At 45.1% G+C, this 144,179-nt stretch overlaps 4 protein-coding genes across 7 annotated transcripts; 1 reads left to right on the forward strand and 3 right to left on the reverse strand.

Moving 5' to 3' along the window:
- Nucleotides 1–13,832: 13,832 nt before the first annotated feature.
- kif5aa (kinesin family member 5A, a) lies at nucleotides 13,833–81,628 on the reverse strand (the record flags this gene model as incomplete). 4 transcript variants are annotated; one of them, XM_084445599.1, is made up of 28 exons in its annotated part: nucleotides 13,833–13,911; nucleotides 14,020–14,047; nucleotides 14,150–14,226; nucleotides 14,348–14,516; nucleotides 28,296–28,512; nucleotides 28,728–28,832; nucleotides 28,987–29,058; nucleotides 29,316–29,376; nucleotides 30,245–30,346; nucleotides 30,542–30,651; nucleotides 30,776–30,831; nucleotides 30,913–31,030; nucleotides 31,158–31,346; nucleotides 53,495–53,641; nucleotides 63,052–63,258; nucleotides 63,543–63,611; nucleotides 64,596–64,771; nucleotides 66,976–67,124; nucleotides 70,832–70,980; nucleotides 71,155–71,259; nucleotides 71,429–71,553; nucleotides 72,181–72,268; nucleotides 72,373–72,428; nucleotides 72,552–72,600; nucleotides 78,073–78,177; nucleotides 78,459–78,532; nucleotides 78,832–78,919; nucleotides 81,500–81,628. In XM_084445599.1, the coding sequence occupies 28 exons, from the start codon at nucleotides 81,626–81,628 to the stop codon at nucleotides 13,833–13,835; spliced, it is 3,099 nt and encodes a 1,032-aa protein (XP_084301725.1). The 4 variants fall into 4 exon arrangements, with proteins under 4 accessions (XP_084301725.1, XP_084301724.1, XP_084301723.1 ...); XM_084445598.1 differs by having other exon boundaries at nucleotides 14,150–14,229; XM_084445597.1 differs by having other exon boundaries at nucleotides 30,530–30,651.
- A 967-nt stretch (nucleotides 81,629–82,595) lies between these two features.
- On the reverse strand, nucleotides 82,596–94,198 carry mbd6 (methyl-CpG binding domain protein 6). Its single transcript, XM_084446001.1, has 13 exons — nucleotides 94,067–94,198; nucleotides 93,004–93,177; nucleotides 92,630–92,769; nucleotides 92,217–92,319; nucleotides 91,838–92,006; nucleotides 89,468–91,660; nucleotides 86,997–87,988; nucleotides 86,424–86,568; nucleotides 86,159–86,298; nucleotides 85,380–86,036; nucleotides 85,239–85,291; nucleotides 85,033–85,099; nucleotides 82,596–84,104 (listed from the first exon to the last, which is right to left on the reverse strand). Exons 3-13 carry the CDS (start codon nucleotides 92,743–92,745, stop codon nucleotides 84,033–84,035), a joined length of 4,707 nt encoding a protein of 1,568 aa, XP_084302127.1. The 5' UTR covers nucleotides 92,746–92,769; nucleotides 93,004–93,177; nucleotides 94,067–94,198; the 3' UTR covers nucleotides 82,596–84,032.
- A 7,062-nt stretch (nucleotides 94,199–101,260) lies between these two features.
- On the forward strand, nucleotides 101,261–106,985 carry stac3 (SH3 and cysteine rich domain 3; the record flags this gene model as incomplete). The annotated part of the gene is made up of 12 exons (XM_084445227.1): nucleotides 101,261–101,277; nucleotides 101,458–101,536; nucleotides 102,494–102,647; nucleotides 103,201–103,298; nucleotides 103,604–103,664; nucleotides 104,306–104,403; nucleotides 104,620–104,686; nucleotides 105,620–105,672; nucleotides 105,805–105,896; nucleotides 106,195–106,246; nucleotides 106,583–106,720; nucleotides 106,887–106,985. The coding sequence occupies 12 exons, from the start codon at nucleotides 101,261–101,263 to the stop codon at nucleotides 106,983–106,985; spliced, it is 1,008 nt and encodes a 335-aa protein (XP_084301353.1).
- Nucleotides 106,986–139,206: 32,221 nt separating this feature from the next.
- LOC311315424 (piggyBac transposable element-derived protein 4-like) lies at nucleotides 139,207–142,388 on the reverse strand (the record flags this gene model as incomplete). The annotated part of the gene is made up of 2 exons (XM_084446094.1): nucleotides 139,207–140,654; nucleotides 142,286–142,388. 2 exons carry the CDS (start codon nucleotides 142,386–142,388, stop codon nucleotides 139,207–139,209), a joined length of 1,551 nt encoding a protein of 516 aa, XP_084302220.1.
- Between the last annotated feature and the right edge of the window lie 1,791 nt (nucleotides 142,389–144,179).

Consider the following 144,179-nt stretch of genomic DNA (forward strand, 5'->3'; position numbering starts at 1 on the left):
GATGTCAGAACACCAACGGACACCAATTACCCCCTCGGTGAGCTTCTTGTCTTTGAAATCGAGAGTTTAACATGTTTTTGAATGATTTTTCAAGGTGCCCACCCACATCCATTGTATGACCTAAACGGTGGTAGAGCAATTATCAACTTTCTCAAAAGTGCTAGTCTTGTCAACTTTTTGATCTGAACCATTGTATATGATCATAAGTAATGTTAAAACAGGGCTAAACATGATTTGTCCCTTTACTACTCCTTTAATCTTTGTATTGGCTAATGCAATGTAATGTATGAATCTATGTTTTTTTATTTTTACAGGTTGCCTTTTAAACATCTGGCGAGGGACAGCAGGCGGAAATTAGCCATTGGAGCTTAATCTGGCTCATTTATAGTCTTACTATTGATTAATGTGCAGTGTCCATCCATCATCGTCCGCTTATCCGGGGTCGGGTCGCGGAGGCAGCAGTTCCAGCAGTGGGCCCCAGACATCCCTTTCCCTAGCAGCATCAACCAGCTCTGCCTGGGGAATCTTTAGCCGCTCACAGGTCAGTGCGGAGATGTAGTCCCACCACCTGGTCCTGGGACTGCCCCGCGGCCTCCTCCCAGCCGGACACGCCTGGAACACGTCCCTAGGGAGGCGTCCAGGAGGCATCCTCACTAGATGCCCGAACCACCTCACCTCAACTGCGGCTCTACTCCGAGCCTCTCCCGGATGACTGAACTTCTCACCTGATGTCTCAGGGAGACCCCAGCCACCCTCCGGAGAAAACTCATTTCGGCCGCTTGTATCCGTGATCTCGTTCTTTCGGTCATGACCCATCCTTCATGACCATAGGTGAGGGGGGGGACGATGATAGACCGGTAGATCGAGAGCTTTGCCTTATGGCTCAGCTCTCTTTTCGTTACAACAGTGCGGTAGAGCGACTGCAGAACCGCACCAGCTGCTCCGATTCTCCGGCCAAACTCTCTCTCCATGGTTCCCTCACTCGTGAACAAGACCCCCAGATACTTGAACTCCTTCACTTGGGGTAAGGACTCATGTCCTACTCGGAGAACCATGGCCTCGGATTTAGAGGTGCTGATTCTCATCCCAATGTGCAGTGTCCCTGTTTAAATAAATAAACTTAAACTTAAAGGTATAATATGTTATATGTGGATTAAACTCAACTAGCTTTGCGAAGGCTGCAGAGTAAAAGTATTGCTTTTCCATGAAAAATGATATTTTGTCTGAAATTATTACATTATGAAATTTTGACGGACCGACAATGACAGTCTGTTGATATCATACCAGCCAATAGTATTACAACGTTGGTACTGCGCACTGGGTTGCCAGGTACTATTCTAGCTTCACCCCTGTGAGATTAGCACTAGCTAACGTTATACTTCCATGAATTAGCAGCATTATAGATGTTGGTTAGCATCAAGTGTGTGTGCGACTAGTATCCAGACAGATTGATGAAAACAACCGTTTCGCGGCAGAAAATAGATTTTTAGAAGCTGCATTCTCGTTGCCCCGATCACCGCCATTACATGGATATACTGGCTCGCGCTGGATTTTACATTTTCTTCTACAGGCCTCCGAACTACACCAAAGTGATCTCGGTGAGTCAAACGTCTTATAATATGTCGTAAATAAGGTCCAGGTTGTCAAAAACGAGCATTGTCCTTTAACTGCATACTCATTCCTTCTAAATCATCACTCTTTCTAATCTCTCCTGCCCTGTCCCCTTCCTTCTCCTCTCTCTTCTCCTGCTCTCCTCTCAACAACCTCTATCCTCTCCTCTCTCACCTGTCCCTCCACTCTGTGCTGGTCCTGTCTTCTCCTACCACAATCACTGCCTTTTTTACATAGCTTACATAAATAATAGGCTAGATTGGGCTATGCTTAACTGATATTTAGTTGCATTTGCTGTTGCTGTGACTGGCACTTTTAGAGGGCTGGAGGAACATTAACGCAAGATGCGCAAGTTTAACGCAAGAGTCGTTAAACTTTCGGTTCAGCCAGCCAAAAAGACGGTCGCTCAATCAGTCAGTCAGGGCAGCACCCTGTTGTAGGTACTCGCGCTTGTGGTGGGTCTCCTTGACAAATTATGCTTGCTGACTGACAGACAGCAGCGCGTAATACAGTAGTAGGCTTCAACCGCGCATTTCAAATGTGACATTATGAAATAAAGTGTCCTTCGGAAAAGTACCATTATGAATTAAATAAAAAGTGCAATTTGAAAATAAAATGTGAAATATTAAATAAAACATACATTATGAAATAATATTTAATATTAATTGTTTGCATTTTATTAAATTTTTTAGCGATTTCACAATGTATCTATTTATTTATTTATATTCCTATATTTAAACATATGATTATTTATATAATGAAGGGATATTTATTTATTTAATATTGGCACATTTGGTATTCCATAGAAAAGGGCTAGCCTACCTGGTGTAAAACCTTATGTCTCCATCTGAACCAGCAAAACGATGCAGTCCAAAGCCATAGCTTCCATCCGTTTCTTCACTTTGAATTCCTCCTCAAACTTCTCGCATCTACTGATGTTCATGTCTAGGGCTGCTGGCTCAGGTGTAGACCTGGTCCAGGGCGATATCCTACGTATAACGCCCTGTTACTCTCAATGCAATTTGCCTATGAAAGCGCTTCATCGGCCCGGTCGTCCGAGTGTACAGACAAAACCGTTTCGTTACTCACCAAAGTAAACACATCGTTGGAAAGATGAAAGCCTTTTCTCCTAAGGCGCTACAGTTTGTAGTCCCCCACCTTTCAAATAAAGGGCAAATTTGTACACTTAAATGTTTTATATCCACAGCGCATCGACTGTCTTCTTCTACCGGCGAATCGGCGCTCTCCGCTTTGTTTAGCCTACTCACTGCTGCCGCCCATGTCGGGGATGATGCATTACATCTTAAATGGTGTTGAGAGACTTTCTATCTTACTATCTGCACCACTAGCTAACTCCTAACTTCACTCCGATATAGCTACAAAAACAACACACTATATACTATACACACAAATTTATACAACGATAATAATAAATAATTTCAGACAATCAGTCGAAAAGACGAAAAACAAAAGATCAGTCAGACTGACAGCATAGTTTTTGCTGAATTGAAGGCTGGATGGACCGCAGTGAAAAACGCAGTAATCCAGTCCTGAGAAGCGAGAACAGCCCCCCCCTTTTTTTCTTCAACGGTCTAGGACAGTCAGCAATTTTATGAGCTATATGCTATATGAGCTATATCTTGTTTTTTTTTCCTGCCGTCGTGCGGCCTGTTCATATGATAGCCTTTCTCGTGGGAACTATCTGAAACAACAATCTCCAATGGGAAATAGGCTTGATCGAGCTGAGATGATCAGTTCCCATAGGCTAGTGGACAGTATATGATATTATTTGACAATAGCCTACTGTTTTCTTATAAAATCAATCAATCACATTTCTAAAAACATATGAGCCTATACCACACGAGTGGGGACATTATTACGTCTATCAATAGAAAGTCTATGTTGACAAACTTAATTAAATGAAGACGGTCCTGTCAGTATGGAATTGCCTCGAATGCCAGCATCACAACTGAAAATCATTGTGATGTAATAACGTGATAATGTTGTGAAAGTTCTTAATTTTCTCAGTGAGACGTCACGTCGGCTATGTCAAAATGTTTCTATTTTTTGTTGTTATAGGTCTAGACTTGTAAAATGTATTTTAATCTAATTTTGAGAAATGTAGTTAATTTTTGAAGGGAAAATGGAGGAGAAACCGATTAGCACTATGAGCGAACTGGACCTGGACCAGCTCCTGTCCAACCCGTGTCAGATCCCTCACTCTGTTGAGGCAGTGCTGAGGAAGGTGGATGCCGCTGAGCTGGACCGAGCCAAACGAGTGAGTTCTGATTGTGTGCTACCAACTCTGGAAAATTACTTTAGCAAAAGAGTTTATAATGAATCTCTACAACTGTAAAAGCTTTCTAATCTTGATGTGTTTTTCGTGGGACAGGCAGGATTTTTTTTTGAGTGAGACTATGAGACTAGCAATGTCACTTTGAGCTCAGGCAGCTGAACAGCTCACCACCAGTTAGATCAAACCTAGTGCCTCTACGATCATCATACAGCACTTCCTCCTCCTCCTGCTCCTCCTTCCCTCCTAGGACGTGGCGGAGCAGCTGCTGGTGATCCTGACCAGCGTGAACATGGCTCTGTATCGCATGCGTCTAGCCACAGATGTGGAGGAGGAGGAGGAGCTCAACGCCTCACAGCACCAGGAGGAGAAGAAGAAGAGGAGCCAGAAGCTCCTGGTCATTAGAGCCTTCCAGCAGTCCAGCCTGGACAAGGAGAGCGACCTGGGGGGCGTGCTGCACTGGCTCCAGGACATCAGTGAGATGGAGGGGGGGGGGGGGGGGGGGAGTGTCTTCCTGGCTGCCTGTCTGTCTGTAGCAGTGATATCTTGTCTCCTATTATCAAGTGCATAAAAATAGGAGGACCCTGATGTATGATCAGTCCATACCTGGTCATATAATTTCATTCAAAAGGCACAATCAATCCTAGATCAAACACTCCTACTATGAGACACTGGATATGTGTGGGTCCTGATGTTCGAACACTGGCTGCACGACAAATGTCCCTTATGGGACAATAAAGAGATTGATTGGATGGTTGATTGATTGATCTCTGTGTTGCTCCAGACGAAGAGCTTGTGCAGATGGAGGAGGATGAGGACTTCCAGGAGGTGCAGGACATGACGGTGGAGTGGGTGGAGGACATGGAGAAGAAGATCCAGACATCCATGTCCCACATCCAGGCCTGTGTCCTCCGTCTGCACCAGCTCTGTGGCTCCCTCTTGGAACTCGACACCCAGAAGACCAAGAAGAAGGAAGCAGGTACAGTTACTGTTACAAGCACACCGGTACTGGGATAGGACAGGCAGACACTGTCATTCACACACCTGCACTTAACTTGGCACAACAGGAACCTTACATTTATGACAGATTACTCATTAGAATAACATCTGTAAATATGCATGCAAATATACATACCATATATTTTAACTTGACTGTAAAACTCATCTGTATATCTTTCTATTCTTATCATCTGTAAATTAATCCATGCATCCATTGTGCAGCCTCATCCTAGTGTGTATATATATATATATATATATATAAATATATATATATATATATATATATATTGTAATGCTTTTTAAATATATGTATTTACCTACTTTTTTTTTACTGTACTTATCTACCTACTAGCACACACAGAAGCTAGCAATAACATGTAACTGCACATGATACATGTATGATGTTGTAGTTACAGGACAGACAGTTAGGCAGTTTCAAATTAGTTGAATTGGTTAATCTCACTCAGCAAAGGCATCCACCCGTGCCATCGAATTTCTAGCATAGCTGACTAGTGGTGTGAAAGTGGTCATACTGTATGTGTTGGCAAGTCAAAGGATCCGAGATCGATACTGTCAAGCAACGCAGTGACACCTGTTACAGTGGTACAGTACAGATGAATCCAGATACACAGTTGGACATAGCTCGACCAGCTGGGGTCATGTGTGGAGTGAGTTTAGAGGGGTGAGTGTAACCAAGCAGAATTGGTTAAACTCATTCCTCAGTATAAATACTGCCCAGTAGAGCTGTCAATTATTTATTTTTTTATATCTTTTTTTAAAAGAAGTTTGAACCTACATTTCAGAGTTCGAATATTGTAATATTAATAAATAATATGATTTATCAAAAATTATGCAGCGATTTACATTAATAACAGAACATTTATAGGCTACAATTTATTTACAGGCAATAATCCAGACCCAGCACCTTATCGAAAGATGAAAGTTAAAACCTCAGCGAGGGGTAACAGTGTTCGCAGTACAATATTACAGTCAAGGGTTATTTTATTAGGCTATTATATTCATGAAAAATCTTTATTTTTATTTTTATAAAAAATAGTATAAATTCGAATATCATTCGAACTCTACTAAATTAATTAGAATATATTCAAACTCAATTTCATGGCACTGTTGACAGCCCTACTGCCCAGTGCAAACCTATACCATCGAATCACTAGCTTTTTGGTGGCATAGCTGGCATACCTTTATGAGTGTCACCTGCATTGACAAGTCAGAGTACCCGAGATCGAGCCCAGCTCGTGAGCACGTGAGGGTGGAAGCTGTACTGTCGAGCACCGCAGTGACATCTGTTACATAGACATAGTTATGAGACACCAAGTTACAGGTACAGTTACCGTACATGTGACAGACATGACTCAGTAAGCGGACATCAACCATCCCAGCCATCAGCAAAGGTGGTGTGTGGCGGTGGTGGCGTGAGTCCAAGGTGGACACCAGGACCATCCTGAAGAACCGGGAGCTGCAGCCTCCCTCTGTGGACCGGATACTGGCTGACCCATCCCTGGGGGCCAAGTCTGCCTCTGACCTGGGCTACATGCTGGGGGACATATCCCTCTCCTGTAACAAGGCCATGAGCATGGCCTTCCGCTTCATCCAGACTGGCCTCCAGAACCTCAACGAGGCACTGCAAGAGAGGACACGTGAGGCCCACCGGGCTCAGGTACTGGATCTGGGGGTTGTCTGAAGCATTGTTATGTCTGTGTCTGTGGTGAATGTAGTGTTCTGTGTATTCAGTCAGTCTGTTCTGGTCTTTCTATTTATCATATATATATATATATATATATGTATATATTATTACCACTCCTCCTTCCTTACTCTCCTCCCCCTGCACCAAGCTCCTCCTGACCCTGTGACCTCAACCTTCCACCTCTGTCTATTAAAATTTGATGCCCTGTTAACTTAAAACATACGTTCATCTGACTTAATTGTTGGTGCTCTGTTGACATTACCCATTTTGACTGAGTTTGTTCTACTTTTTATTCTTAAACACATTTCAAATTAGTTTACTGTTTAGTTTAATTCTTCTCACAAATAGTGTTCCTTTACTTAATTGTATAAGGCAACCGGTTTCCTCTTTTTTTTCTTTTTTTTTTTTTAAAGTCCAACACATCTTACAGTGTACCCCTCTCCCCCAGGCCCAGCTGGATGAGCTGAAAGCAGCTGATGCCCATGCCAACTTGGTATGGGCACGAACAGAGCTGGAGGGGATGAGGAGACGGCTGGCCAAAATGGAGGAGGAGAACAAGGGCCTGAAGGAGGAGAATGCCGCTCACCTGTTCCAGATCCGTCAGCTCCAGGGGGCCCCCAGGGGCCACCAAGCCCCCCCCATTATAGAGGTGGTGGAGCAGCTGGTGGAGTTCCCCTTGCCTGTGGCCCCACCCCAGGAAAGCAGCTCCCCTGCCCCTGCCAAGCCCCTGCTGCCCAAACGTCCGTCTCCACCCAAAAAGCAGTCCAGAGGGAAGGAAGCTCCAGTGGTGTCTCAACTAGAGAGCAGTAGGGCCTCCTCCCTTGCAGCCCCGGAGGGTGAGCATGAGGCCCTGGAGGTGGACGTATTTGAGGGGGTGACTTACAAGGAGGAGACTCCCCCCAGCCCAGAGAGCATGTCCGAGGCCGAGGCGAGGCCTGCGCCCTCCCTGGACAGCCTGGACATGCTGGAGGCCATGGAGAAGAAGAGCACCAGCCTGCTGGCGGACTTCCAGTACTCCGTCTTCAGCATCATAGAGAAGTCCCTGAGCATGAGGCCGGGGGCGGCGGGAGGGGGCCTGGCAGGGGAGATGCAGGGTATGGGCCTGGAGGCAGACAAGGCCAATGACGCCATCAAGCTCTACATTATCCTCCAGAACACTATCAGGGACTCCTTCAACAATCTGACCTCCAGACTCCAAGGCCAGTTCACCGACAGCGTTCTGGAGATGCCGTTCCTGGACAACCGGCTGGGGAAGGCTGGCTTCTGGGACGACACCTCCAAGTCCCCCGGGGAGATACTGAAGGAGATCAACCAGATGTTCATCAGACATGAGCGGGACATCCAGAGCGTGGACTCCAGTGTGCGCGTCCTCATGAGTGACAAGAAGGCGATGCCGGCCTGGTCAAGGTCCCGGAAGGTTGGGAGCCAGCGGCGCCACTCCCTGTCGGACGTGCTGGGTCAGCTGAAGAACATCAATGACATGAGCAAACAGCAGGCCTGCAAGATGCGTCTGGCGCTGGAGAGCCTGCTGGACATGCAGCAGAAAATGCAGAAGGAGCCTGTTGTGGATCAGAGGATTCTGGAGGAAGAGGAGGAGGTGGAGGTGCAGCCCGCCTGCCCTACCTCCATCCCTTCCTCGGACAGCCTAGAGGAGGAGGACATCCGTGAGGAGAAACGGTGGCACCAGGCAGAGAGGCCTGCGAGGGTGGACCAGCGTGCGCGCAGAGCAAGCCCGGACAAAACCCCGGCCTACCAGCGGCCAATATGGCCTCGGGTCAGAGGAGGCTCCACCCCCAAGGAGGACTTGAAGAGATATCGTGCAGAGATGGAGGAGGGGGGGGAGAAGATCCAGAAGACGGTTATGGTGGGAGCCCAGTACCACGTAGTTGTGGCCTCCCAGAGGACCAACCTCCATCTGCTGAGGCAGGCAGCAGTGGACGGGTCCATCTCCTCTGAGCTCTATTCACTGGCCCGACAGCTGATCCGTCACAACCGCTCCCTGGACCAGGCCAGGCTGGCCTGCCTACTGCAGAAGTTTATGGCCTTCAGATCTGTACAGCAAGTCAGGTAGGTCTCAGCTCAGAGAGCATATCATGTTATATCATGTTATTATGAGAGAACAGAACTCCCCAAAATCAATACAATTACAGTCAATAAAACGGTTTAGATTATCCCATAGATGATACTGTCGATCATATTCTGTTTAACACTTATTGATTGAACACATACCATACACGTTATTGATTAGAACTTTTAATTTGTTTTTCAAACTGGATGGAGACATAGGGTTCTATATACAGTAATACATATAACAGGCCCATAACATGTACACGGGTTATCTGTCTGCTAGAGCACCTGTGTGTGTGTGTGTGTGTGTGTGTGTCTCCAGGTACAATCTGAACATGCAGCTGCTGGCTGCTCGCAAGTTGAATGACGGACAGACAGTCAAGGACATGTACTCCTTTCTCATCCGCCTGGACCAGTACCAGAACCGTGTGCTAGTCCGCTGGAATGGCAAGCAGGCTGAGATAGACCAGACCCGCAGAACCTGCCTGGCTCACATGCTCTACCTGTTCACTGAGGTAAGAGATGAGTGGGGAGGAGAGTGGAAGGAAAGGGAAAACTCATCTATCATGTAGCGTATTAGAATCATAGTAATAGATTGGATATAAGTCTTTCCAGGTGCTCATCTGCGAGTACCTGGAATGGCTTAAATTACAATCATTATAATATTAGCATTATACTTCATAAGATCCTACGTTTTCTGTAGCTCTCTCCTGGGTGATAATAATAATAATAATAATAAATAATTTATTGAGCGCAATTCCTCGAACTCAAAGCGCTTGATGACGCCTCTCTCCTGGGTGATGATGCCTCTCTAATAGGCCTTTTCCACCAAGAGGGAACCGGTTCGGTGCCGGTTCGTGAACCTAATTTTGAATGGTTCCGAGCATTTCAACCAAAAAGAAATGAGTTCGGGAACCCGAAAGCTGGTTCCGAACCGGCACCACAAAATAGTAGGTTTTTCAGTGCAAACTGTGACGACATCATGGGCGTGGGCTGACGTACAACGGTTCGGCTCAAAACTGGTCGAAACGCGGGCCCGTTCTCTGGACAGAACCAAGGTTCCAGGAATTTTGAAACGAACCGGTTCATGAACCAGAGTTCCTTTGGTGTAAAAGGGCTATGGGTGATGAAGTTCATGGTCTTTCCCTTCCTCCTCAGATCAGGCAGGACTGTAACCTGCCCCTGGCTTCACCCATCCGCTGCTCCAGCCAATCACATTCCCACTTCCTGTCCCTCAAGACCTGCCCTCGCAGGACAGTCTTGTCCTTCAGTCCCCGTCGCCGCCATAGGCCATGTCCCCGTCAGGCCCCTCCCACTCACCTGGCTACGCTTGCTTCTGAGGTCGGCCCCTTGAGTGGAGTCAGGTACACACACACACACACACACACACACTGATAGCTGATAGCAGGGCCATTGAGTCAAGTGAAATGTTAATTCATGTTGATGTTTCCTGTCTCCTTCAGGAAGCTGCTGAGAGGCCAGCTGCCAGCTCTGTGGTGCAGTAGCCTGAGCATGAGCAGTCTGGCCAGGAAGCAGCCCACCAGCCCCGCCTCCTTCCCCTCCAGCCCTGCCTCCTTCCCCTCCATCCCCCAGCTGCTGGAGATTGACATCAACCGCAGCCGTAACACCGCATTCTGCTCCGCTCTGGACAGGTGAGGGCCTACGGGGACAGTAGAGAGACAGGTGAGGGCCTAGGGGGGCACTAGAGGGACAGGTGAGGGCCTAGGGGGACAGTAGAGGGACAGGTGAGGGCCTAGGGGGACAGTAGAGGGACAGGTGAGGGTCTAGGGGGATAGGAGAGGGACAGGTGAGGGTCTAGGGGGACAGTAGAGGGACAGGTGAGGGCCTAGGGGGACAGTGGAGGGACAGGTGAGGGCCTAGGGGGACAGTAGAGGGACAGGTGAGGGTCTAGGGGGATAGTAGAGGGACAGGTGAGGGCCTAGGGGGGCACTAGAGGGACAGGTGAGGGCCTAGGGGGACAGTAGAGGGACAGGTGAGGGCCTAGGGGGACAGGTGAGGGTCTAGGGGGGCACTAGAGGGACAGGTGAGGGCCTAGGGGGACAGTAGAGGGACAGGTGAGGGTCTAGGGGGGCACTAGAGGGAATGTGCAGAACACCTACACACGAGGGTGAGTAGGTGTAGTTCCATCACATACAGTAGTATTATGTTTATCGCTTGAACTAATACTTTGCAACGATCTTTGCGTAAACCGTCTCCTTCCCTTCTGTCCATCTGCCTGTGTCTGTCTGTCTGCCTGCCTGCCGGCCGGCCTGTCTGTCTGTCCCAGGGTGGCTACAGGACCACAGCTGCTGGCCTGGGGGGGCATGTAGCCCTGAAAGTCTCCTGATTCTGTCCAGCCAGACAAAGTAAACTGTCCCTCCAGGGAATGATCAGAGCCTTGTACACTTTTACTCTCTGAAAAGTATTAGGAAAAAAAATAAAAATAATAACGAACAAACGGACATTGTATTGGACATTGGACATTTTCCATGCGCTTCTCTGCGCCTCTGTGAGGTTGCTATGCTGCCACAAAGAAGGGTCTGTTTGGGGTTGGCCACAAGGCTGAGGCATGAGGGCAGGAGGCGCAGAGGACACTTCTGTCTGTTTGTGTTTTGGCCTCTAGGGGGTGCTAACTGGTCAGGTCTTCCTAGCGCTTTGTAGTCCTGTGTGACTTTTGTGCACCAGAACCAGTAAAACTACCAACAACAACAACAATCATCACCGCTCACAGCCTCCACTCTCACTACGGTTCTGACCACACACTGATATTTTGGACACGACTGTCTTTGATATGACTGCCTTTAATGAACATATTTCTGTAAGGGTTTTATTTCAACTACGACACAATGGTTTACAGCATCCGCATGGTATATAGGCTATGTACAGTATACTGACAGATGCATGTTCACTATGATACTATTCACACGTCTCTACATGATCATATACTGATTCACACGTCTCTACATGATCATATACTGGACGCCCTCAAATTAATCACACGGAATGTTCCTCTCAGCAGTCATAATGTCCACAGCAGTCATAATGTCCACCGGTTTCTCTCATTTTACTACACGGTGCCATAATATACTTACAAGTTGGAACAATAATATTATCGCATACATTTTACATTAGCTAAGCAGATAATAGCTATAGTACAAGTTTAAATGGGTTAACATCTCCTAACTGAGGGACTTACCATACAGGGCCAGAACTGGCAGTGAAGGGTTTCACACTCAGGAGGAGCCTTTATGAGACAATGATAACAACAACTTCCTGTCTGGAAGACACTGGAGGCCTATGGACACATGGACACCACTGAGAGATCTGGAGAGACCAGACCATGACCAAAAAATGCTGTGAGCCTGGAGTGTGTTCAGGAAGGTGAGACTATCAGAAGGTTGCAGATACTACAAACACAGTTGATGTAACTGCTGCCGCTTGGTAGAGAGGCCTGTGTAGATCCACTTCATCTGACTATCTGAACACTGTCACTATCCGAACTATATGTACAACTATCTGAACTATCTATAACTATCTGAACTATAACTATCTGAACTATATAACTATCTGAACTATAACTATCTGAACTATAACTAACTATCTGAACTATAACTATCTGAACTATAACTATAACTATCTGAACTACAACTATCTGGACACGATGTCACCCGGCAGCCCTCTGAACAAAGCCCTGGCCTCAACCCTAGCCAATCAGCAAGGTCTGGTTCTGACTACTTCAGGAGCTGCTGCTTTTCTCTATCCTGATTGGCTGGTCAGGATTTCAACAGAGAACTCTCAAGCAGAACCTTTGACCTTGTCTGTTTGGCTAACCTTGGTAACCAAAAACTCTGATTGGCCAACTAGTTGGTTGAGCACATCTCTGAGTGTGAGTGGAGCTGCCTAGACCTACATCATCCACACTATCTAACATCACAATACTTCACATGGCTGAGGTATTGCATGACTGTCAAGAGATTATATACTCCAGATAATAGGCTACAGCACAACACAAATTCATATTCAACAAATTCAGTATTTCTGGGTCCATGGGCCACCAGTTGTTATCATCACCCCTCTGCTGTCTGTCCTGATATGTGAAAGAGACACAGGTTTGTATAAACATACTGAACCAATCAGCTGACCGGACAAAAGCCCAGCTCTGTTCTCTGTCTTACTCTCTGTCCTCCATCTCCACATGGTGAATGACTTTGTGATGGATGGTCTATCAACTCATGGGTTAACACCGGACTAGAGGTAGCAGGTCCACAGGTACATGTAACACATGACGTCATGTTGTGATCATGTGATCTCAGCTGTTAGCCAGGCTCCTCTGATGTGGATAAAGGGCGTGATACTCCTGACCTACAGCTGCTGTGCTGGACAGGCCATGGCGCTGACATCATAGAGATGAGACAGCAGTGTGGTGTGGACATAGAATTCGAATAAGAATAATTATTATGATAATAATAATATTACTATTATAATAATAAGGTACATATTATAGCTCTATTGTTTCTGACGGCAGGCCAGTCCCCCTGATGACATCATTAAGATAAGACTTATGGTGAGAATACAGGCTGGTATCCCAGTTCCCCCAGACCAGCTCTGGGCTGAGCTGATGCTCATGACTGGCTGGTGGGAGGGCATGACTAGACATGATGGCAGCCTATGTCACCTGGACACTTTATGCCAGTTTATAGCTAGTCATCAGGACAAATGCAAAGGCTATAGCTAGTCAGCTGAGCAACATGCAGAGAGTGAGATACGTTCTTATAAGATGGCATAACATTTTCTGGGATAGGTGCCAGGGACATGGTTATGAGGGTGTTATTTCAGGCTCACGATGCCTTATAATGCATCTAGGAGGGGCTGTACATACACAGAAACAGTTGCTGGTCAAGACCTCTACTAGAGTATACTATTTACACAATAGGTTCTAATCCCAGGAGCATGTGTGTGTGTGTGTGGTGGGAGCTACAGGACTGTGAGAGGCTGCATGCAGGTCCAGGGGAGAGGGTCCAGGTTCCTCAGTACAGTGGTAGGTCTCCTGAGGAGAAAACAAACGCAGTCCTTAGAACAAACAGGGTGCACACATTTGGTTGTCAATAGAGCAATTTGTGTGTGTGTGTGCTTGTGTGTTGTAGATACCATATAGCATTAACTTGCAGCAGTCTCCTGCTGAATGATGTAGAGTCTGTTTGGATCATCCACCTCGCTGCCACAGTGCACATCACTCCTGCAGACACAGACACAGCAGAGAAGTAGACACACAAGTCAGTTCAACCCAGACAGAGCTCAACCATGACTCACTGATGGACACGCTAGAGATAGAGTCTCAGCTCACCTGTTGTCATTGATGTCTCTGGCATTTCCTGTTGACAAAGGAAATAAGGGGGATAGTTAACTAATATATGTGTGTGTGTGTGTGTGTGTGTGTGTGTGTGTGTGTGTGTGTATGTGTGTGTGTAACTCACCATTGTCTATGTTGAGCGGGTATGATTCCAGGATGTCCGCGGGTCTGACTGCTCTGTAGCCCAGTGCTGTGGACACTCTGCTCAACACACAAAACAAATACAACACGTTACACACCATCTGAACCCATCATCCTTATAGGGGACCCTGTCTCAGACCCCCCAGCTATTCTCTGTGTGCCCCTGTCCTGGGGGACTCACGTGTTGGTCTGGACAGAGCTGGGCGCGAGCGTGGCGGGGAGGGAAGCCTGTCCTGTCAGGGAGCTCTGGAAGACGGCGTTGCTGTAGGTGTTGGCGGGCTCGCTGCAGCGCGTGTAGAAGGGGTTGGTAGGAGAGCAGACAGGAAGCTGCTTCGGCCGGACCGGCTTGGCTGAGGAGCACAGCAGTCAGGCAATCAACAAGGAGGCAACAAGGAGCACAACACAGAGGGCAATGATAAGTGACATTAGATTAACAACAAGGCTGCTAACTTTGAGCATGTATGTAAGCATTTAACTTCTGAAGTTATTCTGAACTGCTTGATTCATCAAGAATAGTCGGAGGGGCAGATGTACTAACATGTTAGTGCCCGTTTTAGGTGTAATTTTCTCGCAACATGCATCTAAAAAAATGACATGATGGTCCGTATGTAGGAATAGATGCACATAGTTAAAACCTCATTCTGCCTGGTGCAGAACGGCTAGTTGAGGTTTTCCTACTCATGATGCCTTCATTGGGGGGTTGAGGGAAAAGTGGGAGTTTCACACAGACGGGAGGAGAGACTGATTACGTGTTCCGCTGTATGAAACTGTGGGGGAAGCCCAGGTCTGATTTGTGGTGAAATTTCTCCATCTTTGCAAGCAGTTTGCTTGAGGAATTTGCTCATCGCCAGGCAGTCTTAAAGGATAGGGACACTGGACAGTACTAATTTCACCAAACATACAACAGCCATCCCTTCACAGCATTAAGTTATTGTTTCGAAATGGAGAGGTGAAAGGACCTATGGTGTTTACAGGACTACTTCAGAGTTTGGTAAGCATAAACCATGTAATTCCTGAACTTGAAATCCACGTATATCATACTTTTTAGAGTTTTTCGAGTGTGCCCATAGCTAGCAACGAGCCAGGGTGCGGGCGCCGACGTTATTGACATAGAACTCTGTACTGCACAAAACAGAAATATTTTAACCTGTACTAGTCAGATACATGCCAGGGAAGCCAGGAATATGGCTAAACATGAAATTCAGTGTCCTTATCCTTTAAGAGGGCTTATGAACTGCATGCGGGGGCACAATATTGATAATCCAATATGCCATTGTGTTCATGCAGGACTGACGCTATACGAGGTCACATAATAACCAAATTATTTAATATGTCCCGATGTATTAGATTTATTTGAACTCATTCAAATGCAGAAAGTTACAATCTAAAATAAATATATACAAATAAGTTGCTGTTTACGCTGTGCACATTACGGTTTGAGGGCGGATGAGCTGATCAAGGTTATAGTAGGACTGTAACTATTACACATTTTGCTAGACGATTAATTGTCTCAGAAATAATAGCGATTAACAATATAATTGTCAAAAAAAAAAAAAAAATCTTTGTACATTGAGAGGAGGACCTAATGCACCTGCGTGACTTTTAGTGATTTTTTTCTTTTTTTAGGGTGCGCTTGCAAAGCCTGCCCTGGTGGGAGGTTTCTAGGTACCAGAAGGGTTCTTGAGCAGTGGTGTTTTATATGTTAAAAACATACAGGGGAACTAAAGTAGGCCTATTCTTGCTACTGATGTGTTTTTTTAACACTTCAACAAAGGCCAATCATTTGAGTGAGTGAGTGAGTGAGTGAGTGAGTGAGTGAGTGAGTGAGTGAGTGAGTGAGTGAGAGAGAGAGTGAGTGAGAGAATGAGGCTGTATTCCAAATGCTAGGGCACTCCGATTATGTTCGAAGGGAACATAATCGGAGCCATGCCCACTTCCACCATATTGAAGGCCGTTCCAATCCGAAGGGTGCAAAAGTACTCCCTTCGAAGGGCCCTTCGTAACGGTCATTTTTGAAGTGAACAAGCGATGGTCACTTTTGCTCCCTTTGCTACCACAACTCTTTGCGACTGGGACGTCTCCGGTCAATAATTTAGCAACAAATATGGTGGGCGGTGAGTAATTTGGCAACCTAGCTTAATGGTTTGTGGACATTGTAGGATAAAACCAATTGCACGAAGCGCGCCAACAAGATTAGCCTACCACTGATGTGCTCGTTGGACCACAGCTGCCAGACAGACAGCGAGCAGCACGGGCATTTAAATTTTATTTACCTGTCACAGAACCACAACAATATTACAGCACAGTGTAAACTATGCCTCCCAGCCAACAAAACCCTCTTGACGGCCAAGGACTCAACGTCCAACCTGAAAAAGCATTTGCAGGTAAGTTAACGTTAGCAAATGTCAAACGTTAGGGTAGCTAACGTTAACCTTACTTCCACTGACAGCTAAATTAGCTAGCAGTAGGCTTCTACAGTATAGCACTAATGTTCAGAAAACCAGACCTAAGCCCCCATTCAGATTATTTTCACTCAATAGCGCCTGTCGGCATTATTCAAGAGCTATAACTAACTGCCTGGGAAAACTGGTCAGTGGGTGTTTTGTCCATAATATATAAGGCTGTGTGTCCACTGGAAAGCTGTATAGCTGAAGAGCGCCAATCACAGCTGCTTAGAATGCATTAGAGCTGGAGTTTAGAGCTGGCTCCGACGTTTACACCTAACGTTAGCAACGAGTGTTGAGTTTGCAGACTGCAATTAACTAGACAAGGCAAGATGACACGCACCCTAACCTCTTGGCATTAACATTTGCTCTAACTGGGCAGGTGCTGGGCAACTGCTGTTTAGCTATGTTGTCAGCTCTAGAACACAGAAAAATAATAAATATTGTAGGATTTCTGGTGAAATACACAGGCCTACATTTTATATCTGGTGAAATACACAGTAGCCTACATTTTATTTAAAGTAATCCAAAAGTAACTGAAAGTAATCCCTTACTTTACTTTTAAATTGTGGTAATCGGATTACGTTACTGACTACAATTTTTCACAAGTAACTTGTAACTGCAAGGGATTGCTTTTTAAAAGTAACCTTCCCAACCCTGCCTACGATGCGATGCAGCAAGAACTTCTTATGGAATCGGCTACTTTGTTTGGTATGTCCATGTTTTATTCTAATTTGTAGCAACTGGTGAGACTAGGCTGCTCGATTCGGCATTTGTGTGACAGGATTCCAGCGGCTCTAGACCGGAAACCAAGCGAATAGAAACAGGCTCTCCCCCGAGGACAGCCTGATGATGCGAGGCTGGGTTTTCAAGGCAAATGAAAAATCAACAAATTAAATTAGCCCACACATTTAAAACTCTGACAAATGTCATAATTGGTCGAGATGTTAACTAACCTTTGATTTGTCAAAATGCTTAAAAGTGGGCATAGGGTAAGCCAGCTACCTATTGGCTTACATTGGAATTTCCATTTGAACATTGGGACAGTTTATCCAATCAATCAACCAATTTGGTCATGCAATTTGAAAATGCCGTTTACAATTGGCAATTCAATATGCAGAGTGGTCATGCAATTTGAAAATGCATTTTGCAATTGGCAATTCAGTATGCAAAGTGGCAATGCAATCCTCAATTCACTTTGAAGAAAAAATAGAATGAAAGCTGAATCAATTGAATTCCATATTGCCATGGTTTTTTGGTCTCTTTATTCAAATGGCCATGAATTTTGCAATTAACAATTCAATATGCAATTTGGTCATGCAATTTGAAAATGCATTTTACAGTTGGCAATTCAATATGCAAAGTGGCAATGCAATTTGAAAATGCATTTTACAATTTGCAATTCAATATGCAAAGTGGCAATGCAATCCTCAATTCACTTTGAAGAAAAAATAGAATGAAAGCTGAATGAATTGCATGTCATATTGCCGTGGTTTTCACTTTGAAGAAAAAAATAGAATGAAAGCTAAATCAATTGCATGTCATATTGCTGTGGTTTTTGGGTGTCTTTATTCAAATGACCATTCAGTGTGCAGACCCGCCCCATACTCTGCCCCTGATTGGCTAACTCTAACCCTAACCTTAACTAACGAGTACCAGCCAATCAGAGGCAGAGTACGGCGTCTTCGCGGAATGCTGTTAGCATGATGGCATCAGAAGAACTTTTCTCAGCTCTCATTGCCTTAGCAGACGACGCCGATACAAATCGGGCATCGGCAACGGATGTCCGTGATAGGGTGGAAATGCTTTCCCAGAGGGTGGAAGAACTTTCTGCCTTAACAGGCCTTGACACCTCAGCTGTTCAACTGAAGCTGACAGAGGCGTTACAGGCTCTGTCTGTGGCGCGTGGAGTGGGGAGACCTGTGATTGAGATACCTGTCGAAGCTATAGAGGAGTCCCTCCGTCATGGCTTCAAAATTCGAGACATCGCAGCCCTGTATGGAGTCAGCAGAACTACTATCGTCCGTAAAATGCAGCAGCATGGGCTGAGGTAACGTTAAGAATTAGCTTTAATCCACCCTCTCTAATGCGTGCTGTTTCTGTTTGTCTTGTGTTTTTAGCCGGGGACTGCCCGCTGTTCTGATGTGCCATTGATCTGACGTCTCACTAGTCCGAAGCTTGTTCACCGATCATCAGACATCCCATTGTTCCGACGGCTCAAGAGTCCGACCGACAATGGGATGTTTCGGACTGGTGAGACGTCGGACTAGTGGGATGTCGGAACAGTGGTATGGCACCTTTTAGCTAGTGAGTGCCCCAGTGCTATTAAGGTATTTTTGGTGCAAAAGTGCTGAACACCTGTAACAGTGGAATCGTAGTCGTAGAAAAATAGTCACACCTGCGTATCAGTAAATTCAAAGTCACAGAGAAAATTTGCACACTTGGAGGATTTATTTACTCTCTCATACAAACACAACAACAAATCAGCAGCTAAGGGTACATGCATTTATGTCTGTGGGTACACAAATTACTTTTGCACCAACTGTCTCAGGGGTGGGGCACTGGTCAGAGATTGGCCAATCAACGGAGCCCTTGTACACATGTCATTTAGCGCCTCCTAGTCTGGGGCCTTTCTCGTTCGGTGTTGTTTCGCCGGTCTAGAGCGGAAACGCGATGACGCATCGCATAATCATCCAGTCTGGACCGGAAGACGAACAGTTGTTGTAATGTTTTTACTGTAGGCTGCACATGGTGAAGTTTCGAGTAGATAACATTCGCGATGGCATCACCAGGCATTACACCGACAAAAATTGTAAAAGAAGATGCAAAGGAGAACTACCGGTTAAGGAAAAATAAAGCAAGCGGATGTTGGAGGCGGGCTCTACAAGCTCGAGCCGGATGATGGGGCGGGCTTAAGGCAGTGAAGTAAATAGATACCAGGCTCTCCTCCCCGAGGAGAGACTGGTGACACCAGGCTAGGAGGCACTAAATGACGTGTACAAGGGCTCCGTTGATTGGCCAATCTCTGACCAGTGCCCCGCCCCTGAGACAGTTGGTGCAAAAGTCATTTGTGTACCCACAGACATAAATGCATGTACCCTTAGCTGCTGATTTGTTGTTGTGTTTGTATGAGAGAGTAAATAAATCCTCCAAGTGTGCAACATTTCTCTGTGACTACGAATTTACTGATACGCAGGTGTGACTATTTTTCTACGACTACAATTCCAGTTACAGGTGTTCAGCACTTTTGCACCAAAAATACCTTCATAGCACTGGGTCACTCACTAGCTAGGCTAAAAGGTGCCATACCACTGTTCCGACATCCCACTAGTCCGACGTCTCACCAGTCCAAAACATCCCATTGTCGGTCGGACACTTGAGCCATCGGAACAATGGGATGTCTGACGATCGGTGAACAAGCTTCGGACTAGTGAGACATCGGATCAATGGCACGTCGGAACAGCGGGCAGTCCCCGGCTAAAAACACAAGACAAACAGAAACAGCACGCATTAGAGAGGGTGGATTAAAGCTAACTTTACCTCAGCCCATGCTGCTGCATTTTACAGACGATGGTAGTTCTGCTGACTCCATACAGGGCTGCGATGTCTCGGATTTTGAAGCCATGACGGAGGGACTCCTCTATAGCTTCGACAGGTATCTCAATCACAGGTCTCCCCACTCCACGCGCCACAGACAGAGCCTGTAACGCCTGTCAGCTTCAGTTGAACAGCTGAGGTGTCAAGGCCTGTTAAGGCAGAAAGTTCTTCCACCCTCTGGGAAAGCATTTCCACCCTATCACGGACATCAGTTGCCGATGCCCGATTTGTATCGGCGTCGTCTGCTAAGGCAATGAGAGCTGAGAAAAGTTCTTCCGCCGCCATCATGCTAACAGCATTCCGCGAAGACGCCGTACTCTGCCTCTGATTGGCTGGTACTCGTTAGTTAAGGTTAGGGTTAGAGTTATCCAATCAGGGGCAGAGTATGGGGCAGGTCTGCACACTGAATGGCCATTTGAATAAAGACACCCAAAAACCACGGCAATATGACATGCAATTGATTTAGCTTTCATTCTATTTTTTCTTCAAAGTGAAAACCACGGCAATATGACATGCAATTCATTCAGCTTTCATTCTATTTTTTCTTCAATGTGAATTGAGGATTGCATTGCCACTTTGCATATTGAATTGCAAATTGTAAAATGCATTTTCAAAGTGCATGACCAAATTGCATATTGAATTGTTAATTGCAAAATGCATGGCCATTTGAATAAAGAGACCAAAAAACCATGGCTATATGGAATTCAATTGATTCAGCTTTCATTCTATTTTTTCTTCAAAGTGAATTGAGGATTGCATTGCCACGTTGCATACTGAATTGCCAATTAAAAAATGCATTTTCAAATTGCATGACCAAATCGCACATTGAATTGCCAATTGCAAAATGCATTGCCATTTGAATAAAGAGCCTAAAAAACTTCCATAGAGGAGAGCCTGATGAGGCCATTCAATCACGTTAGCAATCTAGCTAGCTACTGGCAATTATCAACATGGAAAACGGACATCTGGAATATCTGTTAAAATCTCGTGACACTCCACGAGTCAGTCCAGGAGGTGGGTCTACTACCACTGTGTAGCATAGAACCCATGGCATCTTGGGTAGTTTTCTTTTAATCCTGATTTAATCAGTTTTTGATAATTTAGATGGCTTTTATTTTGAAATGCCACATCAGAATCTCGTGAAACTCCCCAGGTCAGACCCAGAGGGGGTCTACTACCACTGTGTAGCATAGAACCCGTGGCATCGTGGGTAGTTTTCTTTTAATCCTGATTTAAGCAGTTTGATACTTTAGAAGGCTTTTATTTTGAAATGCCACATCATAATCTCGTGAGACTCCACGAGTCAGACCAGGAGGAGGTCTACTACCACTGTGTAGCATAGAACCCATGGCATCTTGAGTAGTTTTCTTGTAATCCTGATTTAATCCTGATTTAAGCAGTTTCTGAGACTTTAGAAGGCTTTTATTTTGAAATGCCACATAAGAATCTAGTGAAACTCCACAAGTCAGACCGAGAGGGGGTCTACTACCACTGTGTAGCATAGAACCCGTGGCATCTTGGGTAGTTTTCTTTTAATCCTGATTTAATCCTGATTTAAGCAGTTAATGAGACTTTAGAAGTCTTTTATTTTGAAATGGCACAGCAGAATCTCGTGACACTCCACGAGTCCGACTGTGAGGAGGTCTCCTACCACTGTGTAGCATAGAACCCATGGCATCTTGGGTAGTTTTCTTTTAATCCTGATTTAAGCAGTTTTTGATCATTTAGAAGGCTTTTATTTTGGAATGCCACATCAGAATCTCGTGAAACTCCACACGTCAGACCCAGAGGGGGTCTCCTACCACTGTGCAGCATAGAATCTGTGGCATCTTGGGTAGTTTTATTTTAATCCTGATTTAATCCTGATTTAAACAGTTTTTGATACTTTAGAAGGCTTTTATTTTGAAATACCACATCAGAATGTCGTGAAACTCCACAGGTCAGACCCAGAGGGGGTATACTACCACTGTGTAGTATAGAACCCGTGGCATCTTGGGTAGTTTTCTTTTAATCTTATTTAATCCTGATTTAAGCAGTGTTTGAGACTTTAGAAGGCTTTTATTTTGAAATGGCACATCAGAATCTTGTGACCCTCCACCACCGACTGTGAGGTAAACTCCACACGTCAGACCCAGAGGGGGTCTCCTACCACTGTGCAGCATAGAATCCGTGGCATCTTGGGTAGTTTTCTTTTAATCCTGATTTAAACAGTTTTTGATACTTTAGAAGGCTTTTATTTTGAAATACCACATCAGAATCTCGTGAAACTCCACAGGTCAGACCCAGAGGGGGTATACTACCACTGTGTAGCATAGAACCCGTGGCATATTGGGTAGTTTTCTTTTAATCTTATTTAATCCTGATTTAAGCATTGTTTGAGACTTTAGAAGGCTTTTATTTTGAAATGGCACATCAGAATCTTGTGACCCTCCATGACCGACTGTGAGGAGGTCTCCTACCACTGTGTAGCATAGAACCCGTGGCATCTTGGGTAGTTTTCTTTTAATCCTGATTTAATCCTGATTTAAGCAGTTTGAGACTTTAGAAGGCTTTTATTTTGGAATGGCACATCAGAATCTCTTGAAATTCCACGAGTCAGACCAAGAGGGGGTCTACTGGCACTGTGTAGCATAGAACCCGTTGCATCCTGGGTAGCTTTCTTTTAATCCTGATTTAATCCTGATTTAAGCAGTTTTTGATACTTGAGAAGGCTTTAATTTTGCAATGCCACATCAAAATCTCGTGAAACTCCACGAGTAAGTCCAGGAGCGGGTCTACTGCCACGGTGTAGCATAGAACCCATGGCATCTTGGGTAGTTTTCTTTTAATCCTGATTTAATCAGTTTTTGATAATTTAGATGGCTTTTATTTTGAAATGCCACATCAGAATCTCGTGAAACTCCCCAGGTCAGACCCAGAGGAGGTCTACTACCACTGTGTAGCATAGAACCCATGGCATCTTGAGTAGTTTTCTTGTAATCCTGATTTAATCCTGATTTAAGCAGTTTCTGAGACTTTAGAAGGCTTTTATTTTGAAATGCCACATCAGAATCTAGTGAAACTCCACAAGTCAGACCGAGAGGGGGTCTACTACCACTGTGTAGCATAGAACCCGTGGCATCTTGGGTAGTTTTCTTTTAATCCTGATTTAATCCTGATTTAAGCAGTTAATGAGACTTTAGAAGTCTTTTATTTTGAAATGGCACAGCAGAATCTCGTGACACTCCACGAGTCCGACTGTGAGGAGGTCTCCTACCACTGTGTAGCATAGAACCCATGGCATCTTGGGTAGTTTTCTTTTAATCCTGATTTAAGCAGTTTTTGATAATTTAGAAGGCTTTTATTTTGGAATGCCACATCAGAATCTCGTGAAACTCCACACGTCAGACCCAGAGGGGGTCTCCTACCACTGTGCAGCATAGAATCCGTGGCATCTTGGGTAGTTTTATTTTAATCCTGATTTAATCCTGATTTAAACAGTTTTTGATACTTTAGAAGGCTTTTATTTTGAAATACCACATCAGAATCTCGTGAAACTCCACAGGTCAGACCCAGAGGGGGTATACTACCACTGTGTAGCATAGAACCCGTGGCATCTTGGGTAGTTTTCTTTTAATCTTATTTAATCCTGATTTAAGCAGTGTTTGAGACTTTAGAAGGCTTTTATTTTGAAATGGCACATCAGAATCTTGTGACCCTCCACCACCGACTGTGAGGTAAACTCCACACGTCAGACCCAGAGGGGGTCTCCTACCACTGTGCAGCATAGAATCCGTGGCATCTTGGGTAGTTTTCTTTTAATCCTGATTTAAACAGTTTTTGAGTACTTTAGAAGGCTTTTATTTTGAAATACCACATCAGAATCTCGTGAAACTCCACAGGTCAGACCCAGAGGGGGTATACTACCACTGTGTAGCATAGAACCCGTGGCATATTGGGTAGTTTTCTTTTAATCTTATTTAATCCTGATTTAAGCATTGTTTGAGACTTTAGAAGGCTTTTATTTTGAAATGGCACATCAGAATCTTGTGACCCTCCATGACCGACTGTGAGGAGGTCTCCTACCACTGTGTAGCATAGAACCCGTGGCATCTTGGGTAGTTTTCTTTTAATCCTGATTTAATCCTGATTTAAGCAGTTTGAGACTTTAGAAGGCTTTTATTTTGGAATGGCACATCATAATCTCTTGAAATTCCACGAGTCAGACCAAGAGGGGGTCTACTGGCACTGTGTAGCATAGAACCCGTTGCATCCTGGGTAGCTTTCTTTTAATCCTGGTTTAATCCTGATTTAAGCAGTTTTTGATACTTGAGAAGGCTTTAATTTTGCAATGCCACATCAAAATCTCGTGAAACTCCACGAGTAAGTCCAGGAGCGGGTCTACTGCCACTGTGTAGCATAGAACCCATGGCATCTTGGGTAGTTTTCTTTTAATCCTGATTTAAGCAGTTTTTGATAATTTAGAAGGCTTTTATTTTGAAATGCCACATCATAATCTCGTGAAACTCCACAGATCAGACCCAGACAGGGTCTACTACCACTGTGTAGCATAGAACCCGTGGCATCTTGGGTAGTTTTCTTTTAATCTGATTTAATCTTGATTTAAGCAGTTTTTGATACTTTAGAAGGATTTAATTTTGAAATGCCACATCAGAATCTCGTGAAACTCCACGAATCAGTCCAGGAGGGGGTCTACTACCACTGTGTAGCATAGAACCTATGGCATCTTGGGTAGTTTTCTTTAAATCCTGATTTAAGCAGTTTTTGATCATTTAGAAGGCTTTTATTTTGAAATGCCACATCAGAATCTCGTGAAACTCCCCAGGTCAGACCCAGAGGGGGTCTCCTACCACTGTATAGCATAGAACCCGTGGCATCGTGGGTCGTTTTCTTTTAATCCTGATTTAATCCTGAAATGCCACATCAGAATCTCGTTAAACTCCACAGGTCAGACCCAGATGGGGTCTACTACCACAGTGTAACATAGAACCCGTGGCATCTTGGGTAGTTTTCTTTTAATCTGATTTAATCCTGATTTAAGCAGTTTCTGAGACTTTAGAAGGCTTTTATTTTGAAATGGCACATCAGAATCTCGTGACACTCCACGAGTCCGACTGTGAGGAGGTCTCCTACCACTGTGTAGCATAGAACCCGTGGCATCTTGGGTAGTTTTCTTTTAATCCTGATTTAATCCTGATTTAAGCAGTTTTTGAGACTTTAGAAGGCTTTTATTTTGAAATGGAATGAAATAACACTAACCGAATCGAATCGTGATAATCGATTCTGAACCTTGTGAATAGGAATCAAATCAATTCTTGAAATTAGATTAATTAAATTAAATACAAATTTTGTGAAGCTTTAAATGCATACATGTTTCCCCGGGAGAAGATTTGAAGACTGCGATGGGATGTCCTATTATTCTCAGAGGATTATCTAATAACATTACCGTTTTTCAAACTCCAGTATGTATCTAAATAACATTCTCCAGCCTGAAATCGCTATTATTAGACTACACAATTCACATGGCCGTGCTCTTACATCAGAGCAAATTATGTGGGCTGCCCTGCGTTTCTGCAAACGGGAGTTTTTTTTATATAACATTGGTGATGCAGAACACATTGGGAAAGCTACTGTGTGTGGAGACATAACTAAGGAAAGTGTCCCTTGCTCTGGACACAACCTCTGACCATGAAGGAGGAATTCCACAGAATAGCAGGTGACTATGTTGAAAGCATTCAGTTTAAGTTAATGACGATATTTTACATAATATTCTGGTAATGCTGCAACCTCATTGTGCCTACTGTAAATGAGTGAACAGGAAGTGGTTCCACAGCATTAATGTGCAGGTCATCGGCGCAGGTAGCCTACATTGACTAGGCTACTGTCTGAAAATTACAAACACTATTCATTCATATACTGTATACAATATAGCCTACATGACCACTGATTGTACATACTGTACATAGCCTACACGCACCTCCACAAAAAATTGAATGCACATTTTGAAGCCTAGGCCTACACATCTCACTCCATTTGTATATTGTATTCGTATTTTGTACTACTCATTTGCACCGTCTCATCTTGTCCCTGCACCCTTGTCTCCATCAATGTTATGCAGTATATTGACCAAAGCTAAATCCTAGTATGTTGTAAACTACTTGGCAATGAACCGATTCAGATTCCAATACTAGCCCTCATTCTCTGCACTTTTAAGATTGTGTGTGATGCTGCACACATTACAGTATAACAAAAGTAGGCTAACGTTAGGTTTTTATATCTGATACACAAGTGGAGACACGCATAGCTTGGTGCTTGGCTGACATCTCGGAGTGGATGACGACACATCACCTCAAGCTCAATCGGGACAAGACTGAGCTGCTGTTCCTCCTGGGGAAGGGCTGCCCGCACCGGGACCTGGCCATCACCATTGACACAGTGGTGATCCCGACTCGGACTGCGAGGAATCTGGGTGTGACCCTGGATGACCAACTGTCGTTTTCCGCACATGTCACATCCGTCACACGTTCCTGCAGATTCATGCTCTACAACATCAGGAGGATTCGCCCTTTCCTCACTAATGAAACGGCGAAGGTACTCATCCAGGCCCTGGTCATCTCCTGCCTGGACTACTGCAACTCCCTCCTCGCTGGGGCGCCAGCGTCAGCCATTAAACCTCTGGAACTTGTCCAGAAAGCTGCTGCTCGCCTGGTGTTCAACCACCCCAAATTCTCCCACACAACTTCCCTCCTCCGTTCCCTACACTGGCTCCCTGTAGCGGCTCGTATCCAGTTTAAAACTCTGGCGCTAACCTACAGGGCAATGAAAGGAACAGCCCCCTCCTACCTCCAGGCCATGGTCAAACCCTACACCCCCTCCCGACCGCTACGCTCTGCTACCTCAGGGCGACTGGTTGCCCCGTCACTCCGCGGCTCCTGCGGTCGATCGACACGGTCACGGCTCTTCTCTGTCCTGGCCCCGCAGTGGTGGAATGAACTGCCCACTGATGTCCGGACAGCAGAGTCGCTGCCCATCTTTCGTCGCAGTCTCAAAACTCATCTCTTCAAGAAGTACTACAACAATCCTCCCGTCTAAGCACTTATTGTATTATATTATATTGCACTGTACTTTAGATTGCTATTCTTGCACTTTGCCTTCAGCACTAGATTATGCTCTTAGTAACTTGTTTTAGAAAGAAGATGCACTTGTGAGTTCTGGCAAGTAGTAGTACATTGGCTCTTCCTACGTTAAATGCAATTATTGTTAGTCGCTTTGGATAAAAGCATCTGCTAAATGACTGTAATGTAATGTATATGCCAAGTGCGCTTTAATCATCATTAATCAATGAGATTCCACCACTTTTCACCAGTAGGCTAGCCTAATATTAAAATAGTGTGGTTACATGTTCACTGAATAAAGTAGAACTTTGACTCTTACGGATTATGCACGCGATAGAACTTTGAATTCCACCGGGGTGACGTAGGCCGATCTTTTGTTGTCTTCGGTTGCCATGGTGAATCATTGTATTGTAGCTCTACTGATGATGGCTTTTTATAGTTCTCATGCACGGGCTTAGCTCAAGCTGTACATAGTCAAGGTTGATTGTGCCAGCGTGAATCAGCTGGAAACTGTGTTTCTGGAACCGAAAACTCAGGGTTGCCGATGTCAGGATTTATCAATTCAAACCTCAGGGTTAGACCCATACTTTATTGAACCCGCTTTCTGGAACAGGCCCCTGGTGCCAGGACCCACCAAACGCTACTGCGGATAGAAGCATGAAATGTGGTATATATGCTCCCTGGGTGATCCTAAGACATCCTAGAAGGGGTGCCCACATACAGTAAATCTTAAACAAAAGAAAAAAATAGAAGAAATTCAAAACGGCTGCCTAAACAGTTTGAAGTTGACTACTCAAATGGCACCTAAAGAACCTCATAAAAGCATGAAATTGTCTATTTTCTGTCCTGGCCCACAGTGGTGGAATGAAGTCTCCTGGCGTCAAGACAGCAGTTGCTGCCCATCTCTCACCGCAGGCTGAAAACTCACCTCTAAGTACTACCCTGACCCTTTCTATTATATTACCTATAGTACCTATCTGTGCCGCATGGGGGCGCCGCAGCGCGTTCTTGGCCCTCATGGCATCCTTGATGCGGTCGACCTCTTGCTGGTAGCGCCGACGGTCAATCATGGCGCCCTCCTTGGCATCCCTCAGTGCCGTCTCCAGGGCCTTAACTCTCTCAGCAGTAGACCGCAGACGTTTCTCCAGCTTTGGAAGCTCACAACGCAGATCTGCATTGTCACGAACCAGCTAGAGGGACAGAAAGAGAAGAGAGGAACAGACAAACATACAGATAGACAGGCAGAGGGAAATAGAGTGAGAGAGAGGAGAGGAGAGGGAGAGAGAAGAAAAGGACAGAAGAGACAGAACAGAGACAGAGGAGTCAGCGTGTGATATGTAGAGTTGGAGGCTCCTCCCCTTCACATCTCCAGCTGGCCCTTGCGACTTGGGCCCAGTGCTCTTACCTGTTTGTGAACCTTTGTAAGTTGGTCCAGGTTATTCTCAAGAAAGGAAATCTTCTGCTTCTGGGTGCAAGACCCCCCACTGTCATCAGGCTCCATTTCGGAACTCTGAAGAAGGGAGAGGAAGTGGAAGAGAGAGAGATGAAGAAGAACTGCTTAGAAAGAGAGGGAGACAGAGAATAAGTAATGATGAAAGAACGAATGGGTGATTCGCTTCCTAGATTAGTGGTTAAAGTTTGTCTGTCTTTCCTCCATCACTCACTTTTTTAACCCGCGACGTGAGGTCTTGAACAAACAGCTTGCGCAGGTTGTGGAGGGTCTGGAGCTCACGGGCCTGAGGGAGAGAGAGAGGGACAGAGAGAGAGAGGGACAGAGAGAGAGAGAGGGAGAGAGAGAGAGGGACAGAGAGAGAGATAGGGACAGAGAGAGAGAGAGAGAAAGGGAGTGGGACAGATACCAATAGTCCTGTGAATATATTGTGAAAGGGGAGCAAAGATTATGGAAGCATGTAGAGAATCAGACGCTGTGAGAGAGAAAGGGAGAGAAGGATAGAGAGAAGAGATAGAGGTGTATGAGGTCTGTTCCGCGCACCACCGTCTCCTCCAGCCCTTTGAGGTCTTGCTTGGTCTGCTCATGACGCTCATGCAGGAACCTGACAGGAGGAGGAAACACATCATCAGAATCATCACTAGATGATTAAAATCATTGTGTCATCATTAATCATCATTAAGATCATGCACGGGTCAGCTACTCCTCCTCCAACTGGTTTCATCAAACTCAAATCTGCTTCAACCAGGGTTACTAGAGGAGCAGCTAGGGGTGACTGCACGGTCCCATTCAGAATCAGTGCATTTGGCCAGGCTGTTTTCTCCTTCAAAGCAACCCATCAGTGGAATTCAGTGCCACAATCAATTAGAGAGTCATCAACCTTCTACTCATTTAAATGTAGTATTAAGAAATGGCTCCTGGAGAACCAGCAGTGTCAACACTGATCTGTTGTGTGCGTGTGTGTGTGTGTGTGTGTGTGTGTGTGTGTGTGTGTGTGTGTGTGTGTGTGCAGAGTCATTGAGAGTGGGGTGTGTGTGCGTGTGTGGGGTGGGGGGGGGGTTATGTGTTTGTTACTGTATGGAGTAAGTTTTAGGTCAGATTTTATGTACTGTGTGTTTGTAATTGTGAATTATGTATTGTGATTTTTTTATTTTATTCTGCCATCAACCTGACAAGGGACTACAGATGAAAATTAGCCTGTTGGCTATATCTGGCACATTTAGATTTATGTATGTATGTATTTAAATGTATATTAATATGTGCTGTCCCTATTTTAAATAAATAAACAAACAAATAAACAAACAAATCACAACAAGAAAGTGTGTGTGTGTGTGTGTGTGAGTGCATGCTCGCCCCAGCAAAAGTCTTTATGAGCAGATCTCAGACTAGCTTTCTCATCCCAGGTCCTTTCTGTAACCATGACTGAAGGCGGGAGCAGGCTGACCAGAGAGCAGCGTCTGGTCTGGACTTACGAGAGCTCCTCCAGACGCTCGCTCTTGCTGCTGTCCTGGCTCTTCAGATGCTCAAAGTCCGAGCGCACCTGGGCCAGCTCCAGCTCCAGCTTCTGGTTACGACTGGAGGGAGGGAGGAGCGTTAGAAAAAGAGAGGGAGAAAGAGATGGTTTGTGAGAGAAAGAGATGGAGAGATAGAGAGAAAGAGAGAGAAAAAAGAGATGCACTGTGTTCCTTAGGATTAATAAAAGAGAGAGATTGAGAGTAAAGAGGGTGAGGAACCATGTGAATATGTCTGTGAAAGACGTGATCACTGACTCAGTGAGGTCATCGATGATTCTCTGCTTCTCGTTGATCTCATCTCTCAAGCGTGTCATCTGCTTGTGGTGGAGCCCACGGGGAGTCTCCCCCTGGTGGCGCGGAGGCCTCTCCTGCACCCAGACAGGCAACTACCCATTACAACTTCATTATACACACATGACTATTTATTCATCCCATGGTAATATACAGTAAAGATTATTTTAAAGATGTTCAGATAAGAGTCATGCCCACCTTGACGTTTCCATCCTCCATCTCTCCCTTCTCTCCATCCTTCTCGAGAGAGTTATCTGAGAGAGAGAGAGAGAATCGTAAAATGTGTTTGTATGTAATGTACTACTACTGGATATGTGTGTGTGTGTGTGTGTTACCTGGGTCCTGCAGCTTGGCCAGCTCTTCGCTGAGGGAGTCATGGCTCTCCTCCAGGAGTCTCTTCTTCTGCTCCACAGTCTGCATGTACTCCGTCAGAGAGCGAATCTTCACCTCATGCTGCACGCAGACACACACACACACACACACACACACACACACACACACACACATAACAATAAGGTGAGCTGAAGAACACACACACTTCATTCACTTACATCCAGGCATTCATGAGTGTTTCTCTGACCTGGGAGATGAGCAGCTGGCAGGAGGACAGCTCACGCCCCGTCTCCTCCATCTTGCGGTGACACTCCAGCTGCAGGTTCTCCAGCTGCCTGCAACGCTTCACCATGGACTTCACCTCTGACTTGATCTTAGCGATGTAGAGACGTGCCACCGTGAACTCCTCCTCGATCGCCCCGCTGATCTCCACCGGCTGGCAGGAGTGAGGGGGGGGGGGGGTCAGAGACTCAAAATCCCAGTATCATACACACACACACACACACACAAAGGAGGGGTCACTGGAGCAACCGGCAATTCAAGCCGTTTTGGGTCCCCGGTTCCCAGTTCGATCCCAGCTTCCAGTAGTCCCAGCAGAAGACACTGAACCCCAAGAATCACTCACGTGCAGCACGGAGGCGCAGGACCTAGTGCTCTCACCTCACAGCAAGAAGGTCTTTCTGTGTGGAGTTTGCATGTTCTCCCTTTTCATGTTTGCAAGTTTGTCTGTCCATGGCAAAGTTGGACAGGAGCACTTGATTGGCCCCCCAGGATGGGTGAAGAGCAGAGGAAAATTTAACCTGTGGACACTACTGTCACTTCGTGTGTGTGTGTGTGTGTGTGTGCGTTTTTGCGTAGGTTTTTTGTCCATATGGCTGTTTTGTGTTCTGAAATTCTGTTTTTCAGGGGGCATTTTGTTTGCCCGAAGTAAGCTAAACCACACTTCAATAGGTAAATCACGTGTACTGTTGCAGTTCATGAGTGAAGAGATCTTGTACTTTATTCCTGTGTGAGGGTGGATGAAATCGTTGGCGTTAGTGGAGTTGGAGCATTGGGCTCAGTTACCACATCTATAAAAACCATGAGGCGGGTTGGGGATCCGGAGGGGAACGGGTTACGAGAGCGCCTAAAAGAGAAAAAGGGTAGGAGGGGAACGGGTTACGAGAGCACCTAAAGGAGAAAAAGGGTAGGAGGGGAACGGGTTACGAGAGCACCTAAAGGAGAAAAAGGGTAGGAGGGGAACGGGTTACGAGAGCGCCTAAAGGAGAAAAAGGGTAGGAGGGGAACGGGTTACGAGAGCGCCTAAAGGAGAAAAAGGGTAGGAGGGGAACAGGTTACGAGAGCGCCTAAAGGAGAAAAAGGGTAGGAGGGGAACGGCTTACGAGAGCGCCTAAAGGAGAAAAAGGGAAGAGAAGGTTCAGCAGTGAATTCTCTGAGTGTGGGATCGCTCTGGAGAACGTGCCAGTGTTTTAGAACAATGGACCTCATTCCTGAAAGCAGTTAAGAAGAAATTTCTATATTATGTATCCAAATTTCTTCTTAACTCCACTTACGAAGTTCCCGGGACAATTCTGGCATTCCTGAATGGTTTCTTATCTGAGATTTGTTCTTATCTAAGAACAGGATTTAAGAATGTGGAAATGCAGTCGTACTGTAGGTAGGCCAGATTGGAGTGCGCTCATGTTCGCAAGGGCTGAATTTATGAGAAATCTGAAGTGATTGCGTTCACATAAATTCTACAGACATCCTATGCTTCAAATAATAATAATAATAAATACGAGAATATTTGTATCATTTCCAATTGAGGTTCATTTATAGTCATGATTCTACGAGGCATCGTGGCTAAAATAAATAAAAGCACAGTGAATGAATAAATAGGCACTAAACTCAGTCGCTATACTCAGACTCAGCACAACAGCACCTTATATTCTATAGTAGTCAGAATGGACTCATCTACATTCTGTAAATAAACATGTGAATATCCATAACTACAATATAGGCCTACATAATATAGATAGGGCATATCAGGATCCACAAGTAGCCTACTTATGCATTTAACTAAACTGTACACTTTTATCATCTGCTCTCAGCACATCCCATCCCTTTCATGTAGGCTATATATTTTGCATTTTGTATTAAAAGTCCATATACCGTCTTGTTTTCTATTGTTATTTTGTATTGTTTTTTTCACCTTGCTTAAGCTTAGTGTGCACGTAATAGCCAGAGGAGAAACATCTCACTGCTCATTTTACTGGTAGGCTATGTTGCATGTGACAAATAAAATGTTGAATTTGCACATGACCTTGAACATCAATGATGTCAATTGGGAACGTCTCAACTTATTCCGCGCTGTCTGGGGATTCTGTGTGCACACGACCCTGAGGTAAGGAGCTGGCGGGGCGTTTATGTATGCAAATTCAGGTGTACGAGAACTCGCATTCAAGGGAGCACAGCTGAGAACACTTTGGCGGTTTAAGAACACATTTCCACCCGTTCATGAATCCGGCGGGGATCTTTCTTAAGGTTGGTCTTACGAAGTTCGTAAGAAGACATTTAAGAAGACACTTAAGAAAATGTTCAGGAATGAGGGGGGCTCATTCACCAACGAAGTAAAGAAGTTCTTAAGAAGCATTTCTTCTTAAACTGTACTTACGCCATTTCTAAGAAAATTCTGGCATTCACCAATGCTTTCTCATCTGGGATTTGTTCTCAGCTAAGAACAGAATATACGAACACTGGGCCTCATTCACCAATATCTTCTTAAGTTCTGTTCTTAAATTTCTTCCTAAGAACATTTCTAAGGAAAGCTCCCATCTGATTCACGACGTGTTTGTAAACCGCTGGAAGAGTTCGCACCTGCCTTCTCTTAATGGCGAATCTCATGGTTTCTCACGTTCAAAGCTTGTGGCCGCTCACATGAATTAACATAGGTAAACTCCCTGCCAGCCCCATATAAGGATATGCAACTACAGGGTCGTGCGCAGATGTCACTTCTTGAATGAATACCGGTAATAAGCGTTCTCAACAAAGAGAAGTCATGTGGGACAACCAAGCCCCCAGGATTCGAAATCTAAAGTGAAGGCCTATTGAACCGCGCCATCTTGGCTAGATTTGTAGTCATTTGGCTATTTCCGGTGACTTTTGACTTGCGCAGTTGAGCTTTTCTGTCCGACGCGCGTCCACGCACGTTCCCGGCTCTCCCCGCTTTGATTTAGCAATGAAAACCGGCTTGCATATTAACCTGTTTTTGTAAAATATATCCATTGGAGAAATTATTTTTTCATCCAGGCATCTTAGTTTTAACAGGTTAAATATAACGGAACATGTTTTGTTTGCTAGTAGATGGTATTCATTCCGTTCGCGATAACGTTATTGCAGCCAGGCTAAATTCCTCCAGGGAGCCAGTGACCGGCGAGTTGAAGAGCTTCACTCCCCGCCAGCAGGAGCTTTGGCCGCGGCTACCGCATCTCGGATAACCCGCTGAGTTCGTGGCTGCTATTTCACATTCGCCCTTGATCAATCCCAATACCGATCCATGGTAATAATGAATCAATCGTTCAGATCAGATGGGCAGTGCTGCATGCATGTTACAACATCATTGTTAGCTTTATTAACATAACCATAGCCTACATTTATCTCTCTAACGTTAGGCTATCCATCTTACACCAGTCGGCCATTCGATAGCTAGAAGCGGTGAACGCCAACGTTGACTGAAAACACCCAAACTCAGTGTATCGTTTCATCTTCATGCTACACATCAACTCCTTTCCATTGTATGTGAATAAATTACTGTTATTCTAAAAATATCCCATTTCTGTCCATTCCTGGAAAAGGCTAATAATTGCTGTCAAATGATCACTCCAGTTTATCACCGTATCCCACTACCATTTCAACTATGCACAGGAGGTTGTCTTGTGGTCATTTTCATTAAAAAATGATTAGCCTGATCAGTTTGTTGTATGTATTAAGCCCTTTTTGAGAGGTGTGCTTTGACTACTCTCCTTTTTTGTGGTCATTTTCATTAACACATTTGATTAAACATCCGCACTGGCCTATGAACGGCTAAAGATTCCCCAGGCAGAGCTGGTTGATGCTGCTAGGGAAAGGGATGTCTGGGGCTCCCTGCTGGAACTGCTGCCTCCGCGACCCGACCCCGGATAAGCGGATGACGATGGATGGTATTAAAAGACTTTAGCCGGGACCCCGTTGATGTTAGAATTAATAGGCTACCTTTATTTGTGGTACTTGAACTTGTGTCTGCGTTTCTGGCTTGCCATCATGGATGTATTGTTCATAGGCTATGTTTATCGGATGAGATGCAGTTGTCCGGGCAGGTCAGCTAATGTGATTTACGAATGGAAATACATGCTTGGGAATATTTAGACATTTCAAACTTCCTCTGTTAAGGTGGTGCTGGGGACAGCGCAGACGGCCTGCATGGCAGTAAATTATCAAAAATTAGGCAAAATCTATCTATGAAAATAACCTCAGATTGAAACATATTTTGTGGTGAATGAGGCGATATAGGCTTAATGTGTATTTATACGGAGATAAGATTCGATTGATCAAGGGCGAATGTGAAATAGCAGCCAGGAACTCAGCGGGTTATCCGAGATGCGGTAGCCGCGGCCAAAGCTCCTGCTGGTGGGGAGTGAAGCTCTTGAACTCGCCGGTCACTGGCTCCCTGGAGGAATTTAGCCTGGCTGCAAGAACGTTATCGCGAACGGAATGAATACCATCTACTAGCAAACAAAACATGTTCAGTTATATTTAACCTGTTAAAACTAAGATGCCTGGATGAAAAAATAATTTCTCCAATGGATATATTTGACAAAAACAGGTTAATATGCAAGCCGGTTTTCATTGCTAAATCAAAGCGGGGAGAGCCGAGAGAGCCGGGAACGTGCGTCTACATTTCACATAAAGGTGAACTTTTTCGTGGACGCGCGTCGGACAGAAAAGCTCAACTGCGCAAGTCAAAAGTCACCGGAAATAGCCAAATGACTACAAATTTGCCAAGATGGCGCGGTTCAATAGGGCTTCATTGTTGTTAGCGGTCAGTGAATGGAGTGGCTGTATCCAGTTCTATTAATACATCCATGGGGACAACATACAAATTAATTATACCAGAGTGATTATAGATTCCAATATCACGTTTATACTTTGCTGACATCTAACCCAGCTATATGACGGCAGTACATAAACCGGTTTCAGCCAAGCACGAAATACCTCATTAAAATGAATAAAACCATGAAAATACATACATGATATAGTAGAGAATTCGAGTAGGACTACATACAAGGTAATTATACCAGTCCAATAGTGACTTTCAATATCGCGTTTATATTTGGTTGTCGTATAGCCCATCTAAATGACGTTTTTATATGTTTTATCCAAGCACAAAATACCTAATTAAAATGAATAAAACTATGAAAATACATATATGATATAGCAGAGAAATCAAGTAGGAGTACATACATGGTAATTATAGTGTACCAGTGGAATTAGTGACTTTCAATATCGCGTTGATATTGGTTGAGATAGAACCCAGCTATATGATGTATAGCCTACCTATAAACCAGTTTCAGCCAAGCAAGAAATACCTCATTAAAATGAATAAAACTATGAAAATACATAGGCTACATGATATAGCAGAGAAATCATGTTGGACTGTTGGTCGGTGAAATGTGGTCTACACGCATACGTAGCCTAATTTCAATATGTCTGCTAGCAGACAGCAAAAGACGTGATTTAGCTCAAATAGCCCAGCTATTTTATGGCTATCATATACAGTAGACCTATTTTAGACTAAGCATAAAAGCATTATTACAATGAATTAATGGTGCGTTCGTTTATAACTGGGAGGTGGCAAATTGCTACCTGCTACTAGGAATGATTAAATGAAACACCTCATGAACTCGCACTTCCTCGTCGCAAATTCGGATATGTTTCTCAGCCCTCAGTTGCTCGAATGCACTAGATATAACTAGGTAACTGGGATATAATGGTATATAGCTCGAATGCACACAGGTCGGAAGTAGGTATTTTGCCACTTGCGACTTGCCACATCCGACCACAAACGAACGCACCATAAAAACTGTAAATACCAAAAATATGCACCAGACGTCCTGTAGGCTAGCAAGATAATTATCAGAGCAGCAAATATGAAAAAGATGCACCGGAGACGTCCATAGGCTACAAGATAATGCTTTATTTTTGCACAGGTAGAATATTGATGTGTGAACTTTGATGCAGCGGCGTAGCCTACCTTGAATAGTTTGAACACGCACATTGCGCATGCGCGCATTTCAAACCATCACAGCGGAACGCAAGCAGCCGGTGCCGAGCAACAGATCCTCTCTGATGGAACAATGCGAGGAATTGGGAAATCTTTACTTTCAGGTAAATATTGATCTTGGTATTAACTGCCTCCTCTAAATTGACTTTTAGCTATTTTTGTGACACAGTTTGACATAGTGTCTGTCCCAATTCAAGGAATGCATCCTACCTAGGTCGCAGGTAGGTCGCGTCCTTCAGGCCAGGTAGGCCGGATGTAAACGTTTTGTGAAATGGGACTGTCTAGCCTACGGAGGATTCCCAACTCGTTATTTTGTTGCCTAGGCAGCCCCAAGCGCGTGCCAAGCGTGCCGGTAGCGCGACCTGTCCTGAGGTAACTTAGCGCGACCTGTCCTGTTGTTATGGAAATACCACAGAAAATGCCTATCTAAATCGTCTATTTAAACTCGTAGATACAGGCGTAATTTGGATAAAGTTTCCACATATTGGGATTATATGGTGGTACTATCAGGCATGACATTTTATTAAAACGTAATAACATTAACATCAAAGCGGTTTAAAAACGTTTTAAAATCCGAGCAATGGCGGCTGGTACAGGAATTCATCCGGACCGAAATGCATTCTGGGAGGGAGGACGCGAAGGCAGGCTGCGAAGGATCCATGGCCGTGTCCGAAATGCCTGCTACTTGCTATATAGCAGGCGAGAAGTAGCATGCTACTTCAAAAATGTGCCTGCTACCTCTCACCTGCTATTCTCGCCTGCTACCTCGCCTGCTATATTGTCGAAAAAAACGGCGAAAAACGTAGCAAAGTCTAGAGCATGCTATTCCGGATGTTACGTCACTGTTCAGCGAAATTTTCAGGACAGCTGTCATGGCCGACGGCTGTAAGCAGTGCATTAGCATTGTTAAGTACCTGCCATCAAATTAAGATTCTGTGAAATATATATTTGACAGAATATAACCAGAATATAAACTAACCACAGGTTCGAGGTCTGGGTAACTGAACGCCTTTTCGCCTCAGCGTAACGACGTAACCCACGCATTCCTGTCACCTGACTCAAGTAGCATGCTACATTTTTCTCGCCTGCTATATCGTTTTTGTGGAGTAGTAGGTACTATATAGCATGCTACTTCTCGCCTGCTATATAGCAAGTAGCAGGTAGCAGGCATTTCGGACACAGCCCATCAGTTGTATCCTTCAAATTCGCCAAAAGTAGGCCGCATTTGTGGGCTGCATTCGGAGGACTCTTCGTAGGCTGAATGAATTGGGACAGCACTTGTCGCCCCGCTGTGATGTAGCAGCCTTCAAACCCGGCCTAGGTAGGATGCAACCCTTGAATTGGGACAGACCCATAGTTTGCTAGTGCTAGCTTGCCAACGTTAGCTAATGTTAGCTGTTTAGCTAGTGACCATTCTCACTTAGCGACCAAATTAATGTAGCCACTAATGTCAATTTAGATTGTTTTATTCTATAACGTGTTTAGTGACTGCATTATCTGTCGTGGTATGCAGTGTGATTTCTGTTCAGTTTTGTCTGCTGATAATACGTTTTCGAGAAATACGCTAGAAACATCTCATTGCTAAGTAACAATCCTCCTGTTGTGTCTGCGTTGCATGGGAATGCAATATTTAATGTCCTATAAGCGCAGATTATCTTCAATTGCAGATTTTTTTCTCTTTCATCCATGTACGTTGATGTATGTGATATATTGTAATGTTTGAAGGAGATTTATGTTCTTTTTCGTAAATAAATTATCCTGATGTCTCTAGCTAAGAGGAAAGGGAAGAGCAGTCAGGTTAGACTTGACTGCATGAGATCAAATTCAGTTGCAGACAAAATATGATTCTACAAATCGACCCCTTTGACAGCACTCTCAATCTGTTTAAGAGGGGTGAGGAAACTGTAACCCTATAGAGGTTACTTTATCTGTCTTACTACATTGCAGAAGCTGTCCTGACACATAAGGCGGCCGAGGGGAATGCGAAGGCAGCCATCATGGACCACCTCAAGCAGGCCCCAGGCTGCGTGGGAGGAAGGGGGTTCAGGAAGGCAACTGGGTAATAAAGTGTTTTCTGCTGTGTTCTGGAGCAGCAGTAGTTCAGGAGGTGGAGCAGGTCGTCCAATGACGGCTTGGTGGTTCGAATCCCTGCCCCTCCTGTTAGCATGTTGGAGGTGTCCTTATGAACGACACGGCGCATGCTTACATGGTATCTAGCCACCATTGGTCTGTGAATGTAGTGGACGCTGGTGCTGTTTGTTTGCCGCTCTCCACATGTGTGAATGAGAAGACCATTGTAAAGCACTTTGGATGCTTGAAAAAATGTAAACGTAATTATAGTATGAAATGTAGTTTGCTACAACCTCATGCAGTCTGAACACAAGCTTAAGTCTAGACTTCTATCTTCACTACACTACACTTGAGTTCAGGTATCAATTTCAGTTTGTAATATGTGTCTATTTCTCCTCAGATCGGACCAGTGAGGCCCTCCATGACCATATAAGCCCTGCTGAGGAAGCAGGTGTTCTGAGCAATGGCCACGATGGAGGAGGAGGGTGTATCACTGACGTGTTTAGGCTAAAACCCAGTGAAATCCCGTTCGAATTGGCAAGTTTTTATACCAACTATGTGTAGACGTTGATTAAGCATTTAGGTTAAAACCTGGTGAAATCCTGTTCCAATTGGCAAGTTTTTATACCAGCTACACATTGATGCAACGTCTTTGAAAAAACGTTTATTTTTGGACAGTTATTCACCGTCCAGACGTAGCCGGTATAAAAACTTGCCAATTCGAACGGGATTTCACCAGGTGTTAACCTCAACGTCTATGGGTCATTTCAAGGTCTTTTAACCGGTTAATAAACGTCTGGATGCTCACTGGGCGACGCACACGTTTACAATGGGAATTATGGTTATGATTAGGACACGTTATGCAAATATAATTGTATTTCAATCATATACCAACTGTAGAAGGGAGGTGACCGCAATCACCAATTTTGCATAGTCTACATTTACGCACTCAAATGGCCTACTTGCAACTGCTATTCAGTGTTCGTATATTCTGTTCTTAGCTGAGAACAAATCCCAGATGAGAAACCATTGGTGAATGCCAGAATTTTCTTAGAAATGGAGTAAGTACAGTTTAAGAAGAAATGCTTCTTAAGAACTTCTTTACTTCGTTGGTGAATGAGGCCCACTGTCTCAAGTAGGCCATTTGAGTGCGGAAATGTAGACTATGCAAAATTGGTGATTGTGGTCACCTCAATTCTACAGTTGGATGATATATGATTGAGATATAATTATATTTCCATAATTCCCAATGTGTCCTAATCATAACCATAATTTCCATTGCAAACGTATGCGTCAGAATATCTGATATGCCATTGTTTAAATCATTTTGCTCCGAATTGCTTGTTATTAGTGTTGATCAGTCTTGAAGATGTCGATAACATATTTCGATTGTGTGTTAGCCTAATAATTTGTGATTTTGGTGTAAATTAATGAGTGTTGTGTTTTGTTTTAATTTTTTAACCATTCTGCAAAAGCACCGTGAGATTTCGCTGTATAGGCCTACATATAATACCAACAAATCCATGACCATTTCATCAATTGGTGATTGCGGTCACCTCAATAATACAGTTGGATGTGTGTTAGTGCGCTAGATGGAGAGTCTGCTCCGGAAAGGGGGTGGTAGTCCATGTCCCTGGTGTCTGTATCCATATCAGCGGCGCGCACACCCAACAGTGCTGTTGTCCCTATTATGACACCAACGCGTTGGTCGAACTCGGACAACGGTGGGCACGCCGGCCCCCCTCCAGTGGCCTGCATATCTCTCCTCAAGATTAAACATTCACGATTCCTTTATTTGTCACATGCAGCCTAATGTCCAGTCACAGTGAAATGTTGCTGCCGGCTCCAAGGTTATGGTCATTAGAGATAAACTCTAATACTCAATTTACAAATGACACAATAAGGACGATTTCTATACAGTATGTAGATAAGATCAGATAAGTAGGGTACCTCTTTTGTCAACTGCTAGCGTTGACAGCTGTGTAGGCTATTTAATAGCCTACATTTTTGTAGACTGTATTTTATATTATGTATTATGTATTCTATCACGTTGACATTTTGCACTGTTCTGCCTCACTATGTTTATGCACCAAGGCAACTTCCTCATAGTAGGAAGCCTACTTGGCTGAATTAAAATCAGATTTTAATTGCCCACGCTGGATTCGACTTGCAGTCCTCTGACTTGCTAACGCACTTGACACAACCCCACCTAAACCATTATGCTATCGAAAAGCTGGCGAGTCGAGGGCGCGAATGACCGGTATTCATTCAGAGAAGTGACATCTGTGCACGACCCTACCCAGCAAACATTTCTTCGACGGCCGTCGAAGGATACAGGTCTAGACGACGTCACGTCAGGACCTGACTCATATTGACCCGATTCTGACATGATAGTGAAATGATAACTGAATTAGAATATAAGATTATATAATATTGTGTTATTATATTATATATTATAGATATTCTAATTCACTATCATGTCAGAATCAGGTCGATATGAAGTCACGTCAGGACCTGACTTCATATTGACCCCATTCTGACATGATAGTGAAATGATCACTGAATTAGAATATATACAATATAATACACAATATATATTGTGTTATTATATTATCTAATTCAGTGATAATTTCATTATCATGTCAGAATAGTGTCAATATGAAGTCACTTCATATTGTCATTCACGTGACTTCATATCGACCGGATTCTGATAGTGAAATGATAAGAAAATGTGATTTGACAGTAGTGTAAGTTCATTACACTGTTATAGCCTACAGATATTAATTCAGACTTGTTGTGAACGCACTGTAGCCTAGTGAAACCGTAGCCTGTTATAAAAACAGTACTACTATGTATCAACAATGTAACTGATAGGGGCTGAAATGTAGGCTACAGTAGCCTATTTCGGCATTTCCTCCTGTAGCCTATGAGGAATTCGCCCACAATGTAGCCTTCCACAAGTACCAATTTTCACCTACTGCACCTGCCCATGCCATGTCAACCACAGCTGTCTTATCATTCATATCAGAGCGATGCTATATGAATTCATACCTGCGCATTGTTAAGGAAATTCAAGTATCACCAATGTGTTACTTCCAAGTTGTTTCTTATTGTTTTCCTACAGACCTCTGTGAACCTTCCTTTTCATCCGTTCCCAGATAATCCCTCTGTTTAGATAGAACATTTGGTCTGTGACGTCACTTCCCTTTACCCTTTGTCTGAGTGCCCATCACCTCCCTCTATACGAAGTTATAAAAGAGACTGCACGACAGAGTCCCAGTACTCTTGACCAGGATACACTTCCTGTTTTGAGTCCTTTTTGCAAATCGTAACAGAATAAAACTATTGTCTTTTGTTTGAAACCAGCTTGAATCGACCACATCGCGTGTTCTTTTGAAATCTACCTTAAACCAAGTATATAAATACTTTCATAATTTTGGCGACGAGGAAAAAGAGAGACTTTGAAAGTTACTTTCTCTTTCTGGACATCTGCCGGTTTTTCAGCGAGCTCTGGAAGAGGAACGTGGGCCCACGTCAACTTTATAGTTGCGGAACGACTCCGGGGTACCGTCGTAGCCTGCTGTTCCGTAGCTCGCTGAAAAGCTAGTACGTTGGTCGAATCTTCTTATAAGTGGTCCTGCATTGTTTGTTCTGCATTGACCATAGTTTTCTTCGAGCCGGTTGTTTGATCAAATATGTCTTGTTTGTATGTGAAGCTTCTTGTGTAGCCTAACTGGTTGTTGCTCTAATCGGCTTTTGCCGAATACCCGCTTGATAAAAGCGATGCATTTAAAACGTTCATGTGCTTAAACCTTACAGTACTGAAAACGTTCATAAACTCGAAAAGCCTTATCATTTGCAACATTTTGTTTTGAGATACGTGTCGTTGCGTTGTTCGACTCGATAGAGCCCTGGCATTCTTAGGCTTGTTATTTTTGTTTTTACTCCAGTTGTGAAGAGCACGACTCGGAGATGGCTGTTGTAATTCAAATAGTTCTCTTTATATAAATATAACCCCGGGATGATTGAGCTTAATACGACCAGGAGGCCTTTGTTTCGTTTTGTTTGAGTTCTGTTTGTCTAGGTTGTCGTTCTTGTATTGGGATTTGAGATCCTGTTTTATGGGTTTTTGTTTAGTGTGTGTATATGCTGGATTCGTTCTGTGGTTGTGTTTGTGTCTGCTTTTGTGCTGGCTTTGTTTTGTATACGTTTCTGTGATTAATTTTGATGCTGGCTGCGCTCTATGCTGGCTAATCTTCTTTTTCCGTTCATGCTAGCTGTCCTCTAGGTTGAATCCTTTATTCAACCATATGTTAGCTCGTTGTTCTATTGTTTCAATGCTAGCTCCCACATACTAGCTTGTTCACCGCATGTTAGCTAGTCCACCACATGTTAGTCCTTGGTTTAAATCTTACTTTGTGCACACGTGTTGACTTCCAGTTTCGCTGCTTGTGTGAAAAGAAAAAAAAGTGAGAGACTTCCTGTTTTCCCTCGTGGTCCACCATTTTGTGGGTCCTCCATTTTGTTATAGAAAAAAAAGCTACAGGAAAAAAAAAAAAAAAAACCCCACATCTCTCAGCACAGCAGTGATTGGTTGCGTGAACGTGTCTAGTCTTATTTATTGTAATTTTCAAATAGTTTGATCTATTTTGTTCTCATTGTTAGTTATTCTCTTTCTTTTGAAAATGGGCACTACTCCTAGTACACCAAAGCAAGATGTTTTAATTGGTGCTGCCAGGATTGTTGCAATGGAATGTGGTCCTTCTGTTTGTGAACAAATTGCTTTATGGGCTAAATATAGTGACTTTCCCCCTGTGTCAGGTACCTTATCTGTTAAGTTGCTAGGAGAAGTGAAGGGACAAGCTTGCAAATAATGACTGTCAATAACTCTCTTGATCTGAAACTGCCCGCAATAAAAAGGCAGCTAGGAAGACCTCTGCCACTGCTGAAGCTATTGATGTTGAGACATTAATTCCTCCATCAGATAATAATGATCTGCTAGGCACATGTAGGCTGTTTCCTGATCCACACGCGGCGGGCCCCCAGCCTCAACCAGCCCCTGCTCCAGGCCCTATTCAGCAGGCCTTCGCCCCTCATCTAGCCCCTGTTCCGGCCCCCCCTCCTCCGGTCCCAACATCTCAGGTTCAACTAGCTGCTGCCCAACACCCAACCTCCTTGTTTCAAGCCACACCCCCTTCTCCTCCAGCGTCACAATTCACATCTCCTGCTGATTGTTCATCTGTCACCTCTGCGCCTGCTATGTCTCAAGTGACAACTGCCTTGCCTTTAGCCCCTTTCCAACCAACCCCTTTGATTTCTCAAGCATCGGCCCCTCTAGGTTATTACTCTTCTGACACTCCTCCCTCCGGGCCCTCTTCCATTGACCGTATGGTTGCTTTCCCTGTGTCATACCTTCCTGCTGTGTCTCACCCTCCAGTTGGTGTCTCTGTGACCCCTGATCACACCTTTGCCACTGCCCCACCGGCTCTGCCCCATCCCTTTGTTCCTGCTCCTGACTCACAAGATGACCGTCCAGGTTATTATCTTAGATCTGCTGGTTCTGTTGAACATCTGGTTACTGAGTTTGGTAAACTGTTCTTGCCAATACAGACACAGACATTGAAGCTTCCGTGGGTCTACATCTGAAACATGCACCTGCAAGGACTGGGAGGATGGGTTTTGGGTCCCACAAAGTGTAATTGTGGGGGGGAGAGGATTGGAGCGGGGGAGGATTGGAGGGGAGGGGGGAGGATTGGAGTGGATGGGGGGAGGATTGGAGGGGAGGGAGGTCGGATTGGAGGGGGGTGGAGAGAGGATGGGAGGTAGGGGGGGATTGGAGGGAGGGAGAGGAGTGGGGGAAGGGGAGTTTTGCTGTGATTAAATGTTTTTTTACTTTGATTCAATGTTTTTGTTTTACTTTGATTCAATGTTTTGGTTGTGATTTTTTTGGTCATGATTGTTTGGTATAGCCCCTTACAGAGTATGCAGTGGGCCTATGACATGCAGAGGTCTCTGTTGTGCAGGCTTTGCTAGACCCCTAGGATTATCATTGCCCTGGTGACGCTGTGTGTGTCAGGGAGTACGGTGTGTTGTTAGTAATGTTAATAATTGACAAATACCCCCAGGATTTTCATTACCCCGGTGAGGCTGAGGTAAAGTTTTTTTTCTGGTGTTTTAATAGATTAGTAATATTAATAATGGCAATGGTAATAATTGCAATGTTAACAATTAATAATATTGTCTCTTAGCCTAATGAATAATAATAATAATGTCTAATTTATAATGTTTACTAATGTATAATAATAATAATAATAATAATAGCGATATTAATAACAATAATGCACTTTATTTGTAGAGCACACTAAAAATCATTCAATATTTCCAGGTGCTTGAAATAATGCACTACTATACCCAGAATGCCGTCTTGGCCATTTGTTATGCTTAAGTATTCTGTCTAGCCAAATAGGCTATTCGTTTTCTATAGATATGATCTCTGAATTTGGTGTAGTTTATACCATGCATGGCTGCAATTCAGGTATTTCTGAATTACATGACAGGACTACTAGGGTGTTTCTCCAGTTGCACCATTGAGATGATTCTCCATTTCCTGTGAACCTAAATGGTTTATGGGACTGAACTGGTAGCCTATTTTATAGTATTTGGTTGAAATGTCTATAATGGTGGACTGATGTCTATGAGTTGTCTAGATGACGTGCGGAAAAAGACTTCAGAAAGTGAGCCCTCCACATATCGATCTCCATGAAGATTTCCTCTCCACCGATCACCAGGCATGTGTGAGCACGGAATCGGGATACCAGGGAGGCTAGGTAGTCTAATTTTCATGTCGTCTATATCACGTTAAAATGACGTGGATTTATCTTGTCTATAAGGTGGTCAAAACGACGTCAGAAAACGACCTCAGAAAAACTTTCATTTCAGCACCTCTATTAGACCCGATATCGACGTCTGGATTAGACGGCTGATCGACATCAAAATGTTTGCTGGGTATAGTTGCATAATGCATATCCTTATATGGGGTTGGTGGGGAGTTTATTTATGCTAATTCAGGTGAGCGGCCACGAGCTTTGAACTTGAGATTTGCCATTAAGAGAAGGCAGGTGCAAAATCTTCCAGCGGTTTACGAACACGTCGTGAATCAGACAGGAGATTTCCTTAGAAACGTTCTTAGGAACAAATTTAAGAACAGAACTTTAGAAGATATTGGTGAATGGGGCCCATTGACCTCATTCCTGAACATTTTCTTAACTGTCTTAAATGTTTTCTTACAAACTTCGTAAGACCAACCCTAAGAAAGATCCCCGCCGGATTCATGAACGCGTGGAAATGTGTTCTTAAACCACCAAAGTGTTCTCAGCTGTGCTCCCCTTCTTAAAGGACAATGCTCGTTTTTGACAACCTGGACCTTATTTACGACATATTATAAGACGTTTGACTCACCGAGATCACTTTGGTGTAGTTCGGAGGCATGTAGAAGAAATTTAAAATCCAGCGCGAGCCAGTATATCCATGTATGGCGGTGGTCGGGGCACTTAGAATGCAGTTTCTAAAAATCTATTTTCTGTTGTTTTTTTCGGTTGTTTTCATCAATCTGTCTTGATGAATCGCTAGTTGTGCTTACATAGAGCATAGGCCTGTTGTGGTATTTCACGTGCCTCTGTAATATGATCTTTAGAAACGTCTTTAGACACGAAATAGCTTCCTCACTTGCTCCAGCACGCATGTGCACAGCGTGCTGGAGCAACGATTGCGCGCTGTGCGCATTAGTGCTGGAGCAAGTGAGGAAGCTATTTCGTTTAAAAGACGTTTCTAAAGATCATGGCATGTGAAAACCACAACAGGCCTATGCTCTATGTAAGCACAACTAGCGATTCATCAAGACAGATTGATGAAAACAACCGTTTCGCGGCAGAAAATAGATTTTTAGAAACTGCATTCTAAGTGCCCCGACCACCGCCATTACATGGATATACTGGCTCGCGCTGGATTTTAAATTTCTTCTACATGCCTCCGAACTACACCAAAGTGATCTCGGTGAGTCAAACGTCTTATAATATGTCGTAAATAAGGTCCAGGTTGTCAAAAACTAGCATTGTCCTTTAAGTTGAATGCGCGTTCTCGTATACCTGAATTTGCATACATAAACGCCCCGCCAGCTCCTTACTACAGGGTCGTGTGCACACAAGAATCCCCAGACAGCGCGGAAAAAGTTGATTGATGTTCAAGTTCATGTGAAAATTCGACGTTTTACTCGTCACGCAACATACCAGTAAAATGAGCAGTGAGATGTTTGTCCGCTGGCTCTTACAAGGTGCACACTAAGCTTAAGCAAAGTGGGAAAAAAAACAATACAAAACTAGGACTGCGAGCAGCAGTGAGCGGGCCCTTGCACCCCACGCGTGTTGGGGTGCGGCACCGTTTAAGGGTGCGCTATTTCGGTGTCCAGTACTGAGAGAAACTTCCTGTCACCAGTAGGTGGCGCTCTAAGCATGACTCAATACCGACACATAGATGTGTTCAGGACGGTACCTTGATGAAGCGTGAGAAATGTTGTGTAAATCGGACAATGTATGTAGGAGTTATGATGACTTTCTGCTTGACCTGTAGGCGGCGCTATAACTATGACTCAATACTGACCTACAGATGTGTTCAGGACGCGACCTTCATCAAGCGTGAGAAATGTTGTATAAATCGGACAATGTATGTAGGAGTTATGATGACTTTCTGCTTGACCTGTAGGCGGCACTATAAGTATTACTCAATGCCGACACACAGATGTGTTCAGGATGCGACCTTCATCAAGTGTAAGCAATTTGGCATAAATCGGATAATGTATGTAGGAGTTATGAGGACTATATTTTGGTGAATGGATTTAGTCTTGCTAGTTTAAACTTGTCTAATTCTACAATTCAGAAATTCTTTGTTATAAAATTATATCCTTTCCAAACCAGAAGCTGAACAATTGAGAAGTACATTTTTTATTTTTCCGATTACACCAAAGGCGAAGGAAGTCCATTTTAAAATTATTAATGGAATATACCCTTCTGGGGAATTTCTTAGTCATAGGTTTAATATGGATACCAGGAATTGCTGTTTCTGTGATGACTACCTTGAATCTACCGACCATATATTTTAGGAGTGTAAATTTGTTAGAGCCTTTTGGGAGGATGTGCATTACTGACTGTATCCTAAGTTTGACAATTTCGGTGATTTGACAAGAGAAAATGTGATTTATGGTTTATTTAGGGAAGATAGAACGCAAGACTTAGCTGTTAATGTCATTATTCTGTGAAAGTTCTTTTTGCATAAGAATAGATTCTTGAAGTCTCTGCCGACATTCCATGTATTTCACAAAGAACTGTGTCATTATTTCCGATCTTTGAAGTTTATGTTAAAAAATAATGCCTTGAAACTTTGTAACTTAGTTGAGGTTCTAAAACTTGCTGAGGATCCCTAGTACTCCTTCTCTCTTTTACTTGTATATTCTGTTTTTTCTTTTTTGTTAATTTGTTTTTGTTATTATTTTCCCCCTCCTATTTTTCTCTCTATTCTTAAAAGTTTTATGTGTCTGATATATTCCTTGTATGACTGTGTGAAAAGTATTGCAAATTTTGTAAAGGGATAGTTGTTCAATAAAAAATTACAAATTAAAAAAAAATAAAAAAATAAAAAGAGTTATGAGGACTTCCTGTAAGCAGTAGGTGGCACTATAAGTATGACTCAATGCTGATGCATAGATGTGTTCAGGATGCGACCTTCATCAACCCTGACCAATTTGGAGTAAATAGGATAACATATGTAGGAGTTATGAGTACTTCCTGTTTCACCAGTAGGTGGCGCTGTAAGTGTGACTCAATACCGACGCATAGATGTGTTCAGAATGTGCCCTTCATGAAGCGTCAGCAATTTCGTGCAAATCGGATAATTTATGTAGGAGTTTTAAGGACTTCCTGTTTCACCAATCGGTGGCGCTATAAGTATGACGCAATACTGACACATAGATGTGTTCAGGATGCGACCTTCATGAAGCATCTGAAATATCGGACAAATTGGATAATGTATCTCCATACATTATCCAATTTGTCCAATATTTCTCATGCTTCATGAAGGTCGCATGAGTTATGAGGACTTGCTGTCTTATGGCGAAATGTCAAAATTTGGCAGGGCGCCACAGCAAGGGTGTTTGGTGAAAACTCAATTTTTTTGATAACCTTTGATCACAAAGGTCTTAAGATGAAGCTGACCGAATATGAAGTTGATCGGATGAAATCTGAGTTCGTTAAAGTATGAGGCATGGAAATGGTAAAAACAAGGAAAAAATGGCACATTAAGAGCAAAATGGCTGACTTCCTGTTGGATGTTGGGTATAGTTCCAAGAGACATTTTAGTGTCTCGATGAACTACATATGCCCACCGAATTTCGTTCGCCTACATCAAACTGAAAGGTGGGGCTTGCCATTTTAAATTTTCCAGTGGGTGCTCTTGAACCGATTTGCCACGCCCATTTCCGTCACCCATGAAATATCAAATTTCATGCGTTTTCATCGATGTTTAGGCCACCAAAAAGGCATTTGTTTGGGGAGAAGAAGGTAGAAGAAGGGAAAATAATAATCCTTACAATTTCAATAGGGCCTCGCACCGCCAGTGCTCGGGCCCTAACAAGACGGTATATGGACTTTTAATACAAAATGCAAAATATGCAATATAGCCTACATGAAAGGGATGGGATGTGCTGAGAGCAGACCTGTAGTTTAGTAAAATGCATGAGTAGGATACTTGTGGATCTTGATATGTCCCATCTATATTATGTAGGCCCATATGATATGTTTTAGATATGGATATTCACATTTATTTACAGAATGTAGATGTGTCCATTCTGACAACTATAGAATATAAGGTGCTGTTGTGCTGAGTCTGAGTATAGAGTCTCAGTTTAGTGCTTATTTATTTAATCACTGCCATTTGCAGTGTTTGGGTAGCGCTTTTATTTATTTTAGGACACCACGATGCCTTGTAGAATCATGACTATAAATGTGAAACGTAATTGGAAATGATACAAATATTCTTGTATTTATTATTATTATTAGGCTATTTCAAGCCTAGGATATCTGTAGAATTGATGTGAACGCAATCACCTTGGATTTCTCATAAATTCAGCCCTTGCGAACATGGCCGCACTCCAATCTGGCCTACCTACGACTGCCTTTCCGTGTTCTTAAATCCTGTTCTTAGATAAGACAAATCCCAGATAAGAAACCATTCAGGAATGCCAGAATTGTCCCGGGAACTTTGTAAGTGGATTTAGAAGAATTTTCTTCTTAAAAAGAATTTTCTTCTTAACTTTTTCTTAACTGTGTTCAGGAATGAGGACCATTCTTAGATAGAATAGAATAGCTAGACTGACGAGAAAACTAGAGGGAGGTAAGACATCTATTGGGTGTTTGTCGAGGTAGTGTGAAAGTTACAGTGGGGAGCCCTTGGGGGTAGTAAGCTTATACGGGATCTCAACGCACTGACTCAGTCATTCTGCAATACCGCTCGCTTGCCCATAGAGAGAGTAGTAATACTACTCATTGACCCATTGCTGTAGCCTTAGACAAGTAGGCTAACAGAGCTAACAAGAGCTGTGTTCGAAATGGTTCCAGTTCTTTTTAGTTTCTTTTTCTTTTTACTTCTTCAGTACATTTTTTTTCTCTCTTCAACTCTTTCATACTTTGAGATACTTAAATCATTAAAGTATCAAAATGTTCAGCACTTTAAGGACACAATGGGACGTCTTTAAGATTTTTTAATATCTTTTATACTTTTCAAGATATTCAGCTTTTATCAACTATTTTTTTAATACAAATGAAGTCAATGCGGGAATTTTGAAACTTTCTTCAGCCTTCAACTCCTTCATACTTTGAGCTACAGAAACCATTCAAATATCAAAATGGTCAGCTCTTTACTTCTTTCAGATTGTTTATATCTTCCATACTTAAAAAAAAAAAAATACAGTGGAAGTCAATGAGCAGAACTTGAAATCGTCCTCAACTTTGACACCTATCTCTTTCTAGACAGCTCACAAATGAACAATTATAGGCCCATATCAAACCTCCCATTTTTAAGCAAAATAATTGAAAAGGTTGTTTTCCAACAACTGAATAACTTCCTGGTACTAAGTAATGGCTTTGATGTCTTCCAGTCAGGATTTCGACCACACCACAGCACCGAGACTGCTCTAATTAAGGTATTTAATGACTAAACACAGATAATGGCAAAATCTCAGTCTTAGTATTACTGGATCTCAGCGCTGCGTTCGACACGGTAGACCACAACATACTACTAGGCCGACTGGAAAATTGGCTGGGAATTTCTGGTACAGTGTTAGATTGGTTTGAATCCTACTTAAAGGACAGGGACTATTTTGTGTCTATAGGCAATTACAAATCTGAGCTGACAAAAATGACCTGTGGAGTTCCCCAAGGCTCCATCCTGGGGCCTCTTCTGTTCAACATTTACATGCTCCCACTAACTCAAATTATGGAAAACAACAAAATATGTTACCATAGCTATGCAGATGACACACACATTTATATCACTATATCACCAGGAGACTATAATCCCATACAAGCGCTGAGTAAGTGCATTCAACAAATCAATGACTGGATGTGCCAGAACTTTCTCCAACTAAACAAAAATAAAACTGAAGTAATTGTCTTTGGAGCCAAAGAAGAACGATTAAAAGTCAGTGCTCAACTTCAATCAGTAATGCTAAAAACCACAAACGAAGCCAGAAATCTTGGTGTAGTCATGGACTCAGACCTGAATTTCAACAGCCACATTAAGTCAATTACAAAGTCAGCCTACTATCACCTGAAGAATATATCAAGGATCAAAGGATTTATGTCCCAGAAGGATTTGGAAAAACTTGTCCATGCGTTTATCTTCAGTAGACTCGACTACTGTAACGGCATGTATACAGGTCTTTCTAAAAAAATCAATCAGACAGCTGCAGCTGATTCAGAATGCTCCTGCTCGAGTCCTCACTAAGATTAAGAAAGTAGAGCATATCACACCAGTTCTAAGGTCTTTACACTGGCTTCCTGTCTATAAAAGAATTGACTTTAAAATACTGCTGTTGGTTTATAAAGCACTGAATGGTCTAGGGCCAAAATATATTTCTGATCTGCTCATATGCTATGAACCATCCAGACCCCTCAGGTCGTCTGGCACAGGTCTGCTTTCTGTCCCCAGAGTTAAAACAAAACATGGAGAAGCAGCGTTCAGTTTTTATGCCCCACATATCTGGAACAAACTTCCAGAAAACTGCAGGTCTGCTGCAACTCTTGGTTCTTTTAAAACAAGCCTGAAGACTTTTCTTTTTGCCACTGCTTTCTAAGAGGAGTTATGTTTATCTGTATACTGCACTGTAACTTTTATTCCTGTATTCTATTTGTCCTGCTTTTTGTTTTAAATGTCTATAATGACTTGCTTTTTGTTTTAATGCTTTTAATTTGTCCTGCCTTTTGTTTTAAATGTCTATAATGTCTTGCTTTTTGTTTTAATGCTTTTAATGTCTCATGTAAAGCACCTTGAATTGCCCTGTGGCTGAAATGTGCTATAAAAAATAAACTTGCCTTGCCTTGCCTTCTGCCTTTTTGTGCGTGGCTGTAAGCCAGCACCTAGGATAGTGTTCGTCCGGTTGTCACTCCCTCCCTCCCTCACTCAGGTCAATGTTGACCTGCATTTCTCTGTTGGCACCACAAGAGGCAGTAGTCCCAGCACACCAAATAAAGGCGGACACCAAAATCAACCCGCTGATCTCCACTGGACAAGTAGAGTAGCGGTGAAAGCATCGGACTCCCACACAGGAGATTGGGGTTCAAGGCCCCGGCAGGGACGATTTTGAGAAGCCATACCCACACCCTCTGCTAGCCTGTGGGTTTTTTCATACGTTTACGTTCGGCCTTTCCATCCCTCTCCCTCATTTCACTCTCCTTTCCCCTTTTTTTGGAAGTACGGGAGAGATTCCATAGGAACAAACACACTATGACATCCTGTACTTTCAAGTTCCTCGGTAGTGTAGTGAATTAAGCGTCCAACTCCCATGCAGGAGCCTGTTTGATTCCTAACTTTAGCCTGTTAGATTCCTAACTTTAGCCACGCTCATAGCCACGCTCATTCTTCCTCTTTGATAGGAGGCTTCACACACTCACCAGTTTGATCTCTCCGTTGCCAACAATGGTGCTGAATTCGCTCAGATCCCTCATTAGACCGTTGAGAACATCAGCGATGCGCTTCCTCTGCTGCCCACTCACTTCCTGCATGTGAGACAGCTCCGCCTCCAGCTCCATCAGACTGGCCTATCATAGCACAGATATGGAGAGAGGATTAGAGAAAGAGACCTGTAATCCACTGAAAGACAATCACACCCATGCAGGGTCATACCTGTATCATATGCATACAAATATGCAAAATTATTAGGTGGGCTAGCTTGCAGAAGCTAGCCCAACTTGTGATATTCCCACTATTTCTTTCTTTATTAGTGTGAATGCTTTAGAGCATTCACACTATTGTTATCCAGTTCTTTATTTTGTAGGAGAAGCTAGCCCAAGGCTAGCTTGCAGAAGCTAGCCCAACTTGTGATATTCCCACTATTTCTTTCTTTCTTTCTTTCTCTTTCTTTCTTTCTGTATTATTATTCTCCCCACTTTTTTGAACCTTAACTAGTTCTTCATACTTTGTGCTAGAAACTTCATTCAAACTTTAAAATGTTCATGACGTTCAGCTCTTGAACGGATCCAATCAGATTTTTGATATTTTTTATAGTTTTTTAGAAATTTAACTTTTAAAAATATTTTTTGTCTCATTGAAACTGCTTGAAACTGCTTTTGGAATGTTCAGAAACTTTATGTTTTTAGAGTGGTGGCAGCAGTTGCTTTGAAAATATTCACGCATTTTGTAAACTGCTGGCACTCCTACAGTTTTGACGGCTCACACACATATTATATATCAAAATGTTCACACAACTGTGCTGATTTGTACAATGTAAGTATCTAAGCAGTGTGACTTATAGTTTTCACTGTATGACGATTTGTTCGGCAACTGCGCTCCTCATTGAAACGTATGGCAACGCACTCTAGCTTTTGAGTTGATAATTTAGCATTTTTATCCTTTTTCTAACTTGTCGCCATGGCTACAGTTTTTAAGCTGCACAGACATATTATACATTAAAATGTTCAGCAAGTTCCCAGGATTCCTACGGTGTCCTTATCTAAGCTGTAACATTTATACTTTTTGAGAGAGAGCTGTCTGAATCCAGCATGCCTTTACATTGAAGTGAATGAAGGGCTGCTCGTGTCAGTTGGGATTTGAATTTGGGGACACGAGCAGGATCTCTTTGGCCATTGCTAACTGATTCACCCATCGGTAAGTACACAGCCTTGTTACAACTTTCACAAAGAGCCTGATTCATTAACATTATACCAATTATCAATAGCTAGCCTAGCTAAAAGTTACCAACTTTTTAAAATAATGACTTTTATGATAATAAAATTGGTAAGCTCAAGACACAAGGGTACCTTATAGAATTAAGTTATGCCAACCATAGCCAGCTAGCTGACTGAGCACTTTGTACCATGAAAATTATTGGATAACTGATATCTCTAAATACCTAGTTTGATACCATTAATGTAAAGAAATAAAAAGTGTCTAACTTTAGAGGTGGTGTGGACACATCGCCCACTCAAACCAGTTAGCTAGCTAGCACAATCTAACGTTAGCTATGCTATGGCTCCACTGCCTAGCAATGGCCAGCAACATCATTGACAGCCTGCTGTTTTGATGGCTCACTTTACATTGAATGTCGACAGCTATTATGCCCACGCTCATTGAGCAACGATGCCCTAGTTCAGTTGTAAGTAGAACGTTATAGTCTAAAGCTAATTTACTCTTCCCCTAAATGTTTAGTGGACAAACTTTAGTTATATCTGATTTAAGACAGCTGTTAGCTACAGCAGCGTTAACGCGACTAATTAGCTCTGATCCTATTAGCCGTATAGCCCTGATAACATTATGCAGGAATTAGAATTAATCAGGTGCAAACTGTGCTGTAAGATTTCCTAAGCGATAGCTTACCAGAACTGTTGTGAGTGTGCTGTGTTGTATAGGCCAATAGGCAACGTTACGAAGTCAAAGTTGGTTATAAGTCAGTTTGTCTCCCCAAGAATCTCCCGATTATCTCTCGCTCAAACTACATTCGATATAATGTAGACTTACTGATAAATAGCCCGTTGTTGTTATTTATGCTGTTTTGTATATGCAAAATAATGATGCTATTACTAATCGCTTTTATAATTTGTCCCATTTTCTTGTAACCAGATCAACTACATTTCCAATACTGGGACTAGGGAGGTCCAGGTCCCGCGCTTCAGGGCTCTGGAGGTGTGCAGGTCCTGGAGGGTAGGTTGCAGCCAACGTCACCTAATGATATTATAAATATGTTACAACACCGCCCTGTTTTATGAGAAAGTAGCCTAATGTCTCCATTTTGTCATGTTGTATGCGCAACAATTACCTCAGAAAATAAAGACGTAGGCCTACAGTACCTGTGCGGATTTTTGTCATGTATTTATTATAGAAAACAGCTTATTCTCACAATGAGATCTTCACTTGATCGTTTGTCCTGAGGTCTTGTATTGCTCTGCGCATAGTCTATTGTGATAAAATGATGACTACATTTCGGGGTGGGTGGAGGTGAAAATATTAAGGAAGTTATTATTTTCCTTTCGTAATTTACCACACCAAATAATTGTAATTCTGCCAAACGTTCGGAAAGTTGTGTAAGCCTAATCATCACTGTGGCATCTGCTCCACGGAATGTTGATCATCCCAGTACCTCGATCCGACCCAACTTCAGGAAGCATTGCGCATTTTGGGATTAAACAGCTCCAGTAGATATATTCTATTATAACCAGAGGGCATTACAATAACATTCAAAACGAGATCTATTGACTGCATGACCTGTTACGTCTCCGGACTCCACCGCGCTCCGGCTATCCCTTTTCCGCTGTGCGCTCACGGAGTCTTGGTGCACGGCCCTCTATCTCTCCCAACTCATCGATTATACTGAATCGCTGCGCTACGCGTGCAGTCTCCCACATAGGGTAGGACAAGTAGGCTACATCCTCTCCCCCTTTCTGTAAAGCGTATTGTGTTGCCTTTGTATATGAAATGAGCTATAATGATTTAAGTGGTCTGACTAATAATCAGTTGCAGTGGTATTCCGCTCGATTCCTTTATATCACCACAACTGACATGTTGAACCCAGAACAGTAACGTTACAGAGTTCAACTGGCTTTATTGGACACCTAAGATAAATAACGTTAGACTGGTGAACAATGCCATTTATGTCGGTTTCACAGCGCATACATGATCTGTCTTCTGGCAAGACCCACAGTTGCAATTATTTGACTAAGTAGGTCTATAGCTACTGTTCGTAGCTGGCTGAAAGCTATAACGTTAGTCTAATAGGCCAAGCCTCCAAGCTTGCGTGGCCGGCTGCGGGGTGCTTTTCCTCGGTGTCGCGGGGGAGACGCACCGTCGTTATAACTTTATCCTACTTTTTCCAAATAATGCAAATTCGAGGATATGGCCTGTTAGGTACCGCGTTTTTTTTATAATGTTTGGGGGTTAAAAGGTAGTGTGACATCTTACGTTTCTTATATTAAGTACTTTGTAAATGCCAGTACACTTCCTGGTGTCGAGATTACTATGGTTACAAACAACAAATGTGTGGAAGTTGGGGCCGCGGCCTGTCAATCATTTCTGAAAAACGAGGTGAGCTTGGAGGGGGGGAAATTAGCCATATGACGCAATAACAACATTTATGGACATATTCACTTTGATTTTACCTAAAGATAACTGGCATGTGTCACGTTCAACCACTGTGTTATCCCTTTAAAGGTACAGGCACACTTTTATGACTACAGTGGTAGCATCACACCACAGACCACACACTGAGTGTGGTAGAGACACACGGTCTTCACTGATGAAGGCAGGTGGGTGGCCCATATAGGGCTACACTCTCCGCGACCTGCTATGACATGAGCTAAAACAATTTTTTGTCCCATTGAAATTGCTGGAAACAACTTTTGGAATGTTCAGTTTTTTATTTATTTTATTTAGCTTTATGTTTTTAGAGTGGTAGCAGCAGTAGACCTGGTCCAGGGCGATGAATGCATTACATTACATTACATTATTTGCATGTTTTATTTACATGTTTTAAAGTTAAAAATTTGTCATAGTTAATAACTCAGCGTAAATAATAATTACTTCGCGATAGAGCTGTCTGAAGCGGACCATGTCTAAGATCAAAGTGTCAGTTGGAATTACAGTAGTGGCAGCTGTTGCTTTTTTTGAATTTGTGTGCATGTGCAGCCTCTCTTAAAGATACAGGCACCCTATAATAACTAATGTGGTAGCACAGAACTCAGCCAAAGTGGAATAGAGACACATGATCTTCACTGGTGGGGGCCGGTGGGTAGCCTGGCGAGGAGTACACCGTCCCTGACTGGCTTTGACCCAAAGGGGCGGAGCCTAACCACCACGCCACTGTCCACGCCACGGACCCCACAATTCAGCCCCTGAGTGGGCTAGAGACGCAGGGTCTTCGACGGTGGGTGCATGGAGATTGCCCGGTCCGTAGTAGTTCTAGCAGTAGCTGTTAGATACAGCTGCAGCAGCTAGCCCACCTCACATTTTCTCCAGGAAATGTACTTTCTAGTTATTATTATTCTCCCCGCTTTTTTGAACCTTAACTAGTTCTTCATACTTTGTGCTAGAAACTTCATTCAAACTTTAAAATGTTCATGACGTTCAGCTCTTGAACGGACCATTCAGATTTTTGATATTTGTTATAGTTTTTAAGAAATTTAAATTTGTAATCAATTTTTTGTCCCATTGAAACTGCTTGAAACTGCTTTTGGAATGTTCAGAAACTTTATGTTTTTAGAGTGGTGGCAGCAGTTGCTTTGAAAATATTCACACATTTTGTAAACTGCTGGCACTCCTACAGTTTTGAAAGCTCACACATATTTTACATCAAAATGTAACTGCTGATTCGTACAATGTAAGTATCTAAGCAGTGTGACTTATAGTTTTCGCTGTATGACGATTTGTTCGGCAACTGCGCTCCTCATTGAAACGTATGGCAACGCACTCTAGCTTTTGAGCTGCTAATTTTGCATTTTTACTCTTTTTCTAACTTGTCGCTATTCCTACAGTTTTAACAGCTCATACACATATTATATATCGAAACGTTCCCATAACTGCTGATTCGTACAATGTAAGTATCTAAGCTGTGTGACTTATAGTTTTTCGCTGTATGACGATTTGTTCGGCAACTGCGCTCTCCATTGAAACGTATGGGCCCACACTCTACTTTTGAGCTGCTAATTTTGCATTTTTACCCTTTTTCTAACTCGTCGCCATGCCTACAGTTTTTAAGCTACACGGACATATCATAGCCTAAAATGTTCAGCATTTTCTCATGATTCCTACGCTGTCAATATCTAGGCTGTGACCTTTATACTTTTTGAGAGAGAGCTGTCTGAAGCCAACATGTCTTTCCATTGAAGTGAATGAGAGGATGCTCACAGTGTCAGTTGGGATTTGAATTTGGGGACACGTGCAGGCTCTCTGTACAGGCACCCTTTTATGACTACTGTGTTAGCATTCATATTCATTCCTTCCTTCCTTCCATCTTTCCTTCCTTTCTTCCCTTCCTTCCTTCCTTCCTTCCATCCATCCTTCCATCCTTCTTTCCTTCCTTTCCTTTCCTTCCTTCCTTCCATCCTTCCTTCCATCCATCTTTCCTTCTTTCCTTCATTCCTTCCTTCCTTCCTTCTTTCATTCCATCCATCCATCCTTCCTTTCTTCCTTTCCTTCCTTCCTTCCATATTTCCTTCCATCCTTCCTTCCTTCTTTCTTTCCCTCCTTCCTTCCATCCATCCTTCCTTCCTTCCTTCCATCCTTCCTTCTTTCTTTTTCTTTCTTTCTTTCTTTCTTTCTTTCTTTCTTTCTTTCTTATTTTCTTTCATCCATCCTTTCTTTCATCCATCCATCCATCCATCCATCCATCCATCCATCCTTTCTTTCATACATCCTTCTTTCATTCATTCATTCATCCATCCATCCATCCATCGTTTCTTTCTTTCTTTCTTTCTTTCTTTCTTTCTTTCTTTCTTTCTTTCTTCCATCCATCCATCCATCCATCCATCCATCCATCCATCCATCCATCTTTCTTTCATCCATCCATCCATCCATCCATCCATCTTTCTTTCTCACTTCTTTCTTTCTTTCCTTATATTCAAAGAAATATTCAGAATGACACTCTTTTTCAGGCTGCAAACTCATATTAATATATTTTCTCATCTTTCAACGTGAACTCAATAAAACTATGAGTTATGATGAGTGGTCTAATCTATTTTTGAGTGTAGTACTAGCAGTACTTATAACAAACACCTACTGCGACACCTCCACAGCTACTGCTCGGCCTGGGGTGGGCTATAGACACATGGTCTCCAATGAGGGGTGCATGGGGATGGCCTGGCAATCACTGACCTGCCCCCGACAACCTCTGACCTGAGGGGGCGGAGTCTCGCCACCACGCCACTATCCACGCCACCGTCCCCACATCTCAGACCCTGAGTTGGCTAAAGACGTAGTTTTCACAGTTGGGTGCATGTGGGTGATCCAGGGAGCAGTACACTGTCCTAGACCGGCTCTGACCCGAGGGGGCGGAGTCTCGTCACAACGCCACTATCCACGCCACTGTCCCCACATCTCAGCCCCTGAGTGAGCTACAGACACACGGTCTTCACTGTTGGGTGCATGGAGATTGCCCTGATGTCAGTGCACTGCCCCCAACCTGCTCTGACCGGAGGGGGCGGAGTCTCGCCATTACGCCACTATCCACGCCACGGACCTCACAACACAGCCTCTGAGGTGGCTAGAGACACACAGTCTTCACTGGTGAAGGCAGGTGGGTAGCCCGGCATGGCCTACACTGTCCACGACCGGCTCTGACCCAAGGGGGCGGAGTCTCGCCACCACGCCACTGAACATGCTACGGACACCACAACTCAGTCCTTGAGTGGGCTGGAGACACACGGTCTTCACTGGTGAAGGCAGGTGGATAGCCCGGTGCGGCCTACACTGTTCACGCCTGGCTCTGAACCAAGCGGGCGGAGTCTCGCCACCACGCCACAGACCCCACAACTCAGCCCCTGATTGAGCTAGAGACACACAGTCTTCACCAGTGGGTGCAAGGAGACTGCCCGGAGGTCTTCATGGTGGAGTCAGGTAGGTGGCCCGGAGAGGGGTACACTGTCCCCGAGTGGCTCTGACCTGAGGGGGTGGAGTCTCACCAACACGCCACTATACATGCCAAGGGCCCCACAACTCAGCCCCTGAGTGGGCTAGAGACACACGGTCTTCACCGGTTGAGTCAGGTAGGTGGCCCAGAGAGAGGTACACTGTCCCTGACTGGCTCTGACCTGAGGGGGTGGAGTCTCACCCCCACGCCACTATCCACGCCACGGCCCCACAACTCAGCCCCTGAATGGGCTAGAGACACATGGTCTTCACTGGTGCGGGTGGGTAGGTGGCCCGGAGAGGTGTACACTGTCCTCGACCAGCTCTGACCTGAGGGGGCGGAGTCTCACCACCACGCCACTATCCACGCCACGGGCCCCACAACTCAACCCCTGAGTGGGCTAGAGACACAGTCTTCATTGGTGGATGCATGGAAATTGCCCGGAGGTCACTGTACTTTCCCCGACTAGCTGTAACCCAAGGGGGAGGGGCCTAACCAGCACGCCACTATCCACGCCACAGGCCCCACAACTCAGCCCCTGAGTGGGCTAGAGACACACCGTCTAAACCGGTGGAGTCAGGTAGGTAGCCCGGAGAGGGGTACACTGTCCTCGACCAGCTCTGACCTGAGGGGGCGGAGTCTCACCACCACTATCCACGCCACGGGCCCCACAACTCAGCCCCTGATTGGGCTAGAGACACATGGTCTTCACCGGTGCGGGCGGGTAGGTGGCCCAGAGAGGGGTACACTGTCCTCGGCCAGCTCTGACCTGAGGGGGTGGAGCCTCACCACCATGCCACTGTCCACGCCACAGACCCCACAACTCAGCCCCTGAGTGGGCTAGAGACGCACGGTCTTCGCCGGTGGGTGCATGGAGATTGCCTGGTCCGTAGTAGTTCTAGCAGTAGCTGTTACATACAGCTGCAGCAGCTAGCCAACCTCACATTTTCTCCAGGCAATGTACTTTCTAGTTATTATTATTCTCCCCGTTTTTTGTCTCCTTAACTACTTCTTCATACTTTGTCCTAGAAACTTCATTCAAACTTTAAAATGTTCATAATGTTTAGCTCTTTAACGGATCCATTAAGATTTTTGATATTTTTTATCATTTTTTAGAAATGTAACTTTTAAAACTATTTTTTGTCCCATTGAAACTGCTTGAAACTGCTTTTGGAATGTTCAGAAACTATGTTTTTAGAGTGGTGGCAGCAGTTGCTTTGAAAATATTCACACTTTTTGTAAACTGCTGGCACTCCTACAGTTTTGACAGCTCACATACATATTATATATGAAAACGTTCACACAACTGTGCTGATTCGTACAATGTAAGTATCTAAGCTGTGTGACTTACAGTTTTCGCTGTATGGCGGAGCCTCGCCACCACGCCACTATTCACGCCACAGAACCCACTTTTCAGCCCCTGAGTGGGCTAGAGACACACAGTCTTCAATGGCTGAATAGTGAATAGTGAATAGTGGCCCCAGAACTCAACCCCTGAGTGGGCTAGAGACACAGTCTTCATTGGTGGATGCATGGAAATTGCCTGGAGGTCACTGTACTGTCCCCGACTAGCTGTAACCCAAGGGGGCGGGGCCTAACCAGCACGCCACTATCCACGCCACAGGCCCCACAACTCAGCCCCTGAGTGGGCTAGAGACACACCGTCTAAACCGGTGGAGTCAGGTAGGTAGCCCGGAGAGGGGTACACTGTCCTCGACCAGCTCTGACCTGAGGGGGCGGAGTCTCACCACCACGCCACTGTCCACGCCACGGACCCCACAATTCAGCCGCTGAGTGGGCTAGAGATGCACGGTCTTCGCCAGTGGGTGCATGGAGATTGCGTGGTCCGTAGTAGTACTAGCAGTAGCTGTTACATACAGGTGCAGCAGATAGCCCACCTCACATTTTCTCCAGGAAATGTACTTTCTAGTTAGTATTATTATTATTATTATTAGTAGTAGTAGTAGTAGTAGTAGTAGTACCTGCAGGTCCTGCTGTGTCTTTCTTTCTTTTATTGTACTAGTTTAAGGGCCTTTGAATTTGCCCACTATTTGTATACTCTTTGTTATGTTATTTATTTTACTATGCACTTTTTGTATATTTTCTTGTTTTACTGTGTTGTATGTTATCTATTTTACTATGCACTTTTTGTCACCTGCACCTTGAAGGTGAAGCACTCTGTGCATTCGTGCTGAGAGGGGTGCTATACAAATAAAACTTTACTTACTTACTTACTTTACTTAGTAGTAGTAGTATTTTCATAATTCGTTTTTCTATCTAATCACTCTCTCCTTTTCTGTCCCCTCCATCTCTACACCTCTAATCAGTTCCATTCCCTCCACATCTCCATCTCGCATAACTTCTCTCTCATCATCCCTACACCCTGTTCAAACCCACCATCTTCTGGGCCAGCTGGTCGGCCAGCAGCTGGTTCTGCAGCCCCTTCTCCTCCACCTCCTGGCTCTTCTGGTCGTAGTTGACAGCCAGCTCCTCCAGGGCCTGCAGCACCTCCTTCACCTCCGCCTTGGCACAGTCGCTCTCCACCTGCAGGCGGCCCAGCTCCGCCTGCACCTTGTCCCCGTCCCCACGGGAGGACGCCAGCAGCTGGGGGGACAGACACACACACACACACACACACACACACATAGACATGCAAACACACACACAGACACACACACAGACATGCAAACACACACAGACACACACATTCACACACACAGACACACATACACACACAGACACACACACGCAAACACACACGCACATACATACGCACAAGCATGACCATATACACATACACAGACATTGTAATTGTATTTATATACAACACATACAGTGCATGGGTTGAGGGACCCATGGAAAGGCTGTAGAGGAGCAGAGGGTCTCACCTCATCCTGGTCCATCATCTGCTCCTTCAGCTTCTCAACCACCTGGCACTGCAGGTTGATCTCATCATCCTGGACAGAGAGAGAGTCAGTAATATGAGCTCTAATATATTAGCTGCATCCACCCCTCTGATATCCTGGCATCATCTGCCCTCCACCCCTCTGATATCCTGGTATCATCTGCCCTCCACCCCTCTGATATCCTGGTATCATCTGCCCTCCACCCCTCTGATATCCTGGTATCATCTGCCCTCCACCCCTCTGATATCCTGGCATCATCTGCCCTCCACCCCTCTGATATCCTGGCATCATCTGCCCTCCACCCCTCTGATATCCTGGTATCATCTGCCCTCCACCCCTCTCATATCCTGGTATCATCTGCCCTCCACCCCTCTGATATCCTGGCATCATCTGCCCTCCACCCCTCTGATATCCTGGTATCATCTGCCCTCCACCCCTCTGTTGTGATATACATGTTGAAGAACTCCTCTGTGAAACCGCAGTGACCCCCATGCATTTTCAAACGTACATGATGCTAATTCACCGGAGGTCATTGTGATTGATGAGGACCACAGTGAGGTGTTCCTGTTGGAATAGGCTGCACTTTTGATTCTACAAGACGCGCTTCTCACTAAACTGATAAAGTACCAGCCACTGGTGCAAGCCATTATACAGCTAGGCTACCAGTGTCAGCTAATGGTGTTTATATCTGGCAGCCTGGGCCATGTCCATAGGTTAGTAGCCAGAGGCCTGAGGATTATGGGGCTGACCAGGTGTGGAGCAAAGCAGACTGCTAAATATTGCTCAATCTCCTCCATCATTGGCAGCCGCTGCATTTGGAGAAGATGTTCTCCTGCATTCAGCCTTAAGTAAGCATTTACATCCTAGAAGCTTGCTCGTATCTATAAAATGTGACACTAAATGACCCATCATCATGACAGCAATGGAACTATATTTGGGCCCCTGCAATGTATGTCAAAAATGCGGACCTAAATAAAGAATTCAAATGTGTGTGTGTGTGTGTGTGTGTGTGTGCGCGTGTCTCCAGATCTTGACCTTGTCGTCCAGCTGCTTGTACAACTTGCGTATCTCCTCCTCATACTTCTGGCGTTCCTCCTCAGAGATGCGCACCACGATGGAGGAGTGGTTGTCCAGCGCTGGACGCTCCTCCACAGCCTCCAGACGCACCTCCACATTGGCCGTGATCTGCTCTGTCTCTGGAACATTCTCCCCTGGAGGAGAGGAGGAGGAGGAGCAGGGGAGGACAGGGAAGGAGATGAGAGCAGAGGAGGAGGGGAGAGGAGAGGAAAGGAAGAGGAGGAGTAGTAAGGAAGGAGAGGATGAGGAGAGAAGAGAGGGGGGAGGAAGAGGAGGAGGTGAGAGGAGAGGATGAAGGGATTGTTATGATGTCCTGAAGGTAGGCAGATCACAGCCAGGGGGGAAACAGCACCCTGAGACACCCTGGACTCCTCCTCCTCTACTGGACTCCTCCTCTACTGGACTCCTCCTCTCTGCTGGACTCCTCCTCTACTGGACTCCTCCTCTGCTGGACTCCTCCTCCCTACTGGACTCCTCCTCTACTGGACTCCTCCTCTACTGGACTCCTCCTCCCTACTGGACTATTCTCTACTGGACTCCTCCTCTCTGCTGGACTCCTCCTCTACTGGACTCCTCCTCTGCTGGACTCCTCCTCTGCTGGACTCTTCCTCTACTGGACTCCTCCTCCCTACTGGACTATTCTCTACTGGACTCCTCCTCTCTGCTGGACTCCTCCTCTACTGGACTCCTCCTCTGCTGGACTCCTCCTCTGCTGGACTCCTCCTCTACTGGACTCCTCCTCTACTGGACTCCTCCTCTGCTGGAATCCTCCTCTACTGGACTCCTCCTCTCTACTGGACTCCTCCTCTGCTGGACTCCTCCTCTCTGCTGGACTCCTCCTCTACTGGACTCCTCCTCCCTACTGGACTCCCCCTCCTCTACTGGACTCCTCCTCCCTACTGGACTCCTCCTCCTCCCTACTGGACTCCTCCTCTACTGGACTCCTCCTCCTCTACTGGACTCCTCCTCCCTACAGGACTCCTCCTCTCTACTGGACTCCTCTCTGCTGGGTGGTCTGTTCAGTGCACATGCGCTGCTACTGTAGAGCGTTTCCTGCACACAGTTGGAAGTGTGTCTCCTCTGTTTCAGGTCTGTCTGTCCAGCCTCCTTCACTCTAATGTCATGTGTGAACTACAGTGCACCATAACCCTGGCTTTCGGGGGAGCTCATTTTTAAGTGAAGCATGTGCACTTCACAACAATTGTGCACTTGCAAAACACCCCCTGCTGGGAGGTTTGGTTGTGGGTGTCTGGCTGCCCGGGCTGAGTATCTTTTGACTGCCGAAAACATGATGTACTATACTATATACTGTATCTATATCCACAATGTTATCTGTCTCATTAAAACTACAGTTGAAGTATTATGTTTTTATCTGGGATTCATCCCTTTTTATCTAGCGACTCTCAGTAGTCTATAGGCATCCATCCAGTGACCTTAAGGCTAACCACGATACATGTAAGGGGGGATAAATAATATAACACATGAATGTACTAAATTACTGTATTACTGTACCACTTCAGAATCACAATCAGATTTGTTCACATTGTTCTTGTAATCTCTTATGTATTCTGAGTGCTCTTGTAGTTTATTATCATGGATGTTATAGCCTAGAATAGCCATTCACAGGTTTGTGTTGCTATGTGCTCATCTTAAAACCTTAAATACATGCTATGATTGCTTTTTTTCCTCTTGTTATGTTTGTGGTAAAAAACTGTATAAACACTGGTTTTGCTGGAAGAGCGCAGGCCGAACTAATTAAAGAAAAATAAATATATGGCAAAAATATTGTCAATATTTTAGAGACCCCCAAATTTCTCAAATGGTGTTTTGAGTGGAGCTCATGCCTTATGGGGGGCGGCTGTAGCTCAGTTGGTAGAGTGGGTCGTTCAGTGATCGAAGGGTCAGTGGTTCGAATCTCAGCTCCGACTGTCCACATGTCGAAGTGTCCTTGAGCAAGACACCTAACCCCAAAATTGCTCCCAATGAGCAGGTTAGCACCTTGCATGGCAGCTGCCGCCATTGGTGTGTGTGAATGTGTGTGTGAATGGGTGAATGAGAGGCCATTGTAAAGCGCTTTGAGTGCTGCTAAGGTGGAAAAGCGCTATATAAGTGCAGTCCATTTCACTTCATTTATGAAGGGAAGCCCCGCCCCCCCTGCTCCCCCACAGCCCTCAGCTCAGGATGCTGACTCCCTCCCAGCCCACTCGGTTCTTCTGACTCCCTCCTAGCTCACTCGGTTCTTCCAGCAGACGGGTTCTGTCTCCCGTGCCTCTGAACTGCCACCTTCATGCTCACACATCTCTTCTTAGCGAGCTAACACAGCCTCATCATCTCTCACCGTTGCGCCAGCGGTTCAGTTCTGCCTCCAGCCTCTGGATGGTCTCCTTCATGGTCTTGTTCTTCTCCTTCTCCTTCTCGTACTTCCTCTTCCACTGCTCAGCAGTCAGCTCCAGGTTGATGGAAGCTGTGTTCCTGATGGTCTTAGCCCTGTAGGAGAGAGGCAGCCAGGTTACTGATGGTTGGATGAATGGATGGATGTGTAGCCGAGTGAAACGTGGAGTAGCTGGTGAAACTCACTCCTCAAAGGAGCGCTGACAGTCCCTCCAAGAGGGACGACCCTATTGGTGCAACTGTCAGCGCGTCCGCCTCCCAAGTGGGAGACCTGGGTCCTAATCCTGCCCTGGGCAAGCCGAAACTGATGGGTTACATTGGTGCCGTGACCTGGTCAAGTAGTGTGGAGTGAGTTGGGGGTGAGTGTAACTGAGTAAAACATGGAGTAGCTGATGAAACTCACTCCTCAAAGGAGCGCTGACAGTCCCTCCAAGATTGACATCCCTTTTTTGTGATCAAATGTTTTTATTCACTTATATTTGTATACAGAAAGCAGTTAACAACAATATACAATGTCAGATATCATTGCCCTCTTCCGTTATCCCCTGACAAACTTCAATTAGGCTACTTTTGGCAGAAATTGAGTTTTGTGTTGTAGAAAATGTATTGAAACATGCTTGGACCTGGAGAACAAAAAAATTGTACAGTATACAAATGTAAGAAAAACAACAATACAAACGAAAATTAAAGCCACACTGCAACGACCACACTGCAACGAGCGCACGCAGCAATGAATGAGCGCAGCAATGAGCGAGCGCAGGGAGGCATGCACAAACATATATGTGAAATTTCAGAACAATCAGACTTATGGTTTATGAGAATAAATGGCCATCATGGATGCAAATTTGTTCCACATGAGGGATGACGTAAGTGTACCAGGTTTCATACATTTTGTCTAACAGTGTGGAAATGCCAGCACTTTGAAATGTCCGTTTTGATTCGTTGACTGTAGCGCCACCTATGGTAGAATCTGCAAATGCTTCGAGGTGGTGCAACATGGTAGTGCCCTCTTTGTGTCCAGTGAGTTTAATGTCCCTAAACTATAGTTGTACAAAATGATAAGCACTTGAACTTTGTGGCCCAATTTTTTTTATTTTAAAATTTTTTATGCCAGTTTCTCCACCAGCTTGGATTGGATTTCTTAGCCGTTAACACCCTATAGGGAGACGTGTGAAATATCAGACCGATCCCACTTACGGTTTATGAGACCAATCTTTTTGTAGGTTTTGCCAAATTTTAGACCTGCAGCCAAATCCATCATTGCGGAGATCATACATCAGGCTTAGATAGACTGTGTTCCTTGTTCAGTGGGCAGCAACAGGCTTAGATGTTCCTTGTTCAGTTTCAGCAATTTAGTATTGAGTATTTGAGTTAGGCTATTTAGTTTATTTGTGTAAGTATTTCTGTTAGTTATACATTATATTTCTTTATTATTTCAGAGACCACACACTCACTGTCTGTTTATGTAAGTGAAGAGAATTGAAAGGTCAAATAATGTGTATAAAGGGTTTATAGAGGGGTCCACAGCCCCTGACCCAATATGACGTGAGTGGGCGGAGTCTTGCCACCACACCACTGTCCACGCCACAGACCCCACGAATCAGCCCCTGAGAGGGCTAGAGAAACACGGTCATCACCGGTGGGGGCAGGTGGGTAGCCCGGAGAGGGCTCCACTGCCCCCGACCCAATATGATGCGAGGGGGCGGAGTCTCGCCACCACACCATGGACCCCACAACTCAGCCCTCGAGTGGGCTAAAGACACAGGGTCTTCACTGGTGGAGGCAGGTGGGTGGTCCGGAGAGAGCTACACTGTTCACGACAAGCTCTGAACCGAGGGGACAGAGTCTCGCCATCACGCCACTATCCACGCCAAGGATCCCACAACTCAGCCCCTGAGTGGGCTAGAGACCCACGGTCTCCTGCCAGTGGGTGCAAGGAGATTGCCCAGAGGTCACTGTACTGCGCTCAATCAGCTCTGACCCAAGCGGGCAGAGTCTCGCCACCACGCCACTATCCATGCCATGAACTCCACAACTCTCACATTCTCTACGCTACGATCGGCTTCCATCAAATTCTAAGTCATCTTCTATATCTTCAAAATCTGATAAATATTCAGTCATATTGAACACAATATTCCAGGCACGCTGATCGTAGCGTAGAGAATGTGAGCCGCTCTCTTTCCGCCAAGCTAATCGTAGCGTAGAGAATGTGAGCCGCGAGTGTAGCCTACAGATGGAGAATAGCCAGTCTGCGTGCTGTGCTCTGCGCATGCGTGCTGGAGCAAGTGGGGAAGCTTTATTTAGTTTCTAAAGACGTTTCTAAAGATCATATTACAGAGGAATGTGAGAACCACAACAAGCCCTCGCTCTATGGAAGCACAACTAGCGATTCATAAAAATAGATTGATGAAAACAACCGTTTCAAGGCAGAAAATACATTTTTTAGAAGCTGCATTCTCGGTGCCCCGAGAATTACATGGATAGACTTGGCTTCCGAATTACACCAAAGTTATCTCGGTGATTTAAACGTCTTATAATATGCCGTAAATAAGGTCCAGGTTGTCGAAAAAGAGCCTTCCCATTTAAAAGCTCAGTGCCAGAGGACCTGAGGGACCTACTGGGTGTATATTTTAAAAGCATATCTGATATGTATTTAGGTGCTTGATTATGTAATGACTTATAGACTAATAAAATAATCTTAGAATCTATTCTAAAACTGACAGGTAACCAGTGCAGTGATTTTAAAACTGGTGTGATGTGTGCCCTCCTGGTCTATTTGAAGTTGGCTAATAGCTTTCTTTGGTAGACCAGATAAGAGAGCGTTACAGTAATCCAACCTGCTACTGATAAAAGCATGCATTAGTCTTTCAGTGTCAGCCTGGGAGAGGAAAGGTTTCACCTTAGCAATGTTTCTTAAGTGATAAAAAGATGTCTTATATTAGCAAGTCAACGTGGGCATTTGAGCATATATATTTGTAGGTCAAACTTCCAGACCCCTCAAAACAATAATTTCAGAGCATAGGTCAAATATCAGAACCCATGATCAGAAGAGCCTAGTGGCCATGCATTTTAGCCTCATGAAACATTCAGTGGCCTCCCTCAGCTATGTTGGAATTGAACACGTCCAACTTCCACGAAGGGGTGGAGATATCAAGGTACTACTGCTGAAACGTGAGCTCTTTTGGATTTACACCCTGAACACCATGTCACCCAAGGGCCTCAACGAGGAAATGGACATCCGTCCTTTTCTGTGACATTCTCACTGGTCCAGTCTCTCTCTCTCTCTCTCCCTCCAGGTCTCCGGTCCACTGCTTGCAGGCATCCCTCTTGTTGCACCCACAGGACATTTAAGAGGCACCTCTAGTCCAATTCCACACGTGATGACGGTTTCTAGCCTGATGGTGGTGTGGGACACCCTATTTGAGTGTATTCCTCTTTTCTATTGCAACCCAGAATATTCATATATTGTAAACTGTATATTGTATACTGTTTATACCGGGTTCTAATCCCTCCCTGGGCAGTGGACTGTGGGAGACCCGGGTTCTAATCCCTCCCTGGGCAGCGGACTGTGGGAGACCCGGGTTCTAATCCGTCCCTGGGCAGCGGACTGTGGGAGACCCGGGTTCTAATCCCTCCCTGGTTTCAAATGTTGAGAGGACATTGGGCAGATAGTGTGCTGGCTTTATTTTACAGGGACAACACTAATGAATCAGTCTGAGTGAGACCATCAGTTATTGGTTATGACCCTGTAGTAAGTCTGCTAGGCGTAGCTGTTGTTGTGTTGTTGTTGTTGTTGTTGTTACCGTTGTCCAAACATGAGGGTGGACTTGGTCTCAGCATCATTGTAGCTGGACGGGGAGCAGCAGATGAACATGGTGGTGCGACAGTTTCCCCCCAGAGAGTCCTGCAGGATACGGGTCATCTTACTGTCCCGGTATGGAACATGGGTTTTCTACAGGAGAGAGAGAGAGAGAGAGAGAGAGAGAGAGAGAGAAAGAGATAGAGAGAGCGAGAGATTATAACAGCATAACATACTGTAGACCTAGGGTGAAGAGAGAGGTGCTCATGATATACTGTAGTGTACAGTAGGTACATGAATGTGTGGGTAGCTGTAGACCGAACTCACCGTGCCCTCAGCCAGGGCAGAGATCACGTTGCCCAGAGCAGACAGAGACTTGTTGATGTTCTTGGCCTCATCCAGGACAGCTCCTGCAGCACCTGTCTTACTGACCTGAGAAAGAGAGAGAGAGTTATACCTTGTGTGTGTGTGTGTGTGTGTGTGTGTGTGTGTGTGTGTGTGTGTGTGTGTATGTGTGTGTGTGTATGTGTGTGTGTGTGTGTGTGTGTCTGTGTGTGAGAGAGAGAGAGTGTGTGCGTGTGTAGGTGTGTGTGTGTCTCACCTTCTCACTGCCAGCTAGATCCACCAGGTAGAGTTTTCCACAGAGCTTCTGCTCCGTCTCTACGTGCTCCTGCTTGATGTTGATCAGGAAGATACTGTGGCTGCGAGAGCTGTGCTCGTTCATGTCTGAGGGGATGAGGACAGTCGTTCATCCAGTGAACGGGTGAGTAGTCAATTGGTGAACAATGGCGTAGACATTACACATCATCCACGCCCACAGGGTAAACTAAAACACATCATCCACGCCCACAGGGTCAACTAAAACACATCATCCACACCCACAGGGTCAACTAAAACACATCATCCACACCCACAGGGTCAACTAAAACACATCATCCACACCCACAGGGTCAACTAAAACACATCTCCATGTTTAATATGGATGAGAACCTGCACTAAATCAATGATGTGAGTTTCCAGCATTGATATCTCCCTCCCTCTCCTCAGAGTCATCCTCATCCCTCCTTCATCCCTCCTTCATCCCTCTCCAGCTGCCCTGTCCTGACCTGCTGGTCTGAGGGTCGTGATTATCCCTGCTGCAGCATCGGCGCTGCTCAAACCATTCAAGATCATTATTTCAAAGCATCTGTTTGGTTATTGGACAGTTTAAACATGAACTGCAGGTGCTGTTATGGCAACCATACGGTTCCTCTGTTCCACAAATCTGCACTGTAAACACAGGATGACTGGAATGATGGGAACACAAGAGTTATATCAGCCTGAACAAGCTTAGCAACAGACAGACAGACTTACTGGTCACAGCCACGTGGCGATTGTTCTTGCCCTCATCTATGACGTCCATGACCTCATCGGGACTGGACACAAAACGCTCAGTGCAGCCCTACATCATCACAGGAGGAGGGAAGGAGGGAGGAGGAGTATGATGATTAATATGTCATAATAGAGAGCCAACCATTAACAGGTCATCAGTCATATCAAGCCCACCTTCACATATGGGACTCTGTTCTTGTCCTCATGGACGGCCAGGTTGGTCTTTGTCACTAGGAGGAGGAGGAATTGTCAAACAGAAAATTAATCTCTCAGTTTTACAGCAACATACAGTAAAAGGGCTTGGCTAGTGTTTTGGGTATAAACTGTGAGAGGCAGAGAAACTGTGAACAAACCATCCAGGAGATCACGGATCTTGTCCATGTAGATCTCAAAGTATGAAACCTGAGTAGAGGGGAAATGAATAGTTGATCCTTGGTTATTAGACAATGAAGTACTAATGTATCCTATGTCTCATTAATAGACACCAGGTTCTATTGAGCAGAGTCAGATAAGGATGTAGGCTGTAACCCCGGTGACTCAGGACGCCCTCATCTTCATCAAACAGACCCTTTCCCTTCCTCAGTCTGTATTTTGAAATGTTTCAGTTTATATATTTGTCCTGCCTTTCTGGCGGGCCCTAGCTATCTTTCTGGTGGGCCATAGTTCTCTTTCTGGCGGGCCTTAGCTCTCTTTCTGGCGGGCCCTAGCTATCTTTCTGGCGGGCCTTAGCTCTCTTTCTGGCGGGCCCTAGCTATCTTTCTGGCGGGCCCTAGCTATCTTTCTGGCGGGCCCTAGTATCTACTGGTGTAGTAGCGAGCGAGCTAGTAAACTCCAAGGTGAGGTCAGGATTTGTAGCCTAATTGTGATCAGCTGCTTTTCAAGCAGCCCTCCCACTCTCTACAATGTAATGCAGAAATGAAAGTGAAATTTACTGAGAACTAGTTCTAGTTCAAATTGAACTTTTGTTTCAACATTCGGTTTATGATAGCTATAGGAGAGCATACTAAGACTGGTAAGATTACACCCTGTGCTTTCCAATTTTTGTGAATTTTGAGTGTACAGTTTTTGTTGCACACTTTTAGCAGAGAAAAATAAGTAAGAAGAATATGAGCAAAAGCAGCTCTGTCTGCTCCTTCCAAGCCCCTTCCAAGATCCTTGCGAGAGTGAAGAGCTGGTCGGTGGTTCCACGACCAGGACGAAATCTGCATTGTTTCTCTTCGATCTGAAGTTCGATTATCGGCCGGACCCTCCTTTCCAGCACCTTGGAGTAAACTTTCCCTTGGAGGCTGAGTAATGTGATGCCTCTATAATTCGCACACACCCTCTGGTCCCCTTTTTTTAATATTGGGACCACCACCCCAGTCTGCCACTCCTTCGGCACTGACCCAGACTTCCACGCAATGTTACAGAGGCGTGTCAACCAAGACAGCCCCTCTACACCCAGCGCCTTCAGCATTTCTGGACGGATCTCATCAGTCCCTGGGGCTCTGCCACTGTGGAGTTGTTTGACTACCTCAGTGACCTCCTCCAAGGAAATTGACGACCCCCCATCATCTTCCGGCTCTGCCTCGATCGTAGAGGGTGGATTAGTCGGGTTCAGGAGTTCCTCAAAGTGCTCCTTCCAACGCTCAACAACCTCCTCAGTTGAGGTCAGCAGTGTCCCCTCCTTGCTGTATACAGCTTGGATGGTCCCCCGCTTTCCCTTCCTGAGGTGTCTGATGGTCTTCCAGAAACACTTTGGTGCCGACCGAAAGTCCTTCTCCATGGTTTCTCCAAACTCCTCCCACACCCGCTGCTTTGCCTTGGTCACGGCCGAAGCCGCAGCCCTCCGGGCCAGTCGATACACTGCAACTGCTTCTGGAGTCTCCCGGGCTAACATATCCCGGAAGGCCTCCTTCTTCAGTCGGACGGCTTGCCTGACCACCGCTGTCCACCACAGTGTCCGAGGGTTACCGCCCCTTGAGGTACCTATGGCCCTCAGGCCACAGCTCCCAGCCGCAGCTTCAGCAATGGAGGCTTTGAACACCGACCACTCATGCTCGATGTCCCCAACCTCCACAGGGATGCCAGAGAAGCTCCGCCGGAGGTGGCAATTGAAATCTCTCCGGACAGGCTCTTCCTCCAGACGTTCCCAGTTCACCCTCACTACATGCTTGGGTTTTCCAGGTCTGTCCAGAAGCTTCCCCCGCCATCGAAACCAGCTCACCACCAGATGGTGATCAGTGGACAGCTCTGCCCCTCTCTTAACCCGAGTGTCCAAAACACATGGCCTCAGATCAGATGATACGATAACTTAATCGATCATCGACCTTCGGCCTAAGGTGTCCTGATGCCAGGTGTACTTGTGGGCATCCTTGTGTTCGAACATGGTGTTTGTTATGGACAAACCGTGACTAGCACAGAAGTCCAACAACAAAACACCACTCATGTTCAGATCGTGGTGGCCATGCCTCCCAATCACGCCCCTCCAAGTTTCTCCATCATTGCCTACGTGTGCATTGAAGTCCCCCAGTAGGACAGTGGAGTCCCCTGCAGGAGCCCCCAAAAGGACTCCACTCAGGGTCTGCAGGAAGGCCGAGTACTCTGAACTGCTGTTCGGTGCATAAGCACAAACCACAGTCAGAGTCCCCCCCCCACAGTCCTAAGGCGCAGGGAGGCGACCCTCTCGTCCACTGGGGTGAACTCCAGCACAGAGGCGCTCAGCTGGGGGCTAGCTAGTATAGCCACACCTGCCTTACACCTCATACCGTGAGCAACTCCGGAGAAGAACAGGGTCCAACCCCTATCCAGGAGTTTGGTTCCGGTGCCGGTGCTGTGCGTGGAGGTTAGCCCCACCATGTGTAATTGGTATCGCTCCACCTCCCTCACAAGCTCCGGCTCCTTCCCCCCCAGCGAGGTCACGTTCCATGTCCCCAGAGCCAGCCTTTGCTGCCCGGGTCCGGTCCGTCGGTGCCCCCCGCCTTCACCGCCACCTAGTTTGCAGCGCACCCGACCCCGACAATTCCTCCCGCGGGTGGTGGGTCCACGGGACGATGGAGGAGGAGATGGTGCTTCCACATTGCTTATTCGGGCTGGGCCCGGCCGGGCTCCATGGTAAGCCCGGCCACCAGGCGCTCGCATGCGGGCCCTCCGTCTGGGCCTGGCTCCAGACGAGGGCCCCGGGCTTCCTCCAGGCCGGGTCTCTCTTCCTTTTGGTTGTTTTGTCATCGGGATTTTCCCTGTAACCCCAGGTAGGGGGGCTAGGGGGTACTACCACTTGCCCAAGGTGGACCCCCAGACTAGTGGAGGGAAGGAGGCGTCTTAAATAAGGTCCAGGTTGTCAAAAATGAGCATTGTCCTTTAAGAGACCAGGTAGAAACCCAGACGTCAACAGTCTTCCCATCAATTCTTTAAATTTTAGGTAGAAATAATGTAGCGGTGGTGGGTAGAGACAGGGATGATGTTTCTGAGACGGATGGTCAATCTGACACCCGTAGCAGTCTTCTTGCATCTGCTCGCTTAACACCACTGACAAAAGGCTGGCAATGCCGGCTTTTATAGTATCAGGAAAAACAGCGCTGTGAACTCCATCAGGTTGATCCCAACTCAGCACTGAATTTGACCCAGACGGCTGCGGGACTTCAAGAGGTGAAGGATTCTCAGAATGGTCAACGGCCGGTGTCGGGTCAACAGGTCGGAAGGGAGAAGCACAGTAGACAGGCGAAGCTGGAGGAGAGGGCGGAGGAGAGTACTGAAGAGCATTATCAGAATAGTCAACTGGTTGCGGTAAGTCCATAGCGTCTAATAGAGATCCGAGCTTGGGAGGTGAAGCCGGAGGGGAGGGAGGAGGTGAGTATCGCATAGGATCCGGAAAAAGGCACGATGCCTCGTCAAATGTTGTGTAGAAGCACGGTGAATATTCTCCAGCAAAGTCCTCTTCAGATGAAGTCTCCTCGTCAGCTTGTATTTTAGAGTAGACATCTGTCTCAAGGAAGAAGTCCGGTACGGCGTCCATGATACTCAATTGAAGTGTCTCGGTAATGGAATGAAGTCTCTCTGTGTATCGGACAGAACTGCAAGTCTCTTTTTTTATATCCACAACAGTCAATAGAGGATGGTTAGGGTGTGGTCTGACAGCCACGTCATCGCGCGAGGCGGGCCGAGCCTCCGCAGACAAGGCCTGCTCCACCGTTTTCAATCAACCGTCTGTTTCCAGGCTCGTTGTCTCCATAAACGTCTTAAGATCTTCGCCTCTTTACAGCCGCGTAACCACTAATCGCAAACGGCTGAGTGAAACGCTTCTCCAACAGACGGATCCTTCGCATTTGACCAGTATGGAATGAGTTCACTCTGTTGAAAAAATATCCTACTTCTTTCAACACTTCGCGTAGCAGAGGGAGATCTTCCACCTTGAAAGCCAGATGAATCGGAAAATCCTTTTCTTTCTCCACCACACTTTTAGGCCCTCTCGTTGTAGCACACTGAGACCGAAATCTGACCAATAGCCATAATTTCGACATCGAACAGTCAATGAGGAACGCTGCGTTCCTTGCTATTCCACGAGCAGGTATTGACCCATCCACACTCACCAATGTAGAAGGCTTGATGTAGTCCGCTTCTACTTTTCCATTGCAATGCAAATACTTGTCAAAATCAAGAATGGCCTCCTTCAATCTGCTGATTTCTGTCACATACCTCACGAACATCGCACACTTTGAAGAAGCTTTCATCTTCTTCCAATGTACACAGATCGACATACGGAAACGCAGTAGAGGCTGTAAAGCTACAACGCAGTTTACAACCGTCCGATAAACCCCAAATCTTCTCCTCCTCATCGTGGTAGAGCAAAGCAGTTGATCCCATGTTCTCTCTCAACCTTTTGTTGCCAAAGGACGCTTAACAGCTTTCTATTTAAAGGGAAACCTATTTAAACCACACCTGCTGACATGTACGAGCCCTCCCCATACCCCAAAATAAACAAAAAAAGGCGGGCAGAAAAAAGTCAGGGAAATTCAAATTTCACTCATACAGATGTGACACAGCCAATCATCGCCAGCAGAAAAAGCCCGGGAAATTCAAATTTTACTCATACAGATGTGACACAGCCAATCATCTCCGCCAGAAAAAGCCCGGGAAATTCAAATTTCACTCATACAGATCCTCTATTACGAAACCCCATTTGGAAAATCACTCCACTTTTTACGAGAACACGAGAACAGTAGCACACTGTTATCTCCCTATAATTCCTTTGGGAGTTCCGGTGTGAAAACAAACATCTTCCGACACTCTCCACATCTGGAAACAGTTAACTTACACAACCACTCCCGGAAAAATACCATATATGGACTGCACTTCCGCTCAGCAATTTACATAACTGACGTGCATAATTTTATCATGATTATTTTTCACTATTAAATTTATATGACGTCATACCTTTTTGACAGAATGGGACCTCCTTATCTCTCTCTGATTATAACTTACTCTTTTACTAAGTAAAAATATTTGATTATAACCTACTCTTTTACTAAGTAAAAAGATTTGATTATAACCTACTCTTTTACTAAGTAAAAAGATTTGATTATAACCTACTCTTTACTAAGTAAAAAGATTTGATTATAACCTACTCTTTTCCTAAGTAAAAAGATTTGCCACCTCGCCATTTTTAATTGCCTCCTCAGTCACTTCATCCTGGTTTTTGATTGCATTTTTCAATAAAAATGTTGCTTTCTATAGGTTCAGGAAGTGAAACTTAGTCTTCATTTACTCCATTGACGTTTCAGAAAATCCTTCAGTCCATTTGATAGAAGCCACAAGTCTGTATATCAAACTTGTTTTAATAAAACATGTTTTATTTGCGATGTCATGGAGAAGAACTGTACCACTCTAAACCCTGACCTTGATGTGGAACTCCAGGTTCTCATCCATGCCAAAGATGTGGTTGAAAATGTCCTCAGCGATCCTGGGAATAATGCCCATCTGGTTGGGGTCATGCAGCTTCCCCTAAGGACACACACATACACATGCAGAGAGGGATGAGTTAGTTACTTATGAGTGAGTTACTTATATCTAAACACGATCATAAAACATGATCATAAGTCATATTATTCAAAGTAATCTTGGATGTGTTGCCTCTGGGTATGAAATGCGCTATACAAATAAAGCTTTGATTGATTGATTGATAGTTCCATCAAGTTCAAATGGTGGCTTTAACATGTTCTCTATAAAGAGTTAGGCAGACTGCATGTGAGGGGGCTGTCAAGGTGATGATTGAACCCATTTACCTCCATGGTGTGGGTCTTCCCGGAGGCGGTCTGTCCGTATGCGAAGATAGTTCCATTGTACCCTCCCAGAACATCTACAGAGGGTAGCGCCGGTCAGAGAACAGCCCATAATATCCCCGCAACAACCAGAGACAACATGAAGGTCAGGACAGTTCTCTATGGTTTTGTTTCTTCTTCTACGCTGGTTGGCAGCTGCACTGACACACATGGATGACCCATTATACCATCTGACCACCAGAGACCCCGGCTTGATTTCCTGTTTTTGCTCAGTAAGAACTGGAACAGACACTTGAACACACTTCACTATTTCTGAAAATATGTTTTATAAAAATACAGTCAATCTGAGTAAATTGATGATGATGCTGTATGTTACCCTTGACAATCTGCTTGGCACAGGTGTTGTAGACCTGCTCCTGAGTGGTGTTGGTGGGAAACACCCGGTCAAACGCGTACGACTTCCCCTGTTGACCACAACCAACACAGCAGCGTATCACACAGGTTAGTCAGGAGAACATAGTGGGTCAGTAAGGTCAACTAAACAACTGCAACCAGGACAGACACATGCCAAACATTTGGAAACAGACAACAAGGGACATTTTCTGATGACTTATCTTCTATCATTTCAGATGGGACTGTTGGTGCACAGAATGTTCACTACATAAACCAGGAGGATGAAAGAACTGTGATCAGGACAGAGACAGAACCAGGCAGAGGGGACATTCATCAGCGAGGAGGAGAACAGAGCCCGTTGAGAAAGGGAGTGACAGAGGGAGGGTCAGGGAGAGGAGGTGGGGCTGGGAGAGGAGGCGGGGCTGGAAGAGGAGGCGGGGCTGGGAGGGTCAGGGAGAGGGAGAGGAGGCGGGGCTGGGAGAGGAGGTGGGGCTGGCTCGGGAACATGTCCAATAAATATCCAGTTGGGTACATTCAAGAACCAAATCTAACAGCTGAGCACGATGCTTTACGTGTTTCTACAGTCTCCGGGTGGTCCAGGGGGGACTTAACAGTTCAATTGAATCTGTCCATAATGGTATATGAAGCCAACCCATAGATCTTTAATCACATAGCTTTGCTTTGATCTTAAATTAAACACTGTATCTGCCTTTGCCAGCTGACAGGCATGTTAGCCATATGATGTCATCCTACCACAATGGAAATAAGTTGTGGCCAATAGGCTTTAAACCTGTGTATTTTAACATGTGTGAAATAAATTAATTCATGAATTCTCTAGGCCGTCAGTGGCTGAGGTGAGTGATGCTGGTGAGCAGACAGACGGCTGGACTCAGACCAGAGCTCTATAGGCCTCTAGAGCAGGAAGATGGAAGGTCTTCTGAAACATTAGAGACTTTAAGCAGCGCCGGTTTGAGGAACGGCTACGGCGTTCGAGAATTACTTTACCGATTCTGTTAGAATTCTGGGGGGGGAACAGCTGACTTGGCGTAGTCCCTAAAACGTCTAAGCATTTCCATGTAAATATCGAGTTCTATTGTATTTTAGACAGTAACTCCGTTCAGACTATGTTCTACTAGTAATAGCCTAATGATTCTCAGTGTATTTGTTAGATATACCCGCAAATTATATGATTTTCTTGTTTGTCTACAGACATGTCATCTTCGTTGTCTAACGTTGCCACTCCAGCTAACGTTGCTTAGTGATAATGGATTTCCACCGCTACGGCAACGCGTTGGAATGTTCGCGGATGCCGTAGCTGTCCCCAAACCGTCGCTGCTTAAAGTCCCTATTACTGCTAGAGGATGCAGTCATGATGATGTCACAGGCAAGACTCATCTTCTATCTGACATCACAGAAGAACCTCCATTGGTCAGACTGCCCCATACAGCACCATTAGCTAATTGGCTAGTCATCATCATCATCATCATCATCATCTATCATATCATCGTCACCAGCATGACGGAGCTGCTGCTCCCCAGGGTGAGGAGGGGGGAGCAGGCGGGTTAAGGGGAGGAGGGAGGAGAGGAGGTGGGTTGGGGAGAGGAGGTGAGTTGGGGCGGGGGGAGGAGAGGAGGCGGGTTGGGGGAGGGGGGAGGAGAGGAGGCGGGTTGGGGCGGGGGGAGGAGAGGAGGCGGGTTGGGGGAGGAGGGAGGAGAGGAGGCGGGTTGTGGGGCGGGGGGAGGAGAGGAGGCGGGTTGGGGGAGGAGGGAGGAGAGGAGGCGGGTTGGGGCGGGGGGAGGAGAGGAGGCGGGTTATTGATCTCCTCTAGAGATCAGGTTCTCTGAGGCTGGGGCAGAGGTTCTGACTGGAAGGGAGGCTGGGCTGAGGTGTGTCCAGTAAAATTCCAGGCGCCAGATCTGCCTTCACTGTGCTTCCTGTCCCCCCTCCCGGCCCTCTTCTCGGTCCATCCTGGCTAACTTCTCTGGACCCCCCTCTATTGGACCCCCCCTCTGGCCTTCTCCCTCTAATGGACCCAGCAGACTCTGCTGTCAATGAGGTCAGAGGCCTATAGAAGTTGGCAACGTTCCACGGTGGATTTGCAGCTTAGTGATGCTGTTTGCACTACGCAGCAGGCTCTACTGTAGCTATGTTTACAGTAGGCTATCCTCACTGCAAATCAGCACCGTTGTAGCCAAACACAAGCAACAACATTTAACCACGAGCACAATAACAAGGTCTCAACCATACCACTACAGGTCAGAAACACGTGTTTTTCTTCAGATTTATATAGTCAATGAACGTGGTAGTCTGGCCTGTATGATGTGTGTATATTCAAGGTAGTAGTAGTAATAGTGTAGCTTGATGGATAAAATGAAGTAGGCCTCGAGCTGGATGATCCGATGTTGCGATATTATCACAAGTAGAGTCAGCAGTGCCTGTCAATGCTCAGCTGCTGTATGGGCCTATACGCACCTCACAACACAACACATACAACAACCTTACAACGCTTGTCAAATAAAGGATAACAAATTCTCATTAAGACCTTGGATAATTCTATTCACACATTAACTTGATTTCCTTGTCAGTCAAAACATAGGCTAATCAGAGAGATGATTAATTATTAATAATGTCTGAGAAACAAAGCGTCTTACCCCGACGGAGACGGTGTCATCTCCTTGGAATTTGGGGATAAATTGATCTCCGCGTAAAATCTCGGCTTGATTCAGAGGGCGAAAGCGACACAGCACTTTTATATTACACTCGGTGGATGCATCGGCCATTGCGCAAATTCAGTTGATGTGCTAGTGATCGGCTTCGAGAGGATCGGATACTCGCAGGCCCAATCGAGCGTAAAATAATGACGGAGATGCAAACTGCGTCCTTCAGAGGTTCTGGTGGCTTTGAACGATGAGGGTTGGAAAAAATCGTAGATTGATAATGAACAGATTTCGACCCCGAACAAAAAAAAAGCTCTTGCCGCAGAGCAGATCCGTTATGGATGACAAATCTAAAATAAAATCGCTAAAGGATAGAACTACATAATTGAAATAACAGATTTGCTGTAGAATTCCTCCGTAAAATTTCCGTCTGTCAAATATGTCCTGGTTGCCGCTGTCAGACGTGCTGTCGGATGTAGGGCCGCTTGAAGGTGAGACTTCTCAGTGAGGACAGTGAGAAGCGAGTCCGTCGCTGCTCTGCCCAGCGCTGCTCAGAGTGAAGGGCGTGGTCTGTCGCTGCTCCTTTAAAGTGGTACCCTCCTCAGCATCCACACGCCGGATGTAGCAGCAGCATCATGGAGCTTGCTTTGGCAATTAGTTGGACGGTCAACTGGTTATTGTCTGTCCAGCATACTAATAAAAGGCTATGTGGGGAAACGTAGTAGTGTAGTGCTGTACTGTGATGAATTGCTTGTGTAAATAAACTCTAATTCAAATAAACTTGACTTTTGTAACACACATAGGCCTAAATAATTCTGATTCCTCTTCTCTCCACCAGGAAGTACTCTTCCCGGAATGAGCGGCTCGTCGCGGATCAGAAGGTTCTGGACATCTGTTCTCTAGTCTATTGATCAGCAGCTGTGCCCAGGCTGCTGTCTCATGGAGCTGCCTGCTGAGGAAAGGACTTCCAACTCGTAACAGAATCAATACAATGATGTGACCATTTTCTGTAAATAGTTTAATATTAAATTAAAAAAAAAAAACTCCCATATAAAAAGAAAGCTACAGTCCACAATTTAATCTTCGTCTTTTTAACATAAGTATTGAAAGCAAATGTAGAATGAGAAAATACTTAATTACAATTCCCAGAAAATTCACAATTCATTGTTTTCCTCTCTAACATTATAAAATCAAAATAAAACACATTAACTGTACATATGTACAAATCTCTAAGTGTAGAAATTGCATATTCTGCTTTCTTTTCCATTTGATTTAAATAGTGAGATGTGAGGAGTCCCAGGCAGTGGGGGAGGAGAGACAGAACAGCTACAGATCCACCTGATCTCTCAGCATCGCCTCTTCTCTTCAACCACGCCCTCATGGACCACGCCCTTATGGACCACGCCCTCATGGACCACGCTCCTCATGAACCACGCCCTCATGGAAGGACCTAATTGAAGCTTTGCTAACTAACCTGACATGCAGACACATACAGGTGGCATTATCACCCTTCCCCTGCTTCCCCCCCAGGGGGAGTCTCCCAGAAAGCAGAGGCTTTGACGGCATTCCAGGTCCAACATGGCCGACAGTGGACCGCAGAAGGTCCTCCTAGGAGGTTACTGTAGAGATACAGAGTTCTATGCCATCTCTGTGGTGAACATCATTCAGACATAGACAGAGAATATGGGAAGGTTGATGTGAGCAGAATTTGTTGTCCGAAAAGCAGGTGATCCCTGAACTCAGAACCACAGATTGACCCTGGTGGCTAATCTAGTTTTGTGTGTGTGTGTATATATGCGTGTGTGTGTGTCTGCAATTGGGGTGGCCCAGCTGCAGGCTCTCTGGGTGCAGGACTACCATGGTGGCACAGTGAGTGGGCTCAGCAACAGCAGGTGACTGACAAACCTGGGGGACACACCTTCAACAGAGTCAAAACACTAGAGGTGCACTTGATTTAGCTTCTCAGGCATGGCAGAACCAAGAGTCGTCACACAAGTTCAAACTCCACATGCAATGTAAGAAATCAAAGGTATCTCAAGTATTTCTAATATGCAAGGTGAATACGAACCATGTTTAGTGTCAAACGCACTGCGGAAGTATACAGATCTCAAACACACACAAATCACACAAACACACCTCAACAGAGAGCAAACATTGGTCTTTCAAGTAGATGTGCTTTACCCGACTCATAGTAAACACACGTAAGAACAGTACAGGTTTTCTCGTCAAAATAATTCTTAATACATCCTTGCCGATCTCTGATCACAAGGTCAAGCAATTCATGTTCTGGACTAGAGAGAGAGGACCTAAGTGAAAGCAATTGTTGAACTTCTCACTGATCCTCAGCTAGATCCCTCCTACATTGAGCTAGGAGGCAGACATGGCCGCAGTGACGCAGGTTTCTATTAGTGCAGTTTATAGGAGCGTGAGGGAGCCTGGGTGGCAGGCAGGGCCTTGATGGAGTGGTGAGGAGGGTTGTGAACTCAGTGAATGGTTGACTATTGACTGCTGGGGGATCCTGGTCCAATCACTGCCTCTGAGACCTGGCGCCCCTTCTCCTCCGACCCCTGACCGATCTCTCAGGCTTCAATAACACCGCCTAGAACACAGAATAACAACACATCTCTGTCAACAAGCTGCTAGCCTAGCATAGCCTAGCCTAGCATAGCCTGGGGTTTGTGTCATAGCATAACATCACATAAATTCAGCTATTAGGCTAGTTAGCATACCACAGACTATAGGCCGAACTGGGTAGCATTGCATAACATAGTATAGTTTAGAGGTCAGGTTCGTTAGCATAGCATAGATAAGGACAGATAGTATGGCATAGGCAAGTCTATTTAGCATAGCCCATAATAATTACAGGACCTCTGGTCCTTTTTAATTCACCACGGTGATGACAGAATTACACACGTGAGTGGCGACATCACACAACACACACATGCAATCGGGGGTTGCTGGTGGAAAGTGTTCCCTGCATTTATCCCATCCAAGCCGTCCTCCTACAGGAGCAGCCAGGAGCACACCAGGAGCAGACATCGTTCATGGCGCCCGGGGACCAAGTCCAAGAGAGACTGAAGAGCCTTCTGCATGTTTTTCATATTGGGTTCTTTGGGAGGAACCCTTGTGAACACGGGGACATGCAAACTCCGCACAGAAAGGCCCGGAGACCTTCTTGCTGTGAGGCCACAGTACTAACTACTGCGCCGTGAGCGTGTGATTTTGGGGGATCAGTGTCTTGCTCAAGCACACTCCGGAAGCTGGGATTGAACCGGGGACCTTGTGATCCCCAGCTGGCCGCTCTACCTCCTGAGCTACTCGCCGCCCGTATAGGCCAGGATGGTTAGCATGCGCCATAGACCTTTGGATAAAAGTGTCTGCTAGATGACTAAAATGTAAACATGTGAATGTAATACACCAGGCATAGAACAGGGTAGAGCAGGCCACTGAGCATAGCTAGGCCCCAATACAGCTACACTTTTATCAAACCAAACCAAACAAGATGGATGAAGGGATAGTCCTCTTACTGTGGGCCTGGCTTCCTCCAGTGCAGCAGTGTCCATATCTCTGAAGTCTTCCAGAACGTTCTGTAGCCTGGAGGATGAACACACAGGAAGCAACATCAGATGATGGTCATTATCAGCACATAGAGCAGAGCATAATCATACACATCTAGGAGTTGAGGGGGCTGAAACACAAAAGGCATTGGGAGAGGGAAGACTTGCCAACTCACGTTTGTTTCCTCTTCCTGCCTCTCCTGGCGCCCCCTGCCGGGGCACTCTGGTCCTGACGAGAGAAACACAGAGACATACAGGTCAGGCATCATCTGAGCAGCAGAAGAACCACCTGCATTGAGCTGTCCAGCCAGACTCACCCTGCCAGGCTCAGCGTGCTGCCGGCCCCCCATCTCCTCCTGAGGGCAGCCGTCTCTGGGGCTCAGATACCCTAGGATCTGGGGCAGATCCCCTTTCCTTTCTACCCCCGCTTCCCCGTAGGGGCACACCGCCTCCGTCTTGGCCTCCTCCAGGTAGCTGGGAGGCAGGGGGGGGTCAGGGTGGGAGTGTTGGCTTTGGGGGGGCGAGGAGCAGCCATCTTCACTGGGTTTGGGAGTACCCTGGGCTGGGGAGTGGGCCCCGGCCTCCATGGTGAGTCTGGACAGGCCCGAGTTACGCAGGGAGCAGGCCCGCCGAGGGCTCAGGGAGGCTGGGGCACTGGCCTGGGGGAGAGGGGTGGAGGGGGGTAAGGCACAGAGGGCGGGGTCGGAGGGCACAGGGGCCTGGGCCTCCTCCTGCTCCTTGGCGCTGACCTGGAGGAAGGAGGTGTAGATGGTGTCCATGAAGGAGGCATAGGGGTTCAAGACTCCACCCCCCGGCACTGGCCCCTCCCCTCGCTGGGGAGCGGGGACAGGGGCGGGGCAGCGGCTGGGCTCAGCGGCCAGCGGATTGGCTTGAATGTCCTCCAATGGGACTGGGCTTTGAGTTTCTTGCATGGGGATTGGCTTCTCTGACTCTGAGGGAGGTGCAATGTTGAGCTGAAGGAAGGGGAGATGGTGAACTTAAAACAGCACGTAAGACAATTAACATAGAATATTGCTTCTAGAATGGACCAGCAAACCAGGGCACCTCAGAACACAGAGGAGCTATAGCCAACTACCTGGATGTTGTTGAGGAGGTTGATGGCTCCATCCTGCAGCAGAGGCATGCCCAGGGCAGAGGCCTGGACTGGGGGCAAGATAAGAGGACCAGCCCCTAGACCCAGCAGGCTGTGGAGGCTGCTAAATGCTGACAGGTCTCCTACAAAACACACACAAATCCAGATGACACACACGCACACCCAGTTGCTTTTTTTCAGAATCTGTGCGAATTGAATAAGTGGGATTAGCAGATGTGTGTGTGTGTGGGGGGGGGGGGGGTCTGACCTAGGACAGTGGGGTTGAGCAGGTTAGGCAGCAGCTGCTGGAGGAGGGGGGTGTCCTTGCCCTGCAGCGAGAGAGGGATCAGGGTGTCCACCCCCTCAGGGGTTGAAGGTGAACCTGACAGGTGGGAGGGGCACAGGGAGGTCACCTGTGAGGAGAGAGAAATTAGATCAATCAAACCGGATACCTAATGCAAGCATTAACGCTCTCCTTTCATTGGGAAAACACACAGGTTAACTTGATACTACCGGCCAAATTCCAAACCAATCCCTTGGCCTGCCGTCTATACTCCAGAGATATCGGAGGAGAGGACACTTCTCCAGCAACATCACATACGATGCAATCGCAGGTGAGTTGGGAGTCAAGTTACTGCCATGCTACAAAACTCTCCAATCTGAGAGAGTGCACCGGCGAGGTAGACCAGGCTAGAGGTTGGTTTGGGACAGGGCCCGGTTGCGAGATTACTTTTCGCAACCCAGTTTAGCAAGAACACCATAGAGTTTAGGGTTAAGGTTAGGGTTAGGGTCAGGTGTAGGGTTAGGGTTAGGATGCGGCCCGGCTATAGGAGGAGCCTACCTGATGCTGGGGCTGCTGGGCCGGCTGAGAGGGGGGGAGCTGGGTGGTGGGTGGTGGGAGGTCAGTAGAGCCCAGGGCAGCGGTTAGCAGGGCAGGGCTGAGGGGCAGAAAGGTGGCCGGGGGCGGGGGCAGGGTGGCGGGGAGGAGGAGAGAATGCAGGGCCTGGAGCGACGCCTCGGCTGGAGGGGGCAGGAGACCCTGGAGCACTTCCAAAAGCCCAGGGCCAGGGAGGGACGCGGGGTCCAGGAGAGGAGAGCCTTTCTCCAGGGAGAGCCCCTCCAATGTGTGTGGGTGCTGCTGGACAGGCTGGAGGTCCAGACTGAGCTGGCCCAGCCCAGAGAGAGGCAGCATGGCCTGCTGCTGGCCCAGCAGTAGGGAGGCCATAAGGAGAGCCTGGAGCCCCGGTTTGTCTCCCAGCCCCAGATCCCCTTCCTGGCCTGGGGAGGGAGTGGCCAGCGGGGGGGGCAGGGGGTTGAGCAGGGCCAGGAGGCTGAGGGGCAGCTCGCCCTGGGCTCCAACCAGGGAGGGCAGCAGGGGGAACAGGGAGTTCTGGTTGATCTGGGCATTCAGCTGCTGCTGCTGTTTGTGTTGTTGCTCTTGGTGCTGCTGCTGGGTCTCCTGCTGCAGGAGGATCTGCTGGTCTGGAGACGCCTGCTGTTCTGGTCCTTGGGTGGAGGTGCCAGACGGGGGGCCATGCTGCCCCCCGAGCCACAGCCCTCCAAGAGGCAGGGAGGCCAGGAGGGAGGGGTCCAGCAGAGAGGGGAGCCCCCCTGTGGAGGACAGCAGCTGGAGGAGCTGCTCCTGGGACATGAAGGGGAAGGCTTCGGCCAGGGGCAGGGCGCTGGGGGAGTCCCCCCCGAGGGGCAGGGCGCTGGGAGAGTCCCCCCCGAGGGCAGACAGGCTGGGGAGAGGCCCAGGGCCCAGGCTGCCGGACCCAGGAGGTTTGGTCTCTGTGGAGCCCTGGTGGTCGTCGCCCACAGGCTCCTCTGACCCTGAGAGAGGAGAGAGAGTCCATCAATCCACAACCCACAATCACTTATAGCACGTTCACACCTAGATTTTGCTCAATTTGGTCAGATTCAAGGGTAAGTTGCTACTTACTAAGCAAAACAACATTTGTAAAAAAAATAACACGCAGGCGTACAGGTCGTTCATCTATTGGACAGACCAGGACATTTCTGAGGGAAAATCATTTCCCGTCACTAAATCACATTGTTGCGGACGGCAATGGAGCAACAGCAGCGTCTGGAGCTGCCGAGTTTATTTTCGTTTTGCAAGGGGCGTTATCAACGGTCTCAGACCAAAATGCTTCTGGACGCGATTGGATACACCTATAACCAATCAGGGCAACGAAAGGTGGGTTAGTCGTCGTATCATCGTATCAAATGGGTACAGTCGTTGTATAAAATCTGACTCATATTAGATAAACGGTTCTGAGTGGCCCTGCAAATATCTGCCGGTACTCAGTCAAATCATTCAAATGGGATCGTGGCCAGATTGATCTGCGAAGAGAAACAATGTCAGCTCATGTCATCAGGATGGCAAAGCCAGGCTAGCGTATTGCGATAATAGCTTTTATTATTATGATCTAGTGTTCCAACCAAATAAGAACAGTGAAAACACAATATGTGCAAATCTTGAGAAAATGTAGGCTAAGCTTACTGCTTCACATCAGAGGAGACCTGCTTTGGTACCCTGGTGTACAAGTCGGGCCTTAATGGACGCCTATGATATGTTCTCTGCACTGTATTTTGGTTTGCTTTCTATATAAAGCGGACCGAACCAGACCGAGTCCTGACTTTTCAGGAGGACCAGGGTTTGATTGTTTGAATGTGTGTTTTCACCTCTCCAAAACCAACCAGAACCAGTATGCCCCTCTATCCATTGAAACGGACCAAAGAGGGTCGGTGTGAAAGGGCCCTTAACATCCTCACACAGACACCTATAACCTAATATCAACTACCACACAACATACTCACACAGACACCTGTAACCTAATATCAACTACCACACAACATACTCACACAGACACCTGTAACCTAATATCAACTACCACACAACATACTCACACAGACACATATAACCTAATATCAACTACCACACAACATACTCACAGACACCTATAACCTAATATCAACTACCACACAACATACTCACACACACACACCTACAGTATAACCTAATATCAACTACCACACAACATACTCACACACACACACCTACAGTATAACCTAATATCAACTACCACACAACATACCAACACAGACCCCTATAACCTAATATCAACTACCACACAACATGCCAACACAGACATCTATAACCAAAATCAAAAACAAAATCAAAAACATACTAACACAGCCCATTGCAACGTCTAGTCAACTATCACACAACATACTAACAGACCATTACAACCTCATGTCAACTATCACACAACATACAGTAATATAGAAATGTAGAAGGCTAATGCTAACCTGCAGTGCTGTTGCTGGTGGTGGCAAAGCCAGTGGTATCATCCGGACACCCCAACCCAGACAGAGTGGAGGAGGCTGCTTGTAGGGCCAGAACAGGGGTGCTAAGGTCCAGAGGCTTAGGGGAGGACGAGGAGGAGGGACAGGCTGTCACACTGCTGCTGTCAGGGTGAGGTCCCTCACTCTGACCTGGTGTCGATAAGCGATCGTGTGCCATCTCTGCAGCCGCTGTGACGTGGGTCTGGGCTGGGGAAGGATGGAGGTGAGTGGGAGGATCCATGGTGCGGAGATGGTGGTGGAGCTTGTCTGGAGACGGGGAGCTGGCAGAGGGGCTGTGGCGATGGGGAGGCTGGGCGTGGGGCAGTGCGGAGGAGGGAGAGAGTCTCTGTAGAGAACTGGTCCTGGGGAGAGACCTCAGGGGAGACTGGGCCCCTCCTCCTCCAGCCTGCCTGGTCCTCTGGGAGGGGGAGAGGGGTGGGGCTGGACCTGGGGTGCTGCTGGGTTGGCAGGGGCTCTGTGTAGAGTGTGACGGAGGTCTGCTGGTAGAGGGAGAGCAGGGGGACCGTCTGGGGCTCTGCCTAATGCTGCTGCTTCCCCCTGCTGTCTGGTTCTGGGTCTGGGCCTGGAGCTGGGCTTGGGCGTTCTGGACACTCAGCAGATGGAGCAGGGCTGAGAGAGGCTGGGTTGGAGGGTCCGGTATTCCCCCCATGGCTGTAGTGAAGTCCAGGTCCTCGGGCTGCCTCTGGAGGCCTGAGAGGGAGCTGAGGGGGGTGGGCAGCCTGGCAGGGAGCCTGGGGGGCTGGAGCAGGAGGTGGGGGAGGCTCTCCTGGGGTCTGGGCGGGGCTGAGGTAGAGGAGGGCTGAGAGGGTAAGGCCGTGGAGGAGGAGGAGGAGGAGAGGTTGATGACTGCATCTCCTCCTCCTGAGGGAGGGGTCCTGGGGGGGCCGTTGTAGATGGGCTGGCCTTCCCTTAGCATGCTGAGCACCGTGGGGGAGCGTCGCTGGCGCTTCCTGTAGGGGGGGCGCTCGGCCGAGGGGAGGGGCTGCGGGGGCTGGGAGGGGAGCAGGGAGGCGGGGGGGTGAAGAAGAGCAGGCCTTGTAGTGATGGAGGGATGATGGCTGTTGTGTAAAGTGCTGTTTGTTACCTTCAACGCCTGCTGCTGTTGCTGAGATTCCTTAGAGATCTCCAGGGTGGGGGCCAAGGGGAGGACCTGGCTCTGGGTCATCTGGCTGGCCACCTGGGCTTTGGCCGCAGCCGAGAGGAGGCTGCTGGCAGGGAAGGAGGCCGGGTGCGGCTGTCTCTGGTGGTGCAGGAAGGGCCCCAGCGGCAGGCCAGAGGGGCCGGCAGCACCCAGGTCTAGGGCTGGCCCTGCAGGAGCACCAGGGGCCTTCCCAGGCCGGCCACCTCTCTCCAGAGCCAGGGAGAGGATGTGAGGGTTGCTTTGGTTGGTCAGAGAGCTGGGGTTAGGGCTGGAGTGGAGGAGGTGGTTGTTAGTGCTAGCGTTGCCTGAGTTCTTCAACTGCTCCAGGATGTCCTCCAGCTTGTACTTGGGGTAGTGGAGGCCGGGGGAGAGGGGGGAGGAGGAGGTGGACTTCCTCCTGAGGGGGTAGCCTCCTCCTCCTCCTGCTCCCTGCTCAGAGAGAGAGGAGGTGGAGAGGTGGCGCGAGCGTTCATGAGGAGAGTTCAAGTTGACAGAGGGAGAGGGGGAGACGGGGGAGCTCACAATGACACCCTGGGGGTGATGGGAATGCCCCCCTCTGGCGCCCCCCTGTGTCCCAGGGGAAGGAGGGGGAGGAGGGGAGAGTGGACCCAGGCGAGGCGAGCCCGGAGTTTCTGACCTTTGACCCTGACTGAGGTTCTGAGGTGTAGGGGTCCGGGGGGACCTGTTGGGGGCGCTGTAGCCAGGGAAAGGAGAGGTGGAGGACGGGGGGAGAGGAAGGGGAGGGGGCAGTCTTCTTAGTGTATCCATGGAGTGATGAGAGTTAGTGCTAGAGTGGGAGAGAGGGGAGGAACCATTGTAAGAGTACACAAATTTGGGGGAACATTTAAGACTGGCACCCGGGGTGGGATGGAGATTGTTATTGGGTCTGGGAGGGACAAGGGGGTGTTTGGAAGGATAAGTGCCACTGTCATCTCCTTCTTTCTCCACCCTCATCCTCTTTGGGTCTCTGCTCTCCACTACGCCACTGGTGACCTCTGAAAACAGACAATAAAACAAACGGAATTACAAATCAGCTGTTTCTCAGAAGGAAGCTTCTGAAAGGAACAGTGTCATAGCAAGAGATGATGTGTTAAGAGCAGTACTTAATCAACTCTGCTATCCCCATGAGTGACTTCACATGAATCCAGTGTTTAGGGGGCAGACCTGGTTACCTTGGTAACGGGTGACGAAAGGCAGCTGGGAGGCCTGCATGCTGCGACACAGTGCTGCCATGGCAACCACTTTCCTGCGATGGTTACAGAGCTTTGTCATATCCTGCTCCACCTTCCCCAGTGGCTGGTTGTTGGGGTGAACTCTGACCCCAAGGCTGAAGTTGAACACCTGGAGACAGGAGGAGGACAGCACAGTCAGCTGGGTGGGAGAATATAGACACAACATGAATCAAACACCATGAAGAAACAAGGATGTGGTCAGACAATGCTCACAATATAAAGTAGAATCTTCCCTTTGTATATTAGAAAAAACACATACAATACACTACATCATTCATTACATAATTCACTACATCATTCACACTGTGCTGTAGTTCACCTTGTGGATGACCAGAGGACACTCCAGACCACATTTGCAGGTGCCGTCTGTCAGCAGGTAGGCCCTCACCTCATCCAGGGAGGACAGGGCCGTGCCACTGGGGCTACGCGCAAACACAGGAAAACAAGAGGAAAGAATTGGAGAAAAAACATTTTCCATTATGTCTCCGACTCAACGTCAGTCGGGGAGATGAAGAAATAAGGACATGTGGATTAGAACAGTCGTTCCAGATTCTAACAGTGTGCTACATTTAACTTGAGCCACAGGATTGCCCCAGTTGACAATACATCCTGCTGGACCTCCACCAGACGCCTTCCACTTCCTTGACTTATTTTACAACACAGGCCTCTCCCATTACGATAGGGTAACTATACATTGCTGAGACAGGCTTGATTGACCCCCAGCCAGCTTACCTGACATACACCACAAACCCCTCCTCCACTCTCCTTTGCCAGCCAATGGGGACGTATATAGCCAGCGTTTGGAGCCCATCCTTGTCCCCACTGCCACTCTCACTACCTCCCATCATTTTGAAGCTACTGCCTTCCAGCACCTGAGGGACAATCCAGGAGAAAGCAGAAGTATATGGTTGATCTTGGTCCCCGCAAATATCAAGGCTGTGGGTTTGATTCCCATTGGGACACGTATACTGCAAGTATACTGCATACTTGTATATCAGACTTCAAGTGAACGCATCCTTTATTTCATATGGCCTTGGAGGGAATCTAATAAGTAGAAAGTAAGTGACAAGCCAATGCCATAATTTTCTAGCTGGCTTGCGGCATACCTTGTCATCTTTGAAAAGCCAAGACGTGTTTTGGCTAGGGTATACACCGTCTGCTGGTCATGGTGTTGGGATAGAAGCACGCAGACTGCCAAAACCAGATGTGACGCCGAGCAAGGACCGTCCCCCGCGGTCAACTTCTAAGTCCCGAATCACACGTCGAACAGCAATCGGGAGCTGAGATTGGGTTTGACAGAGTCAGAGATAGACAGAGAGCATTAGCAACCCGGCTGCTGCACTAGCGGCAACACTAGGAATACTTTTCTAAACTGCATCCCGGAGAGTTTGATAGAGTTGAATGTTGAAGATGGGCCTAACAATGGCCAACTTTACCCAAGCTAACGTTAGAAGACATATGCAAGCTAGTTGGTTGTAACAGCCACAACGCAGACGTTAATAACTTGGCTAGCTAGCTATAAATGCAAAGAATGCAACGATTTGGCTATCTAGCTAGCACTATCTAGGTGTCATTATACGTACTAGCGATTTCGTATTCATGAAAATATTGTCTGCCAATAGACTAGTGTCCCTCTTCTGCAGAGTTGTGCGTAGCTGGCTAGCACAGTAGCTAGCCAGCCAAGCTAAGCTAACTTGCGTTTTGACAGCTGTCAGGCGCACAAATACGCCGAAATCACAAAGTGGCGTGTTTAAACAGACAGTAGACTCAAGCATATATTACATAATGAATGCATATCTACTGTAGACTATCTACTATTTTGCTAAACTTGCTAGCTCTCGTGCTAGCTAACTGGCTAAACACCCGTTATGTGCACAAGCAGCAAGCAGTTCTGTTTGCGAAGTTTTGAAGTCTCCAGCTAGCTCGCGGGAGAATCCAGAGTTAGCTCGCCAGCTATTACGATTTTTTGCGGCCATTTACGTTATCTCATCAATACACAGGTTGGATAATCTTTCAGACAATATATTTGAGCCGTCAATCAACTCCCCGTCTGTCTGTAGGTCTGCCCGTCCGGTTAAAAACAAAGGGCAATAATGCTTCATTTGACTGCGCCTGTGATCTCGGGGCTAAAGCGGGCTAGCTTGCTAGCTACCATTGACATAAATTTACTTGATTCTAGAGTCCCAAGATGCCTCAAGGATGTCCGATCGCGAGGGCAAATTATCCAGACGAAGTTCCAAGATCTGTTCAGTCAAACACGGGTGTACTCGAATATAATCCAGACAACTCGATGCACCTTTTAATCCCTATTTCACAGTTGCTATTTTTCGCGCAGATTCCGTGCAAAATATAATGGAGTTTTCTATCAGGCATGCGCACTGGAACAGGGACAGAGGGTATTATAGCTACCCAGAATGCAACGGGGCCTTTGTAGTGTAGCCAAAGCAGACCTGAAGCAGACGACCCCGGGGCCGCCTCTGCAACATTTGAGCTGGGGCCTTTGTATTATGTTTCAATAAATTCGAACCACACCACAATATCCAACGTAGCCTAACAGTGCACTTTCCTCAGCATCGAAAATGTTCTCTTCCCATATATTTCACTCTTTATAGGTTACGATTAAGATATACAGTAGATGAATCACATTTTTCCATTATTAAATAATGAGCCAACCCAATCATCTTCTTCGTTGGCAGTGTGTGGCCCGTTGACCAATTCCAATATAATATAATGTCCTAATTTTGTTTTTCTCTGCCCTAAAGCAAAGTGTCTTGAATGGCACAAAATAATATGCATTGCTATTTTAATCTATTTCCACTTCAGCTTCGAGTTAGGTAGTGATGGGGAAGAAGGGTGAAGAGGCTTGTCTCTAGTACAGAGTTTGCAACTGTGCAGTAGGATTGTAAGCGTGCAGTAGGATTCAAGACTATAGTGTATGTGCATTAGAAACCGGTTTATGGCTCTTGGCCTAGCCCTTCAGGATGTGAGAAATCAAACTTGAAGCTGGTGTGAGTGTGTGTGTGAGAGAGGGCTATGCAGGGCTAAGAAGCGGGTGTGTGTGTGTGTGTGTGTGAAGGGGGGGTATGCAGGGGTAAGAAGCGTGTGTGAGTGTGTGTGAGTGAGTGTGTGTGTGTGTGTATGAGTGTGTGTGAGGGGTATGCAGGGCTAAGAAGCGGGGGTGAGTATCTGATTTCACCTCGTCATCACTGCTCCGTCTGAGCTCGGCAGCTGTCTTTAGCAGTCATCCTGCCAACCGCTGCCCCCCAGCTCCAGCTACTCACTGTCTGGACACCTCCAGAGATTACCTGTGGACAAACACCCTCAGAGGAACGGCCATCCAGCTGCTAGAGAGGTTCTGACTCTGGACCATGTCTGGAATACAGGTGGATCGGCTCACCTGAGGCGGACTGTCCTGGACCACAGACAACTTGAGGAAGAAGAAACTCACGATCCAAACAGATCAGCCTTGGAAGATCTTCTCTGACTGATCTACTTCATTGGGAGTCCAAGAAATTTTTATTTTGTAACAGGAGTTTGGTGAGTGTTGTATAATAGGGTATGTTTATATAGACAACGGACAGATATACTTGCAGAATTTTCAATATTCTCTTTCATTGCCTTGTATCTAAATCTAATTACATTGCAAAAGTGATAAGCATAAAAGCTAATGGACTTAAATGTATTATTCTCTATAAGCATGGTTTCAGTTTGACAGTTTGATTTCTTCCACAACTTCTCAACTTATTCTTTGCTTGGCAAGGCACCCAAATTTAGCCTGGGTGAGATTGAGTTACCCTGCCCCAGAATAGTAGAGTGAACAAGTGTGTATAGGAGTGCGTCTCTCTGAAAGGATGTGTGTGTGTGTGTGTAAGTTTAGTTACAGTGAATGATCTTGCCCATAACTGCATGTAATATTTTCATAGGACGGTTATTGTGTCAGGTTTCAGATCTACCTACCTACCTTCCTTCCTACCTACAGTACCTACCTACCTACAGTACCTACCTACAGTACCTACCTAGATACCTACCTACCTACCCACCCACCTACCTACCCAACCAACCCCACCCACCTACCTATCTACCCACCTACCTAACTACCTACCTACCTACCCACCCACCCACCTTCCTACCTACCAGTGGCAGCTGGTGACTCAAAAAACTGAGGAGGACAGGAGGAAGAGAGGCGAACCACCAATGGGCGCCGGGGGCACTTTCCCTCAGTCAGTTATTATTTGAACTATCAGCTTTAAAATGTGGATTTACAGTAAATTTTAGCATATGAAAAACTGAATAACACTTTCTTTATGCAACATTTATTTATCATAGGCTATTCATGATAAAATATATCAAAACAACAATAAAACATTGTAGGCAATAGTTGTTGTAATGGATTGTACTCTTCTCTAAAATAAAATAATTGATATTGGTGAGGTGCTGGAGAGGTTAGGTGATATATATGAAAAAATGTTTTTGATTAGGGGACACTGAGGTGTGCTGGCTCAAACAGTTTGTTGGCAAATAGATTTGACAACTGGACAATGGAATACGTTGCACAGCAAATGCAGTATCCAACAGTTCGCTCATGGCTAGCTAGCAATGGTAGACTACAGCTATGGGATCAGCTCATTTGGGTTTCTGTCACCCACCGCAAAGCGATCAATTCTCACGCAAGCAGGAGCCAGGCTGTTCAGTGCATTTCTCCGATCCGGTGTTGCGACCAGTCTCTAGAAATGTTTTGGACGAGTTGATATGGAACGCCAAATGGGTCATAATTCGCCTTGATTTTTCGCCGTCACCAGGCGTGTTTTCGTTGAAAAACGGCGTATTGGACGGCGCAAATCCTCGCAATGCGCCGTTTAATAAGCGCCTGGCGCCGCCAGGCGTCGGTCATGGTTAAATACGCCTGTCGCCGTCAGGCGTTTATTAAACGCCGCCAGGCGTCTCATAAGCAAATTTTTGAAAGGTACCGCCCACTGGCCTCTACGGTGACTCAGGTAGTACAATTTATCTCTTTCCTCCAGGCTTGTGATGTCTCTGTTCCAATCAGGCCATTATGGTCGTGAGTGTCATGTGAGGATATGCTACTGTACACGTATTGACCAAGAAAGATGGCACGAAATAACTTTCTGCTTCACTGCAAAAGAACATTAAACGACTGCACACGTCTTCTACTTTCGGACAATATCCAAGCTGACAAAATCACTGTTTATGAATTTGCATACATAAATCTAGGTACGTTGGTCAACTGATAGTAGTGGCTAGTTAGTATTATGACATATTATGACAGAATAGTTATGGCATTATTCATGTTTTTTTAATTACTGTATGGGGGACATTTTAATAACCATTTATGTAAGATTTTGGGGACCTATTTCGATCGACCAATAGGCCTATATCAAATAATGTTCCCACTACAAAGTAGGCTAATTGTATTTCACCATTAGGCTAGGCTACTGTAAGAATATGGGGAGCATATATTTTACTCTAGACTCAAGATATGTTTATTGGCTGTCTATTAAGACTTCAGGGGTAGCATCTATCGGCCAATATCCTCTAACACTTTTTACCATCGATTTGATCGAGTAGAAGTACACTGATTACCTATGTTAAATGCAATTATAAGTCGTTTTGGATAAAAACATCTGCTAGATGATTGTAATGTAATATAATAAAAACAGCAAGGTCATTCCATTACTGATCTATAGCATGTTCTTAAATGTCAGCAGTACTTTTACAGCTCCTTTTGTGAGCAATACTCTCCATGGGCATTTCAAGTAATGGTCCTCTATATTGTCTTTAGTAAGCATACTTTTGTCTGTGATTTCAGAAAAGGAATCATATCCTCTAACACTGTTACAGTGTTAGTCTTCGCATCGGGGGCTTCAGCAGTACCGCGTCTGTGCTTCCCAGTGGAACCACACCTGGAGTTCCTGCATGTTCAGGGGGCAGAGCTAAAGCGCATCTTCCCAGAGGCCAACACCTGTATTATAACACTGAGACTGCCTATCCACACCTCGTATGAAGTGTGGAGAGTACATGGAGAGTGGCATCTTACAATCTCCTCTCTTTGGCACAACACAGTTTGCCTTTTCTACTCTTCTTTTACCTTCCAGCCTTCCTCCTCCTGGGCAGGGCTCTATTAGTGTGTAAACATGTTAAAGCTGAGGCGTAGGTTATGTGTAATGTACCTGACCACAAGTTATGATGAACTGAGCTATGTAATGCTTAAAAAAATACTACTAACAAGGTTTGTGTGTTCAAGTTGAGGTGAGGTTTATTTTATCAATTAATCTTAATAAAGCAGTGTCAAAGATTGTAACAATTTTTGGGGATTTAATCAGAAAAGGTCCTCCTGCAATCTCCCTCCAGGTAGAACTTGGTGGCGGACTGGATAAGGTTATCTCTTTCCTCCAGGCTGGCGATGTCTCTGGTCCAATCTGGCCATTAGCACCCACCAGATCTCTTGACTCTATCACATCGTAGTAAATTAAACCATTAAGATGTTACAAGAAATCAGTCTCAGATCAACAGCTGTATTTATGGAATTACTGCTAGTACACAAAGTACTAAGTAACATATTATAAAAAAACAGAGTGAATAATTTTTCTAAAATATAGCATAAAACATAACATAAAATATAGCTCTTCCTTGATGTGGACCACCTTGTCCCAGGCCCACTCCAGGGCACAGCGCAGGGTCACTAAACCCTGCCTGATCTAGAGGCATACACACACACACAACACATACAAAGCTCATTTTAGTGACAGTGACTGGTTGGCGGTGTGTCGGTGGTTTGTGTGCAGCCTCACCGTCAATAGTTTACGTAAGAAATAACACACGAGAGGGAGTGTGTGGTTATTGGCACGGCAGTGCTGCGGTCAGAAGCCCTCAAATGTGTTATTGCTTTTATGCAACAGCACTGCAGTCGTTACATTTTTTTTTTTTTTAAAGATGCGTTTATAGTGTTTGACCATGCAGAGCTCTAAAAGTGATGACAAGTACCTTAAACTGGGTCCTAAAACTGATGGGGAGCCAGTGTAAGGAGTCCAGGATTAGAGTAATGTGACAGGACGTTCTGGACCTAGTCAGTAGCCTTGCAGCAGGGTTTTGGACCATTTATGTGTGTGGAGGGGCATATATGTGCACATGTGTGTGTGAGAGTGTGCACAAAGTTGTATGTGGTGGGGCAGTATAACTGTTCAGGTGTGCAGGGCAGGTGTAGGCCAGTCCTCTGCTCAGGGTGCAGTCAGGGGGCCATCATCTCCACCACGCCGTCCAGGGACTCACCCGCTCTGGAATAAATCTCCCGCTCTGGAACATACAAGAAACACACACACACACACAAGAAACACACACACACACACACACACACACACACACACACACACACACACACCACAATGGATAAATCTAAGGATAAATCTGAGACTGTCTTCAGACATCCTTGACAGTTTACTTTAATTTGTGTACTGCTATTATGCACTGGCTGTACATGTTTTTTATTCTCCAATAAAGTCTATTAATCAGTCAAACAACGCTGGACTTCACTACTAGCCCTGTAGAGTAGCAGAGCAGTTATATACAGGAGATAGAACTGGTCCATCCGTTTCAAATACCTGAGAGCCAGGCATCTGGGCGTGGTACCAGCGGTTGATGTCAAAGTCCCCAATGTAGGTGGAGGGTTTTCTCTGGCCATAGGCCTTCACCTGCCAGCTGCAACACCCAATAAAAAACAACCAATAAACAAAATACCACAACATCTGATAAACAACCCCCTTCAACGCTCTAACTTCCTCCCTTTCCCTCATAATAGGCATCACAGCGTATTTTTAGACTGAGACAATATATTGCATTGTATGTTTTGCTTTCTGAAGTCTCTGCAAATAATGAGGTGGTGATGATTAATTGCAAACTACCAAGAGACACAGAAGCACCAACTGTAACTTAACTTAAATATGTTTGTAATTGTTAAATGTAGACTATTGCTAGCTAATGGCAATCTGCCGGTAGGTTAAGTTTAGGCAAACATTGTATTAGCTATAGGCCTACTGTCTGTAGCCATCATTAGCTGACTAGTGTTCTAAATCTGTAGCTAGCTAGCTGGCAATCAAAGCTGTCTTTGCTAAATGCTTTTATTGAATCTATTTTCTATTAATTATTTTATCTTTTTTTTATCAAATGCTTTCGGTACTTAATGAGTAAAATAGTTCAAAGCTGGTGTAATATAATAGCTAGATAACACTGTAATATGTTATTAAAAGTAGCCTAGTGCACTTACCGTGTTCTGAAGTGGACCCTCATTCGGACAATTGTACTACCTGAGTCACCGTAGAGGCCAGTGGGCGGTACCTTTCAAAAATTTGCTTATGAGACGCCTGGCGGCGTTTAATAAACGCCTGACGGCGACAGGCGTATTTAACCATAACCGACGCCTGGCTGTGCCAGGCGCTTAGTAAACGGCGCATTGCGAGGATTTGCGCCGTCCAATACGCCGTTTTTCAACGAAAACACGCCTGGTGACGGCGAAAAATCAAGGCGAATTATGACCCATTTGGCGTTCCATAATTTTCAACTTTTGAGCGTCAGACGCGAGAAGCGCCATTTCGTTATCGTCATATTTGGCCCAGGCGTTTCAAGCGTTCAAGCGTCTTGAAGCGTCCGCTCTTAGCATCATTTCCAGGTGTGATCGCCCCCTGAGAAGGGCTATGTCCTCCCTTGCGGTAATTTTTCAGCGTTTTGTCCAATCACAAATTACAATGAAAAATTGGCATTACATTGATAGACGCCCTAAGGGACACGCCCAAGGGAGGCATTCCTCCCTTCCATAGATATCTATGGGTCCTCCAGCTGCATGTTATAGATGTCACTGTTGGAGCTTTAGAATTTCAACAATGGGTTTTTATCCATAGGGAAAACCTGCTTCATGAACAAAACTGAGATAATATTAAATATTATTTATAAATAAATAAATTAATATATTTATATTTGAATCACTCTCTTCTCTCCAAAAACTGAGGAGAACTGTCTCCCCTACCTCAATGGACGAGCCTCCTCTGCTACCTACCCACCCACCTACCTACCTACCTACCTACTTTCTTACCTACCTACCTACCTACCTACCTACCTACCTACCTACCTACCTACCTACCTACCTACCTCACCTACCTACCTACCTACCTACCTACCTACTTACCTACCTACCTACCTACCTACCTACCTACCTCACCTACCTACCTATCTACCTACCTACCCAACCAACCACCTATCTACCCACCTACCTACCTACCTACCTGGCTGAGCCCCAGTTGTTTCTGTTCTCTCTCAGGTGGGAGGAGGCACAGCAGGAGAGATAAACATCACAACATGGCTCAGTATGACCAGTGAGTCTGTCTTCTGTTGTTGAACTACACTGCATACAGAAATAGATATATCACCCTCGTTTTCTGAATGAACTAAGAAAACCATGTGAGAGGAAGCTGAAAGTCACACATCATAAACTAAAACATCATCTAATGTAATTCTATCTGATTGGTTCCTGTTTGTTTCCTTGTCTGTGATAGGCTGGAAGATAAGCATTCTGTTGATATCCATGACAACCCCCCGGCTGCTGAAAACATTGTTAAAGAGGAGGACAACACTGTGAGTTACAGACAAACAGGCAGAGAGACCGCAGCACACCAGTCTGCCCTTGCTGGTGGTAACACCATCCTCTCTAAAATGTTAGCCAGAATGGACATGCAAGCGTACTGGGGACCAATTAGATTCACATGAACCAGGGTTAATATCTCCCTGAGTCTGCTGCTCTGCAGGGAGGAACATACGTATTAAGTGTGCTTCACATGAGCAGGGCCCCTTGAGTTGATCAATGGTTAAAATTAGAATTAAAGAAATATCCTTCTGTAATGTAGATCCTAACTAGGTCTGGGGTGAGACATGGCCTGGAGCAGGTGATGGCATCTCTCTGGAGGTATTGAGATGTGTCCAGGCAGGTGAAAGCATCTCTCTGGAGGTATTGAGATGTGTCCAGACAGGTGAAAGCATCTCTCTGGAGGTATTGAGATGTGTCCAGACAGGTGATGGCATCTCTCTGGAGGTATTGAGATGTGTCCAGACAGGTGAAAGCATCTCTCTGGAGGTATTGAGATGTGTCCAGACAGGTGAAAGCATCTCTCTGGAGGTATTGAGATGTGTCCAGACAGGTAATGGCATCTCTCTGGAGGTATTGAGATGTGTCCAGACAGGTGATGGCATCTCTCTGGAGGTATTGAGATGTGTCCAGACAGGTGAAAGCATCTCTCTGGAGGTATTGAGATGTGTCCAGACAGGTGAAAGCATCTCTCTGGAGGTATTGAGATGTGTCCAGACAGGTAATGGCATCTCTCTGGAGGTATTGAGATGTGTCCAGACAGGTGAAAGCATCTCTCTGGAGGTATTGAGATGTGTCCAGACAGGTCAAGGCATCTCTCTGGAGGTATTGAGATGTGTCCAGACAGGTCAAGGCAGCTCTATACAGTAGATGTATTCAGACAGTCAGGCCAGGTTAAGGCAGCTCTATTGTATGAAGTATGATGACGCAGCCCCTTCCACTCTCTGCAGGTATACTTCATCTATGACGAGGAGGTAGAGGTGGAGGAGAAGGAGCCAGAACCTCCTCAGGAGGTCATCCTGGTCAACGACAAACCTCACAAGTTCAAGGACCACTACTGCAAGAAACCCAAGTTCTGCGACGTTTGCGCTCGTATGATTGTCCGTAAGTTCTCACTACCTCTGTGGCTCCTTCACTCATATAACAGGGCCGGAGTGTTGTGGAGGTGTGCATGTATGTATGCGTGTGTGTGGTGTGTGTGTGTGTGTGTGTGTGTGTGTGTGTGTGTGTGTATGTATGTATGTATGTATGTATGTATGTATGTATGTATGTATGTATTTATGTATCTATGTGTATTACTAGACATATCTATACAGCCTGGATGTATGTATGTACATATATTTATTCTATTCTATACTATACTGTACAAATGCTGCACATATGAATTTGTATAGTTCTTCCTCTTTTTTATGCTTACTACTCTGTATCCAGTGATTTTTCCAACCTTGCTGTACTTTTTCCACTGCTGAAACGCCAAATATCTGTGTCTAATATCTATCTATCTATCTATCTATCTATCTATCTATCTATCTATCTATCTATCTATCTATCTATCTATCTATCTATCTATCTATCTCTATGTAGCCTAGAGATTGTTACATGTCAGAGTGGCTGAAACATTCTAATACTGACTGACAGGTTTCTTCTCTCTTGGCAGTCAATAACAAGTTTGCGTTGAGATGTAAGAACTGCAAGACCAACATCCACCACCAGTGCCAGTCCTATGTCGAGTTTCAGAAGTGCTTTGGTAAAATTGTAAGATTTTTTTTAATCACCTCTTGAAACTTCACTCCCTTTGTTTTACTGGTCCACATGGTGTAATTTGTCACAAAAGAATCAGTTTAACAAGAGTCAGCTTAACAAGAGTCAGTTTAACAAGAATCATCTTAACAAGAATCATCTTAACAAGAGTCATCTTAACAAGAGTAATCTCAACAAGAGTCATCTTAACAAGAGTCAGTTTAACAAGAGTCAGTTTAACAAGAGTCATCTTAACAAGAGTCATCTTAACAAGAGTCACTAACGTCACACATCTGCTCTGTTCTCTGTTCCTCTCCCAGCCCCCAGGCTTCCGACGGGCCTACAGCTCCCCCCTGTACAGCAGTGACCAGCCTGACGCAGGTCAGTCCAGCCTGTCTCTACCAGCCTGTCTCTCCCAGCCTGTCTCTCCCAGACTGTCTCTCCCAGCCTGTCTCTCCCAGCCTTTCTCTCCCAGCCTGTCACTCCCAGCCTGTCTCTCCCAGCCTGTCTCTCCCAGGCTCCCACAGCCTGAACCAGCTCAGGAACTCTCTGGGGTCTGAATGCATGGGGATCAGTTTGGTTTAACACTGGTAGGTAAACGCAAGAGTCAGCTGACTGAGCATCTTGATCTGAGGTCTATTGGGAAGGTAATATACTGTAGATACTATAATCAGTGTTTAACGTCGTAGTGATGCTTGTTCACTCCTCTGCTATTCTCAATATCTTTCCTGTCCTCTTGACACTTCCTCCTCCATCTCTCTCCCCGTCCGTCCATCCATCCATCCATCATCCATCCATCCATCATCCATCCATCCATCCATCCATCCATCCATCCATCCATCCATCCATCCATCCATCCATCCATCCATCCATCCATCCATCCATCCATCCATCCATCCATAAATCCATCATCCATCCATCCATCTATCCATCATCCATCCATCCACCCACCCATCCATCATCCATCCATCCATCCATCCATCCATCCATCCATCCATCCATCCATCCATCCATCCATCCAGCCCAGGCCAACCGGAGCGACCCTGTCTTTGATACCCTGCGGGTTGGGGTTGTAATGGCAAACAAGGAACGCAAGAAGGGCTCTGAGGACAAGAAGAATGTGAGTCGGGCCCTGGGGACGCAGGTCTTATTCAGCCAGTAGGACCCTGGGGACGCAGGTCTTATTCAGCCAGTAGGACCCTGGGGACACAGGTCTTATTCAGCCAGTAGAACCCTGGGGACGCAGGTCTTATTCAGACAGTTAGAGTGTCATGGGATGTCTCTGCATCAATTATACTGTGTGGCTATTATGTCTAATGGTGTCACTCTCTTCCAGATGATGATGATGATGATGGAGGAAGAGGATGCCCAACAACCTAAAGAGAATGAGGAAGGAGGAGAGGGTGAGAGAAGCTATTTAGGCCTGAGGTATATCTAGATGACAGTTAAAGGAGTAGTAAAGGGAAAAATCATGTTTAGCCCTGTTTTAAGGTTACTTATGATCATATACAATCAAAAAAACAAACAAAAAGTTGACAAAACTAGCACTTGTGAGAAAGTTGATAATTGCTCTACCACCATTTAGGTCATACAATGGATGTGGGTGGGCACCGTGAAAAATCATCAAGACAAGAAGCTCACCGAGGGGGTAATTGGTGTCCGTTGGTGTTCTGACATCAAATTCGCCACAAAGTATGAATCCGGTTTTATTGATCATTTTATGAAATCCATTGACTTGTATTGACGCGACCGTTGTAGATGTGTAGATCAATCCGCAGAGGGGATTCAGGAAGCGGAACTACTTACGGTAGCTATTGTTATTGTTTATGTTGCTAGGCTACCTAGTTGGCAGAAGTTTACACACGTATGTGCTGTGACTAAATAATTCTATGCTAAATATTTAAAAAAGCCTTTCCAGATAAACTAAGATCTTACTTTATGGCGTATTATATGTCAGAACGCCAACTTACACCTCGGTGAATTTCTTGTCTTTGAAATTGAGTTTTTTTGAATGATTTTTCACGGTGCCCACCCACATCCATTGTATGACCAAAACGGTGGTAGAGAAATTATCAGACTTTCTCAAAAGTGCTAGTTTTGTCAAGGTTTTGATCTGAACCATTGTATAAGATCATAAGTAACCTTAAAACAGGGCTAAACATGATTTTTCCCTTTACTACTCCTTTAAGCATAATTAAACATACACAAGAGCATTAAAAAGCCATGTACAAAGACATGACATGCATATCTACCTGAGTCAAGGTTAGTGAGGAGGTGCATCCTACCTTGATAGAGGGGGTTTTATTGTATGATGTCCTTGTCTCATGTCACTGTAGGGAAGCCTGAGGGAGACAAGAAGGGGGACAAAGGTGACAAAACTGATGACAAGGTAAGACACGCAGACGGGACACTCAAAAGTAACAGCGAACAGAGAGAGGAGTGAGTCACTTTTTTCAGATTATTTTCCGTACGTCAGAAAGAGTCCAGATGACTTCACAGTAAACATGTTTGTTTGTGTCAGAATAAGAAGCAGATGGGGGCGTTCTCTCAGTCCCACTACTACCTGGCTCTGTATCGCTTCAAGGCCATTGAGAAGGACGACCTTGACTTCTTGTGAGTTTTCCCTGTATGCCCAGTCTCCCTCAGGCTCTGGGAGGTACAGTATGCCCCTAGTCCCTCCTCCCTGGACACAAGATCATTTGATTACAACAAGATGGTGAAAACTCCATCCAGCTAATCATGCAGCACATCTATCCCAAAGTGTTGAGAGGAGGGACTAGATGTTGGCCCTTTTCATTGTCTGACCTTTCATTGTCTGTCCATCGTTTGAGTCATTTGGATTTTGTGGTAAATTCTATATTTGGACTATGACAACTTAATCCATCAACCTGTCCGTCCATCTGCCCTCCAGTCCTGGTGACCGCATCACTGTCATAGACGACTCCAATGAGGAGTGGTGGAGGGTGAGTCCAGCTGACAAACTGTATAGGTCTACTATAGAAAGACCGTATAGGCCTACTATAGAAAGACCGTACAAGCCTACTATAGAAAGATCATATAGGCCTACTATAGAAAGACCGTATAGGCCTACTATAGAAAGACCGTACAGGCCTACTATAGAAAGACCGTATAGGCCTACTATAGAAAGACCTTATAGGCCTACTATAGAAAGACCTTATAGGCCTACTATATAAAGCTAGTAATAGCTGTCTCGCAATCTAGACAGACTTTATCTGTCAACTCTTTGGACAGGGACTGTTGTGTTCTGACCGGGTCTGTCCGTTCTGCCTGTGGCCCAGGGCAAGATCGGGGAGAAGACGGGCTACCTGCCCACCAACTACATCATCAGAGTGCGCGCTGGCGAGAGGGTGTTCAAGGTGATGCGGTCCTTCGTAGGGAACAGAGAGATGGGACAGATCACTCTGAAGAAAGACCAGGTAGAAGACTGTGTGAGAGGGAAAGATATGGGGAGAGAGTGAGATAGAGTGAGTGAGAGAGAAAGAAAGAGAGAGAGTGAGAGAATAAATGTGTGTGTGCATAAGAAAAATGGCCTCATCTTGTACCATAGTTAAACCCCAGTTCCCCTACTCTGCTGCGCTGCAGATCGTGGTGAAGAAGGGCGAGGAGGTGAACGGGTATCTGAAGGTCAGCACCGGACGCAAGCTGGGCTTCTTCCCCTCCAACCTCCTCCAGGAGATCTGACCCCGCCCACGAGCCCCTCCACCACACACACACACACACACACACAAGGCCTACTACTGACCCGGCAGGTGTAGGGAGCTGCTTTGGGGAGAAGAGGGGAGCGGGAGTGTTCAGAGGGGAGCGAGAGTGTGTGACGCAGGAGAGAGGGAGTGTGTGACGCAGGAGAGAGGGGGTGTGTGACGCAGGAGAGAGGGGGTGTGTGACGCAGGAGAGAGGGTGTATGACGCAGGAGAGAGGGGGGGTGTGACGCAGGAGAGAGGGGGTGTGTGACGCAGGAGAGAGGGAGTGTGTGACACAGGAGAGAGGGGGTGTGTGACGCAGGAGAGAGGGAGTGTGTGACGCAGGAGAGAGGGAGTGTGTGAGAAGCACTTGTACTGAAAAACAAAAAATGAGAGGTTGACGTAACTGGGAACCTGAAACACTAGACAGTGATCTAATTTCAATGGCTTTTTAGATAAGTAATTTATTGTGTACTGTCATGGAGAACCTCATGTCATGTTTATTGTTCAAGGGAACCTCTGTATCTCAAAGTGCATGCTGCCATTTTATGCATGGGCCTGTTCTTTACCATGTTTATTTGTGTAATTATTTGATGTACTGAATGTCAGTGCTTTTACACAATATTTCACCATTTAGGCCAACAACCTGATCTTCTATTTTTGTAAACTTCTTCTAAACTTGCAGTGACAAATCATTGTAGAAACATGAAACTGGTTCACAATTTGGAATTAAATCTTCTATTCTTCTATTTTTGTCTCACTATTTTGCATTAAGTGATTTGCTACTATGTTAATGGGTATTTAAGCTCTAGTCTGAACAGACTAGGATGCCATACAGATCTGAAATGATTTGACAGGATTCAGCAAAATGGTGGCAGATCACCACTTAATCTCTGACCAGCCTAAGTCCCAAACGGATCTCTGTACTTATCAAATCAATAATGTAGGATCTACACATGATCTTATAGGACCGACTTTTGGCCAGAACTTCTTGGGTTAGAGCCCCTGTCAATTTATGGCTAACGGCTCTTGTGTGCCCCTTACCAGACAGTGTGAATATTGACAGAGACAGTGTTGAAGAAGTTCTGATCTTAAGTCAAAAAACTTGAAAAAATTTGCCAAGGTTCGCACAAAAAGGTTGTCAGATTTATTAAGAAAACAATACGATTGCAAAAGGACCTCAGGATAAATCACAGTGGTTCATCAGAAAGAAGTGAAGTCAAAGCTCGTCTGGCGCAGCCTTATATGTGCTCAATACAAGGATGTGACGCTATCAGAGATTTGGTTGGCTGACCCATCTATACACGTCATAATAAGGTGACGGACATCAAACAGTGGTCGAGGGATGCAAAGAAAAGCGCGGTATACTTTGAATATAGACAAAGGAACAATGGTCTAGGCCAGGACGGGAAGTTTGAGGTGTGAGGCCTTCCCGTCCTGGTGAGGATATCATGACAGGGGTGTCTGTCGTAACAAAGAAGTGGAGAAGACAGAGGTTCAGGAGGTGTTTGGAATTACAAAAGAGAGAGAGAACAAATGTTTAAAGTGTTTAGAATAACAAAAGGCAGGGGACTGGATCAATAGGTTTTAAGAACAAAAGCTGAGATCTGAAAAGTCTTGAGGCCAGTTGTAATTTCTATGACAATCTCCCCCGTTTGTGCCTGACCATGCACATAAAAATATATACATCAAATATAAAATAAGCATAACCAAAAATCAATTCCAAACACAAATTGTAGAACTCAAACTCTATGCTATACATGTGGAAAGGAAGTAATCTATCCACTAGGTGGAGCAAAATAAAAAGGAATTTTATTGTGAAATATTTAACAAAAATTAGATTATTTTCTTTCCACATGCAAATCACGCACCCTTGTTCCAGAAATTTGACAGGAAACAAGGTAAAAAAAAGATGACATGATTACTAGTCTAAAGGGGACAACCATTCACCAAAAACCTTGATTTAAAGTTTGACAGAAACAAGGTAAAAAGATGACATGGTTACCAGTGTAAAAGTCGACGTTCTGAAAAGGGGAAAAAACCTCTTGGTCAAATTTTGAGGAAAAACCCAAAGAAGTAAAACTTCAAATCCATTTATCAGATACTATACATTTCGTCGAGATACTTTTCAAAGGGGTCATCTACTTCTCCGCTCAGCACTGAAGTCTGGACCATTAGTGCTTTAGCTGGAATATCCACTAAACACTTTGTAGCACATTTGATAATCACTGAAATGATAATGAACCCAAAAATAATACACACAAGAACAATAATAATAGTCCTAAAAATATTACCAAAACCTGAAAATGCATTATCAACCTGTCCCCAAATATCCCAGGTATGTAATTTGTTTAAGGTCTCAAGTCCTCTTTTGTTTGCTTCATGAAATTCAGTTAGTGTGACATTTGGATCAGAAATGTACGAACAGCATTCACTCCCTACGAGGGCACATGTACCTCCTTGAGAGGCTAGGATTGTATCTAATGCGAACCTATTCTGGAGAACGACTTTCTTCATTTCATTTACTTCTTGGGCAAGGGCAGAAATAACTATCAGATGCATTTATGTGATCTTGTAGGACATACGATAAAACCTGTATTTCAGCATTATTCTGAAGAAAACCATATCTAGGAATCAGCATTCCTAGTGCCGCATTGAAAACTGCGAGATCCCTACGATGTCTGATAGTAGTTTGTTTATGGAGTACTTTCATCTCTTCCTGAGTAACTTTCCTAATCATAGGAATTAAATGAGCTAAATAACAACGTCCCATACTATCCTCAGGTAGTTTAGAGTAGGCAGTGTTTCCACAGACTAGGAAAATGCCTTCAGGGAGTTCCATTTCCTTGCCTCGATACAGATACTCATAGACTGGGTCTATACAAGAACTGGTTCCTAAATCAGTAATGGCGGAGTCTAAGTTCTTCCTAAAAACTTCAATACAACCTGTTACCTTCTGGAGAGGTACAACTTTGAATTGATCAGTGTTTGTATAAACTCTAAGATTAGTTTGGTTGAATAGTTTCCTCTGAGACTGGACAAAACAATCAATAATCTGACATTTTAACCCGGAAAAAACAATTGAACTTCTCCATTCTACAGTTGTGGATAAACCAGTACACGCTAACTGTGGAGTTAAAGGAACTGTATATACCTGTGCGAAGACAGATTGAATATTATGAATTAACTGGGGTCCAGGTACTCTGGAAAAATGTATAACTCTAGCTAGTTCTAGTCGAGCAAATTCTCTTGGTTTCTGGTTTTGATTGACCTGCATAGTTAACTGTGTTAAAATGCTATTCTCTATACCGTCGTAGGAATTAATTAATCTATCTACTCCTGCATGAAATTGACAAGATGAGACTTGTTCCCTAGTGGAGAATGTATGGTTGCTAACCCTTGCCAGTCATATTGTAACCTCTCAGCTTGTGTTAAGGGAATTGGATATAGGGTAGGTGATGATGTAGTAGCCGGGACTTGTTGACAAATCCAACAATCATCATAATTCATTTTTGATGCAAATTCCCTTACCATACTTATAGCAGTGTTAGCAAGTGGTTGACCTGTTGTCGACCGCTGGGCTGATCCGTCCACAAAAAGCTCAAAATCAGGGTTAGAGAGAGGAACATCAGTGAGGTCTGAGCGTGGCTTATTGACCTCCTCTACTATAGCCACACAGTCATGTGGCTCCCCGTCTTCTGGAGTAGGAAGCAGAGTTGCAGGGTTAAGTACAGTGCATCTTTGAAGTGTAAGATTAGACATAGTCAACAGTACATTCTGGTAATGCAACAATCTTGCTGGGTGCAGGTGCGATGTCTTTGCCTGTAAAAGAAGAGCGCACACAGCATGCGGTACATGGACAACCAGCGGCCGCAGTGCTACTAGGTCTACAGAACTCAATACAGCCTCAGTAGTAGCTGCCACTGATCTCAAGCAGGACACGAGTCCCCTAACCACAGAGTCAAGTCTTTTGGAGTAATAGGCTACCGGTCTGTACCTATCTCCATGCTTCTGTGCTAATACTGCTGCCATGTAACCTTCCTTCTCGTTCGTGAACAGGTGGAAGGGCTTGTCATAGTCAGGAATACCTAAACAGGGTGCTGTGGAAGTCTTTGTTTAAGTGTCGTTAAAGCCAGTCTGGCTTCGTCAGTCCATGTAATTTTGTCTGAGGGAGCTAATTTCTGTCCATGAGCTAAATCAGATAGTGGTTGTGTTATCTCTGCAAAGTCAGGAATCCAAGCTCGGCAGTAACCTACAGTCCCAAGCAGTGACATCATCTGTTTTTTGGTTGTGGGCAGGGGAAGTGTAAGAATTACGGTCACGGTCAGTCCCCAGTGCCTTGCCATCTTTTGTTTTTAAGTGACCAAGGTATCTGACCTGCTCACATACAAACTGGATCTTGTTTCTAGAAACCTTGTGGCCATTTTCTGCAAGGAAAAACAACGGCGCTCTTGTGTCCTCAATACATGACTCCTTGTCTCTACTGGCAAGAAGTAGGTCATCCATGTATTGAATGAGAGTGCTGCCTTTTGGCGGGATGAACCCTTCTAGGTTCCGTGCCAACTCAACATTGAAGATGGTTGGAGAATCCACATATCCTTGAGGTATTACACACCAGGTATAACTCCGTCCTCGAAAGATGAACGCGAACCACTCTCTGGAGTCAGGGTGAACAGGGACAGAGAAAAACGCATTACTCAAATCAATAAAACACTAAAATGTGTAGCTGTGGCAGGTATGGATGACAGAATAGTAACAGGGTTTGGAACAATGGCTGTTCTAGCATGGACAGCTTCATTAACAATTCTGAAATCTTGAACAAATCTCCATTCACCTGAAGCCTTCCTCACAGGCAGAATAGGGGTGTTGCAAAGCGAGCTGTCAATCTCAACAATAGCACCTCTTTCTAATAAAGAGGCGTGAACCTTAGCAATCCCCTCTGCCTCTGTACTCAGAGGATTGTCCAGGAATTTACATCCAAACACCTTAAGCCTTTGTCCTTGTAATTCATCACCTCCCCCCAAGCCCCCTGCAAACCCTAGTTTCAGTCTCCCCTTTGTAATTGTAAAACACCTCAACTCTCCCCCTTTTGTAATTGTAAACACACTCTGCCTAGCTCTTCCTCATCTCTTTGTTTAAGTCAGAAGGGCCACACCTTCGTCTTCCTCGTCCTGATTCAGACCTTTCACATGTCTTTACTCTTGGCCACGCCTGCCATTCATGTACAATGCAGTAGCCAATCACATCCTGGAAGCACTGTACCTTTGTTTTGATTGCATATAAGCCACAGCAATACCCATGAACTCACTTCTCTGACGAAACCACCTTTGTTTGCGTTGTTCAGGAAGTCCTTGCGCACGTATTGTTTTCCACAATAAACCAGACTCAACCTTTTGAACGTATCTTGGTAAATCTTTTGACTAGACAAGTTTAAAATACTATCACAGGATACTGGGCACGTCATGGACGGAATGATCCCTTTGGGTTGACGACTACTGGGTTGACATTCTTAATCCTGCCTATATCAAACTTATCTCTGGCCCACAATGAGTCGGGCACCCCTGCAACACAGATGGATTTTCTATGCTGTCAGAAGGAATTTGGACAAACGTGGGGTTGACCCTGCATTCCACGAACCACAGGTGTCACCCATCTATAAGGGAAGCAGTTTACCCCTGTTGTTGGAGAGTGTCTTACTTGGTGTGGATCTCCAACCCAGTCAGTAGCCTCCATTGCCGTCTGCAGCCACGTGCCTGTCTCCTCCTTGTTAACAAACTCAGAGACACCAAGTGAAATGTGTGGGACACCTTGTGTTTTATCATACAGCTGTCTCTGTGTGTCTTTCAGACACACAGCGAGAGCTGCATGATCAGGATCTACATACAGCATAGCACATTCAAGAACCTCATTACTTTGTGGTTGTAACCAGACTTTCTCTAAATAATGGTCTTGTTGTAGTGGGGAAACATTTGTGACAGCGGCTGGTGATTTGGTCCGCAACTCGGCAAACCCCGAAATGCGCTAGGGGGCAAAATAACTAAAAAAACTTTTTTTTTTGTTTTTTTGTGTATTACCAAAGTTGAAGTTGTGAAGAACCTACTTACTATAACAGACAACAGTTTTAGGTTCACGAATTACGTTTAATTAGTCTGCAAACTAAGCTCGTTTTTAGCTGATTTCGAGTCGGGTTTGGGGGCGGGCAGATCGATTAGCATGATTTGGTTTCATTGGCTATTGCTTCCGGGTTCTCCGCCCCCCACCCTTCCCCAACACGCCGGCTTTGTTTACATTCAGTTCCAAGTTCAACCATGGATGCTACAGCTTTTGCTAAAGAGAAGACGGGGATGGCATCCAGGACACGGAAAGAGTTTTAAGAGCAGCTAAAACTCCAGCAGAGCAGGACTCGTTCGTACACGGAGTTTTATTCTTGATGACCTGTGATACAGAGATGACTGTATCAACAAAGCAAGTTGCTACCAAGCGAACGCGAACGACGTACCAGATTCACACCACCGCCAAGCATTCTGCTTTGCGGTAAGCTGATCTTTATACTATCTGTGCTGTTTACATTACATTAACGTTAGTCGTTTAGCAGAAGCTCCTTTCTAAACAAGTGACTAAGTCTAGCTAGCATAACGGCACTAGCACTAACTAACAAAGGCTAGCTAGCTAATGTTAGCTAACGTGCTAGTTAGCTGAGCTAGCCCTTTTTCCTAAACTAGCCAGCGAGGCAGCTAATATCGAGCTAGGTAGCTATATTATAGAGAGAAACAGAATGAGAGAGCATGAGAGCTATGGTAGTCTGACACCTTTTTCTTTGTTTTGGTTACAGGATGAGCAAAAACCAGCTCCAGCTTGTAAGGAATTGCAGCTCTCCCTTCATACCAGCCAGCAAGAAGATCACTATGCACTACAGCTTTGATTTTGCACAACAGGTGAGAATACGTTCATCCTATCATGCATTAGCTAGTCTATTTAATCAACACATTCTGGTACTATTTTATCTATATGGAGTGCCAGTACTGTGGGCAATAGTTTAATGTACTTTTTTCCTTCTATTCTATTGCAGTTTTGATGCTGTGAGACCTGGCATGGTTGTGGCCAGAGAACACCGTGATGCACCGGCAGTCGAGTTTCAGCTGCTGCGCAAGCCTGATGTCCTGCCCCCCAGAGAAGGTCTTCTTGTGCAAGCCCCACCCGGACTGGACATGGCCAGACAGACATATCTCTTTGACAAGATCAGAGAGTTCTGTTCTGATGAGGGACGAGACGTCACATGTCCCCGCCAAACTCCACAGCAGCTCAGAACAAGACTGTCCGCTTGTAGATTCACTGCAGATCATCAGGACGGACAGCACTGCAGGAGAAAGGCCACAGCCTTTCCTGTTTTCCTGTTTGTATACTGAAGCGTTGCTTGTTCTCTTGCACAGACTTGCCCACACTTGCGAAGACTGCATTGTTAGAATATTGAATACTGAGCTGAGTACTGTTGTTATTACCTTGAGTATTGAGCTGGGGACTGTTATTACTTTGTTGTACACTTGATCACAATGAACACTATGCACCATGTCTATAAAACAGACAACTGACTGTACACTTTAACACTTAGACTGTTGCCTTTTTTTGTACACTTAACTACTTATGCTTGTACTTTATATCATGTATGTGACAATAAAGAACGTTAAATTTGAACTTCATCTTATATTGTTCTTAACTGCATTCACAACACAAGATTAATACTGACTCAAAGAGTGTGGGGTCATCAGTGAGAGAGCACCTCACTTGGCAGCCACTCTCAGGTAATACCCCAAGTTGACAGCCACTCTGACAGATAATGACAGATCGTCCAGTGGGGGAGTGGCTGGGGGAGGGGTTACCAGGCTATTGTTCACACCCATTACCTGGCAGTCAGAGGTGTGAAAATGTTGGAGAACTTTGGAGGGAGATTTCTCAGCTAAGTAGATTTGGCAGTACTAGCATTCAAATAAGCATATCTTCTTCAAATATGTTCAGATTTCAATGTATGAGACCTCATTTGAAAGCTTACAATCTGCACTTTCATAATCTGTAAAAAACTGAAAAATGAAAATGCCTAGTTGAGGACCAAATTACCAGCGGCGGTCACATTTGCAGTGCAGTGTAGTGTAGTATGCGGTGTGAGAGGGGTGTCATATGAATAACAGGAGTTAATTTTTGAGAACAGCTTGGAACGTTGGAGTGACGTCTGATCATTATTTTCAATGTTCCAGGAATATGTCCAACTTGTCATAGGTTCTATAAACATGAGGTCGCGCAGTGGTGTAACCTGTTTAGGCCGGATAATGGTAACCCCATTTGAGTCACAGCACATCTGAAACCCTAGTTTGCACAGCAGATCTCTACCCATTAGGTTAACAGGACAACAATGAGAATAGATAAATTGGTGTTGGAATTCAGCATCATCCAACACAACAGGAAGTGACATAGTCATTCTCTCAGATTTTTCAATACCTGCTGCACCAATGGTTTTTGCAACTTCATTGGTCAGTTTAGGAACAACATTAATCCTTGAGGAGCTTACAACTGATGAGTGTGCGCCGGTGACAGCTAAAAACATGAGTTGCTCTCCATTAACTTCTAAAGTTACAACTGGAAGCTCGGACGGTGTTGTATGCAGATTATGATATTGACAAATATGAACAACTTTCTCTTCATCCTGCACAGCTGTACTGTCTGACGGTCCCTCAGCTAAACTCTCTGTCTGTTCCTGGCCTAGTCATGATTGTTGCTGTGGGTTGTTCAGGGAAATTCCAGCAGGTGGCGCCGAACCCCAGGTTGCAGGATTCTCTCTCTCATTTTGCCTGCGGTAACTGTGACAGTTTCTAATCCAGTGACCAGTTTTACCACAATGAAAACACGCGTCAGTTTTGTCTCCGTTTCTGTTTCCCTCACTCTTTTTCATCCTGTAGTCCGTTCTGTTTCTACCCCTACGATTCTTGTTCATGTGACGGCCCTGTGGTCATTGTTGTTTTTTCTCCGGTCCTACGGACTGGTTTTCTATCTGTCTCAGTTGAGCGGCTTGTAACTTGGCTGCACCGAGCTTAATTTCTTTCTCCTCCCTTTGTTCAATGTGATCGCGAAGCCGCTCCGCATAGCGGAAATGGTCAACAACTTCCTCGAGAGAAGTTGACTCCCAGGTGTGGCACGTCATCCTAACTTGGTCAGACAAAGAGGAGAGAGAGCTATTCATTAACTGTTTTAGAATTTTCTTATAATCGGCATTCGCTTTGTCCATGCCACTGTGTGCGGCGAAGACTGATTCTAGCCGTTCCCAAAATTTCTCGAACTGTTCATCGGAATTTTGTTTACAATATGTGATATTGTCACAATCCATTTTCTTAGGGAATCGAGCCTTGATTCTGTTCAACAGCGCAGCGTTTTGGCCGGCAAAATCGGCATGAGAAAAAGGCAACGTAATGTCAAACGGATCTTTTACATCTACCCATTTTAACCCAAGTACTTGTCGTATGATCATGCCGATTTCCTCCGCGTGAGGCTCATACATTCAAACTAAACTGTTAAAAAGATTCTCAAACTCGTCAATGTCTTTGGTTGGATCGGGCAAGGTTTTAGCTACATCACGCAGTTCATCAGAACGCCACGGTCTATAAACCCTGATCTTGGGGGTCCAGGCCGCGTAGCCAGCTGCATCATCTAGTTGAGACGGCCGGGGACTAGGATTTGGGCAGCGTATCATTGGGGCTAGAAGTTGCGGTCCCTCCAGACTATCACTAGCCAGTTGTAGTTGTTCCAAATTGAACTTAGCCTCAGATATGGCTCTAGACAATTCTTCCTTCCTTATCTGTTCTTGTTTAGTGTAATATCTCGTAGAAGATGCGATAGCATGGACGTTAGCATGGACGTTCACATTCTCTGCGCTACGATCGGATTGTTGCTGACGAATGACGACGACAATATTCTCGGCACCAACAACGATCGTAGCGCAGAGAATGTGAGCCGGAGAATAGCCAGTCTGCGCGCTGGCCTGTGCGCATGCGTGCTGGAGCAAGTGGGGAAAGGCGTGTAAAGATCATATTACAGAGGCTAGAGACCCCGTATTTGAAAACCACAACAATGCCTCGCGTTGAAGAATCTCAACTGTCGATTCATCCAATCTGATTGATGAAAACAACCGTTTAGCGGCCGAAAATAGATTTTGAGAAACTGCATTCTCGGTGCCCCGTTCACCGTCATTACATGGATATACTGGCTCGCGCTGGATTTTAAATTTCTTCTACAGGCCTCCGAACTACACAAAAGTGATCTCGGTGAGTCAAACTTCTTATAATACGTCGTAAATAAGGTCCAGGTTGTCAAAAACGAGCATTGCCCTTTAAGCCCGCCCCATCATCCGGCTCGAGCCTGAGCGCTCAATTCACACCACAGCGATAGCGAAAGCGGAATTCCGCTAAATGGGTGTGACCGAAACGTCAGACACACCCACGTCACCTTTGGGTCCCTCAATAATGTGCTACCGGCAAGCTACTCAAAAGAAACCACATAATTATCGAAATTATATTGTTGTGATACGGAATGAGTTGTGTGAATGCATTTCAAGTCTCAACTAAGTGTTCTGTTTTCCCCCTTGACTGTTGTTCTAAACTTTGTAGTTCGTCCTCATTGATCAGTCTGTTAGAACTACAAATTCCTCCCTCTGTGACATCACTTCCCTGTCTTCCCCCTGAAACTATGTCACTTCCCTTTTCACTGTATAACCTTACGACCCCGTCCTCCCGTGAACTCACACGAGCCCGGATTCACTTCCTGTGCTCTTGTCCGACTCGATTCCGCAGAATCGTAACATAGAATAAACTATTGCCTTTGTTTAAAACCAGCTTGATCGACCACTCAGCGTGTTCTTTGACAATCTAACTAAACCAAGGATAAAAATCCTTAACAATTATGGCGACGAGATATGTTCTTATGGGACGGCAGCTGGTCTTTCGGTTTGTTTTGGGCTGAATTCACGGACGCGTGACGTGCTTTTCTCAAAGGACGGGGGACTTCAACCTCGGGGACACATCTAGCTGGTGCGGTTTTCCCCCGAGGCCCGAATCAGCCTGGAACTTGCTGGAAGTCTGGTACGTTGTTTGAACCTAGTTTAGAGTGGTCCCTTTCTTTGTTCGGCTGTGTGATAACTTAGACAATAGTGTTTATTCGAGCCGGTGTTGCGCACACGTGTCCTGGTTAGCTAAAGTCGGTTTTTGAGCCGCATGCCCGCTTAAAAACCTATATACCAGGGTTGGTTTTGTAAGCGTGCATATTTGGAACGGGTGTGTTTAGTACTACACAACGTTAACTTCCGGAAAGCCTTTTCTTTTGACTATTTATTTTGGGATCCGCGTTGTGGGGGTTGCCGCGGCGCGAGAGAGCTTGTTGTTGTTCATGAGGCTCATTATTTTTATTTCTGTATCTCTTGTTGTGAAGGAGCACGACACGAAGATGGCTGTTTCACTTCGAAAGATTATTTGGAATCCCCGGGGGGGTTAGCTAGGTAGTCGTACCTACGACGTAATCCTTATTTTGTTTCGTTTTGTTTGTAGACTTGGAGTGTGTGTGTTTGTGGTAGACTGCATTTAGCTGTTTGCTGCGTTTTGTGTTTCATGTGAAGCTGAGGCTTCTTAAATGTTTGGTCCATTGTATGTTTGGGTCTACGCCAAGGTAGATCTGTTTTTGTATTGGGATTTGAGGTCCTGTTTTACTGTTAAACCCATGTTTATGCTGGGTGTTTTGGTTTATGCTGGTTTTGGTTTGTGTACGTTTGTGATTGATTTTCATGCTAGCTGCATTCTAGCTAGGCTACTGTTTTTGTTCTGCTCCAAACTAGCTCCAAACTAGCTATCTTCTCTGTTCTATTGTTTCAATGCTAGCTTCCATGTGCTAGCTGGTTCATCCACATGTTGATTAGCCCACGTGTTTGTATTTCCTTCTACCTCTGTGCACACGTGGTTAACTTCCTGTTTTGCTGCTTGTGTGAAAAAAAAAAAAAAGAGACTTCCTGTTCCTCTTTTCAATTTGAGGATCGACCATTTTGGCTTCTGAAGTCTGCCATTTTGGGAAAAAAAAAATAAAATAACAGGATAAAAAAAAAAAAAAAAGTATCTCTCAGCACAGCAGTAATTTGGTTGACTGAACGTGTTTAGTTTTTTTTCTGTAACTTTTAATTACATTGTTTGTTCTCATATTTTCTTTTAAAATGGGAGCTACATTTAGTACACGAAAGCATGTGTGTGAGAATAGTGAAGGGACAGATAGGGATGATCTACTAGGCAGATGTAAAATGTTTCAACCAACCCCCAATCCTGGCCCTATACAGGAGGCCCCCCTCCCTGTTCTGACACCTATCCAAACAAGAGTTTTGTTGTTTCAGGCCACGTCCCTTGTTCCTGTTACGTCCCTTCCTGTTGTTCAACCAACTGTCACCTCTACGCCTGCTACATCTCAGATAACACCCTTACCGTTAACTGGTACTATTTTTGGAACCCCCTTACCCCAAACAAGGATGTCTGAAATAACGGCCCCCCTAGGTTATTACTCTTCTGACACACCTCCCTCTGGGCCCTCTACCATTGACCATAGGGTTACTTCCCCTGTGTCATACCCTCCTGTTGTGTCTCACGTTCCAATTGGTGTCTCTGTGACACCTACTCACCTATTTGACACTTCACAGTCTCTGCCCCATCCCTTTGTTTCTGCTTCTAACTCACAAGTTGACCGTCCAGATTCTGCTGATTCTGTTGAACATCTGGTTAATGAGTTTGGTAAACTATGCTTGCCAATAATCCGTCTGCTAAGTGAACAATGTGAAGCTGAGATAAGAAGGGACTCTGTGAGACGAGCTGCACAGTGTAGGTATTTCAACAACATCGCTCGCACTAAGCAACTTCCGATGGGGGTACAGAAAAAACAAGATGGAGGCTATAGAGATAATCAGAGATATTCACAACAAAACAGCAGGGTTTACAAATCTAATCAACGTTGTTATTTCTGCAACCGCAAAGGGCATTACCGGAGGGAATGTAGACAATACGCTAAATTTCAAGTCTTTTGTTAATACTCCACAGGGTGGTGGATTCTGACTAGATAAGATAGATATTTCAGTAGGGAAAGTCTAGGGAGAGTGAGAGTGTACGTGACACGGGGGGGGGGGGGGGGAGAGGGTAAAGGTAAGAGAAAGAAAAAAACATTCATATTTGCCAATATCTTAGTCTAATACATATTGTCTGACAACCCAATTTTGAGAATTTTGTTTTGTTTAAGATTTCATGTTATAACTGATTTCAGATGCACATTCATTGGTTTTGAGTTTTACAGAGAACTGACGTTCCTGGACTACCGGATAAATGCCAAACCGGTTGGAACCGCAAGTAGTAAATCTTGATATAGTGCTGGGGAGAAGACTGAAGGCCCCCGTGTCTGATGAAGTATGAATTAACATACTGCTCTGGTACCGTCTAGTCAGCACTGTGTCGCCGTTCAGGGGTTGGCACTGTGTGGTATGTGGACGACAGTCCACACCTAAGCAGAGGGGCGTAAGAGACGACCTCTGTGAATAGGCAAGGCTGGTGAAAACGGTCAAAGTTCTAATATCCATAGCACAAGTGGAATTAGGATCAGACCGTCGGTTCTGAGCTGGGTGACTAACAATCACTACAGTGTCCGGGATCGCTATCGACTGGGTCACCGGCCGGTCGGGTCGCAGATGGCAGTAAGACCACGAGATGGCCGCCGCGCTCGGCTCAATGTACAGTCAGGCCACTACAAGCCAAAAGCGAATGCGTTAGTAGGCGAGTAGTGCTTCTGTGATCGGTGGGCTTTGAAAAGAAGACACCGGGAAGCAGAAGGCTGAGCTCTCATTCCAGGGGAGCCTGGCTTGAGGCCTCGGACGGAACGGGGTCTAGCCCGGGATTGCGCCCTGGATGGGAGGTCCGAAAGACTCAAGCGTTCTATGATTTATTTTGTTATGTTTATGTGCCTCCGGCGCATAATTTCTAAGACCTGGTGTTACCCACAAGAGTGGTGAGAAATTGAAATGTCTTTTATTTTGTCTGTCTTTCATTTTGTCTGTCTTTTATTTTGTCTGTCTTTTATTGTATGTAAACTGCCCATGCAGCTCTGTCTGTGCGTCTGACGGCCCACAGAGACAGCTGCATGGTAAAACAAATGTGTCACGTATTATTTCTGAAGTTTGTTTACAGAGTAGAAACAGGCACGGGACGAGAGATGGATGCTACTACAGGAATTGGATACACCAGGTGACTCTCCAATAACCGGGGTAACCGACTTCCCATTTAGATGGGCTGACACCTTGGTTCGTGGGGACGCTGGTCAAATGCCTCACCCCCACGTTGCCCAACTGACTGTGGGTAAGAGATAGATATGATCTAGGCTAAATTTAAGAATAGTAACCAAGCGGTTGTCAGACCCAAGGAACCATCACGTCCTAAGCGTGCTCATAACTCTCTGTCCTCAAACGCAGAAGTGTGGTTATTGAAATTGAGCTCAACTTATAACACCCCTAGTGTTCTTTTGAGAACGGTTTAGATAATTATATTTGTTCAGGCTTTGAGAACCGCGTATGCAGCTATTCATTTAATGTTATTTTGGTTTGAATAATGCATTTTTTCCATTTGTTCACCCTGATTTAAGGGAATTTTTGCTTTTACCCTTAGAGCGTTGTTTTACATAATGCGTTGGCGCTCCCCTTTTTAAATGATTATTTTGAATAACAATTTCTTGTTAGAAACAAGGACTCATGGTTTGATGATACGAATATGTTGTTTTATTTTAGGAAATGGCCATAGAATTTCTAAGAACTAAATCTAATTGGTGCGTGAGCAGGTTAATTACCTTGGTCACTTAATAATGATAAATAAACAAAAAAGCACTGCTTGGGATTAGGCTGCTGCAGAGTCTATCCCTGATTTTGCAGACATATGACAAGATTACATGGACTGCTAAAAGCTGCGGTGCTCTCCTGTTTTGTCTATGCTGTCTCTCATCTGTGGATTCACAGGTCTCTGCCGACCTGAGAGAGCCGACCTGCATCATTTCCAACCAGGCCAGTGGGTTGTGAGCAGAGACCTGAAACCAGAGTGCCCGTTGGCTGGGCCCGTACCAGTTCCTGCTGCTAACCCAGACGTAGCAGAGAGGACTTTGTGGGTACACACCAGCCACTGCAGGCTGGTTCCAAACCAGGACGAGGCACCCGGCCCGAGGATTTACTTAATGTAGAAAATACTACATTCTGCATATATAAGATTTGAAAGCAACAGAGATTTCCAGGTTATACTGTTGAAACTGTGACTGGAGTTTGGTTTAGAGTGGGTATAGAAGTATTGAAAATTCATAATTATAAAGTTGATCTTTGTAGAGCTGTTCCAGACTATTCTCAGGGGACTGTGTTTAACTGTGTTTAACTGCCCTGCACCTAACTACATCAACCAAGTATTAAAATGAAGCCTAACAGAATTGCATCCACAGGGCTGAACTTGAAAAGCGAGTTAAACAATTTGGAGTGACCTCTTCAATATATCACAGCATGTATTTATATTTTCAGATACAACACATAGATTAGGACAAATTAATGTTTTAAGCATATTTATAAGATGTGAAATTAAGGTTCAGAGAGCCATTCCAAATGGCGTAATTTTTGAGCTATAGGGAAATAGCGTATTCAACTTTAAAGTGCAACAGTGTCATATGAATGTTATCTTGCTCATGTAATTTCCAGGATTAAGAAGATTGATCACACTCAAATGCAGGTAATTCATCAGCAATCAAACTAGACACCATAGAGCTGTCTCGATTTTTCAATTTAGTTTCAGTATATTATTTCTCTCATGAACGCATGACACATGATCGCACAATGCCAAGTAATTTCAGCCTTAGCTAAAGAAGTAAATTACATGAAAAAGATTGTGCTACAAAATAGACTTCCCTTAGAGATAATACTGGCTATATCTGCTGTTCGTTTAGTTCAGATCCAAATGCTACATTGAATTCTATGAAGCAAACGATAAAGGTATTCAGATCTTAGATAATGTTCCTAAATGGAATGCTTTTGCAAGTCCTGGATATTCTCAAATATGTGTGTTTTCATTTGTATGTATGTTTTTCATCGTTATTATTTTTTAAAATATTCTTAAGTGTATGTTTAAATGCTGTTCCAGATATGCCTATGCTGCCTTAATAATGATAGAGAAAGTTAAATTTACTATTAATTCAATTCAAGATCTTAATGATGTCTGTGCCATTGACATTGACTATTTGGAATATTTTGATACATAATCTGTCTAATTTGAATTTAAGGGGAGACACGGTAGGTGAAAACATCGTTTTTCAACGCCCTGGTCAAATTTGAGATTTTGTGCTAGTTTGCTTCCATAACATGTCTTCTTTCATACTAGTGGAAATAAAACATCAAAAATACGCATTTAGATGTTTATTTTACTTCATTTAGTCTGTTTGCGTCTGTAGATTCTTCCTAAAATCACCAAAAGTTAGCCTTTTTTCGAGCAGCGTTTTCTTTCGTCTGGATCCGGTCATCCGGGTATCGTTTGAAAGATCTGGCTCTCGTGCACAATGTTATCGCAACCAAACCTGATAGTTTCATTTGTATCAGCAACCAATCGTGGAAATACAAAGGCGGGTTTGATGCTAACCGTGAAATCTCATTGGCTGTTGTTGATTTCTGAGAACGTGATTGGTTCAGCGCGTCATGTGACACGTTTCCACTTCCTTATATCTAATCCAAATAATGCCGTCTGTAAAGCGTTCTAAATGTAATAAGCAACAACGACAACAGTGTTTGCCCGCAAGGTTGAACAGAAAACATGAGAAACTAAATGGAAATGTTTACATTTATGAGATATAAAGTGCCTATTCGCGCAAGTTGTCATTAGCCGGTGCTAGCATGTCCAGTCAGCAGCAGGGAGATGAGGCTAGCGTTAGCATGTCCAGTGAGCAGCAGAGAGATGCGGCGCGTTTGAATGAGCTGATAACTGGGTTGATTTGTCCTAATTGTGCAGGGACTGGTATTAAAATTAACATAGATCCTCAGAATAGTGGGTTCTGTAGTACTTTGCTCTTAGAGTGCAGTCTTTGTGAGAAATGGCTATCGCAAAAGTGTCTACACATCGACTCGGCTTCATGATACAACTAGGAATGATGTTGCATTTGATGTCAATGTGAGGATGGTCCTCTTAGCGCACGAGTTAGGGTTGGGGTATGCAGCTCTCCAAAAGATTAGTAAAGTGTTGGATCCCAGGGCTTCATCTGAAAACGTATCAGAAACATGACAAGAGGGTGACAGGTAGGCTATTGAAACGTGTTCCCTCTCTCTCTCTCTCTCTCTCTCTCTCTCTCTCTCTCTCTAGCCAATATCAGAAGCCTATACATATGCACAGTAGTCTCTCTACCTGTGGCATATCTACATGCATCCATAAACTGACCAAATAAACTGTTTTAATTTCAGTTGCTGAAATAGAGAGAGGTCTGGAGTCCTTTCACAGAAGCAGAGAGCAGATTAGGCAGGCATATGCAGATGTGGACCCAGAGGTAGGTAAGCTGACTGCCAATAAATGCAAAATGTTACAAAATTATTACAGTTATTGAGAATTATTACAATAATTCTCAATAACCAGCGTTCAGTGGACAACATGAAGGCGGCAATATGGGGTAGTCCGCTTCACTGATGACAACCCCATGCGCACCAGGAACATATTGTGGTTTTAGGACAGTTTTGGGGACTGCAGCTGAGTGGGTTCTACAGACCAGCTGCTTAGAACAGTTTTGTGAACTGCAGCTGAGTGGGTTCTACAAACCAGCTGCCTAGAACAGTTTTGTTGATAGCTAGTGTGGTGCCATCTGAGGAGTGACTCTGTAGACCTATGACGGCGTAGCTTGATGTCTCCTATGGTGTTGCTTTTGACGATGGTTATATCACTTGTTTGTTTGGCAATCTATATTTAGCTTCTATTGGTGTTTACCCTGCATTGTTTACCACATCTTGTCCTGTGTATTTATGAATCAGCTTACTCTTCATGTTCATTCATTCATTCATTCATTCATGTTTTCTCCATGTAAAACGCTTAAAAAACACAAAAAGCTAGATAATCTGTTTTCTCATGCATGTCCTCGTCAAATGTGTCTATCTTTGTCCATGATCTGTTTAACAAAATAATACAAGCTTTCTAAAAGGGAATGTTCTCTTCCCTACTAACATTGTCTCGTCTCTAGTCTCGTCTTACTAACATCCCACTCGTGGGCTGTACCTTGACGTGGTGAGTGGGCTTCCAACTAAACAGGTCTTACTTCTCTATACAAAATGTCTACTCCTGGACTATTTTGAATCCACAACATGCTGTGTTATTCAGTTTTTATGTGTTTTCAGATGTTGTGTAATGTTGTTACTAATGATGTGATTGGATATTGTGTTTGTAAATATTGGTTTACAATGCAAATGTATGGTTTTTTACAATACAAATTTTCAAAGCCCGTTTTCTCAAAATGAGTTATTTATCATCTTAGGGACATCAAAACCACCACTTGAGTATTACCTACATACACCTAACTTTCCAGTTTTGTTCCAATCCATATTCTGAGAGTTTGTCCAAGGGGGATTTTTTAAATTTCATTCATAGCCTGATTTATATAACAGTTTATCCCTAAAACATGGCGAAAAGTGGTCTTTTTATGACTGTTGACAGTATTTTCTGATTTCTGAAGTGAAGAAAAGAGATATCAAAAATCCCCCTTGGACAAAGTTTGAATAGGGATATGTGAACAAAATGAAACAAGAATTTTGAATCTGGCTTGAACCAGTTAAAAAAAATGATTTCCCGAAATTATGCAAATTGGCGCATATTTAGCGCATATAATGCCTAATTTGCATATTAATCCATAAGATTTCAGAAAACTTGTAATACAAAAAAGATGCTCCTTAATGTACCTAACAAACTGGGGGAGTTTGATGGTGATACCTATTAAGGATTTTTTTTTTCCTATTCACCTGGGGTGTCTCCCCTTAAGGGTTTTCCTCTAAAACGAAGAAAGAGGTTTTTTCCCACTCAGTCATGAATATATGATGTCTTAGATTAATAATCATGTTATCTTTTTACCTTGCTTATGCCAAATTAAGGTGAGGAGTTTTGGTACGTGATTGCATATGGGAAGAAAATGATCTTAGTGTGTTAAATAACTTTGAGTTTGTTAATCTTCATTATGCTCCACCTAGTGGAGAAATAGATTGCTTCCTTTCCATATGTGTAGAATAGGGTTTTTGCCAAAGATGTTGGATTATTTTTATGATATTTTATAATTTGATTTCACATTGTTGATTCTTTCATTTCTATTATAGTTGTGGATATTTAATCCACAAAGTGGGGAATTGTGAATGAATTTCAAGTCTCAACAAAGTGTTCTGTTTTCCCCCTTGACTGTTGTTCTAAACTTTGTAGTTCGTCCTCATTGATCAGTCTGTTAGAACTACAAATTCCTCCCTCTGTGACATCACTTCCCTGTCTTCCCCCTGAAACTATGTCACTTCCCTTTTCACTGTATAACCTTACGACCCCGTCCTCCCGTGAACTCACACGAGCCCGGATTCACTTCCTGTGCTCTTGTCCGACTCTGCAGAATCGTAACATAGAATAAACTATTGCCTTTGTTTAAAACCAGCTTGATCGACCACTCAGCGTGTTCTTTGACAATCTAACTAAACCAAGGATAAAAATCCTTAACAGTTGACAATGTAGTGTTAAAGGAGAATGCTCGTTTTTGACAACCTGGACCTTATTTACGACATATTATAAGACGTTTGACTCACCGAGATCATTGGTGAGTCCATGTAATGGCGGTGGACGGGGCACAGAGAATGCAGTTTCTAAAAATCTATTTTCGGCCACTAAACAGTTGTTTTCATCAATCTGATTTTATGAATCGACAGTTGTGATTCCCCAAAGCCTAGGAATTCGCCTTATTCACCTCAGCTGCCATATTGGTCACTCTGACGTAATTAGGGGTGCAGATGCGGAAGTGCCCGTTGCCTTCAATGTTAAAAGTTCACAGTAAAAACACCACTTCAAGAACCAAAAAATAGTCAAAATAACAGGCTGAATACACTATCGGGGTTACAAACTCATCATTACCAGACTCTGTTTTTCACTGCCGTTGTTTTCGCATTTGGAAATGCATCGGAGTGAATGCAGCTGACTGCTAACTATGGCTCATTCACCTCCATGTATTTCCGTTTTAATTATTTTCTTATTCTAGGCAGTCTATATTCTTCAGCCTTCTTGCATGTGTGTTTGACCTAATCCAGCTGTTTTGAGAATTGTACTTGCTGGTCACATCATTTTCTCTCATTCTCTCACTCTGAAGACTGCAGAGCCCGCACGTTATTTGTGTTTGGATGAATTTCATTTCTGTCCCCCTTTTGGTCAAGGCAATCCTCCACATTCGCAGATTTGACGACCGCGTTACCTGGCTGGTGGTGGCCAAAGGCTCCAGGAGGAGTATCTACTTAGAGACAACTTGGGAGGGTCAGAACATCAGCACCAAAGAGGGGGCAGTGACAGACGGCGCATCATCACCGACTGCAAGCGCAAAGGTCAGTACACGCGTACACACACCAATGTTCTGTTAGCCTTCAGCCTTCTTACATGTCTGTACATAAATACAGCTACATCGTCTCGACTGCCATTTGCATCAGTAGATGCCTTGACCTCCTTACCCACCAACCTTGCTCAATGTCTTGTCACCAGGCACCACGGAACCCAGTACACCCCAGGTGCCAGGGCGAGTGGAGATTAAGCTGGAGGTAGAAGGCAGCAAGTCTCAGAACTGAACAGACAATGGGACATTGAACAGAAAAGATATGAATGAAATAAAATGTGTACCAAGTTCCTATTCTGTTTCTCAATGGTAAAAGTGCCTATTTATGCCCTCACTGTCTCCTGTGGGTAAAAATGAATCGATTGTCATAGATGCCATAGGGTACACCTTTCAGTTCTATAAAGCGGAGTAATTAAAGGGTTAGTCTAGGGTAAGTCTTCCTTAGATTACCTTGTAATAAGCAGCTGGTGAAAATGGACACTTATGTATGTCCTTTCATACTCTCCTGTTGTACCTCATCACTTATGGGGTGCGCACAACCTGCTGAATTGGGCTGTCAACTAATAATAATTAAACTTACAGTAAGAAAGACAAGTACCGTCCCCCCCCTCCAACATCGTGTCCCCCCAACTTGGTGTCCCCACATCCTTTAAATGACTTGACTGAGTGACTGACCTTAACTTGTCAGTCATAGACCATGGCTGCCTGCTGCGCTGTGGTAAAAAAAAGAGGACAGTGTTTTATAACATTGCTTGTTCATGCAGTAAAATATAAATGCATTTTTGTTGGGTAACACTATCATGTTAAGGTAACAACATATCATGGTAGGTTCTCCAGTAACACCTGCAAAACTTCGTCTGAACAAGTAAACACACCATCCATTCCTCAACTGCACTCTGCAACCCTGGAGGACAACAGCACAGGTGAGACCACAAGCATGGTGTTCCTCACAGTAAAATGCTTCTTACACCCTTATAATGAGTGTAAATGTATCAGCTGAGAATTTAGGGGAAATTGTGTTTACAAGTCTAAAGAATGCATTGATCAGCCATACTTGGGCTAGAAGGTGCACATGTAAAGGTGAATTGAGCATCTACGGTAGTTGTAGAAGATACATTTGACTCCCATTATTTATTTTAATTGTATTGGGAACCTATAGGGTGTGATCAAAATGTCCTGTAGCCTACTTCATAAAAAAGGGCAACAAAAAAGACAAGCCTGGGAATCAAAAGTGTGACTGAAAATGTAAGGTCCCTTCCTTAAACTCTGGACTTCAATTAATCCCCTGACAAAATAAGAAACCGAAGCTGAGGGACGGAACCAAAACAAAACGCGCACACTGATTGGTCGGAGCTGCCTTGTAATCTGATTGGCTGGAGATGAGGCAGGGTAGATTTTTTCTACACGTTTCATAATAGATTTCTGGTTCGTGTCTCGGGTGCAAGTAAATACAAGCGGTGCACATGTTTGTGAGTTAGAAATATATTTGTGAACCACAAAAATACATTGTGAAAAGAATTTTTTTGTGAATCACACAAATGTATTTGTGAATCACAGAAATATATTTGCAAACATCATGAGAAATAACTATCATAGGGTTGACGGTAGATCTGTTTCAAAATCAATTTTGATTTGTGTCAGCAGTTTCATGGTTCGTGTCTCTCTCGCCAGAAGGGTTCGTGTCTCGGGTGCAAGTAAATACAAGCGGTGCACACGTTTGTGAGTTTGAAATATATTTGTGAACCACAAAAATACATTTGTGAAACAAGAATTTATTTGTGAATCAACAAAAAACATTTGTGAAACAAGAATTTATTTGTGAACCACACAAATGTATTTGTGAATCACAAAAAAAAACATTTATGAAACGTGGTGTATATTGACAAGTATTGAAACAGATCTAACCCCATAGTTTCAGGAGGCAATAACTCTATACCTACACTAGGCTAGAAGAAATGTGACATGTAGGCCTAACAGGCAGACAACTGACTGACTATTCTTGATTTCATGTTCATCATAATAATAACAATAGCCTAATAATAATAATAGCCTAAATTTAAATTATATAGTGCTTTTCAAGGTAGGCTACATGTAAGGGCCGGAATTTCATTACTAGGCCTAAAGGCTACTAGAATGACCATGAGTGCTCAAATTGACCTCTATATTTCAAACTCTATAATCTCTCATGTTAATTGCCCAATTGAGAGATAATACATTTAATGTGTTTGTATAATACATTTTTAAAAACGAATAAACACTCAAATGTACATTTCTACACATTTTATTATAGGCCACATTTATTAATATTCATAGTCTATAGGCCCTCAATATAATATATGCATGACAGGCACAATCATCTTCCCAGTTTACACTAGTCAATTCCCATTTGGCCTTTAGAAAGCTAGGCCTATTTAGCCTATATAGTTGTACCCAACACTAAATTCCAACACAACTTTGCACATTAGAACATAGGCTATTAATCCAGTCAGGGTGCTCTTATAATGCATTTATAGGTGTATAAAGTCTGAGGCTTGTCTTTTTTTCAGTTTCATGTTCATAGCGCAGCATTTATGTGCATGATTGGAAACACGTCTTCTCGAATAGGCTATTGTTCTCTTAATGCACGAAAAGGTCTTTCAGATAGTATGAAACATGACTGACATGAAAGAAGGCTTTAGGCCTACAACTTGCTACCTAAAAATGTTTCCTCTTTGGGGTTGTTTACCTCGAGTCTGATCCTTCTACTGTTATGCAGCCTATTATTTTTTTTACATGTTTATGAAGTTGGATTGGATTGGATATGCATATTCTGACACTGCGTTGTAGTTTAGGCTACTCGTTATTGGAAAGGGCGCATTTTCATAGCATTTCATGGAAACCGCATAAGGAGACAGACTCGCTCGCTCGAGGCATGAAACAATGACATATTCACATGAGACAATTTCTGTTCAGAAGACGCATCAGTCAGCAGCCATCAGACAATTCCAGCAGTCCGAAGGAGTAGTCGGACTTGCGGTCGGTCGGAGTTACTGACAGTCGGAATACCGGGATAACTTAAGTCGGACGAACGGGTAGTTGGACCAATGAGTAAATGATGGGGACCTATGGTCGGAATATTGGGTCGTCGGATTTATGGGTATTCGGATTATTGAGTGGTCGGACTGAAGCTACGCACCCGTTATTTCGTGCATATGACTTAACAGACATCACGTCTTGACCAGACGTCAGTTACTGAGATAGATACTATAGACATGTTCGTAATAATGAAATCACATCCAGATGGAGAAAAAAAGAGTTTTTAGAACAAGGTAGGCTAATAATAACAATAAAACGTTATTTGTATAGCACCTTTCATACAGATAAATTCAACTCAAAGTGCTTTACAACAGAGCATTTAAATTAAAGAATGTGAAATTTAATGATGCAATGATCAGGCTTGTCTTCACTCGCAGTGGCGATTGCTCCTATAAACCAGGGTAAGCCTGGCTTACCCATACAAATCCAAATAAAACTTTTTTTTTGCGCCTTCTTTCAGTGAAAGAAGGCACGAAAATCCACTTTCAGACTGTTTTTGACTTAAATGCGTCTTGTATTCTGCCATATCGCTTCCTTTTCATTAGTGTTTAGCGTTTTGGTAGTGCTCCGTCTCCTCCTACAGTCCTCCTTAAAATACGGTCCACGTTACGGTCCGTTGACAGAGCTCTATTTTACTAGCTCGTCATTCACTTAACATAACATTAATAAAGGCCAGGTAAAATTACTCTGGCTTACGGAAATCAAGACCGAATGAAAAATCAACCAATCAAATTAGCCCACACATCCAAAACCGAATCAATACAACGAAAAATGTTGTCATCAGTCGAAATGTAACCTAATCTGTCATTTGTCAGAATGTTTAACCCTTTTAGTACAGTAAGTACAGTGCCCAACATTCCGAATATGAATTATGAAAATGGATTTCCAATACAAACCTGTTTGTGGTCTGTTCATATTACGTCCCACATATGAACTTTATATACCATATGAAAGGTAAGAATTTGGGCTTTCAAATGATATAAAACATATCTATTAATATATATTATTATTATATATGACTAATATGATTTCACACAGCAATTTTGACAAATCATTTTCGGCTGTCATATTTCACCATCAACTGCATTTTTAACAATTTTACTAACAAGCTAGATCTAAACTTAGAGTGTATGAGTTGTGCACAATTATGTGGGCAGAAATATCATCCTTTGTTCCAAAGTTATGACCATTATAGTGATAAGTGGGGAAAGCAGAACAAAACAAACAATTTCAATGGTCTGGATTTGCATTACTGCTTTGGCTATGAAAGGGGCAGAACATGTTTCAGGACTAATTTCTTTTGCATATTTTACCAAGAAGACTTCAGCTTTCAATATATGGCAGTTGTTTGCTATAATACACCTCTAGTGTATGTATAATCAATGTGTAATAACAGTGTAATAACAAGAAAATGACACAAACGGAATTGGATTTGAAGTTTTAGTTTTCAATAAAGTTGTTTTTTTAAAACAGGATTTACAGGTAAAATTATAAAACAATGATGAACAATGAAAATAATGAAACAGGACAGCAGTCGCTGCCCATCTTTCGTCGCAGGCTCTAAACTCATCTCTTCAAGAAGTACTACAACAATCCTCCCTCTTATGCACCTATTGCATTTGAGATTGCTATTCTTGCACTTTGCCCAGCACTAGATTATGCTCTCAGTCACTTGTTTTAGAAAGGAGATGCACTGGTGAGTTCTGGCAAGTAGTAGTACATTGGCTTTTTCTATGTTAAATGCAATTATTGTTAGTCGCTTTGGATAAAAGCGTCTGCTAAATGACTGTAATGTAATGTAAATGTGACAGCGGCTGGTGATTTGGTCCGCAACTCGGCAAACCCCGAAATGCGCTAGGGGGCAAAATAACTAAAAAAAACTTTTTGTTTTTGTTTTTTTGTGTATTACCAAAGTTGAAGTTGTGAAGAACCTACTTACTATAACAGACAACAGTTTTAGGTTCACGAAATACGTTTAATTAGTCTGCAAACTAAGCTCGTTTTTAGCTGATTTCGAGCCGGGCTTGGGGGCGGGCAGATCGATTAGCATGATTTGGTTTCATTGGCTATTGCTTCCGGGTTCTCCGCCCCCCACCCTTCCCCAACACGCCGGCTTTGTTTACATTCAGTCCCAAGTTCATCCATGGATGCTACAGCTTTTGCTAAAGAGAAGACGGGGATGGCATCCAGAACATGGAAAGAGTTTTAAGAGCAGCTAAAACTCCAGCAGAGCAGGACTCGTTCGTATACGGAGTTTTATTCTTGATGACCTGTGATACAGAGATGACTGTATCAACTTGTTGCTACCAAGTTGCTACCAAGCGAAACGTCGAACGACGTACCAGATTCACACCACCGCCAAGCATTCTGCTTTGCTTTGGGGTAAGCTGATCTTTATACTATCTGTGCTGTTTACATTACATTAACGTTAGTCGTTTAGCAGTAGCTCCTTTCTAAACAAGTGACTAAGTCTAGCTAGCATAACAAAGGCACTAGCACTAACTAACAAAGGCTAGCTAGCTAACGTTAGCTAACATGCTAGTTAGCTGAGCTAGCCCTTTGTTCCTAAACTAGCCAGCGAGGCAGCTAATATCGAGCTAGGTAGCTATATTATAGAGAGAAACAGAATGAGAGAGCATGAGAGGTATGGTAGTCTGACACCTTTTTCTTTGTTTTGGTTACAGGATGAGCAAAAACAAGCTCCAGCTTGTAAGGAATTGCAGCTCTCCCTTCATACCAGCCAGCAAGAAGATCACTATGCACTACAGCTTTGATTTTGCACAACAGGTGAGAATACGTTCATCCTATCATGCATTAGCTAGTCTATTTAATCAACACATTCTGGTACTATTTTATCTATATGAAGTGCCAGTACTGTGGGCAATAGTTTAATGTACTTTCTTCCTTCTATTCTATTGCAGTTTTGATGCTGAGAGACCTGGCATGGTTGTGGTCAGAGAACACCGTGATGCACCGGCAGTCGAGTTTCAGCTGCTGCGCAAGCCTGATGTCCTGCCCCCCAGAGAAGGTCTTCTTGTGCAAGCCCCACCCGGACTGGACATGGCCAGACAGACGTATCTCTTTGACAAGATCAGAGAGTTCTGTTCTGATGAGGGACGAGACGCCACATGTCCCCCGCCAAACTCCACAGCAGCTCAGAACAAGACTGTCCGCTTGTAGATTCACTGCAGATCATCAGGACGGACAGCACTGCAGGAGAAAGGCCACAGCCTTTTCCTGTTTGTATACTGAAGCGTTGCTTGTTCTCTTGCACAGACTTGCCCACACTTGCACAGACTGCATTGTCAGACTATTGAATACTGAGCCGAGTACTGTTGTTATTACCTTGAGTATTGAGCTGGGGACTGTTATTACTTTGTTGTACACTTGATCACAATGAACACTACAGATGTGGGAACATAAGAATGTAACTTGACCCGCGGTATTCTAACAGGCGCTTTACGTCATTCCGCACCACCGCTCGCCTGCCCATAGGGGCGCAGTAAGACCACTCATTGACCCATGGCTGTAGCTCATCTCGCACATTAGATGAGCCTACCGTTCTCAAACTCCTTGTTCTCTGTCTGGTTGTAATTTAATTATTACGAACAAAGCCTATCTATTTATAGTTTCTATCTCTGTAAATGTCGCCGGGTCTATATCTGTTAACTGTCGGGACAAGTAGAAGTTTAATACATTAGGCTGAGTGTTCTCATATGGAACATGGCATCAGGACGAGTAAGATGGCTAACGGAGATGACCAGAGATGTGTTTGAAATGGTTCACTCACTCCCTATTCCCTATTACCATGGATGTATTGAGTGCGACTCATAGTGAACTACATGGGGAATGATTTAACAGTTTTGGGACACATGGAATATAACTGCGTAAGATAGTCATGACTCAAACAAGCAGACGCTCCGATCACTGATGGCAGCAGGTTGAAATATCAGGTAGTATTCAGGTTCCATGTTTAGTTGAATGATAAATCCCATATTAATGGTTGGAATTCTAATGATTTGCAAGTGTGATTTTGTCAACTTTAGTGCTGTCTGCTAATAGCAGGCTGTGAAGCTGCACGATAGTACAGCTGTAGCTTTTTTGATGCTATTAGTTCAACTTCTGTTTCTCGGGCAGGAACGGAGACGAACTCGCATTAGCAGCAAAGCAGCTAGAGGAATGATCTTAACATTAGCTAACTGCTTTAGCTCCTGCTAGCTACCGTCTTCTTCACTTCTTCGGTAAAACATGACACCGTTGTGTTGTGGTATTGTGGAGGGCTTAGGCAGAAGCAGGAAGAGAAACCACTTTTGCCCCATATAAGTAAAATAATGGTCTCATAAGCATTTTCGATTGTAAAATTGTGTTCACTTGTTTTAGTTTGCAAACATATGCAATTTTCTTAGCATATCTACTGGCTACATGATAACATAGGTTTCAAGTTTTGTGCGAGCAAGTCGTGCCTGCAAGCCAGGGAGAAATGACAGCAGACCGTGGCGGGGCAGAAGTCGCATCCCGTAGAGGGACAGTCGCGTTGTGATGGCTTAGAACCAGAGGGGTGCGCGAGTGACATTTGGGCAGAATGAACAGGTGAAATGAAAGCTCTCGAAGAGATCTTGCTAATGCTATTGGTCAGCTTTGTATGTAGTTTTAATGTGAAAGATACATCTTGAATGCAGTCAAGACAAATTATTTTGCCTCTTAACTTTTGTCAAACCCCCTGGTTCCAGTCAATTGGATTATAGGCTATAGGTACAATGGCTCAGGAGGTCGTTGGCTATATATATTATTATGATATTATGTCTAATAATACATTCGTTGAAAGTACACAGGCTGATCTACTATACGGAATTGGACCGAGGAGTGTTCTCATATGGAACTAGGCTGCGCGCCCGCCCGCGACAAGAGCTGAATTGTAGTCAGCTTTCCCCGCTGCGCGCAGGACGCGTGCGTCCCCCGCTGATCCGAGCGAGAAGGAGGAATGTCGCTCCCGGTCTGAAACGGCCTTGACTCCTGGAATCCCAAGGTCTTTCATATTGAAATTCTCTTGATGGTCTGGTAAATTGCGAGACGTGTTAAGGGAGTGCATCAGTCGTGAGCCTTGACAGTAGGCTACCAGCCTGCGCTGCGCTCAGCACAAAGTTGGATGAATGGATGGACTTATTGGAATCGTGGAAAATGTTTATTGCGCTCTAAAATCATGAAAGCATAAATGTAAAAATGCAGCAACAGAAGTAGTCTAGATGAGATGGTGGTTTAAATGAATGGCAACACATAAATTGAGACATAAATTGAGACTGGTGATAATGCTGATAATCTACAGTAGGGCCTACCTCTGGCTGAGTTCATGGTTACAACCATTCATCTCTTACACATGGGCCTATACAATACTTGCACAATCTACTTTGGACGTTAAATCCATCTATCAATCAAACTAGCGAATTCAATGGCCGGTCATGGCAAAGCACCCGCTAACGCAGGCTACCCCCCTCCCCACGATCCAGGGCTAGGAAACCGGTTCATCCAGTTTATTTGAATATAAAAGAATTTGGGGGGGGTTACAATAGTCTAGTCCAGGTTCGCTGGCGAGTGACGAGCTAGTCAGATGGCGCATGCATGTGTGGACATTGTAGGCCGATTCTGTGAAACCTAAAGAATAAAAGTAGGCTACGTTCAACATTCATTGGAGTGGTCCAGTTGGATAGGCTAGTCTAATCTAAATAAATTGAGGACCTGTATTTTCAGTGTTTGCTGGTAGCGAATGAATGCCACAGACAGACAGGGAGGAAATCTATTCGTTTCATTGTTTCATTGTTTGTGCTCTGTACGCACAAGATAGTTAATGTTCGGATATAAATGGCAGTATAGCGGGAAAAAACCCTATCAAAGGCCAAGATTAGAAGGGATTTGAAGATGTAATTGGTCATTTTAAATGGGCCTACTTTATCTTTTGATGCCTGTTTGAACGGACTGCATCTATCAATGCAATGACTCTCCAGGTTTTTAAGTTTTACCCTTTTCATCAATAAAACATCATTTTTACAACCATGTCTCATTGATTGGGAAGGCATTTAGAGCTGCCGGTCTATTAGCCTACATTCGGACTCAGAGGATGACATAACTGTTTATTGAGAAACAATTGCAGGCTGGCCTATATAAAGAAATACCACAATGCATGTAGTCTAGATATATTACATTATGGTTATACACTTTATGGTAGACTGCCCTCTCGCTCGCTAAGCAGGCTACATTGTGGCTGTTTTGTTCATCGCAGAAGCCTATAGCCTAGGCTACACATTAAAAAAATGTTTTTTTTTATATAGACCTAGAAGGAATCAGAATATGTGGAAATTTAATTTTAGCCTATTTTAATACAATTCAAATTCTGCTTAGAGGGAATTATTTTAAACGGACATTATGACCTGAGCATAATTAATAATTATCTAAGTTAATATAGGCCTATGAGAACGCAACGCTTTTTACGATAGGCTAGGCTTATGCGTCTTGTGATTGTACTGTAGCCTAGGCTACAACTTAAGGCTTATTTGGCCCTATTGAATTCATTTAAGCCTACTAGGCTACTCATTATTATCGAATTATCTAGTTGATATATGAATAAAACAATAAGCCGTTTTGGCTATGGGCTACTAGTTGTAGCTATACACGAGTTGATGCGCTCTGCTCTTAGGCACGGTTGAGGGGGCAGCTTAAATACACTTTGCACATATCCTCTGCTATAGCCTCTCACAGCTGGCGGCCGGTATAAATAACTAAAAACATACACGATATTTTCTTATTTGAATGATCTTGAATATATATATATTCAAGATCATTCAAATAACAAAATATTGTGTATATTGTGCATGTGAACGCACACAAACCTGCCGCTATCTATGCACAAGATAGTTAATGTCCGGATATGATTGGCAATGAGTGATCTTTACTCATGGCGACTATGTCAATTTTGTATGGATCCACAAGTCGATCAAGCTTATTTTTTCTTTGTATCGTGCGAAGCCATATAGCCTACTGCGCTCAGACTTGGCTACATTATGCCCCGTCTTCAAATTTACTTCCGGGGTTTACAAGTAGCCTACCAGTTGAATGCGTTCCAGAAACAAAACGCAAAACCCCCACGTTCACCATATCTTTACTAACAAATATATTTACAATACTGTTATTTTGCGCATTTGACCAAACAGCCACCACGTCTTGACCCGACGTCAGTTACCGAGATAGATAGGCTACTGTAGGCCTAGATATAGGTGTTCGTTATAATTAAATTACATCCAGATGGAGAAAACATGTGTTTGAGAACAAGGTATAGCACCTTTCATACAGATAAATTCAGCTCAAAGTGCTTTACAACAGAGCATTTAAATTAAAGAATGTGAAACTTAATGATGCTTCATTCGTAGACTATAGGAGAAAAACACTGAGCCCAGCCTGCTAAATCTACTCAAAGACGCCACCTGGCGGTGGTGCATCACTAAAACGAAATAACACCCGTCTGAAATCCCACGAGATTTCCAACGGGATTTCCCTGCCAAATACCGCGAGGTGAAATGCTGCAGCATGTGACATTTCTAACTTCCCACATCTGTATGCACCTTGTCTATACAACATACAACTGACTGTACACTTTAACACTTAGACTGTTGCCTTTTTTTGTACACTTTACTACTTATGCTTGTACTTTATATCATGTATGTGACAATAAAGAACGTTAAATTTGAACTTCATCTTATATTGTGTTGTGAATGCAGTTAAGAACAAGATTAATACTGACTCAAAGAGTGTGGGGTCATCAGTGAGAGAGCACCCCACTTGGCAGCCACTCTCAGGTAATACCCCAAGTTGACAGCCACTCTGACAGACAATACCCCAAGTTGACAGCCACTCAGATAATGACAGATCGTCCAGTGGGGGAGTGGCTGGGGGTGCGGTTACCAGGCTATTGTTCACGCCCATTACCTGGCAGTCAGAGGTGTGAAAATGTTGGAGAACTTTGGAGGGGGATTTCTCAGCTAAGTTGATTTGGCAGTACTAGCATTCAAATAAGCATATCTTCTTCAACTATGTTCAGATTTCAATGTATGAGACCTCATTTGAAAGCTTACAATCTGCACTTTCATAATCTGTAAAAAACTGAAAAATGACCTTTGCCTAGTTGAGGACCAAATTACCAGCGGCGGTCACAAATGAAACATCAGTGCAAAAAGGTTTGATCCAAAATGAGAACTATGTACAAACTATATATGAGAACTATGTACAAACTATATATGAGAACTATGTACAAACTTTATATGAGAACTATGTACAAACTATATATGAGAACTATGTACAAACTATATATGAAAACTATGTACAAACTATATACAAACTATATATGAGAACAATGTTCAAACTATGTTGTAACTATGTACAAACTATATACTAATATAAACATTTTTGGGGGGGTGGGGTGGGGGGATGGGGGGGATTGGACTCAGTCACACAGCTGCACCCTTGTGATAGTCCCTAAAACAGTTCCTGTCCACCTGGTGACAGAGGACCTGATGGCATGCCTCACACTTCCAGGGTGTTAGCCTCTTGCACAGGATGCAGCGTCGTCGCCCTTCAGTGGCTGACATAGACCTTGGCTGTCCAGTACTGATGGGGATAGCAAGGTGGTCCCGGCTGGGGGTGGTCAGAGGCGTGCTGTGGAGGGGAACTCCGAGGAGCTGGGCAGAGAGCTCCTCCTGGAAGGCCTGACGCGTGTGCCTCTGCTCAGGATATAACTCTCTGTAGAGGATGTAGCTGTTGGTCACAGCGATGTCCACACAGTGCTGGAAGACGGTGACTGGCCATCTCATGGTCTTCCTGTGGACGGAGTTGGTGCCCAGCATTTGGTCGGATGTATCGACGCCGCCCATGTACTTATTATACTCTGATACAACCGTTGGTCTGGGGACAGGGATCCTCTGGTATCCCTCACCTGTCTTCCTCCAGCGCAGCACTGTCTCCCCACTGTAGACAGAGTGAACGGTGGTGCACAGGGAGACCTCCTTTGTGTCCATCCACTTCACAAACAGAAGGTCATCCTCTCTAATCCACCGGATGGAGCCCCTTGGTGACCTTTTGTGCAGTGCGTTCTCCAGCGTGGTAGGAACGCCGACTCTCCCCTGCCTGTAGGTGCCACAGGCCCCGAAACCCTGCTCGCTCAGATGACGGAAGAGCTGTGGAGAGGTGTAAAAGTTGTCACAGTAGACAATGTACCCAGACCTGAGGAAGTCCTTGTTGACGAGCTGTGACACCACATCAAAGGACAGCCCCTTCCCCGACGCCTCCGCCGACTTCCCTTGGTACAGCTTGAAGTCAATTGTGTAGCCGTTGGCATCTGCCAGCACAAAAAACTTCAGCCCCCACTTAGTTGGCTTGGCCCTCATGTACTGTTTGATCCGGATCCTAGCCTTGGTGGGAACCATCCTCTCATCCACCGAGATGTGCTGTCTTGGGTGGTACAGAGACATGCACCGGATCCTCAGCATCTCCAGAAGAGGTCTGACCCGCTGGAGGAGGTCATGGTCGTCAGTGCCCCTACACTGGTCATTCACGGCATCCTCTTCTGGATTGCTGATCTTGATGTTGGAGGAGATGGCCTGGAACCGCTCCCGGGGCATGATGGTGGCAGGGAAGGGCACGCTGAAGATATTGTTCTGCCGCCAGTAGTCAGAGATCTTCGGGAGATGGACCACAGACATGTAGAGCAGCAGACCTATGTAGCGCCTCATCTCCTTTGGGGTGACATCCATCCACATGAACTTGTTCCCAGCCTCCAGCCTCTTAGCTGCATAGTGGTTGGTGTTAGCACACATGGCCTGGAGAACCTCAGCGTCAAAGAACCTGGAGAAGATCTCATCAGGTGTTGGCTTCCCCACAGTGAGAGGGGGCTGCACGCCTGGGGTACGCTTGGGGTTGAACCTCAGACGTTGAGGGACCCGATCGTCTGGATCTGCCTCCGTCTTCCATCCTGAACATGAGTGGCTTCGGCATGCATCTCCAGCACGGCCAGCACCACCTCTCCCACGACGGAGCCCACGCCCCCGGCTCTGACCCTGGCTGGGACCACAGAGGGATGGATCCTCCTCCTCAGAAACCACACTGAAAGTAATAGAGAAAACCATAAACAAGTGAAATCTACTCTAATCTTTATGATTCTGAACACACACACATACATATTTTCATTTACTACTATATTACAGTCATTTAGCAGACACTTATCCCAAGTGCCTTATAATAACTAGGCCTACATTCACTGTAGAGGGTCAAAAGAACTAATAGTTGCTAGAAATCACAGATGTATCCCTGCTTTCACACACGCACACACACACACACACACACACGCACACACACACACATGCGCTCACACACGCACACAGTGCAAGACATGTTGAGGTGGTATTCTAATCATGCAGCTAGCTATCGGTTAGCGCATGGGCGCTACAAGCCCACAGCAGCAATGTTGACTTGACACCACAAAAAAAAAAACTTACACTCAAAGGTTACCTCAGAAACGTCAAACATGATGCATACAAAGTATGTACAGGCTATCCTAACGTTAGGTTACATAGCATTTGAGACATGATATGGCTAAATATAGCTAGATACATCCGTCTGCATTCATCCGTCACAATACAGCTAATATCCAGTCATTTACCTTGACAACAGACTCGGAGCAGTTGCCTGTTGTTCTCCCAGCTCAGGCAACTGGCTGTCATCCACATCCGTGTCCATCTCCAGAAAATGCTGGGGTAGCCTAATTGTTCTTCCTGACCTGCTTCTTTCCATTTTGAACAAAATAAGCACTCAAATGTCGTTCTCTCTCACTCTGCTCGTTCTCTGCTTCGCGCGTCGCTCGCTCGAAAAAACCCCTGGACAGAAACCCCGTCTATGCGTTGCTGGGGAATTTGAGCTGGTGGGGTTTACCGTAATGCCCCTAATGTACTAAAAAGAGCAATTTCTCAGCTTTCAGGAAGTGTTGAAATTTTTTAGATAGCGCAAACCGTTCAGGAGTTATGGTAATCTGAAGAAGAGTACCGCGGATGTCTTTTTTTCGTCTCGCCGGCGAGACGGTCGTATTCAAAGGGTTAAAAGTGGGCGTATGGTAAACCAGTTCGCAAAGTGCTTACATTGGAATTCCAATTGACATTTTAACATTGGGACGGTTTATCCAATCAAAACTTGTCATGACTGTCCCTTCATCCACGTCACCTGTCAATCACATTACCCACTTTAGCTATCTAGCTAGCATCAATGAACATGGAAAACGGAGATCTTGAGTATTTGTTGAAAGGTGATTCCAAAATGAATTGGATTAAACGAGTTTGGGTTACGATATACTGTAAGGTAGGTCTTTTGTGATTAATTACAGTTGTTATGGCTGCGCATTTTGCTTCGCCTAGATTTAATCACCGCTTCCTGGAGCTGTGGGCCAAAAATGCCACTGCTCAGCGCCCTTTTGGTGCTGCGAAACCGCCCATCAGGGCATGCTTTGAAAGCGCACCCCTCAAAAAATTGTGCGTCCTGGACCCTGCACCCCGGAGCATCTTTTGTTCAGCGCTCTGGCGCCTCCTAGTCTCTGCACCGTGGGCACCTCCAGGTCTCCGTGCCACAGACGCCCCCTGTGTTCCATGCCTCAGCAATCCACGGAGTCCCAGCCGCAGCTGTCACCCATCAGTGACCTGCAGTGTTTCCTGGACACCGAGCTGCAAGCATCTCCAGTTCCTCATGTGCTCCAGTGGCCACCTGTGGTTGCATCCCAGCAGCCCTCCAGGACTGTGCTCCAGCAGGCCCCATTGGCTATGCTGTTCCCTGAGCTACAAGAGACTCCTGTTCCTCGTGAGCCTCAGCAGTCCTCCATGGCTGCGCCCCCACAGGGCCCTGTTCCAGGCCCTGTAGCTGTCCCTGGACCGGCAGCTGACACTGACCCTATAGCCGTCGCCATATCTGTAGCCATAGCTGTGGCTATTGCGGTAGCAATTCCGGTTCCAGACTCCAACTCCTTACCTGACCCAGTTCCTGTCCCCTTAGTGGTGGCTGTCCCTGACCCCGGCAACCCTGTTAGCTCCAGCCCTGTTAGCTCCAGCCCTGTTAGCTCCAGCCCTGTTAGCTCCAGCCCTGTTAGCTCCAGCCATGTTAGCTCCAGCCCTGTTAGTAGCTCAGGCCCTGTTAGCCCCTGTTCCTCAAGCCCCAATCCTGTGAGACCTACTAGCCCCAGTCCCGTTGTCCCTGTAGTCATCCCATTCTCTGTAGATGACTCGGCCCCTGACCCCATAGTCATAGTCATAGCTATAGTTGTAGGGGTAACGGTAGCAGTTGCAGGTCCTGACCCTGTCTGCCCAGCTAGTCTCGGTCCCGTTAGCCCTGTTAGGCCCAGGCTATCTAACCCGGTTCAGTTAGGGGATCCGGACTCTGATCACCAAGATACCCCTGGCTCAGCTGCCACGCCAGGCCCTGTGGCCACCCCAGCCCCAGGGCTGGTCCTCTGGCGATCTTCCAGCTCTGTTCCCCCAGACACCGCTCTTCTTGCCCTCCTGCTTCATGGCAGACCACCTGAGCGGTTTCGCCGGCCTCGGGGGTTCCGTCTACGTCGCCAGCCGCCTTGGTGGGTCCGTCTGTGCTGTCGGCCCCCTGAGCGGTCTCTCCTGCGCCGTCGGCCCCCTGAGCATCCTGCCTGCGCCGTCGGCCCCCTGAGTGGGCTCTCCTGCACCGTTGGCCCCCTGAGCGGGCTCTCCTGCGCCGTCGGCCCCCTGAGCGGGCTCTCCTGCGCCGTCGGCCCCCTGAGCGGGCTCTCCTGCGCCGTCGGCCCCCTGAGCGGGCTCTCCTCCGCCGTCGGCCCCCTGAGCGGGCTCTCCTGCGCCGTCGGCCCCCTGAGCGTTCCTGCCTGCGCCGTCGGCCCCCTGAGCGGTCTCTCCTGCGCCGTCGGCCCCCTGAGCGGTCTCTCCTGCGCCGTCGGCCCCCTGAGCGGTCTCTCCTGCGCCGTCGGCCCCCTGAGCGGTATCTCCTGCGCCGTCGGCCCCCTAAGCGGTCTCTCCTGCGCCGTCGGCCCCCTGAGCGGTCTCTCCTGCGCCGTCGGCCCCCTGAGCGGTCTCCTGCGCCGTCGGCCCCCTGAGCGGTCTCTCCTGCGCCGTCGGCCCCCTGAGCGGTCTCTCCTGCGCCGTCGGCCCCCTGAGCGATCCTGCCTGCGCCGTCGGCCCCTTGGGCGATCCTGCCTGCGCCGTCGGTCCCCTGAGCGATCCTGCCGTCGCCTCTGGAGGCCAGCTCTGCTTCCCAGATGCTTCCGCCGTTCGGCCGGGCCTCCTGGTCATCCTCCGGACCTGCCCTGCCCTGCCGTTTTGCTCTCTGGTTGCCCGCCTGAGTCGCCCTGTTCTGCCTCTGGCCAGTTCTCTGGTCGCCTGCCTGGGACGTTCTGCTCTGTCTCTGG

The sequence above is a fragment of the Borostomias antarcticus genome, assembly GCF_949987555.1.
Source record: "Borostomias antarcticus genome assembly, chromosome: 11".
NCBI classification, from domain to species: domain Eukaryota; kingdom Metazoa; phylum Chordata; class Actinopteri; order Stomiiformes; family Stomiidae; genus Borostomias; species Borostomias antarcticus.

What these genes read in the sequence shown, in the direction of transcription:
- mbd6 (XM_084446001.1), bottom strand. Translation starts at nt 92,745, where the DNA reads ATGATGGGAGGTAGTGAGAGTGGCAGTGGGGACAAGGATGGGCTCCAA. An exon ending in GGGTTTGTGGTGTATGTCAG is followed by an intron (nt 92,320 to 92,629) that starts GTAAGCTGGCTG and finishes GTTTGCGCGTAG; the next exon opens with CCCCAGTGGCACGGCCCTGT. An exon ending in GCTCAACCCCACTGTCCTAG is followed by an intron (nt 86,299 to 86,423) that starts GTCAGACCCCCC and finishes TGTGTTTTGTAG; the next exon opens with GAGACCTGTCAGCATTTAGC.